The sequence below is a fragment of the Lagopus muta genome, chromosome 3 (assembly GCF_023343835.1).
Source record: "Lagopus muta isolate bLagMut1 chromosome 3, bLagMut1 primary, whole genome shotgun sequence".
NCBI lineage: Eukaryota > Metazoa > Chordata > Aves > Galliformes > Phasianidae > Lagopus > Lagopus muta.
Window position 1 is genome coordinate 76,997,485 of NC_064435.1, and position 144,179 is coordinate 77,141,663.

The 144,179-nt window shown below is 35.0% G+C and overlaps 1 long non-coding RNA gene across 2 annotated transcripts; it reads left to right on the top strand.

Annotated features, from left to right (window-relative positions):
- The first annotated feature begins 5,224 nt into the window (after window positions 1-5,224).
- LOC125690797 (uncharacterized) lies at window positions 5,225-78,221 on the top strand. 2 transcript variants are annotated; one of them, XR_007375802.1, is made up of 3 exons: window positions 5,225-5,349; window positions 74,556-74,794; window positions 75,854-78,221. It is a non-coding gene; the product is annotated as an uncharacterized LOC125690797 (long non-coding RNA). The 2 variants fall into 2 exon arrangements; XR_007375803.1 differs by lacking the exon at window positions 5,225-5,349 and adding an exon at window positions 39,019-39,074.
- Window positions 78,222-144,179: the final 65,958 nt, after the last annotated feature.

Sequence of the window (144,179 nt, forward strand, 5' to 3'; positions counted from 1 at the left end):
TTAGTACTGTACAGGGAATGATTCAGAGATAATTGGAATACTAAAAAGGAAGAGAATATGTGGAGCAAAATAGTTTATTTACTTATAAAAAAGAGTGAGGAGGTACAATAAGATGGAGGTACTAGACAAGTAAGAGAGAGAAAAACCTCTTTTATTTGTTGTGTTGTATTCATTGAAAGCAATGTTTTAAAACATATACTGATTAACTGCAAATTGAAGATGAATATTGCATGACTGGGGAAAACATTTTAAAAGAACGTAATACATTTTGAAATCAATTGCATGCTGTTGAATCAGCCACAGTGAAGGTGGTGCAGTGGTGTTTGCTAGAGACTATTAAAAAAAAAATTCCCACAGTATGTATTTTACTTTCCAAGCTAACGATGTGGAAAATCTCACATACCTATAAAGACTGTTCTAATTAGTTTTTAATGTGTATACAACAAATGACATACTCTTAGGGGCTAGAGACTTTGGTTTAAATTATAGATGTAAAATCTATTGCTCAGCTCATGCATTTATACGAAATGAAGCTGTAATTTTAGACAATCTTACCATCTCTTTTCTGAGATGCATTTAGTTAAGAGTGAACTAAAGAAAATTTTTAAAAACTCATTTGGAGTTTGCAGTTACCTAAACATATGTAAATCAGTACTGAGGGTATAAGTCCTGCTTTAAAATTTTCCTATGCTTACTAATGTATCTGGAAAAAAAAAAAAAAAAAAAAGAAATTTGCAAAAATGTACCCTTTTAAAAACAGGTTCCCTGAAATTAATTCCCTTCCTATTTCCATTAAAAAATAAATTGACTAAGAACGGTATGAGAAATGATATATTTAAAAACAGAAATGTAATTTATATTAACTTTATTCATGAAGTAGTGAATATATTTTTCTCTTTTCCTGCTCTTGCCATTTAAAGTCATGTGTTTTGGAGAATGCTTCGTTAGTCTTCTCTCTCCTTCTTTTCCTTTATTGTTCCCTTCTTTCTTTAATTATTTCCTCCCTTCTCTCCTTCCTTCCTCCTTCCCTTTCTTTCTCTCTCCCCCTTACCATTTTTTGAACTTTTGGAGTTACTTAGATTACACTTTTTCTTTTTTCACCATCCTTTTGCTCCAGAATGTGGCACTTGTGGCAGCACACAACGAAACACCTGACAAAGTCACTAGAATTGGCAGCACTTGTGGTAGGTAGGATAGTGAAAATGACATTCATTGAGGTAGTAAGCCTATACATTTACAATAATGTGTTATTGCAGGAGATACTGTCAAATGCTTCTACCAAAGCATTTGAGCTTTTTGTTTTTACTGTGTTTGAATAGTCTCCACAGTGCCTGTGAACACCTCACTAGGGCAATCTGTTAGAAAATAAGTGTAGTGACTAAAATGGGAAAGGGAACTCTCAGTAGAGCAGTGCAGTTTCTTCAACCATGAGGAGTGACAAAAAAGTCTGAATAGAAAATCTGATTCATTTTTACGTTCTGTCCTTTCTGAGTGCTGAGGAATCAAAACTACTGTAATACTGACTAATTACTCGCTTAAATAAGGCGGGACCAATGAATAAAAGAACGTATGCACTTTTAATGAATATTAATGATAATAACTGATCAAGAAAGGAACACCTGAACAAAATAAAGATGCTGCAATATTTATCAACAACATGATTACTGAAAAATAAATTCTGTAATATTCAGATTTGCTTTATTCTGCTCTGACTCTGGACTATGGGGATCTGGCACAATTTCAAGCTGAGACCAATAGTACATCAGAGCCTCACAACACAGTGTTTTCAATAAGTTTTGATGCACAGTGATCTGCAAAAAATGTTCAGGACAGAGAATGTTCCTTAAGGGCTAATGGTTTGGAATCATTGACTTTGAATGAATATAATCTGTGAAAGACTGATTACATCGTTAGCACCCAGTTGTGCTATTGATTACAAACAGAGCATGCTTGCTGTTCTACCACGACTTAGCAGTGCTTGACTGACCTTGCTCAAACATGCTGATATTATGGGGATGTTTTTTTCCTTATTTATTTATTGGTGTATTTATATGTATGCGTGTACAGTGATTGTATATTTCTATGAGTTTTAGCTAAATTGGGCTTTAAAATGAAGAGTGAGCTTTGTTCTGCATCCTTTCATCTAGTTGCATTAACGCTTGCCAGAGCTTATCTAATAGATTTCTCCACATTTTAAAATCAATAATAATGTGAAAGATTGGTCTCGTGTAACATTTAGTTGATTGTGGTTTTTTTTTGTTGTTTTGGTTTTTTTTTTTTTGTTTGTTTGTTTGTTTTTCTTTTTTTACCAGGATGTCTTGTGGGTAATGGTGCAGAAGAATGAGCTACTTTATTTCTTTTTTCTTATTCTTCATTTTAATTAAAGCAAAGTTTAAAAAAGGAAAAACAAAAGAGTATGTTGTGTTGAAGTTGCATTTGAGACAGTAGCTAAAGAGGGAAGCTTTGGTGCATGTATTGGGCACACTAATTCTGTGAAGTCAATAATTTCTGACATATAAAGTCACTTAACATTTTAAGGTATGTGCAATGTTTAAACAACAGTGTTTTTGGATCTGATGGGTCACACACTGTCTCGAATTTTCATCCATTGCCCTGTAGTTAAATTACTTCTGCAGAAGCACAAAAACACTGAATTGTTTCAGGTGGCACAGTACGTCTGACAGGTGTCAAAACAGTAGTGGTAATATATCAAAAGGAGAGAAGAACATAGTGCCAAAAGAAAGAATTCAGAAAGAGAGGAGGAAATAATATTTTTGAAACTTAAGAAAGACAGGCAACACAGTACAGAATTAAAAGGCAAGAAAGATTGTGAAGGTGTAATTTGGAAATAAATCTGAACCATAAGAACTTCTGCAGTTAAGCTGATATAAGGTTGTACCTGAACATGTTTAATTGATTTCAATGTGAAAAATCTGTTTATGGCTATAACAAAATTTTTCATGCTTTGCTGACATGGAACCTTCTCAGAAATCAGATGAAAAATTGTTGAGGTTTTTTGTTTGTAAGAAGAAAGCACTTGCTTGATGGAATAATGCTAGTATGTTTGTTAGCACATTTTCATGTTCTCCTTTAGAAGTATAGCAAATTATATATGTGCATATATATTTAAATTAATTTAAATGTGGACTGGAAATAAACTTGAATAAGCATAGGTCTCTCTTTTGAAATGTTTTTAAAGGCATTTACTTGACATATGGCATAGTTAGAGGATGTTCTGCACTGTACATGCATGTGCATTGTGAGTGGATCTATTAAAAAATCTTTAAGCATATTCTGCAAGCCTGCAAATTTTGTGAAATAGTTCTTTCACGCTATTAAGTGAGGGTCAAGCCTCAGCTGGAATATCCTGTTTTTTTTAAGATGCTGTGTTTTCAGGAAAGCACTGTAAGGGAAATCACTGAGGAAAGCAGGAACAGGAAAGAGAATAATCAGATGTCTAGAGAATATTTCATCACTAAAATTTTGAGATAATCAGGGACAGATAGAGAAACCTAAGCATAAGGGTGGAAGAGAGAGCAGGGTTAGGGATGGGGAGACGTGTGGATGTATTTGGATGTATTTGGAACTGCTGCTAGCAAGCAGAAGGGGAAAGGGGCAGGGGGGAGTAGAAACAGTAATCTATATCCACGTACATATGATAGTGAAATTAGCAGTACCATAGAAGATTCATAAAAGCCATAAGGAGAATTTTCTAATGACATTGACAGAGATAGGTTGACACTACTGTGGGAGATTACAAAATATCTATTACTGGAATTTTTTTTCTCTAAGTAATGATGGGTAAAAATTTGATGAATATGATGCTAGATGATCCTTTGTGGAGGGGAAGAAAGAATAATATATACCATATGATCTTATAGATGACCTCGCAATTAGAATCTGACAGTTATTAATATAAGATTAATGTTGTAGGCAGGAAAAAAATTCAGTAGTAAAGATCTGTCAATGCACCACTGGCTGAATAAAGTTAGGCTTTAATCCATTTGGTATATTATATTTTCAGCAAAAAAATGTAAGGAATAGCTGAATCTTGATTCCTTATAATTAGCTTTTGGTCTTCTTAAATAAAAATAAATAAATAAATATGCATCTTGTGTTTTACTTACTATAATAATGGGATTAGAAGGAAAATCAGGCTGGAAGAACCTTAGAAGTCATCTAGCCTCCTATTCACTCCAGTTTGCATTGAACTATTTCCAGTCTAGTCTTAAAAATTTCCAAAGATGGAGTCTGTACAGCTTCTGTAAGTAGCCTACTTTTAGGATTGACCACCTTCAGAATGATAAATAGTTTTGTTTTTTATATTCAGGCTAAACTTCTTCTGATTCAGATTGCTTGTAGGCCTTTCACCATACATATCTGTGAAAGCTGTGGTTCCGTCTTCTGAAGAACCAGTAAGCCTAGATAGACTTCTGTTGCATCTCACTGATGTTATCTTTTCCCAGGCTGAACAAGCCCCATTTCATTAGACCATCATTAGCAGGTGGGTATTCCATTTCTTATGAGAGTGCAAAACATTCCGGGAATTTTTCTTAACTTAATCTGTTGCCAATCAACAAAAACTTGATTACTGATTTGGGTATTGAGGAAGAAAAGAAAGTAAACACTTGACATGTTTTTTTCTCCTTATCATGCTGAGAGAAGAGTAATAGGCCTTATTAGCCACACCTGAGGCCTCAATCTACCCACATGCATAGGCTTGAAGCCACTTAACACCCACTCACCATGTTGTGGGTTTAGTCTCTAGCTCAGATACACTTCTGTCTGTGCTTGACTATAGTGCTGGTGACCCTCGCCTTTGGACTGGCAGATGGATTTCCACCTTGATTTCAAGCCTGCCTTGTCACTGTCCTTGATTGAACCTTGCAACTATGTCTGGTTGCACTTTGCTCAGGTACAGTGGGATAGGGCCCTGGCTGCACATTGCCTCAGTTTCCCCTGTCCCGCTAATATGGTGCACACCTTCTGACTATGTTGTAGCATTCCATAGATCTGGCTGTATAATTGCTTATGTTATTGGCTTCCTGATACAAATTTTCTTCCTCAGTTGGAAGTCTGATTGCACTCAAATACCTGGCAGTTTACTGGGCCCACTTGGAAAAAAGCAGTTTTCCTAATCAATTATTAATAGGATCACACAGTTGGAAACATCAGGTTTTATAGCAGTGGCTGTGAATGTTCCCTATCCTCCTTGCAGTGGAATTGCCAGGCACAGCTGTGATCCACCCCTTCTCACCCACACCCTCATTTAAGGGTTAGTAGCCAAGGGAGCAGCACCTTTCTGGATGGAGATTGTACTCCTCTTGGGTTGCTATCAGTCTTCTGAAGGTATGTGCAAACAATTTTTTTTTAATATGCTATTGCTTCATAGTGTTTGTATCCTACTAGAAGGTACTGTTGTGACTTTCTTTTGCCATGTGCTACTGGAAGAATTTGAGTGGTTACATTCTGGGAGGCAGTATTATCTTTTTCACGGGTCTATTTTGTAATTATAACTGTAGCATACTGTATGGGTTCAACTTTAGCTTACCTGTTAGCACTTCTGCTATCAGTCTATTTCTCTAATAGAGACCATCAGCCAGGCTACCTCACTCTGCTAAGTGGTCCTAGTCTTGAGCATTGCACACAGACTGCAATTCCCAAGGAATGTCTGTCCTGATTTGGATCAAGCAATTAAGGACAGAGTTTTTCCTAGTTAGCTAGGCCCTACCTAGCCTGTGTCCTTGCTCTAGTGATTCTTGTCTGGACAGTTTTGTCTTTGAATCATTCATCCTGTTGGCTGCTTCTCCAGTTTGTTGAGGTCTCTCTGAGTGGCAGTTGTGTACGCCTTGTCCTGTAAGTAGATATCATCTGCCTAATTGAGTCCTCCCAGGATGGATTTCTGTGGGATTTGTTGCTGATCCTCTGATAGAGCAGAAGCCATTAGATGTAGAGCTGAGTAACATAACTTAGTGGGAATGGTAGTGATGAGTTGATAGTTGAGCTGAATTATGTTGGTGGTGGTTTTCAATCTTAATGATTCTGTAATTTATCAGTACGCTTTGAGCCAACTAGAATTTTACTAATTAGGTTGCTAGCTCATTCAGGTCATAATTTCCACACTTGCATCTGCTGTCTGTAAGTCATCTGCTGCATTCAGCAATGTGCATGTCTTCACTTGATCAGGAATTTCACTCAGTGTGTGGCAAATGGTCCTACGTACAGGATGATAGAATGTTACAGTTTGAGAAATGCTATTCAACACTAACAATATGAATCCAAATGAGAATTTGGATCCAAATGAGAATTGTGTCTGTTTTTGTTATTGTTGTTGTCATTGAGGTACTGCAAATAGTAAATTTTTCTTCTTCTAAAACTCTGTGGGAATAATTACAGATTTTTTCATAAACCCATTAGTATTACATGAGTAAAACAAGATTATTTGCTATATTTCATGTATTCAGAAAACTTTTGTGGGTATATTATTTTTATTTAAACTTTGTCTATGCAGAAAACTGATAGGGGAAAGAAGTTTTCTGAAGACTGATAATTTTGATATCTACTTCTAAAGCTAAATGAAGATTTTCTGGCAATACATATATAGGGGAAAGGGGGAGGGAGGAAGCTTCCTATTGCTCCTCCTTTTTGTTTTGTTTTATGCCTTTTGCAACTATTTCTCTCCAATCTGTTCCTACTTCTACTTTTTTCATTCATGTGTAAGTTGTTTTCTTCCCATCCTAAAAGTACCTGTATCAATCAGCATTTGCAGTATTCATGTGCTGTGCAATATATTGTGCAATTATAGATAAGTTAGTGTCTTGTGAGTGATGCCTTTGTATTCTATTGCTAAGACAAATTGTTAGGAATCTCTGTAATATCTGTTAGAGTACTGGTACATTCTGTGCATCTACTATGAAATCTTTTGAGAGTACAATGCTTTTTCTTATGCCTTCATTTATGTTTAATTGTTTTAACACTTTGGGAATATTATGGAAAATTAAGGGAAACTTTTATTTACGGGATTTTTTTCCATTAGGAAACAGTATTGTTCCATTAAACTTTGAACTGAGTTGGAACAGTGACGTGATCAGCTGCTTCCCTTCTATTCTAGATGTTGGCATGTAAAAAGCTCCACAGCTTCTATATATTAATGAATGTAGAAGTGCAGTAAATGAATCTTCATGCAATATGAAGTTATTGATGTAAATACTAGAGGAAACAAAACAATAGTGCATTATTATAGATTTGATCCATTTTTTTCCCTATTGCTTCTGCTGTTCAGTTGACAATAATTTATCACATTCTTTTTCTGCAATATCATTTGGCTTTGCTTTAGTATGATTGTGTTTTTGCCTTTTGAATGCTATGAAAACTATGATTCTTGTTGTGTTTTTTTTTTTAATCATCTAATAGAAAGGATAAAATATAGCATCTTTTGGAAATATTAGGTGAAAAAGTAGTTTCTGAAACAATGCTGGTAAAGAAAAACCACAATGTTTACCAGTTTTCTTCTCTATTAGAACACCAAAGATGGATTTTTTAGAAATTAAAAAAAAAAAAGCACAAATTTCAGTTTCAACCTCCCCTTGCTGTTGAATGCAAGCCTGTCCTAATTTCCAAATATTGTTAAGGTAGTACATCTTTTTGCTTGAGCTCTAACACTAGGTTATGAAACTAAAATTGTACACTGGATGCCAGCAAGTCAGTCTCAGTGCTGTGGTTCTGTACCTGAGGATTTCATTGCTTTCTGACTATTGAGTTACCTTGCAGATGAGGCCCAGTAAGAAAACCATCCCAGATACCTTGAGAGGTAATACTTCTTCATACTAAGCCTGTGCATATTGGTGATTGATTATCCGATCAGGTTATGCTTATTGCTGAATTTGGGTATTTCCAATGGCATATATTTATTTCTGGCAGTAATTTTCATACTGCCAGAAATAGCTTAGTGGCAGTTACTCTGTTGTGCTTAACCTCATCTCAGTTGCCTGCCTGCATTCTTGTAAATGTTGTCAATGTCGCCCACTCAGTTCATGTTTATACCTTTATTTGTTATTACCTGTTCTGCATGCGTTCAATTTCCCATAGCGCTGATTTGACTGAAAAAAATGGCCTGTGTGTATTGTTATGATTGAACTAGACTCAGCTGCCTACCTCTATTTCTAAAGTAATTCAAATGCGGGTAGACTCCTTTCCAGATATCTGTCTTTGGGTTGCACACCTTATCAGCTATCCCACATGTGCCTTATAGCTAAGACAACTGGGCTGGTTCTGTTCTTTAAGCTTGTAAGATTACTCATCACCTTAACATTACCTTCATCACCTTAACATTACCTTTGTTATAATGCTATTTGCATCCATCTTTATAGAGTTGTCTATAACACAACACAGAGGTATCCATACAGAACTCCTGGCCCCTGAAGCAATAAGTGTTGTATAACTTCTATTGCTATTAATGCAAATTTGTAATGACTTAATGGAATTTTTCAGCTGTTTAAATTTCAGAAACTTCTTTACAAATATTTGTTAGCAAATATCAAATGCGAGACAAAAAGGTTTTCAGTCTGATAAGTCAGGCTCAAGTAATTCTAGTAAGTGTATTTGCGTTAGGCTGGTGATCAGTCACTAGTGGGGTTCTCCATTTTAGGGCCAGTTCTCTTTTATATTTTCATTAATGACTTGGATGCAAGACTTGAAGATCTTAAAGGTATGCTTAATAAGTTTGTGGACAGCACTAAATTGAGAGAAGCTGTTAACTGGCTGGAGGGTGGAGAGGCCTTGGATGAAATTCAGGAGGAAGCTCTGGATTCTGCCACCTGGGCAAGGGCAGCCCTAAATATGTGTTAAGACTGGGGGATGAGGCCAGGAGAGCAGCAGCCCTGTGGAAAGGGATCTGAAGGTTCTGTCTGAAAGCAAATTGAATGTGAGCGTGCAGTGTGCCCTGGAAGCCAAAATGACAAAACATACCCTGGAGTGCATCAGGCCCACCAGTGCCAGCCAGGTGGGGTTGGGGTTGTCCTGCTCTGTGGCCACCCTTTGAGCACTGTGTGTGGGTTTGGGTGTCACAGTACAAAAGGAGCATAAAATTATTAGAGAAAATCCACAGAAGGGCTATAAATATGATGAAGGGTGTGGAGGGCTAGAACCTGTTGGGAGCTGGATTTAATAATCCTTGTGGGCTCTTTCCAACTCAGGGTATTCTGTAACTGATATAAGAAAATACAGAAAGAATCATTAAGATGCTCGATGCACATTTTCTACAGGGAGGAAAAAAAAAAAAAAAAACAAAAAACATTGTATACGGTTGTCAAAAGGTCAGAGGATGAATGAATATGACTTATCAGTCGTGTGATAAGATTTTCATAGATATGATTCATCAATGTTCACCTTTCTCACTCATGTTTCAGTCCAATTTATTTTCTGTCAGAAATTACAGGCATGAATTGCAAAACAGGAGGAAATATATTCTGGGTGCTGCCTATTAAGTAAGGTAGGCCATTTGGGCTGTCTTGGATGCACAGATTGAATGACCTAGATGTAACACAAGGTTTCTTTTTTGCATAACTTCAAAGATCTGGAAAATGCAGTTTCAGTAAGATATTCATGCAGGTATCAAGTGTCAGGAAAAAAAAGAAGACTAAGGAGGAATGGTGGATTCAGACATGGTTCAGATGCATTGGCTTTTTTTTTGCTTTTTTTTTTTTTTTTTTTTTTTTTTTTTTTTTTTTAAAGTTACTTAGGATGATCACCACAAAAGAGACTGTGAAGAATTGTTTAATCCAGAATAGGTAAGCAGACCAGGGAGGTTTACAAATTGGCTTTTACTGCGTGGACTTTTCTCTGTGCTCCTGCTTGAAATAATTTTAAAACACCTACCAGGGATATACGATTTCAGAGCTTTGAATGGTAACCCAGATGAAGTGAATTTATATCAGGCACTTATTAAATCAGTAACTGAAAATTTTTGTTTCTCATTTTTCTTTTTTTCTTTTTTTTTTTTTTTTTTTTACATGCTAGTGGAAACTACAGGATATCATGCTTGGATTCTTGTATGTTTAAGAATGTAGAGGGGGGAAAAAAATTCAGCAGTGCACTGAATTAGTATAACAACCTAGAATGTTTGAGAATACTTGCATGGAAGAGGCAGAGTTAGAAATTTTCATCAAGAAACTGAACTGCAGAATTCCATGACATGCATCCAGTACATCATGGTGTTGGTGACAGAGAGGTCACTGCTCACTTTCCTGGACTTACAAGTGGGAGGACAAATGAGGAGATGATTAATTATTTCAAAGAACAATTTTATTTATATGTAAATGTTTGTCTAAATGTTGAATGTGTGTGGCTGTAGTTTGAGAAGGTAAACTGTCTCTAAGAACATGAACAGGTAATCCATTTGTTTTTGTAATACAGCTTCTTAAAGTTTTTGTTTTTTTTCTGTAATATGAAGTTAAAATTATTTTCAAAGCCAGTTGTTCATAGTAACCCACAAATTTATGCTGTCCTGCAGATTGCCACTTCTGTTGCTTTCATCTGCCATCTTGTGGTATGTTAGCTTAATCTCAGGTGTATAAAAATACAGATACATTATTTACTGTTTTACTTTTTTTTTTTCCTATCTCACACTTGTAATTGCTAAAATGAGGCAAGCTGATTTTATTTTTATGAGCTAAGTTGTACAGTAAATGGATTTCCATGCACTATTTTCAGTATTGGAAAAATAAAAAATGGTTGAAAAATCAACCATCTACAAAGTTCTTCAATATATTTCTGCTTTACTGGAAATCATATATAAACAGACTTCTGGACTTTGTGCTGATGTGGCTTCGTAAATTAGAACTTCTCATGTCCATGAAAACTGAACTTTTGAAGTTAGTTGCTGGTAACATTGTGAATATATGTAAGCTTAAAAGTAGATTTTAATAGGCTTGTTTTAAAGCCAACAGAGTTCTTAGAAGTTATGCAACTTCTCGCACTAAAACTAAGTCTTGTTTTCTTTATGTGCTGAGCTTTTCAATGGAATGTGTGGATTTCTGTAATGACTGATTTTCTGTTCTTAAGAACAAGCTACCAAATCATAGATTTTTTTTTTTTCAAGGAAACTGCTATGAAAACGTATATTTCTGCATTAGCTGTATGATATCATTGTCAAGACCGTGTCACTGAAGTTCTGATAGATCACATGGGAAGGATCTAACACAATGCTGCCTCCCTAAACACATGGAAAGATTGGAGATATTTTGTCAGCAGTTAGCAAGAATAACACTGGTAGCTTTTCCAGTCAGTATGGAGAACTTATGGACTTGTCACATTTTCATGTGCCCTAAGTTGCCAACTCAACTGCATTTCACTGTTGATTACTTTTTTTTCTATCAAAAACACTTTACTGTGTCAAGCCTTTTGGGCAGTTTTGCAGATGATGCTTGGCAAGATGTAAGGTGTCAACAAATTCATCATCTGAGATAATAGATAATAATTGCAGTTGTATTTTTCACTAATGCTTTGTTCTGGTGGTTTAAAAGACAGTTATCATACTTTCAAGAAGAAAGTAGAAATTGCATCCTATCATTACTGTCAGCTTTTTTTTCTACTTAAAATAGATGGGGTGTGATTGCAATGGATCACCTTTGATGTGTTAATTTCTGATAGAGACAATATAAGTTCTCAATTTTGGTGCGTGCTTTGTTTGTTTTTCCCTCTAAGAAATTCCTAATAGTTCATACTCATTGAATTAGCAATCTAAAAATCTAGAGCTCCACTGCAGCCAATCTAATTAAAGAAAAGGCTTTGGGAAGGCACCAGAATCTTGAGGGAGTTTAAGTGGTTGTTAAAAGTTTTATGATTAGAAGAAATAGTTTATTATATCTTGTATCTGTTTATTACATCATAGTTGCACATACTTAGCAAAAGCTTCCTTCATATACAGTGGTATAAGATGAATGCTTTATAGTTAATGAGATTACTTTGGGTTGATAGTGGAATAACCAAAAACATAATGTTGTTTGAATATTATAGGAGTAAAGAGAAGTAGTACATAGTTTCAACAACTAATTTGACTGAACTATCAGACATATTTTGATTAAAGAATCTGAAGTAGCCTTATTCAGGTATAGGTAAAAATACTTATATGACACATTACAACTATATTTTCCAAATATGTGGGGTATGATTCTTTAATCTGTCAGAAAGATTAGTAATTAAAAGAATGTTAAGTTCCATCTATGTGTATTAAACGCTGTTATTATAGAATGCTTTTCCACATACAACAGTGTAATAGAGTGCTTTGTAAAATGTTAACTCTTAATATTTTAATAATTAATCAGGCATGAGCTAATTAATGAGTAATATTTAAACTTGTCTAGCATTTTAGAAGAATAGATACTCTTCTGTTTCTCTGTCACTCAGTACTGAGCATTCAGTTGCTGACGTGAAGCAGTTCTTAGAGATCGAATAGGCTTTGAGACAAAACTTACAGAAGATCTGATATTGTTTCTATCTGTCTTCCTAAATGCCACATGCACATATTTAACAATCTTCCTTCATTCCCCTTATCCGCTCTCTTGGCCTAAAAGACAGATGATTTAGCACTGCCAACAGAAATAATATTTTCAATATTTTAATTAAAACTTTGAAGAGAGACTTGAATGTGCCTGGATATGACTGGAGCATCCCTATTTTGTAGCTTCTAATAAAAAACACATTAGAGATGTTGAGTATCTTTTTCTAGTACTTAGGCATTCTCCTATTATCCCAAAGTAAAAATTCTGACCTGAGTATTGATGCAGTAATTGTAATGAACATGTATTCATGAAAAAGTGATTGGGCTACTGTAAAAAGGTCTTCTGCATTTCAAGGCATATGATCACTGCTGATAAAACTTTAGGCTTGACCTGATATTTTTTAAAATAATATTTGTTATGCAAAACAACTCTGGGAAGATTAGATAAAAGTTGGGATATATAGTTATCTGAGGAAAGAGGTTAGTTGTCTGGATGACTGATTTTTGTCTTTGCCTTAAGGGACAGGTCTAATACCCTGAACAAAAATCTGTTTAGCTGGGGAAGAAAAATTTTCAAAGTTTGAAGTTCTTGTTCCATTTAAAAGGAATGAGCTACTCTGTATCCCTCAGGTCAGATGTAGATATTTTAAGCTATCACCTGTGGAAACTGGTAAGACAGAAATATAGCCTATCTGCCAGCAGAGGAAGACCGAACTAGCCATTGAGAGGAAAATACTGCTTTGTTACTCTCTTATCAGAGAAGTATAGGAATGAATACATTGTTCTCTGTCAAAGAGAACAGGAGAATATTGTTTCTTTATTTGTTGGGGTAATTATTATGAACTGATGCACAAAAGTCACAATTGATTCAGAAGATGCTTAAACAAATTTTAATGTTACTAAAAAATCAATGCAAGGTGTAAAATGTGCAGCAGCCTCTCATTTGTATCTTCAGCGCTACACGTGGGCTAAAAGCTCTTCTGCCAAAATCCCTCTTCACTTAAAAAGAAAGCGCTGTAGTCAGTAGCATCTTTTATCAAATCAAGGTGAAAATGGTTGACTAAGGACACTGATGGATTACCGTATTATTTTTATCAGTGATTTTTGCTCCTAATTGGAACTTGATCATCAATTCCTTCTTAGTCCCTTAAATTGTACAGAAGTCATGAAAGTATGTATTTAGAATCAGCTTTCATACCAAAATGTAAGTTGGTGCTTAAAAAAACAAATTCTTCTAGTTAGATGGAGTGTCAAACTTGTATCAATCCTGAACTGTGAAGTAGGTGCTTGCCTCGTTAAGAGCAGGCAGTTCTACCTTATTCATGCTAACAAAACTTAACCTTAGCCTATTATGTTACTTCCACTGTCATCCTCACTTCATGTTTGTTTTAATTAATTGACTCTTAGCAGGAAAAGGAGCCAAGACAGCCCATTAGGGCAGCAGTCCTTAACTTCTTCCAGAGACTTATTTTAGCCTTGTTATGTAAGCCCATCTGTTTCTCCCAGATGTAAATTTAGGCAACTTGTTTGCTTTATACTTTTATTTCTAAGAACTGAGCTGGGGTTTAGGCTCAGAGAACATAGAAGAGGCTGTTGCTGGGCTCCATTTCAGCAATTTGTGGGTTACAATTACTTTGTCTATTAAAAGGATTGCTTGCCATTATGTAGTTTTCTAATCTACAGCCAGGATTAGACTACTTACTGGGGTTAAGTTCATGGTTCAACTAGAGAGCATCATTACTCAAACGTGAATGGACCGTATATCAGTCAGTTGAAAGTCGAAGGGGGGGTGGAGCAGAAGGTTCTCACTAGCATGACCTTTCTGATTTAAAAAAAAAAAAGTTGATGCTGGTAGATGTCATTGACTCAGATAAGGCAAGAGTGTTCACACAGAAAATGGCTATAAAGACATAGTGTTGGACTGAAAGAGTAATTTGGATGAACTTTTGGCTTGGTGTTGATACCTGCTTCCAGATTACGCTCGTTATAAATTTGTTAATATGGCTAGGCTAAAGCTAAGTTTTAAGATTGGCTTTTGCATTTACTGGTTAAAAAGTAAAGGGCCTTGGATTGAGATGGAGCTGAAAGTCCCTTATGATCACTGTGGACCAGCCTTCCTACTGCATTTAGCAGGAAGTTGCCATAGATATCTTTCATAAGTCTACAGTAAATCTGAAATAATGGCTGAATTCCATAGGAAGGACTGGAAGAGCATGACTGTAATTGCCACTGTGTAGTTCTGGCTAAAGAAAAGATCTTTAATAATGCTTTTTGTAAACTGAAATTGAGAGATGTATCATGTGTTGTTAACAATGCTAGTATATTTATTGAATGACTCATAGTTGATATTTAAAAAAAAAAAAGTCTAATAAATACTACTTTTCCATCTCTTCTGTTGATTCAAATGAATTGAGGAGTTTGAGATTTGTGCATTATCTACATAGGTCACTCCAAAAGTAATGCCTCTTATTTCCATGGAAACTACAACAGATACAAAGAGCACAATAAAATTCATTAGAGCAAATCCTTAGCTACAAATAAGCGACTATACAGATGTATAATTGCCAAGTATTTGAGAATTTAGGCTGGTCTTTAGAGAACATTTATCTGGAAAAATTATCTTGTTGGAAAGAAATAATCAGAAGCGAATGGAAAACCTTGCCTGTGTCACAGGCTTGTAGAAAAAGACTCAAAGAGGACCAGTTTCCAGAAAGAGATCCTTCCTTAGTGATAAAAGCCCTTAGCCCTTAAAAGCCCTTAGCCCTTAAATGGGGTCTAGGAGAGGTGGAGTCAGGCCCCATCCCTTCCAGTCACATAGGCGAATTGCCTTCACCTGCGGCTCCTGCGGTGACTCAGTGCTTGCCTCAGGTGATCAATCAGGTGTTCAGGCCATGATTCAATAGTTCCCATACATGCTCCTGTTAGTTATGAGATTTTTTGCTGATGATGGAAAAAAGCCTCTGTCGTGCTCATAAAAGAGCCTGAATGATTGCCCAGAACATGTTTGTCTTTCACATTACTCACTGCTTTGAAATGTACCACACACCACCTCAGTGTGTTCACATCCACTGTTTAGTTTCCATGAACATTCATCAATTGTTGATGAATGTCAATGGGCGCAATTTTTTCCATGTGGAGGAATTCAGTGACAGATTTTCTTCATCCACACTTTCACATTGGAAGTCACTTTGTCAGATTGCTCCTTTGCAGGGAGATTCTCTAAAAGGAGGAAACAGGATTTGACAACAGCTCTTGAGAAATCTTTACTTTTATACTAAGTTTGTATGATGGGTGAGATATTTTGATCATATTCTTTCAGGATTTGAATTACAGTTGTCGTATCTGCATTGTGTCAACTTGCAGAGTTCCCCTATTCTACACCTAACATTTTAACCAAGCATAAGGCTAGCCCTGATAAAGCCATTTTGAGCTTCTAAAATATTTTTGCTTTAATTGTTCCATCAGAATCTTTGAAACCTGACAAATGGAGTCACAAGGCTTTAAGATGTTTTATTCATGCAGCCTTATACTATTTTCAATAACATTAATTTTTAATAGAAATAATAGTTGTCATTTTTATAGCATTTTCCATCTCAAAGAAGGCTAAACTACTTTCATGTACTTTCTTATATATGTCATGCCTTATTCACTAATGAAATTCAATCTGAAAATACAGTACTAAAAAAGAGTTCTTGTTTTTTTCTTTCCCCTTTTCTGTTTTTCTATTGCCAGTTATACTTCTTAACAGTACAACTGGAGTCACATGTATGCCTCTGTGAAGCATGGTACAAGTATTAACAAATATGTGGAAATAGAGTTGCACTAAGCAATGCAACTGAATGTGCTAAGCATGCTTATTACTGTAATGTACTCTAATGGAACTGGCATGCAAGAATATGAATATTTGGTCATTATTATTGAAAAACAGATTGGAACGTTTGAAAGTGTTGTAATTTTGAAGAGATGCAAATACTACTGTTTAAAAAGGACTGATCTTTCAGACAGTTGAAATCTCAGATGGGAAGGAGAATGAAGGGGAATTAAAAATGCCTCTGCACTGACAATGAAGGAGAAAGGATGTATGATGTGTTTGATCAATTTGTTTTGGTAAGGTACTTGTAAGGATTGAGGAAAAAAAATCCATTTATTCTAAGGAATTATAGATCCACAGGATACCCCTTTTATCTCCATAAAGAATTTTCTTCTCTGAATCCACTGTTTTGGTGGACAGTTTTTCTGAATGTTAAGTAATGAGTTTAAATATTTGTCATGGCAGATACAATCAGTATAAACATGATGACAACCTTACACTCTTGTTTCTTCTAATATATAACCAATATGTATATGCAGGTGAAGGACTAGAAACTGCAAGCTGTGTCATGCTGAAATTGAAGTTGCAGAAGTGCCAAATATCTCTGATGTCAGAGTTTTAAATACTTATACCAGTATGGCCAGAGTAGGAGGAAAGGTGCAGGAACTGCTCCTAGGGCTTAGGATACAACTTAGGATGTATCAGCAAAAGATAATTAGGAAAAACTGAGTTTAGTCTGCTGTAATACTGCCTGTTTAATTTTATCTTAGGTGAAATCCAGTGGTGATCTAATTGCTTTTCAATTATGAAGAACATTTAAATATTTAATTTGAAGAAAAATGATTAGTAATTGTCAAGGGTTGGAATGATTACCTGTAACTCTGATAGTTTAAGCTGTATAGCTGATATGTATAGATGCTTAGAGACATAGTTATAACTCTGATCATATTTTGTAAAAGCCATTTAAGCTTATTCTATTGCAAGAGATAAAAAATTGAGTCACTGCATTGTATACAAACATTTTTTTGGATGGTGGAAGAAATTAGTATGGTAGTTCAAGTTGTATTCGGTATGTACTTATGGGACAGTGAGTACTGAGCATACACTGAAATGTTTATTTAGTCTAGTAGTTATCACATAATTAGATTTTAATATTTTTAGTTTTGTTTTTATGTATATCAGAAATTTGGGAAACTTTCTGAAATTGAAGCCTATAGAAGATTTCTCCTTTCTCTTCTCTGTTCCCCCTCAAATAACCAATTTAAAGATTTTCAAACATTTAAACAATTTTTTAAACAATTATCCATGTATTTTTTTTTATTTTTCCAAAATGCAGTTATAGCTTTCTTCTACATTATAATGTCTTTGGGGCAGGTTGTCAATATGTGATGGAAGGTGAATCATGTTCTTTCTGTTTATGGCCCTGGTATAATAAATTCCTTAATTATAGACTAAAAAGCACTATACTTTTAGAAACAATTAGAGGAATTGTATTTATTAGCCCTTCCAGAGCAGATGAATTATAAACATCCTTTTATCCAGTGACTGTGAATGAAAAAGGTATAGTTTGTGCAGGACACCAGCAGTAGAGAGTGAAGGACATAATGACCTCAGTGCCAAATGCCCTTGTCAAGCCTTTTTTGAAAAAGTCTTCTTTGATTTTGTTATAGGCATGATGACTCATTTCAAAAGGATATCCATATGGCAGAAGAATGAGATGGGTATTGCCATGTCACAGAAAGGCACTGAGAAGCAAATATACTAGCTTTCACTACTTTTCTTCCATTGCCAGTTAACTGTAGCATCTTATCATAATCACAATACAATTTGCTTCAATCATATTTATGGATCAAAAGATTAGGTAACATGCAAACTATACTGGATCCATGAGACCAAGTAAATAAACATAAGCTGTTTTCAGTTGTTTGTTTCTCTGATCTTTGGCAGGGATCTTCTCATGTCATTGGTCCATTGTTTAAACAGCTGTGCCGTCCTACTATCACAGAGGCTGTGCATCACTAATGCCACAGTGAACTGGTACACCATTTTGAAGCCTCATTGTAAGGATCCTTGTCTGTTTCCTGTGTTTCCAGAAGGTGTCTCACAAAAGTTAGTACAATGAAAAGGAGAGCACAGTTGCGCGTAACAATTTTCCTTATTTATATAGTATATAGTATATATATATATATAGTCATTAACAAGCTTAAAAAGAGTTTTGTTTCTGCAGCAGCATGGCTGTGAATGTGCTGGGCCAGTTCCAGTTCATCCTTTTTTTTTTTTTTTTTTTTAAATTTTTTTTTTTTTAAATTTTTGGTGGTAACATAGTTGCTTATAAGAGTAGAACAGATGTTACAACACTGAAAATAGATAAAATTATATTGCTACTATGTTTTGTTACCAGTAACTTGTCCTTTGGAGGACAGTCAGCTGTAAAACATATTATTGGTGGAATACATTATGCACTGAACAGTTACCAAAATTCTTAACCAAAGTACGAAGCTCCTCGTTTTTTTTTTGTTTGTTTTTGTTTTGTTTTGTTTTGTTTTTTCTTTTTTCCTTATCACCCAGGCAGTTTATTTCACGGTTAAAAATCACCTCAGGTTTTAGTTTGGTGTACTTTTTTCACATTTACTGCAAAGTAATTAGGATTCAAGCTTATTTTATTCCACGAACATTCTGTGGTGGCTATTCTCAAGTGACTTCTATTAGCTCCTCTGTGTTATCATTTTTAATTCCAAATTCATAATTTAAAGAGGATAAAAAGGTGAAGAAATTGGACATGGTAAAATAAATTGAAAGAAGCAGTTATTCTAGGAATAAGGTGCAAAGATTTTTAATGCTTTTTTTTTTCCTCTCCGTGGCTTCCAAAAGGTTTAATGTGATGCAACATTGACACTGTTTAGCAATTTAATAATCTGCATTGGTCCACACAGGTAATTTGTACCTAGGTGTGACCATAAGCACTCAGTGTGAATTAAGGAGATGGTATTCTGAATGAGGATAAGTCTAGCAGATTCAGTTCTAATGGATCTCCTTGGTGTTCTGTGCATATAATTGTCTGTGTACAGCCTGTCATAGTGAAAGGGCTAATACAATTAGTGTCTTTTTTTCCTGTCCTGACTTTCAAGACCACCTTGTGTTCTTTAACAGCATAAGGTGCTGAGTAGGATACTGTTGGGTATAGCACATGGATGGGTTTTTTGAGCTTTGTGGTCCATGACCCTGCCTAATGATGAGAGAAAGCTGTTTGTGCAGTTACATTATGCTAGGTTGGCTGATCAAGGTAGCAAGCAATGCACAAAACAAAAATTAGATGACTAACCCAAACAACATTCTTTACTGATCATGTGAAAACTAGATATGGAGTGGGGAGCTTAATATCCTACCCTGAACTTCATTAGAAAATTCGGTCTCTTTTTTTTTTTTTTTTTTTTTTTTTTTTTTTTTTTTTTTCATTTAAATACTTTTAAGCTGCTAGGGGACATTCACAATTGAGTTCACCCCACTTAACTGAGGCATGAATCATTTTTTCTTTGCCAATGAAAAAGCTGGTTACTGCCAGACTGAACTATGGTGGCTTAATGGCTCTCAGGAAGTATTCTTGATTCGTTGTAACTTTTAGGCAGGCTATTAGATGCCTTAAAAAAGAAATTCAGAATCTTTGATAACAGTTCAGATTTTGTTTTAAAAACTTATGTTAATTTTTTGCTAAGACTAAAGACATCTACCTGCAAGGCAAAGGTAAACAAAATGAGTTGTTCCAAAACAACTTAAGAAATAATGAAAGAGAAACCCAGTTGAATAACAAATGGACATAACAAAACAAAACTTATTTTGGACTGTGCAGAGAGCTATATTATTTAGAAGAACTGAGGGCATCCTATTTTCTGCCAACCCTTAGGGAAATTCAGAAAAGGACAATACATATACAGCTAAAATAAAGGGTTTAGTTCTAATCAAAGCGTCTTGTGTAATGTGTAAAGCGAAAAAAGAATGAACTCTGGATTTTCTTCAGAACTTTCATGAGGAATAAAATGAAATTCAGCTGGAACTGAAAATGTAGACGTGAATATCTAAGGAGATCCTACCACCAGGATGTTCTGATACAAGATTAAAGAGGAAGGACAGAAATATCAACTATGTTAGTCCAACCAAGCAGTGGTATCAAAGCTTGAGGCAGAAAAAGAAAGCATGACTTTGTTGGAATTATGGTTCCAAATGTAATGCTAAAAAACACATAGGATTATGTTGTTGAAAGAGATAATAGCAGAGGTTTGAACAAGATTTTTCTCAGTAACATTTCTTTTAGGTTACAGCAAGTGCTATGTGTGCATAGGCACATCTTCACTGTTAGTTTTGATAGCTTTTGATAGTAAAGCAGTGGGACAAACTTCTTGATGTTTGTTGCAAAGGAGTAATTTACGTGCAGAAAGATGAATGTCCATATAGGAACAAATATATCTTTGGTCAAATCTTACAAATGTATGTCAAGGATCTGGTGCTGGTATGAAACCATGCTGTTGCTAATGTGTTGTTACTTAGCTTTGCAATATCAGTTTTATCATTCAGTATTACTTTTTCTTATAGTACTTATAAAATTAATTTACTTTTAAAAAAATATTAGATGAAGATCCCCCCCAAATGCATAAAACCTTACAGGTTTTTTATTTCGTATCCATTACCACATTCACCTCTGAAGGTCAAAGGTACACTATGTACTTTTACAGGCCATATGGCAGTGCTTTCACATTTGTATCAGACTCGTGCCTCATTCCCATCAAAATCACAAAGATCTGGGCATGTTAGGAGCTCATAGTGTTTTGGTAAGGCACATATTAGAGAATGGAGCTTGTTCTTTTTTCAAATGAGTAATATAATATGTAAATAGACTTAAATAGACTATAGACTATATAAGTCTACTTTAGTGTCAGTGTCAAAAGATTTGTCCCTTAGAAAAATAAGATTCCAAATAGCTGTCTTCTGCCTCTTTGAGAAGAGGATTTAGAGTACGGAGAGGGTTTTGTATGTTTTTTCTGTTTCATTTCTCATTGAAAGCTAAGTTAGGAAGGCCTTCTATTACTTAACAGTTTATACTCATTGTACTTATGGTAGAAATGATGCTTCTAAGTTGTATAAGTTGCATAAGAGTGAATTTTGTTCATCGGCTACAACTTTTTAGCTGCATTTGCTATGGGACACGCAGCATTATCATCTTCCCTGTTTACTGTTCTTGAAGGATAACAAAGCTAAAAGAGCAAAATTAACTAAAGTAAAAGCATTGCTGAGAGGTACACAGATGAAATAGTGTTCAAGGAATATTTAGATACTGTACTGAGGGTCAAAGTTTAGTGGGAAATATTGGGGATAGATGGATGGTTGGAGTGAATGACCTTGGAGGCCTTTTCCAGTGTTAGTAATTCTGTGCTTCTACAATTCTGTGAAAATTAACAGCTGTTGAAATGCAGTTCATAACTAATCATTAACATTTCCAGCTTCCTTTGTCTGCATTATGGTATATATTTTAAATAGACATTCAATATTTTTATTCTTTTTTTTTTTTTTTTTTTTTTTTTACAGATGAGAATTCAATTCTAAGACTGAAATACTGTTTTCAATAAATAATGTTTTATGTTCAATGTTTTGCAGGTGTTTTCATCAGGTTTCTTAAAAATCTGGTTTTCATACATCAACAGTTGTGATTTCCACTTAACTGTGGTTTGTTCTCTGCGTTGTTTTGTTTATTGTATCTTTAAATAGTAATGATATTACTATTATTTTTAAATACTAGATTGCTATATGGTATTTAGGTCTCTCTAAGCTGGAACTTTTATAGAAATATAGAAGCTATAGAAAGCACTTTGCAAATTAGGGAAACATTTTTAGATCTCTTGCCATATTTTAACATTTAAAATAACTTATTTCTAGAAAATACATGCGAGTGTGTGTTCAAGATAAATTTCAACTGAATCTTGAGCTTCTACTAAGGAACATAGTGGATAAGTAGATATATTTTACTACTAATGGTTGATTATCCAACAACTTCTAGGACCATGAATCCTTTGACCAATGTCTTAAGTGCTTAAATCCAAACGTGCCCTTTAACACTGACAAAAAAAAAAAAAAAAAAAAAAAAAAATTGACTTAAGCTACTTTACCAACAGGTTAGAAAATAACACAAGCTGGATTCTCTATCCATTTCTATTAATATTTTATTTGTACTCACAAGTTCATTTTTGCTTTTTTTAACCTTTACTTTAAAATGTTGCATGCTTACTGCCGGAGGAACTGCTTTTAATACTCTCTATCTCATGCCAGTGTAAAAATAGACAACACTACTTTAATTATCTTTGTATCCAGAAAAACAAGTTTCATATCAAAGTTAAGAAATCACTTATGCTTTCAATATAATGTGCTTAAAAATACATCAAAGTATATTAGCATTTCTATAAATGCTTCATTCTATGGGTAATGAAATTACGGTTCAAAACTACAGAGCAGTCTGCCAAACAGAATTTTTACTTTCCTAGCCAGCCCTCAGTTAAAGGTCAAAGCTGATTGATACATATGAAGGTCTAGTTTTATGTCAACCATTTCTCTAATTGAAGTGCTCATTATGATAGCAGCAATAGTTTATGTATGAGCTTTTGTGTGCCTATGCGTGCAAATACATTCATTGCAAACTTTTCTATTTTATTTTTGTTCTTCCACAGCTGTTACTACATAAATTTCTGCTATGGTAATGGAAGATGAGTCACTGCCAAGTCAGCTTGGAACTGAAACTGTAAATTAAGCCCCTAAGGAACCACAGAATTACCAGTTTAATTTTCAGATTTTCTGTGGAAAGATGCATAGCATTCCTAGATCATATTCTAACACCACAGTGACCAAATGCAGATAGCCATTGAGTGAAATATAAAATCACTTCATCTTGTTTGACTTCCAAGGTATTTAAAGCTACAATTGAGACGGAAATTATGGAAAGAAATGTTTGTGGTTATGTTTAGGATCATGCTGGTTAGCCACCTGCTAACCAATCTATCTCTCTTTAGTAGAAGTATTTTCTTCTACAGTGAAGTATGTGTTAAGCCTGAGGGCCTATCTTTATTTACTTTCACTGGGCTGTGACTTTCCTATATGCTGTACTCAGATGTGGGAAAGATCAACTGTTCTGCAGAGTATTATATCTGCCCTGTGGTAACCTAATACCCTTGTAGGAGCCACCTAAGACGTAGTAACTACTCATTTAGTTGAAAATATCCTGTCTTCATTCTTCCTTTTGTTAACCGTGAACATTTAAAAAACATTAAGAAAGGGTGTTCTCTTCTTGCTGTGAAACATCAACATTCATTCTGTAGAATTTCAGATTGACATAACCAGCCTGAGAAGTTTCATACTTTATACTGCCATATGGTGCAGTGTATCCTTTTTGTATATCCTTCAAATTAAAAATATAGCATAAATGCCATCAACATGAAATGCTTAACAGTTGCCTGTAAGGTATGCAATTATCTAATCACAAATGTCTTGTGCAAAGAACAGATGCAAAAAAAAAACCCAAAAAAACAACCAAACAAAAAAAAAACCTTGTAATCTACCATGCTATTACAGTGCTTTTTTTTTTTTTTTTTTTTTTTTTTTTAATTTGTAGATGTCCTGCAAACTTAGCTCTTTAATGCTTGTATTAATTACTCATTTTCTGTGACATTGTTTTATATTTTCCTCCCCAATTTTGGGTGAGTAGCTTATTTTAATGAAATGCTTAAGACTTCTTTCATCAGAGCAAGGATATAACAAATGCCTAATAAATATTTAAACGTTCCATCTGCCACAGTAAACTAGTATAGGCAAAGCTTCCATGTCCTCTGGAAGTATTCTGTAAAACATTCCACAGCATGTCACTGTTCTAGGAGAGCACATCTTGGCACTGTATGGGAATAAACTAAGCTTTGTAAGGCAATCTGTTTTTAATTACGTGCTGTTTTAACAGTGAGGTCATCATGTAAAATACTTTTTCTTGGAGATATGAATAAAGTAAAAAAGATCAAACAAATCCAAAATTTCCCAAATCTTTTTGTGCTTTTAAAAATTAATAAATACTACCTGTATAGTTAGTAAGCAGATCACAGTGGTGAGATTATCTAAGATTTCTAGAGAATGTTAACCATGTGGGGTTAATACCATAGCACAACAAACTCTTGAGAAATCTCTTATTGTGATATGACTAGCTCTGATACAACATTGCTGTATTTGCTATCTCTTTTATTCTTGTTCAAGCAATATTTTTTAATCTTCAGTTTGTTCGTTGGGTATAAGCGAGGTATGTGAAATCTTGAATGTATTTAGAAGGATTCCATTATCAAATGGTAAAGTTATCTTTTGTATGAAAGTCATTCTTCATAAGATATCAAAGATGCAATGTATATCAGGTGGTCCACAGTGCAAAAAAATATGCAGAAATTCTGTCCACCAGCAAAATATAGTTGCTTTGTCTCAAAAAATGCCGATTACTGTGTTGCTGGCTGTTGCTTCAGTAGATCGTCTTCAAAGCACTTGTATAAAGGGAGAAGGATAGGGGGAGTTTTTCTTTGAGGACATTTAAATTCCACAATAAAAATATGCTTGCAAAGTTTCATGTTATTCCACTTCACCCTGAAATAGATGTAGGAATTACTAAGCTAAACTGCCAATTCTCCTATGTTATAATAGCATAGATCTACAATCAGATGAATTAAATCTGAAGACCTGAAAATAAATATCTGGAAAATAAATCGCTAGGGAAAATAATCTCTGTTGTAGACCTTAGTTTAAGGTTTGATTATATAAGCATTTTTTTTATTTGCACTTGCTTCACTCTGGGTTGGCCTGGAGTTGGATGAAAAACTTACTGTCTGATTCTCCAGCTTTTAATGCTCAGAATTCAACTAGGATTTTTTATACATACTATCAACTTAAGCAGAAATGATAAATAGGAAAGGAAAAGAATCAACTATATGTATGGGAACTGCTGAGTTACGGCCTGAACCTCTGATTGATCACCTGAGGTGAGCCATGAGTCAGCCAGAGGAGCACAGGTGGAGGCAATTCAGCTGTGCTGCCGGAAGGGGTGGAGCCAGGCTCCACCTCTCCTAGACCTATTTAAGAGCTGGCTACCACTGGGGAAGGATCTCTTCTGGAAATCTGCTCTGCTGGAGTTTTGTAAGTGAGCCCAGGATAGGGGTAAGCTTTCTATTCTCTTTTTGTTATCATCTGCTTTGCCAAGCTCTCTTGTTTATTTTGTAATTGTAACATCTTAATACTCATTGATTATACAACTATACATCCGGTTAATTATCTGAGGAAAAAATATGATTTTTTGAAATGCGTTGGAAACAGTTTTTCTCTAGTTTTCCATGACTGGGAACAGGAGGTGAAGTTTGAGTAAGGAACACAACACGTTGAGCCAATATCTTGCTAAAAATGGTCATTGTAGCATTGATTTTGTGCATGAGAAAGCAGTGGTTTATAAGTCTTAACTGATCTTAGAAGTTAACACAAGAGTTCTTTTAAAGTGAACTACACAGCTTATACCAGCTGGCTAATTTTGGGACCTATTGTGATTGATGAAAGTAGTTTGACAGTGCTCTGAAAACTGCACAAGGATCATTAAAAAATCAGCTGCCAGAATCTCTTGTATCATGCACTTTTTCAAAGCAATTATGACTAACTCCTCCCCAGGCTATTCTGACAGATAAATTGTGGAAGCACAAGCTTAAATCTTACTCCTTCTGAACTATTTCTGTATAAATGTTTTTAAGATATCTGAAACAGAACTGAAACAGAAACACTTGAACTACAGTCTAAAATCAAGGTTAGAAAAAAATACTTCATGGACATGTTTCCTTTCTTTAAGAGAAGCACTGTCAACCACACTGAGCAGCAGAATTAAGATATTTCAAAGACCCTGTCAGTTCTGCCTTGCAAAAAAAATTCCTGCATGGTCAGTTTTGTCAAGGGACATATCAGACAAAATTCAGAATTCGTTTTCATGACTGAGGTTCAACTGCAGCATTTAAATGTGCTTAAGGGCATACAACTTGCGTATTTTCATCTATAACAGTTCTAAGTGGTTTTTTTTGTTTTTTTTTTTAAAAAAAAAAAACAATGTTCTCTAAGTATTTTGTTTATCTGAAAGAAATAAAGAGTATGGTAATATTCACAGAACGGTTCCATTTTCATTTTAAAGTTGTGATTATTTTCTCGATTTTTTTTTTTTTATTTTTTCTCAGTTTCTTGCATGCATTTTGTGCTTTGGAGTTAAGGAAACTTGCTCAAGAAACTAAGATATTAGCAAAAGTTGTCATCAAAGGTAGTAGGTGACAGCAAATATCTTATTCATATATTAACCGTTCCCAGAGATGTTCATCCTTTTGGCTGATCTGGCTTCTTTGCAACCTACTGCAGAAGATTAAATACCTTGCACCTCCTAAATAAATAAAAAGATTCAGAGATTCAATGTTTTCCCTAACATTTGGTCATTTGAGACAACTATGGAACAGGTGGTAGAAAAATCTATATCTCTCTTAACCTAGAGGGAAAAATCAAATTAAATTAAATTTTCAAGGTGTATCCAATAAACTAGTGGAGAATGATGTCATAAAGTAGAGGCACTGGAGAATCAATTGGGACCCACAACTCCCAAAAGCCTCAGTGATGAAGAATGAGGACATTTATTTATTTGGCAGGGCATGTGAAGATCAGAGTGAACAATTCAATCTTAATATGTGTATTTAGAATGCATTTGGAGAGAGTCCCATTTATGCCAGCTGGATTCAAGAGATTACTGAAAGGAAAGCACAGACGTTTACTTCATATGTCACAAAGAATTTTTGAAAATGGCCTTAACACCTCCCAGTGGACCTGGAAATAGCTAAAGAATCTCTCACGGCTGATTTTGGTTTTATTGAAGTTATTGAAATATTTTAGAAAGTGATTTAACAGATACAATCATAGTATTATTAATTTATATAAATCTGTTTACCCTGGGAAATGCATTTCCTTTCTGGTGTTGTAAGTAAAATCAGAGTGTCAAAAGTTGTGATTTCTGTTTTGCTGGAAGATGATGAAGCTGCATTGGGCAAACTTACAGATTACAGATATTGGGTTCAGAGGTTGGCGTAGAAGTGGTATTTTTCCACCGTCTTGAAACAAAAACCAGTGCACAGAATATGACTGGATTGGCATCATGAATGTTTCTGATGTAATGTATGTGAAAAAAACTGCTAATGTGTATGAGGTAGCTGTTAGTACTGCCACCACAGATTAAGCTATTCGCATTAGTGTGGCTATAACACACCATCAGAGGAGGATGGAGAGCTCAGCAGAGTTCAGTGTGATGCTGCTAAGTTGATAAATTTATGGCTATAAATGCTCAAACTCTTTGTAAGTTGCTCTTTGTTGCCACCTCCGTTCGGCAAATAACTAGCTGCTGTTCAAACCTGAGTGCAGAAAGGATCTCTATAAATGTTCTTGTTTTGATGAGATGATTTAATGTTTTCCTCCTAGATCAAAAGACATAGACTTGTGAGGTTTTTCTCTCATGGTTAAGATCAGTCTGTCTTTAAATTGAGTTGTAATTATTTTTGTTTGGGACCTAATATCCTTTGCAATTCTGTAGGCTCTGGATATCAAAAAATAAATGTGTCATAGAATGTCTGTTAACAGTGATATTTCACAGTATATGTGAAATTAAGAAATACTTTTTCTGTAATTTGAGCCAGCTTACTTCACGCTTTTGAAGCCAGCATCAAGAGAATCGTATGTCTAAAAAACTTAAGAATGCAAACAGTAGGGAAAGCTCTTGTCACTCATTAAGTAGGTATGAACACAAAATTTCAGATATTAGATCTTCAGTGTTCCTGTTTCCCATAAAGAGTTTTCAGAATTTAACTACAACAATGCTCCAGTACAGAATCTTTCCCAATAACTTGTCTTTGAGGATGGCAAGTTAGAAAGGCAGAGGAAAACCAGTATAGGAAACAGTAAAAAGCAAGGATTAAATTGGTTCAGCAATCAGTAGTTTATTAGAGGATTCCTAAGCTATACGTTTTGTCTAAGCTATTATTCTAAATAGTAACTCATGATCTGTCTTTTCTTTACCCTGTTGTTTTCTGATAGATTTTATCTTTCTGGGCTTCAAAGGAAATATATTCAAGGATATCACCATGGTAAATAACTTCCCTGTGAAAACTGTTGATTTATTCCAACACTTTGCTTTCTCTCTTTTAAACCAGTATTCTTTCAGAAGTTTGCAACTTGATAGCTTCATTAGCTTTGGTGACATATCTCATCAGAATCTTTCAGAAAACCAAGCATACCATATTAACACAGTAACCTAGACCAGCAAATTTGTTGGTTCACTGGAAAAAGTACAACTGTATCTTTGAAGTTGTCTACATTACCTCACCCTAGTATGATAGAAATGTATTGTTTACCTATATCTCTACTTGATGCGGAAATTACCTTTTCATACCTGAAGCTGAGATGTTCATTTCTGAAAATACACGTAAATATCAGTGTGATATTTAAGTCTTTCATTTGTCCAATACTGAGTCTGCTTTACACATGAAACCTGATATTTAACTAAGTATTATGACCAAATGCAGATACAAAACGTCTGAGGAACTGTTGATCTTGTTCATAGACTGTCCAATTTATTGAGTTGTGCTTGGTGCTCTGTATTATTATTATTATTTTATTATTATTACATTTATTTTTAACATCACTGAGCTTTTTCTCTGACAGTGGATCCCTATCCAATTTCAGTGTGTCAACTAGCTTACAAACACTAGGAATATCAGTACAAATAATTAGGATAACCCATCTGTCATATCTTTATTCTTACTGGATAAGAATTCTTTCATTTTTTAACTATCTATCAGATATTTTGACTTTCATTTTAAAAGTTTCCACATCTTTATTGTGAAAGACATGGAAAATGCTAAGCTTCTTCTAAGCCATTTGGCCTATTTGTATGTGAATACTGTGTGTGTAAATTATTAGAGACTAAGTTCTTAACCATTTCCCCTCTTTAGTTATGGTCCATATTTTTAAAATTTATTTTTCTGAGATGTAGTAGTTTGTTTTTCAACTTCTTTTTTTCCCCTGGGAAGTAGAACAGGAAGAAGTAGAAAGAAGTGGTAAAAGGGTAGATGAGTAAAAACTTTTGTCTAAGTATAGTGTCTTTAGACAATTTTCCTACCATCTGTATTGCATATTTAATTGCTCATTTTTATTTCCTTTTAAGTTTGTTTATTTTGTGTTATACCTTTCTAAAGTAATTTTACAGACAAAAGTTACAAGGACTGAGTGCTTTCTGAAATATTTCATTCTACATTGCAGGAAAGTCTCTATGTAGTTCCTGATGATAACTTTAATATCCTTGTTCTTAATAACTAGATTCAGGTTATGCCCATATCTCAAATGATTGACTAGCTTTTGTGGCTAGAACTAAGGGCAGTAGGGCTTATATCAATTCTGAATCTGATCTCAAAAACATTTCTTTGTTTTTAGATCTTACATTAATGTCAGTCAAAGTAAGCTTAAATACTCAACACTGACACTAAGCTTAATAAGCCATACCCAAAATATTTGGTATGTAAGGCATATGTACTGAATTGGATTCGAAAATCATGCTCTTCATTCTGTCCTCTGGCAGAGAGAGGTACTTTCACAGAAAGGACAGAGGGTCACTTTACTGAGAATGTTTAAATATAATTTGATTTCTAAAGATTAAATGTCTTCAGAAAAAAAAATATCATAGAATCCTTGGAGTTGGAAGGTTTCTCTGAAGTCCATCTACTCCATCTCTGCTGCAATGAACAGGGACATCACAGCTAGATCAGGTTGCCCAGGGCCTTATCCAGCCTTGCCTTTAAAATCTCAGGATGGGGGGGATGGAACATCAACCATATCATTGGGAAACCTGTTCCAGTGCCTCACCACCCTCAGTGTAAGAGATCTTTTTCCCTATTTCTAACCTAAGTCTATGCTCTTTGAGCTTGAAGCCACTTCCCCTTGTACTATAACCACAGACCCTGCTAAAGAGTCTGTCCCCTTCTTTCCTGTATCTTCCTTTAGATACCAAAAGACTGCTATCAGGTCACCTCACAGCCTTCTCTTTTCCAGGCTGAGGAGCCCCAGCTCTCTCAGTCTCTTCTTATAGGAGAGGTGTTCCATTCCATGGATAACTGTAGAAGTCTTTCTTTTTTCTTATCATCTCTAGCCAAGTTCAGATCAAGGTGATGTTTGGCTTTCCTCATCCAAATCATATTTATATATGGAATGGCAGCTGTTACTGATGATAAGTTAGTAAATGCTTGTTAAGTGACGTTCAAGCATGTGTATATGAAACCTGCTATATTTTGAATTAAGCAGAATATGATTGAACAATCTAACAACTGTAAGTAAATTATTTAAAATTATGCCCTTAATATAAGAGACTGAGACTATATTTGAAGTTTTATAATAAATTTCTGTAATTAGATTTTTATGATGTGACTTATATTTCATACACTCTGACAGTTAGCTGCCTTTTCCCATATGAATCATTCTAAATTTCAACCTTTATAACAGTTTAAAAGAAAGAGACTAGAGAAGAGTTTGGAGTAGAATATTTGGTACAATTTTACTTCATGTAGGCATATTTGAAACTTCTGTTGTACTAATTGTTATCTACTGATAAGCTGTTACTCTCATCCATTGATATAGGCTGTTACCAACCAATAGCAATACTTAGCACACAACAGTTTATTTTGTTTGTGCTAGTTTTTTGGGTTTTTTGTATGATTTCAATTCTATAGGCTACGAACAAACACAGCGGTGTTAATGCGAAATTTATGAAAGGCTCTATAGCCACTGTCTCAGGAACTTCACATTCCTATGTCTGCTATTTTAACCGTTCTGTCTCTCTTCCAAGTACTTGCATTTCACAGATCATTTAATCTTTTCAACTTATTTTTTTCTTGTTTAGATGTGTTCACGCATTCTCTCCACTTTCTCTTAGAAATTAAAGTACTCAATAAGTATAGATCTTGTAATTCTTAAGCATGCAGCAATAAATTATTTCAATCCACAAGACGTATTTCATATGCCTGATGATTTGGTATGATTTTTATCAGCTATTTTCTGATTTTTACCTTTGTTTTCCCAGCTTGCCTCTTTCTTTTCTAGATGTTCCTTGTACTGTCTTTAATAGTGTTCCAAAGCAAACTTGAATCCTTCTTGAGTTAATTTTTGAGGACACAAGCCACAGTGATTATCTTTTGCTAGGTCTATCTTTGTGTCCCTGTTCCTGCTGTACTTCAAAGCAATTCCTAATGAACTGTCAGGACTCAATGTTGATCAGCAAGAAGCTGCTAAGCTTGTTTGGCATAATTTCTCTCAAAGAGTAAATTTCCAAAATGTATTAGTAGGCTCAAATTTCCAGTGGGAAGCTATGTAAGGGGTAGACTGTTAGTTCTGCTAAGACTGCATTAATGTGCCATTATTTCAACAAGTTAATCTGAAATAATTACATGGGAATTGAAGGCATCAAACTTATTATGAATAACTTGAGCAAATAATATAAGCATGTTTGACTGATATATATTTGTGACATAAATGACTGGAATTTCTCATCAACACTAATTAAACCAGCTTTATCTTATATGTCTTACCTTTTGATGTACTTTTCACCGTTCAAAAGAAAGATAATTTCTTTTATTTGGTGTAGTAAGCACTTCAATGCATTTAATTTTCATGATATATTTACGATTTGATTAGGATTCTGAGGTACTTTGTTACATTCCATATCAAAATGCAATCACAATTTTATGTAAAAACTTCACTGAGTTTCTCTGGCATTGTGCATCTAGGAAACATTAAGCAAGCAACCAAAGAAGATAACTGTAAGTAAGCAGCCAACATCTCAAGAAATGGAATGGGGAAACAAGGGATGGTTCCTGGGTTGAGATTTCCTCCACAAACCCATGTATCTGCTTTACAAAGTGGAGGATTGATTTAAAAGTTCCTGTGACAGAAGCACGGCCTCCCATTTCTTGCAATAAAATTTATAAATAGGGTGAAATGACTACACTGGGAAATAGTTTATCATTAGTGAGGAAGAGAAAAATAATTTGGAAAAATTGAGATGAAGGAAACTCTTTAGAAGTGAAATAGGGACACCTTAGCTTTAACTTAAAAGGCCGTCCATAAGAATATAATTATGTAAATGTCAAGAAGGCTGGAAGTGGTTTTAGTGTTGTACAGTAAGATATATATTAATAATATGATGGAATTAGGAACAGGAAAACTTATACTAAATATCATGAAAAACGTTCTGACAGAAAGACACATTAGTCTGTAGAATAGTTTCCCTATGGGAAGCCATCACTTGAGGGCTTTTTCTTCCATCACTAAGTTCCCCAATTCTATGAAGATTCATATTCAGCTCTTCATGTCCAAATGGCAAATTAAACAAGAGAGATAATTTAAGCAGGTCCCTAAGTCCCTCAGTAATTTTAAGGAAATTCAGTTACATCTTCTTATCAAAATATCCCTTGTTGGGGTTAAGAATAGACCCCTACATGTATATTTTATCAATTTATGTTTAAAAAATAATTTTATTTAATTAAAAAGTGCATATCCTTCTCCAAGTTTTGGTCCTAATCTTTTTTAAAATATATTTTTGTCACCTAGTTTGTCCTATAAAATTCTGGGGCTTTTGACAGTACTGCTGGTAACAAATGGAGTTGGACAAAATATTTTCAAAATGCTGTGTAAAGTGCGTTTTGCATGGGGGTAACACAGCTTGGGGTTCAAAAGAAAACCACTTCATCACAGAAGTACATTTGCATTTTGTAGGGAACCTGCTTTGGCAGGGGGGTTGGACTCAATGATCTTTGGAGGTCCCTTCCAACCCCTACAGTACTGTGATTCTGTGATTCTGTGATTTTAAGATTAATGGTACCAGCGATCTGTCTGAGGCAAAAGGCAAACTGAGTCTTAATCTGATACCAGAGTAATGGAACCCTTTAGGTAAAGAAATGGCCTTCTCCAGAAATATATAGGAGTTTTGAGTGTCAACTCACTCTAAAGTTTTGATTATTTTCATGGGATTTTCCTTATTTTGTCCTGACCCTCTTGATGAAAGATTTTACTTGTTTCAGTTTTCAAATTAAGCATGGGGAATGCTTCCTTACTTTTACTTTTCAACTGCAATTTTATTACTACTGCATTTTGGGTTTGTGGCTAGACAGATTTTAAGATCCATTATACTGTGCTAGCCTCAGTCTGGAAAATGATGATTTAATTAATGGCTCTGTCACAAATTATAGGATTAAGCAACCTGTGATATAAAGAGATTTTTCACTAATATACACAAGAATTGATAAGTGAGAGACCTTAAACATGGAAAAAAATATATACCTTTTTGGCAGTTCATTCCATGTTCTATGAAATCTTGAGTAACTCATTCAAATCTTAATCATTAAGTACATTTATATAATAGTTCTCATCCTCCTAACTGGTGCTGTAGGACAATCTGGCATGACTAAGGTGTAAAAGAAAAAATTGACCCTTCATTAAACAATTGCATTTCTATTTATTTTTCTAAAGAAGAATTGGTATTTCATATTGCTGATTAATTTTGTAATATTTCTGTTCAGTCTGATCTTTGGTTTTCTTATTGTTGCGATGTATTTTAATTATTTTTTGCTTAATTTAGTTCCCTGTAGTAAAAAATGTCTGTCTTGTCTGTTTGAAAGTTTTGAGTGTACTAGGTTTTCTGCTTAAAAAAAAAAAAAAAGTGTTTCCTACAGCAATAACTTATTATTTGCTAAACTATTGATTAAACAGCAAAACAAATTCTTACACTGAAGCATTATATATCTCTATGTATGCCTCCTTTGTCTCTAATAAGCTTATTCATTTCTTTTCTTGACAATCCAAGAGGTACTTTACACATTCCTATATGTCCATGTAGTTTTCACTGCATGGTATGTATTACTCCTTAAATGAACTGATAAAAACTAAGTCAAATAAGCAAATTTAGCTTATGAGTAACTGAATTACACTGAGCTACAGGCATTGAGAGTTTTAGCTGAACTTTTCCTCATCAAGAAGTCTGCAATCCTTTGCTAAGAAGCTTTGCCTCTGAAACCCTCTTGGGGTTTACTAAATGAATTTAAAGCAATACAGATACCTTCCAAATCCCGTAACAGAATTTGCTAGTAAGCCAAATAAGCTGGAAAAAATTCTGTAAGTAGGGGAGGGCAATTCTTGTTGAATTAATGAAAACTGAAAAATCTGAATTCTCTGGTTGCTTATAGCCTAACTCAATAAGTCTCTGAACAAGTAAGTTAGAGGGGAAAAAAAAAAAAAAAAGTGGGTTGGCCAATTGTAAAATGTTTGCCCACTATGATACATAGAACAATTACTTTTAAAAAAAAAAAAAAAAAATTCAGGCAGCAAATTGAAATGAAGTGTGTCAAATAGGAACCAAATCACAGGGGACAATAAAATCCGGGCACAATATATTTATGTTACTTAAGATGCACAAATGCTTGTATTTTTTTACTGTAAGCTAGATCACCACTTTCTTTATAGCACTGAGTATAGGCTACGCAGGAAGGATCTGAACTGAGATTCAAAACATAATACTGTGGTATGTACTTGTGGAACCAACAATACAAAGCCAAAGGTCTACAAGTGAGCCTTTTTTATTTAGTAATGCACTGATGTATGAAAAATTTCAACACTGAGCTTTGAACACAAGAAAAACAAACAAAAAAAACCCAACACCTTGAGAATGTCAGTTCATCTGTAATGTATCTGGAAAATAAGTATTTATTTCAAATAAATGATATCTTAAAATATGTGCCGAAAAAGAAATAACTGACACTGATGTAATTGGATAATTTATTTCAAGTTCTTTGCTCTGTTGACTGCATCTAATTTTGCAGCTAGATGTGCATATCTTGGTTATCCCGACCCATGCTGTAACAAGCTGATGAGAATGAATTCAGAGTAACTTTCATTAATGATGCTGTTTTTCAAAGGATGGTTTGTGCATTTAAATCTAAATGTTGTACATTTAAGTATTTCTTCTGTAAATGTCATGGAGAATTTTTCATCTGGCCCAATTTCTCATTTGGGTCTTGTTCTTTGCAAGATTTTTTTGAATGCTTAACCATATTGGCAATTTTTTTGTTGGGAACACACACACACACACATATATGCAATAACCATTTTGGCTACACAGAGAGGGCATGCCATTCTTACAGAGTAGATCTTATTCTCTTAAATTTGATTCAGAAATAAACCAAACTGAAAATGTTTTATTCATTGTCCACTTTTACATTCTCCCTTTTATTTTTAAAAATGTGTTTTTATATTTAAGTTGATGATTCTGAATTCTAATCAAAGAGTAACACAGAAAAGACTAAGTAATCTAAAAGGGAACTGAGTATGCCTCCCATTTCTACAGTAATGCATTTTATGCATTCTTTGAGAAGCTGGTTTCCCCTCACTACAAGAAAGACATTGAGGCCCTGGAGCGTGTCCAGAGAAGGGCAACGAAACTGGTGAGGGGTCTGGAGCACAAGTCTTATGAGGAGAGGCTGAAGGAGCTGGGATTGTTCAGTCTGGAGAAGAGGAGGCTCAGGGGAGACCTCATTGCACTCTACAACTTCCTGAAGGGAGGTTGTGGTGCAAAAGGGTCTGGCCTCTTCTCCCAGGCAAATAGTAGGACCCGAGGAAATGGCCAGAAGTTATACCAGAGGAGGTTTAGGTTGGATATTAGGAGAAACTTTTTCTCTCAGAGGGTGGTCAGGCACTGGAATGGCCTGCCCAGGGAGGTGGTGGAGTCGCCATCCCTGGCAGTGTTCAAGAGGTGCCTGGATGAGGAGCTACGAGAGATGGTTTAGTAGCTTGTGGCACTGATAGGAATGGGAGGGGGGTTGGACTAGATGATCTTGCAGGTCGTTTCCAACCTTGTGATTCTGTGATTCTGCTCACATATATAGCTACCTGATATCATTAAGTCTGCTAAAAATGTAATGTGACTACATCACACAAAGACAGTGAACATTCATGCACTTTACTATCTTAGCCTCTATTATGACTTCTGAAAATTCTTCCAGGATCTCCCTGTCAACTTAATTCAGTCTCATCTAATCATAAGAAAGTTAAGTATTTTTCTTTTAACTGATATACATGTTTTCCTAACTAAAGGAGTTGCCGGATATGAAATGAGGCTGTAGAGAAAACCTGTCAGTGACATATATTTAGCAGAGAAGTTAGAAAAAGTGTCTGGAGATACTTGTTAGTTCATGCGTTATATAAATGTTCATCTTTTGAAAGTACTTAGTAAAAACCGGTATAGTTTCTGATGTCTTCTACTAGCATATTAGAAAGTTTTGACTCCATTAGTAGTAAAACAAGGTTAACAAATACGTGATTGTTTCCTGCAGGGAAGTATATGTTTCAAATACATTTGAAGTACCTGAAACATTAGTCATTGTTACTTCCAATGACTTTATTTATATGTGCAATTAAGACTGTGCTGTACATGGTACTTTCAAGGATAACTGAGCAAAAAAAGAATTTTCACTGCGTAAATAAAGAACACCTTCCAATCCCTTCATTTTGACAGGTAAGGTGTTCTAGAATAAATTGACAAAGTACTTGAATCATTCAGATCGTTCTCAACTAAATTTGAAGTTCAAGTGATTAATCAATAATGCAGTAATAGAATTTTAGATGTATGCTAGACTGATATGGATTTTGCAGCATTAGCGTCATTATGTGTAACAGTGAACATTCACCTTAGCCTGCGCACTAATGCATTTTTCTTTTTAATATATGTGTATCCTAGTAAGTCTTGTTACTTGTGGAATCTTATCCATAGTGAGACAAATGCTCTAAACCAATGAATGACAGGTGAGAGTTAATCTCTACAGCAAGATTTATAATCCCATCTCGTATACCCATATACAATATCCCTAGGCCCTGAGCAACGAGGGAATGCAGCGATATTTCACTTGAACTCTATATTTCTAGAGTTAGTAAAGGAACTTCTTACAGCCTCATTTGAGGTTTTTTTTGGTATGGCTTGAAGTATGAAGGAGGGGCAACTGCTACAGTAAATAAGGTTTCTAACAGCAACATCAGGATCCTTTACAAGTCTCGCAAATAATCCTCTTTGAAGATAGAAATGTGTGACACTACCTGGCACCCAATATAGTCTGAAATAAACTGAAAACTCCTATTCAGCCTGATCCCAGTTCAGAAGGTTTACCTAAGTGTAATATGTGTAAGTCCAAATTGTAGAATTGCAACTGGAAAATCTGTGAAATAGAGTGGAAGGTAGGAGGGAGACATCATTTTCACTGCTGATAGGGGCTCACTTGAATTCAGTGTTGAGCTGACTAGCAGGTGAAGGTCACAAAGGCCTCAGCTTTCCTTTGGATTCTTGCCAGTTCCTGGTTACCTCTTCTCAGTGAGAAACTCGGGCTCAAACTGTGGGCCTTAACTGAGATGTGTGCACCTCTTGACAGCTGGGGAAAGGCTCACTTTGTGCTTGACTAATATAGCAATATGATATAATGTTTAAGTTTTACTTCATTTTTGTTAAGAGTTAAAATACATAACGGAAATATTCTCCAGTGTTATGCTTTCACTAGGAAATACTGTTTTTTTCTTAATGTTGAAAGTACAGTTCATAGATTCACAGTGTTGTAAATACTTAAATACTGCGTGTGATAATTTGAAATGTCCATTGTGCTTAGATATCTTAGGTACCATGGAGTTAAGTAAGTAGTGACTTTAGTTTTACTACTATGCAGTTATTTGTAGTAATGAGGCTAGTGAATGGTCTTTGTTTTCCCTCAGAACCATATTTTTAAATGTACAATTCATGAGGCTGGTACTTCCCCTGCCTGTTTGGATTCATTTATTGTGCGGGGCACCTGGTATTCCCCAGCCACATCTCCATACAACGTAGAGCAGAGCTGTGTTCTGCTTTCTCAAATAGCTGCTCAGCCATTCAGGGAAAGCTGCAGGACATGGCTTTTGTGCAAAGGTGATTTGCTGATCTATGCTTTGCCTGATTCTCTTATCTGTTTACCTTCTTTTCAAGCAGTCTGTCTTAACCAGAATTCAAACACTCCCAAATAGGGAACTGTGTTTATCTGACATTGTATCTTTGTGTTGAAGTATAAATATATCAAATAAAAATTGTATTGATAGTTACAACTAATGCCAGTAACATTTAAAAAATGTAAGGGAGATGAGCTCCTTTACAATGTGTTCAAACTCTTTTCTGACCAAGAAATTGGTTAGGGTACCTCTGAGCACATTATTAGCAAGCTGTGGTTCCTGCTTGGTTTTAATCAGGTGTGTCATTGCAGAAGGGTGAAGTAGCTTCCAGGTGTCTATAATACAGAGATGCATGGCAGCAGTGCTTGAGCAAGGAGCCCTGAGCTATGCTTCCCATACCTGCTCAGGAGCTGAATGAACAAGCAGTGGGAACTCTGTTTTTGCTGCTGTACTAACCATTAGTTAAAGCCATCAAGTTTAGACAAGGAAAACATAGGTTGCAGCTGGACAGTTTTTAGTGCTTGGTGTGACCTGATGAATGCTCTTTAAACCAGCTGCAACCCTCTCAGTAGATACATTTGTGCACTAATGCAGGCACAGTGCCCTGTCTCCAAATACCACCACACTGTAAAGTGCAAGTGTTTACTTCAGGTCAGTATTAGTTCAAGGCCCACTTTCCATTGTATGGTGAATGTGTGTTTTTTGTTAGTTTTTTTGTTAAGCATTTTTTGTAAGGTATTATGTTGCCTGTTAATGAATCCACCTAATTCCATGTCCATACAAAATGATGTAATCCTGAGTGGGAGTGGTATGAGATATGTAGCAATGTATTTGTACCACTTGTGGTAAAGGCAAAAATTTCCTAAGTGTGTATGTGCAATTGTTTACCTTCTTACGATAACCGTAATTCATTACAGGAAGTTATAGAAGTTAAATGTCAGAGTAGTCATTTGGCCATAGGTAACCAATGTGAAACTCAGTCATTTAGTCATAAGTAAAAATAAAAGTAAAGGTGAGATGTTTTTTTCTGTTTTGCTGTCTGTTGGCTTTAAATAGTTGTATGAAATTTATGTTCAGCTACATTATTTCAGTAGAAATCTCACAAAAGGGTAACGAGGTAATGCAGATGGGTAAAAAGCTAGAGTCGGTAGCTCTCTGTACCTCCTTAATTTACGCTATTATCAGTTGATTACTTTATATAGATCATTTGTATTACAGATATGGAAAACTGACTTTTTCCTTACCTCATTAAGTCTTGATAAATTGAAGAATCAAAGTACATGTTTTAACACTGTTGTTTTTCTAGGGGTTAATATTTTCCAGTTGGGTTAAGCTTGTTGTACATTCCAAAACGTATCATTGATCAACTTCTACTGTAAGGTTTCTCAGTGTCCTTGATAATTTTAATACGTAAAAATTAAAGAAAAATATAAACAACCTTATACTCAGAAAATTACAATGTCTTCGGTAAGAGAACAGTAATCTACTGAGGTCTATAAGACATTAAGGAACTTTCTAAAATGTAGAAGAAATGTTTTTAAACTTCAAAAACAAGTCAATTACAGTAACAAATAGGTTACTTATCTCTTAGGTTAAGAAATAATAAGTTACATTTTATTTTGAAGATTAATTTACATTACTGCAAAACAAAGCATGTAGAATGGTTTGGAACTTAGTTTCTAATAACTGTTTGTGGAAATGTAGCTAACTTTGCCTAACGTTAATGAATATTTAAGTATAGATTATTTGCAATTTTCAGTTTTGTAAGAAAACAGTATTTCAGTGCTCAACAGTACACTGTTCCAATTGTTTCCTCTGGAAGTAGAATTATTGCAAGGTGTATCAGTGCTCAGGCTTACACAATGATAGACAGTTTGAAAACTATATAGAAATGAAGATGTTAAGGCCACAAGAACCTCTTATAATCTGTAATGTTTAACTAATGATAAACTTTTGATGGTTTATTTCTCCTGATGATAACAGAACTGTGGAAGTAATGACCTGGGAAACTTCTCTATATAATGTATACAGGCAGCAAAAGATTGAAGTTAAGGTTGCCAAAACTATGAAACTCCACCACTAGCTTTTTTGGTAGCTCAATCACAAAAGTATTTCTTTTGGAAGTACTGTAAGAGGAAGCTAGTATTTCATTTCAAATAAAATACATGATATTTGATTTCTGATCCAACAGTAGTAAGTTACATCAGTAATAAGAACAGCTCTAAGTGTTTGTCTTGCAGAAGCAAAATTAATTCCCATAGTCTGTGCCTGAAACTTGCAGTGAGCAGAATAATCAGAATGATTTTGATAGCCTAAGCTTCCACAATGAATCTTTGCCTAAGTGAAATTCTAGTCACTAATCACTGAACCATTCACTGTGCAGGTTGCATATGGCTTTGTTAGCAATTACATTTATTTTAAATGGAGAGAATTACTTGGAAACACTGTTCACTGAAGATTCAAACAGACCAGAGCAATTAAGCATTAGTTGCCGAAGGCCTTCTGTTAAAATTACTGGATGGTACTTTCACTATAAATGTTCATCTACCTGATCTCTGGAGGCTCCTGGCTGTTTCCTAATAAACATTCACTATTTCCTCACTAACATCAGTCTAAGCATTTAATAATTAGAAAGAAAATGGTAGAAAAGGGATTAAGTTCCACTGTTCTTATGGCAAAAGACAGAGAGTGTCCCTTAGCCAGGTCAAGAAGCTGTAATAACATCTGCCATTATTAATTGCAGCCTCTTCAGTGTAAGAATGGAGACAGGTTTAATTAACTCAGGTTATTCCTTTTCCAAAAGTACTGAATCAAGCCTAATATTTTTATAAATAGTCATAATGGACTTGATCTCTTTGATTAGATGGCTCTCTGAGGTTCCCATAGAGCAGGTATTTATTAAAACTGTGAGAAAAAAATTACAAGCAGGCAGAACTTACTGGAGATAGCAGGAAAATATTTAAGCAATTTCTAGTAGTTACTCCAAATGCAGGTTCCAAATATAAGCTTCTAATGGAAGTATGTTTGTACAAAAAAAACTTGCTTTTTCAACATTCATAGGTCAGCAAGGATAATGCACTTGTGCATAGTCACTGCAATTTTGCTGTTTGTTTGCTTCCAGTAATCCTGTAAATGGTCGGAGGCAGAGTGTAAAGATGCGAGACATCTTCTTTCTCTAGAAAGAGAGAGAAGGGAACTCTATCATATTTATAGAATGTAGCAGATTAATTGTAACAAAATTTAACTTTTGTTTCTAGTTTCCACTCTGTCTGGTGGTTACAGTGTAATTTTGACAAATGAAAGATTAATTTCTTATATTTTCATTTGCTCTAGAATGATGAAGGGGAAGGCACGAATATAATTACATTTTTAAAATGTAGATTGGTCATAAATCCTGAAATATAAATATATGTGGTCAGTACATTGATTCACTGAAGAATTTATTTTTATTTGTACTTACAGGATGAGGAAAAGCTTGAAATATGTACAATTTTCTACTGTGAATGTATATTAGAAAGCCATCTATTTAGAAATTATTGACTGCAAATACATTAGCAGTGCACTGAATAGCATTTAAAGAGATTATAAATTCAGTAATTGAAACACAAATTATGCACGCTTCTTATTTATGAAATTTTAAGTATTGCTTTTCATCAGAAAATGTAAATGATATTTAAAACAATTAATTATTCAGATTGGTGAAAATGGGAAAAGCTGGCAAAGCACTTTACCATCCCTGAAGTGAAACAAAATAAATTGAGAAGACTCTAATTTCTTATATTAGGCTGCTTAGGCCTAATGTAGTAGCATAAGTTACTGTACTGAAAACCCAGCTGTAATTCTGAAGTGTGAAGGGAACGTTGCAATGTGTGTTCTTGTTTATGATTAAAAACTTTTAAAATGTGTTTATACTAGTTCACCAAGACATTTTTACTCTTTGCCTTCTCTTGAAAGAAGAAGCTTTATTTTAACAAAGAATAGTATAAAGTATGGGGAAAAAAAAGATACTGGCCTTGAAATAAATTTTTTATCTCTTTTTGACTATCTAGTTGTCTTCCACTCCTGGAGGAGAGAGATTAGGATGTGAAATTAGAGAACCAAGTAAAATTTGACACCTTCTAGTAGCACTTAACCTTAAATAGGCATTTACCAACTTGGTGGGGATGTTTAGTCCCCACTAATGAGTGTCTTTAGTAACTTGTCTTAACTTTTGTTTTTTAAAGTGAATTTCTAAAGATTTTAACATTATTTGCTCTGTGGTGTCAAGTAGCTTTAGGGCTCTTTTGCCTTGCATCTATACTGTAGTATTCTTTTTTTTTCCTTCTTTTTTTTTTTTTTTTTTTTTAATCTCCTCAGGGCATGTAAAATATCTGTAGAGTTCAGGAAAGTCAGGGAAATGATCTTAGTAAGTCATCAGAGGATTTAATGTAATATTGCGTAGACAGTGACATGAGGATAGTCCAAGAGTTAATCAGATTTTCCAGATTTATAAATGGGGAAATTAGGAGGATAATGAACTGATAAATCAGTAATAAACCTATTCTAAAGAGTAAGACATTTTTGGCTCTCTTCATTAAGATTTGTATCTCCTAAAGGAAAAGTGATTTCTTAATGCTAAGCCTTCTAGAAGTCACTGTGACCTATTTCTGAGAATAAAATTAAAAAGATAAACTTTCCTTTGAAATTTATAGGTAGAACAGAGAAGTCACAAAGGGAATGTAAACTTATTTTCTGCAGATAGCTTTCATGCTAACTGTTTCACAAAAGTCTACTGGACTAGAACTACCATTGATTCAAATATTTGAAATCCCACTGTAACTGGTGTTCTTGCACTCTCTGTGATTCAATAAAAGATTAGTTCTAAAGAAAAGGCTTAATTTTGAAGATTAGCAACACGTACACTGATGTAAATTAATTACCTCATTCTTTTGGGATCAAAACAAATACTTGTATTTGTACCTTGCTACTTTCTTCGAATATATTGTCAATGATATACGGAAATTTTTTTAGAAAGAAAACCCAAAATTTCTCAACTTGTCTGTATTGAGAGTATATGATTCTTAATCAATCAATTTGGGATGTAACATGGATCCATTTACAGACAATGAAAGCGTACTGCCAACTTCAGAAGGCAGGATTCGTTTGAAAATCTTTGCCTTCACATTTACAAGTGTAGCTTAAACACTCTTTTTTTGGAACTTAATGGTTGAACACTCATAAGTACGTGTAATTTATGTGTGATCATTGGTTTTATTTGTTGAGCAGCTCTGCCAATGATAACAGAACTGTGGAAGTAATGATCCAGGAAATCAACTGCAGTGCTGTATTCCTTTTCACTCTGTAATCAGGATGGTCTAAGTAGCCAAGGTTCTGGTAGTTTAAAACAGATGGGAAAAAATAAGCTTGGAAATTTATACAATCTCAGACAATTTTCTTCAAAAAAAAGAAGAAAAAATTAGATTTTTTTCCTGGAGTTTAGAAAAAGGGACAGTTGCCTGTATTAATAGCAAAAAGAATGAAATTAGAATATAAAAAATAATACAGTATAGAATGAGTTGCAATAAATTATGATAATTCCATAATTTAATGTCTATACTCAGACAAGTTTGGGGCTGGAGATCAAACTTGTTGTAAACCAATATTAGCTCTGTGTAAATACATTGTATTAAATGTCAAGTTTTTGTCAAAAGAAGAACTAGTGCAATATGAAGATGGAGGAAAAAAAACAACACAAGACTTAGTAAATGCCCAAGACAGATACCTTTTTTCAGGTAAAGAAAAGGCCTACAGTCATCCAAAGCAGCCTCTGCTGCAGCCTTGATTTAATGCCTATAACTTAGATTTGTAGTAAGACAGCAAAACATTTTTATTCTGTTTCTAGAGCAATGTTATTTAAGTTTGAATGCAAATAAATGTCCTGTTTTTCCTATCAGAATTTCAGTTTTATGAAACAAGGGAAGCGTAAGATACAAGTTGATTCGTTTATCACTTGCTGGTTTTGTTGTTAGATCGTTTTTGTTTTTATCTTCTTCCCATCAATATTGTGTAAAGGAAAATTGCAAAAATCTGGAATTAAATACTTTTTCTCTAGCTATATCTGCAAAATATTTGTTTCTGAAACTTCTGTGGCTTTTTTGTTCTCATGCTGAGTTTCAATATGAAACCAATGGCAACAAGCACTAATTAGATCACTTCCTTTTTTTACTAGTATGCTAGCTGTAGCAACCCTGAGTAGAAAACTATTTTATCCATCAAAACAAAGCGTGTGCTTTTTTATGTTTTGTAATTCTGTTCTCACTCCCCCTTGTCTTTACGTGTCCTTTTCCCCTTCTGCAACTCAAAGCAACTAAGTTATTAGGAAGAAAAAAAAAAAAGCAGAAAAACTTATCAAAGTCCATAGAGCTTTAATAGAAATTTGGGAGATAGATGATTAAATGATGTTGCCAAAATTTAAGACAAATTCACTTAGAAAATAGCTACATCTATCAAGGCAATGTCTGAGAGCTGGTGAGATTTCATAATAAATTTGTCTGGAATTACTTTAAAGATTCTTACTTTGTGCTTCCTTTCTCATGTTCACCACTCTTTAACATTTATGCACTTTCATCCAAAGGATCCATAGGCAATTCACAGGCAAACAGCAGTAAAGACCCGAGAGAGGCATGCATTGGTGTAGCTGAAGGCGTACATATAGTTTGTAAGGTGGAGGTGAGGAAGTTAGTGAGTACTATCCTCTCCGTTCTGCACCTTCATTTCTCTATAAACCTGACCCTATGTCATGAGTGGATTTACAGCAAGACAGTTAAAATAGAAAAACATGAAGCAATCCAGTATTGAGGGAAAGGACATAATAATCTTTTTCTGTCATGCACCTAGTTTCACTCCCCAAAATGTACATATTACTTGCTGAATTGATGATTTATGCATTTAAAAAAGGGAGCTGCTGCTTATTAGTCAGGTTACAGATTTTTCTAGCCTGGACACTTAAGAAAATAATATAAAATACATACTACTTGAGAACTTCTAGTACTACATCTTGTTAGTAATTGATCTCTCTTTCACACTGTCTGCTATATGAGCATGTATGATGGTCAGAGGGCTGGAGCACCTCCCCTATGAAGACAGGATGAGGGAGCTGGGCTTGTTCAGCCTGGAGAAGAGAAGGCTGCGGGGTGACCTCATTGCAGCCTTCCAATACCTAAAGGGAGCCTGCAAACAGGAGGAGAGGAGTCAACTCTTTACAAGGGTTGACAATGGCAGGGCAAGAAGAAATAGTTTAAAGTTGAGGAAGGGAAGATTTAGGTTGGATATCAGGGGGAGATTCTTTACTGTGAGAGTAGTGAGGTGCTGGAAAAGGCTGCCCAGAGACGTGGGTGCTCCATCTCTTCAAGGCCAGATTGGATGGGACCCTGGGCAGCCTGGTCTAGTAGCTAGTGTGGAGGGTGGTGGCCCTGCATATGGCAGGGGGGTTGGAGAGTGATGATCCTTGAGGTCCCTTCCAATCCAAGCCATTTTATGATGTATTATGTCATTCCGATTCCATGTATTATCTGAGTTATATTTGTACTTGTTTGTCTTTTTCCCCTTAAATAGTACAAAAAACATACATCTGTGTTCTGGGGTTTGGGCACAGACCTGTTTGGAAAGTCTTAGCCTCCCAAAAGACTGCTGGATTGTGATAAGCAGTTTATGGAAGCTGGGTAAATACTCACTGCCTTCCTCTGTTAGATTTATGTGGCCTTGTTTTCTCAGGCACTCTCAACCCACATTTCATTTTTAATGTATCTGAACTAGCAGGATGAATCACTGCAGTTTGTGCCATGGATATGTCTCAGAACAAGACAGAACCATGCAACCTATGTGAGGTGTTTGTGCTTATCTTTCTATCTGTATAGGTGAGTGTAAGCTAGGTATGAAAACGCTCAGGTATAGGGGTAACAGTGCATAACAGAGGTGATTTTCTTTGGTGAAAGGTAAGGGAACAGTAGTGGTGGAAGAAGCTAGGACCCTTTCACTATGTTTTTCTCATGAAATATAGTTCAGTTCTACTGACCACTTAAAAATGACAATTCTGCGGTGGTCATCTAGATTTAAGATCTCTAATGTTCTCACTAGAAACAAATGATCTGGTTTCTTTAAAATGGAAAAAAGCAGTAACAAAGACTTTCCCTCTGCTACAAGTGATATGGTGAATATCAAAATTTATAAAATACAAAATACAGTGGGTTTCATTTTCATACCTAACAAAGGATTAATGTTAATTTTCCTTACTGCAGTGTTGATGATCTTATTGTATTGCATAAAACCTTTATACATAAGTTATTCCAAAAATTAATGTCTCCTCTTTATTTCTATGGAAGCTATAACAAATAAAAAGAGCACAATAACACTATTCAGTAGAGCAAATTCTCATCTGAAAAACACTGTTTTGCAGTATAGTCACCACAATTAGTCAAGCCAATGGAGATGAAGTCTTTTTGGAGGCGTGCAACAATATAACAAGGGGCAGAAACTGGAACATAGATAGTTCCATACTAATACAAGGAAGGACTTTTTTACTGTGAGAGTGACAGGACACTGAAACAGGTAGGCCCAAAGTTGCAGAGCCTCTTTTTCTGGTGATACTCTTTCCTTTGCTACGTATATTCTAGGGAACCTCCTTTGGAAGAGGATTGGAATAGGTGATCTCCAGAGGGCCCATCTAACCCCTCTAATTCTGTGATTAGCTATGCATTTTTGCCCCAATGAACAAGTGTTGCATGCTGCTCTCGTACAAATCTGCACTATTGGAGGTGACCTACTGTCACTTCTGCTGAAACTCACTACTCACAGTCTCAATATCACAGATCACAGAATCACCCGGGTTGGAAGGGACCCCAAGGATCATGTAGTTCCAACCCCCCTGCCTAGCACATAGGGGCATATATATGCCTGCTTGCATCCACTATTTGGTCAGGAAGCAGAAAGTTAATGTTCAATTTTTTCCACATGGAGAAAATCAGTGACAAGCCTTTTCTTCGTATACTCTTCCATATCAGATGCCATTCTGTCAGACTGCCCCTCTGCTGCCATCTGTCACATAGTAATGGGATCCTGGCGGGAGGACTTAATGTCTACTGCCACCCCAGAAACATCCACCTCTGATACTGTGGGCCAATATAGTAAAATAGAAAGCATTACTTTTGGAGCAGCCCTCATATATTCTCCATCAGAAGCTGTTCCTAAAATAATCATCCTTAGATTTATACTCGCAGAGAAAGCACTTGAGTTTGGGAACCCAAGTTACATCTAGGCAGTAACGAAATCTCAAACTCTTCCTGAGTTTTGTTGTAACTCAAATTTTCTGTTTTGTTCAAAATGTACTTTACGCAAGGCGGGTACAGAGAAGTGCAACAAAGCTGTAAAGGGTCTGGAGCACAAGTCTGATGAGGTGCAGCTGAAGGAATGGGATGGTTTATTCTGGAGAAGAGGGTGCTCAGGAAAGACCGTATCACTCTCAACAACTGCCTAAAAAAGGAGGTTGTGGCAAGGTGGGGGTCAGCTTCTTTTCCCCCATAACAGTAATAGGACTAGAGGAAATGGCCTCAGGTTGCACCAGGGGAGGTTCAGGTTAGATACTAAGAATAATTTCTTCTCAGAAAGAGTGGTGAGGTACTGGCACAGGCTGCTCAGGGATGTGGTGGAGTCACCATTCCTGGAGGTTCCAAGAACTGTGTAGATGTGGTGCTGAGGGATGTGGTCACTGGGTATGGTGGAGGTAGGTTGATAGTTGGACTAGATATCTTAGAGGTCTTTTCCACTCTTAATGACTTTGTGAAATATAGGGGAGGCCACTCTCTGTTGAGCTGTATAAACAGCAATATGTAGCTTATTCTCTGGAGCATGAGATACAGCAGAAGACTGAAAAAAGTGCACTCTTCTTTTTGAAGTTTTGTGCAAAATTAAAACAGTGGAGTGAATTTTTAAATCTGTTTCTTTTATACTCTATGGTTTCTCTGGCAAAGAAGTTCCAGTTCTGGTCTACGTTTTCAGTTTATCTTTTAAGATAAGAACTGGAACTTTGTAAATATTTCCCATTATCTGAACAGACAGGGTAACCCAATCTGAAAAAAATAATAATAAAAAAACCCAACAGGTATTGCTTTTTGTACATTGTGCTTATTTAAGAGTAAGAATTATTTGTGCTGTGAGAAAGATGCTAATCTTCTACGTCTTGAACCAAATAAGGTTTTTAAAGCTCTTTATTTCCTATCTGAAATAGAATTTTCTGGTCCTCCCAGACCTTAATCAGAAACTCATACTATTGCTTTTAATTGAATAAATCCACAAGGGTTTCAGCAGATATCTCATCATTTGCCAGGATTTTTACTGGAATTTTGTATTCCTGCTGTTTTTACAGCAGATGCTAGGAAAGCTGTTGTGAATGTGAAAGAGCTCAGCTGATAAAAATGCTTGTCAATTTCACAGATAATGTTTGTTACACTGAAATTCATCAAGATCTCTTCAGTGTATGGGTTCAGTACTTTGCAGGCAATGTAAAGTATTGAATTTGAATCATAGAGGAATGCTAAATACTCACACTTCTCCAGGGTGGCAATTGTCATCAAAAATGCCTGGTTGCCTTCAAAGCTTAGGCTGAAATCAGCTTGCTTGTGTTCTTCTCCAGAACACGATTAATCAAAATGTACAGCTGGCTGAAGCAGCATTCTGCAATGTATTGTCAATGTAGTCGTACTTATTAAAATGAGAATTGTACCCATAGGTTTTAAAGTTTCCACTTCATGCAGCTAATATGCTTCTTTATGGAACATTTTATGGTGATGACAAACTGAAAATAACTGAAAGGAAAAAATAACTGAAAGGAAAATAAAAATATAATGAAAATGATCCTGACTCAAAGGACATCTATAATACGGGTACTGTATAAACTCATTGTTTTTGTTCTTTCATATTATGCAAATTATGTATTGTCTGAGTTTGGTTGTACTTGTGTGCTTAAATTGCACACTTTTCAGCCTTCACCTAAGGGGCATTAGAAGTTGTTATTGGGGAGGTAGGAAGGAAAGCACCCTCCCAGTTCTCAACAAAAATCCAAGTTCAGATCTGAAGGATAGACTCTGGGAAACAGCTCAGGCATAGAAATAATTCCATCTGGAGCTGATTATTTTTGCACTACTTCTTTAAAAATTTCACTGTTTAACAACACATACCTGCTTTTTCAATAATAATTGGTACCAGTCTGCTCAAACTGTGAAAATAGTTTGAGATTCCTTGTGAAATGTTATGGAACAAAATCAAAATTAATTCATTTCATGATATCATTATTTTATTATGAATTATGCTTATTTCCTGTTCCAACAATAAATACACCTCTATGTACATTTCCAAAAAAAAACAAAAAAAACAAAAAAAACAAAAAAAAAAAAAACAAAAAAAACAATACCAAAACCTTACAAAACTACAGATATGTTAATGAAATATTATGGTTAAGAATCATAGTCAAAAGCCATGAGTACCTTATTTAATCTTGCAGGATATTAACTATGCCCTTTCTTGACCATCTTTCTTGGCAGTCATTACATCTAGTCAGTAGAATTCCAAATCTATTTTCTTTGTAATTTATGCACACATTATGATGTTTCCTTATACAGAATCACAGAATCTCTCCTAATATTATGATTTTTTGAGACTCTGTGAGATCCACAGCACAAGCTAAGTTTGGAGAAAACATTCTTTAACTCCAGAGGTTTTACTTCATGGCTGGAAAAGGCTTCCTGTTATGGTTGCATGCTTTTAGAGAGCAAAGAACTTCCTCCTGGAATTTACCACATAAAACTTCCCAATAAATGGTATTTTTTTGAACGTGGTGCATTTCCAACGCCTCATAAGTTTAATTTATGAAAGGATTATATAGATAACCACAACAAAGCTGATGAGTTATTGCAAACCGAAATCATCTCCTCTTTAAGCCAAAGTGTGCAAGTTTTCCAAAAGCATAATAGGAAGAGTTAGTGCCATTTTTTTCTGTGTGCTAGTTGGAGTGGGGCAAGTAAGGAGTCACGGACATCAGTAGTTTTTTCACTCTTCAAAGGTGAAAGCTCAGTCCTGTTATAAAGTGCTCTGCAGAGAATACTCACATCAGGATCCTGGCAGATTATAACCTGAGTCTTTCTAGTAAAGAAATAATAGGAAGTAGATTCTTCATCTTGGCATGTTAAATTAGAATTCTCATATTTCCAGAACTTGAATTCTCTAGTATTAACTTTAGCATTATTCACTTATTTAAAAAAATGGTACTAACAGCTCTAGTATTCTCCACGTGCATTTTGTTTAGGCTCCAGAATGTACTGGACTAATTAAAATATCCATTCATTCTTAATCCCCTCTCCCCCTCCTGTATTTATGTATGTATGTATGTATGTATTTATTTTTAAGCAAATGAAATTAAAAATATATTCACTTGTTGGAAATGGGGTAGAAAACACAGAACTTTAGGAATCAGGACTAAGCATGGAGATTGTCCTTTCTAATATTACTAATATTAGTAATTACTAAAATGTCTTTTATGGATGACTTGAAAAAGGAAAAATGCGTATAAGTGAACAGGATGGGAATGTGAAATTTAGCAAGCATATCTGAATGAAAGCAAACCTTGCCATTTGTCTTATTGATTCCTCTTCATTTGCAAATTACTTTCATGTGCTTTGCATTTTCATTGGTGTTGCAATTTACGGTCAGATTTGAATATAAAAGCTTCCTGATGTTCAGAAGCTTCTCAGTAATGGTGGGAGAGAGGGCAAAGAGAACAAGTAGACTGGGAGCCCTCACAGACTGGTGTGAACATAGACTTAAGCATGGTGATACAGTTGTATCATCTGGAAATGCTACTGCTCAGGGCAGTTTACCTCAGTCTCAGCTCACATAGAGGAAGGAGGGAATACTGTAGCGGAGGGATGCTGTCAGCATTAAGAGATAGGCTATGTTTGGGGATCAGAGGCTATTTTGTCCTGTGCATGTCTGCAGTTCTCTATACATTTTGCATAGCTTCAAAGTTATGCCTTAGGCAGGCCTAGAATTCAAATTTTTAAAATAAATAAATATTTTAAAATCAGATTTTTACATCTGAATAAAAAGTAACAAAGCATGCAAGTTTTCTATTGTCTGATAGCATTTTCCTCATCCACGTGTATAATAAACTGGACTTTATCCCACAGACTGCTCTTAGAGGTAACATGATACAGCTTGATGATATACCCTTACAGAAAGCTGTGTAATGTTAGCATTCTCTCCAGTGGGTCTAAACTTTTTCAGCTTGCAGTATGCATTTGTAGAATATATTTCCTATTGCTGTTTGTCCCTGGACACAAAGTGATCAAAAGAAAATGAGAAGAGAGAGAATTTTATCAGTATTAAAATTAGTGCAAATGAGCTGATTCATCATATTTGATAGTAATGGGTATTCCTAAATAAGCGTACACTCCAATTTGTGCCAGTAAATATTGTCCCAGTGCTGCTTCAATTGAAGATTAATGACATCTTAATCTGATGAGAATATGATTAGTATTTTTTTACTTAAAATATATGGGGACAGGATAGCAGAAGAAGCCTCATATGGAATTGTAGAGAACTTTAGCACTATTTTATCATACAAAGTAAACCAGAGACTCTTTAACTGATGTCTTCTACATCCAAAGGTATTGCAGAGAAAACTTCAGCAGAATTTCATGATGGGCCATCTGCACCTTAGATTTACTGCTAGATTTTCATCCATAGAAAACAAAGTTCTTATCTAACAAAAGACTTTATATTTCCACACTCAAGAGGAAGAAAAAGTGTCATGTAAGACATGTCAAAATGAGAGTGACAGTCATGGAGGTTTATAAGGTATTTGGTTAATAACATAATGTGCAGATTTATAATGATTCCCCATATGTTAACCAGGACAGACAAATAAGCTCTTCAATTTAGCACCCAAACAAGATTCTGAAAAAGAAAAAACGAGGTCTGAATAATTAATTGTGCATGCAAAGTTAGTTTCAGCAGGAGTAGTTTGTTTGGTAGTGCTAATGCAAGTGATGCTTTACCTAGAGATGTTCTAATTTCAGTAAAACTGAAACCATTTTTCATGCACTTTTTCCCCTTTATTTGTTTATTTATTTCTTTTTTTAATTCATTACTATTTTCTCTGAAATGAGCTTTAAGATAAAAAGAAACTTTTTTTTTTTTTTTTTTTTTTTTTTTTTTTTTTTTAAATGAAATAGCACTATAGACTGCATTTTCAGTCTTATCTTTTAGCAAGTCAGAGAGGTTAATTTTTAACCCAACTGGAACACTGATTTTCATTTAAATCTTAATCTCAGCAGTGTTTTGCTACACTACTGGCACTTGTGTTCTACATCAGCTGATTAATGGACACAGAATAAAAAAGGGATTTAAGATATATATTGTGTCAAAAAGTGTTAAATAATGCAAAGCAGCAGATTAGATTACAGATATTTTTGATAATTGATATATTGCCTTTGCTATCCAACTAAGTGATAATTCTTTTGAAGAAGTATTCATCAGCACGCAGAACTGTTCTCTACGCAGTACTGACTTCTTTTACTACTTAAAAATTATGAATTATGCCCAGCTGCTTATCGCTGTTATGCAAATGATTACCTTGAATTTGATGTAAAACAAAAAGAAATTTTGCTATACCTATTTACTTATAATTCTTGTGATTTTGGGAAGACAGAATTATTCAAGTATTTGTTGAACTATATGGGAAGCAACTAATTGTAATGAGTACTGTTTTACTGAGTACTACAAAGAGTATTGATGTGAATGTATTTTCTGAATAAGTTGTAATAACATGACTATTCCTCAGGCTGTCCCCCTTCTAAAATAACTATTAAGGAGAGATAGACTAAAGGTACAAAGTTCTAGAAAAGTGAAGAATGAACCTCTGTGGTGGAAAAAAAGACAGCACACTGAAAAAAAGTTTCCTAGGCAACAAGAGGAACACAGAGCATCTGCACTGTTCATTTTTTGCACTGAGCATTCCTTTTATGGCACAATGTGTAGCTATGAATGTTGTTAGCTCAAGTCTTATTACTATGCATGGTCTTAGAGCAACCAAAGCATCCAGAGATTTTCCTCAAGAGTAACATCTCAGTGGCTAAGACCAACTCATGTGTAGGTTAGGCAGTGAGTTTTTAAAATCTTGTTTACAAACAAGAAGTCATTCTTTAGATTGATGCATAGTAAAGAAGTGCTTTTTGAGCTGGGTTCATAAATGTGCCGAAGTATATACACTTTTTTTAAAAAAAGCATATCAAAACCCCCACAAAAAACATTACTCGATGTGAAGTCTAGCTGGTAAAGAGATGAACTGCACTCTTTAAGAAATCTGTGTAGTTATTTTTGTGCCCCTTTCCACAGAGAAATTCATTCAGATATTTTCTGACATTTCTATTTCAACTTTTGTAATTTTTTTCTTACTGGCCCATACAAGAGTGTAGAAAATATACAATTCACTTGTATATTTTCTAGAAATAAAGCTTAATTCTATCTGAATAGAGATTCACACCTGCATAGAAACTCATTTTGTTATAATACCTTGAAGATATAGTTACAGAATCTCCCTCCAAATGTAATAAAGTTTTGTGAAGAAATGATAGATGTAAATAATATTCCCCAGGCTGGATGGGGCTTTGAGCAACCTAGTCTACCGGGAGATGTCCCTGCCTATAGCAGGGAGTTGGAACTAGATGATCTTAAAAATCCCTTCCAACCCAAACTATTCTATGGTTCTATGGTAATGATAGTCATATTTAGTGTGATGATGCATGAAGTCAACTATTGATTTAAATAATATAAAGAATACATGTTTATTTAAGAGTAAAAATGATAAGTATGTTGAATGATTATGATTGTGATATATGTTAGCATTTGCGGTATATAGAAACGGACCATTTGATAAGAATTAAGGTTTTAGAACAGAATTTTGATTTTATTATTACAATTTTTCAGGACAATGTTAGTTTTTCTTATATTGTACCAGTAAAAGCTGCAAATAGCTGATGTTAGTAATAGAAAAATCTTGACCACATGGAGAGAATTCTCAGTGTGTGTAGTCTGGGAATTAACATCAGGTCACATTTATAGTTTTTGGCATTTAAATGCTTGTGAATATTATTTTCTATGGTCATAGATACAGTTCTGTATGACTGTGACAGAAATATCACAGTAGACTGCAAGGTCTCAAAACTATTGGGTAAGGTAAAAATTATGTGAAGAACAGAAGTCTCATTTTCAGAAAAAGGTATATATGCATATCTTTCTCTTCTAGCTGAACATATGGGAGCTTGTGAGTGGGATTTTTATCCAGTTGCTATTAAAAGAACAAACAAACAAAACAGACTATAAAATGTAATAGGCTGTGTCCTCTAGCTCCTATAACTCTTTTGATCAATATGCTTAAATAAACTTCCAGTTCCAACTTGCTTGACATGGTTTCCAGTGTTTTCCGTTGTCTTAACAGAAGAAGTCTCAAGTTACTTTATGCCCTAGCCAGATTGAGATGAAATGTTTATTTTAAGGATTTGCTTTTTTATCTCTTCTCAGCAAAGCCAGTGTAAGAATAGTGAGGTTTGCAAAACTGGAAAGTGTTGGCAACACAGTGAATAAGAAGCAAGGAAATAACTGAAGCAAGAGTTGTAGATTTTTTCTTTCACTTCTACTGCTACTATTGGTGATTTTGGGTTTGTTATGTTTTAATTAAAAATTTCATCATATGGTAGCATGTGCGGTGAAACCCTTTTGTGGAAGCAAGGTAAAGTCATAAATTGCATTCATCTCTTAAAAAGTAGCTACTTTTACATGATTCACAATTTACTGGTGCAGAAAATCAGTCACTTAATTCTTTCGCGCCATTGTTGAGAATTGAACAAATGTCCACTTCTGTTTTATTCTTTTCTTTGAATTTCAAAAACTTCGTGGCCTGGATCCTTTTCATCTTTATTAAGACTTCAAATCTACTGAGTATTTGGTTTAATTAAACCATTGTAGCAGTGCTGCGTGGTGATATTATAGTCACTATGAGTTGAAGACTAATTACTTTAACTTAATACTTAAAGATCTAATGTTGTGATATTGTTTTCATTTACATATATATATATATATTAATCTTTATTGCTTGGAATTGCTATGTCCTCAAATTCACTAAAGAGTTTAAAAGGGTGAGAGTTAGAACAAGTCTTCTGTTTAAGTTAAACAAAGAAAAATCTACTTAAGTCTGCAGGGCTGAAATTTTGTTTAAAAACCCTCCTTGTTCTATGCAGCTAATGCCACTGTGGAAGAAAAGTGAAATAAAACAATAGGACCTGGTTCCTCAGCTGACAACGAGCCCATCAAACAGTGCCAATTAGAAGTCTGCTGCAAAAGATATAGAAGTTATAGAAGATATAGAAAGATATAGAAGTTGATCTTTCCAGCTAAATATTTGAGGTAAATCTTAGTGTGTAATCCCAAGTAGGAAAAAAGATTGTTATGAGGTGTATTCATTTAGTACCTAACCGGAGAAAGAGCACAGTCTGGGAAGGGAGGAGAAATCTTTTCTCTTAATTATAGTATGCCAACTAGTAAGCAATTCAGGTCTACCAATCAAAAAAGTTTTAAGGTTGTTTCAATTAAAAAAGCAAACAAAAACAAACAAAATCACTACATTACTACAAAGATGTAGCTTAAAAAGGGTAGAGTGATGACATGCGAAGGTTAACCAGAATATATCTGAATATATCCACCTAGTGTAGCCTGAGTAAGTGTAAGAGAGGCTAAAGAGGCTTGGCATACAGTTGTACTGAGGATGATAGCTGTTTGCCTTGATGAAATGCCTTGCCTTTGTTGTCTGGAGATTGTAGGCCCACTGTGCTAGGCAATATGCAAATTGTCTTTGGACAAGTTTTGATTGTGCTTGCCAAGAAAGTTTCTGATCTTTTAAACTAATGCCCAGACAAAGAGAGGAAGAAACATAAGGAAGTATAAAGAGAGTATTTGTCCACATAACCATTGAGAGCCACAGCCACCACCTATTTAGTCATTGCTAGTGTTTTCATAAGCTTTACATTAGAAAAGCTTTCATGGAGAAATTTGAATGAGGACTGAGAAGCGGATTTATGGGGGCATCTTTTGAATGTAAGAACCAGGAAAAGGACCAAAATCACTTACTAACCAGTGCAATGAAAAGATAAGGAGGGCTGGAAACATTGGCTAATTAGAAGTGAGAATTGCCAGAGTGAAGCAATGTCTAAGCAAATAGTTCTCAGAGAGAGACCAGCAGCTTTTTAGTACACTGCTGTCATTCATCTGTCCTCTTCTTTCACAGTCATCATCAACCTCTGGGGATAAGGCGAGATATTAGACTGTTCCTTCTCCCTCTCTTTCCACTTGGCACTTATTACTTCTTTCCCTTTTACTCTTTTGATAGTCTGTCACTAAAATTTCATGGGCAATATTCCTTTGGGATCCTGAAGATTCAACTCTGATATGGATAATATTTGCAGTATTTCATACATTGTGGTATGATGGCTTGTACCTATTTGTTCTCAGAGAACTGTTTTTCCATTAAAGGAGGATTAGTTGAGTCAAGGGAATCCAGATTGGTGGGAGGAGTGCGAGGGAGAAGAAGAGGCTCTTTCGGCTTTCACAGAGCTTGACGGGTTCGTCAAAAAGAGTCGTGGTGATGAGCTGCAATCCTGCAGCTTTACAATAGAGTCTGGAAGAATGAAGAAAATAGCAAAGCTTCAGGTGTTGCAGAGAAGAAAAAGTTAAAAGAAAGCAGCAGCATCTAGGCTGAGTTTGCTAAAAGTGAATGCTGCAATGTCTTGAGGGCTGTTGTTACTGTGCTTCAGGACTTGTCCAAGGCAAGCTCACAAATGTTTCTAACAAAGTTTGAAGCAAGGCTGATGAGCGTTTGTGGGTAGAAATCTTCAAGCAACAGAGATCTGAGGCAGTACATCCACACGTTGCAATGCATACAATGTTTCTGGAGCAAAGCAGTATTAATGTGGGCATAGGACACATAGGAGACAAGAGTCTCTGCACATATTCCTTACTGTTTCTTCTTCAACAACATGGGAGGATGCAAGTAAGCCACATTTTTTTTACATGTATTTGCTTTTTTGTTCCTGGATCACAAGTTAATTACTTATCATTTTAATCCTAGAATTTCCAAATATCTGATCTGTAATGCACTACAGCCTCTAGATCCTTTTTAGTCAAATTCTTTTTCCTAAGAGCTGGAGTAATTGTACAGTCCTGAATCAAGAGCTAACGTAGTACTTGTTAACAAGTTCGAACACAGTACTATATAGGAATGTGACAATACAGAAATTATTAATATCCATTCAAGTGAGTAAATAGTGGGTCATAAGAATTCTATGAAGAGGAATACTCAAATATAAACTTAACTATTCCTAAAGATATGTCACATTATTAATCCTGGCCTACAGAATCTGACTATGAATGCAGCACAAGTCCTCAGTGCTTGTTAAAAATGTCTTACTATCTCTACAGACTGCTGGAGTTACAATATGGTTGAATGCCTAATATCTTGATATCTTAAATAGAAAGGGGCATGTGTCCTAGTGGCTTTCCAGGTTTGTCAGGAAAGTTTATTGAGATCATCAGGAAGCGGAGTTTGCCTGAGACTGCTTATGTTTCAGAGAAAATTCTGTATTATTAACCATTTTAACTTAGCACTGTCTCCCACAACCCATGAGGTGATCAGATCTGGGAGGAGCAATGCCATCCATCTGAGAGACTGAGTTATTTTCCTTCCTATTTAAGGCATCAAGCTCAATCTGACAACATAACACTCTTCTCCATGATGCTTTTATAAGTTCACTGGAATGAGTAGAGTCAGAATGTTTTTGAGAATTGGAACAGTCAGAAAGGACTGGGGAGGAGAGAAACTCACCTAAGTGTCTTTTCAAATAAGTGACTGCTAGGAGGATAGAAAAGACAAATCTTACATGTCTGTATTGTGAAATCTACTGGAGTGAGGTACTTTGAAAAGTCTTCAAAATGAGCCTCAGATAAGTTTTCCTCAAACGAGTAACAGTTTAAGATTTTTTCTCTTGATGCTTCTGTGAAAAGTTTATGTATGTAGATCTATCAGGAGGCTCTGGATGTTCCTTGCCTATAAAGTAATGTATTCAAACATCTTCCTCTGTCTTTTTTCAAACCTTACATTTTCCTTCAAGGGGCCTTCATGTGCTGAGAGGTACCAATCCTCCCAGGGAAATTTCCTAATGCTGCAGTCTCTGAAGATCTGTGTAGAGTGCTTCACAGACTTTGGAGGACAGGCTGCTCAGGTGCTCTCAGTAGAGTTATAGCCCTTAACTGTAACCAGAGCTAGATTTCATACATCTATTTTTTTTTACTTTTTTTGTTTTTGCTTTTTTTCCTGCTGTGATCATAGTCTGTCAGATTATTTTCCTCTTATACTTTTAAAGTCTGTGACTTTCTTCTACGGTCTTTTTCTTTTCCCCTCTTTTTCTGTCTGTGCAATAATAATGTAAGAGGAATGAACACGTTAACCATTATTAATAGAAAAAATATGCAATAAACTTTCAGTGATGTCTTATAAAATTCTAGGGGCATACTGCTTTTCTAATTCCTTCCATATTTGAATGTATTCTGTACATTACTAGCAATTATGAGATGGCATTTTATTCTACTACTTTTTCCTTCTTCATGCTTTCCTCTCAATCTTATTGTCTGAAGGCCTCATAAGAATACATGTATGCTTTTTACGGAGATGTTGATATTCTTGGGTGCAAGACATGAACAGTGCACTTGCCATGTCCTACATTCCTTGCATTTGGATTACACCATCTGTGATAGAAACATTTTTTCTTTTCCATTAAGTTTGAATGCTTAATGTTTGTATCTAAATACTGACCATATTGAATGTGAGTATCCCTTTGCTAGTGAGAGAGTACTTTTTAATTGAGTTGCAGATTAGGTCACTAATATCATTAATTTCTTAAGGCTCTTGCACTCATACATATGTAGTGTATGTTTGCTGATACTTAAAACAATTTTCTCACTACTAATGACAATATTACTATCATGATAGTATAATTGCTTCAGATTCTGGTTGCAAGAATTGAGTTAAGGGTCATAGGGTTGGTTTTTGTTTCTTTCTTTTTGTTTCTTAAACTCTGTTTTGTTGTCATGTATTTCTAACTTGTTCAGTAGATATTTTTACTGGTGAAATTTCTCACCCAAGTATAATACAATACAGTTTTGCAAACAAATTTTTAAGGGAGAAGAAACAGTTAAGAGGGAAGAAAACCAATGGAAGGGAAAATCTTTCTACCCTTTAGCTTTCCCTGTTTTCCCATATGTTCTGTTACTGTTTTAGATGGCTGAGGGATAGATTTTGATACAGCTAAGAATGCCATGGGGTAAACTGCAAGGAAACATATGCGGAATGGATGTGCACCGTTTGCTCCATAACAATTGCCAGAGCTGTTATTAGTGGGTTAGCACTTATTAGAAAACGTGAATAAGCAGCACTGGAGCCTGGAGGTACATCTATGATGTGCAGTAGAGCAAAGCACAAACTGTCCCCAGATAGCTCCAAGCAGGCTGGAACATCAGCGTGGCTCACTGCAGCAGCATATGAATGCCGGCAGCAAAGTGACTGCGCTGGCACGGCACTTCTCAGCAGTACTAATGAGCACCAGTGACACAGTTAGACTATTTTGGGTTCTGGATTGAACTTTATTTTACCATCCTTGTTTTTGTTTGTCCGTCCCCCTCCCCCCCCCCCCCTTTTTTTTTTTTTTACAGTGTATATACAACACCTGTGCAGGGCACCATTGTGCAGTGTGGGAAGAACTTAAAGTCTGCTTGGGAGATGTGTTATCTGTATCACCCTGATATTCATCCCAGAAAAACATGAAGGAAAAGGGAACTCCAAATGGGGTTGTTTGTGCTAAGTGAAATGTGAATCAAAGACGTTTTCCACAAAAGACCAAGTGTAGTAATCATGTTATCCAAGCTAAAAAAGGGAGCAAAGCAACTAAAAATACTTATGTTTAATTATTTATTCATGCACTTCTTACAGGTAGTTTTAGTTAATTCCTGTGATGGGTTGACCATTGTTGGCTACCAGATGCTCACCTGGACACTCCTTCTTCTCCACAGGAAATAAGACAGAAAAGGTTCCTGTCACAGGCACCTGGTGTGGGGTCCTCCTGGCCGTCAGTGTGGAACTGTAGATTCAATGGTGTCTTTGATTTGTGTCCCATTAGCAGAATCCCGCATTATTGGCAGTTCTCCTCAAGTTGTTGCTTGTTATTAACTTCTTTTAACTTAGCATTCTGGGTGCAAATCTGACTCCTCCATAATCTCTTGCTAAATACCTGTCACGATCCAGAGGACTGGAATTGCAACAGCCAGTTTCCATTAGTATTAGTGGCTGGTGCCTTACCCTTGCTGTAAATAAGAAAGGGAGATTTGGAGGGAAGGGGAAGAGTGGCAACAAGATTATTAATGTTTCCTTTTGGAAGAATGTGGAAGACTTAGTTTGAGATTTTTATAAAAATCATTAATTGCATGGTGATCATTGTCTCTGATCTTCTTGTTTCCTTCATGACATTTGTGCTGTAGAAATACATTTACAAAAAAGCAAAAAGTGTTAAAGCATGTGTAAGTATTTAGAAACAAACAATGCACAAGGTCTGAAATACCTATTTAAAAATTGAAGAGTAAAATAATGAGAAATACCAATAGTTTTTGTACAGCTGCTTTTAAATTATGAGAATGACTTCAATTTTAACTCTAAAATGACAGAAATACAGTGTCATCTGCCAATATGTTTGAAAATGGAGATAGCAATCAGAGATCCTAAGGTGACATGGAATATTATTGTTCTGAATTATTTGAGAAATTCAGAGTTCCAAAGAGCTATTTATTTGTCATCAGTATCCATTCTTCACAGCTAATGAAATTGTTGCATACTTTCTTCTGTCTAGTGACATAAACGTTATCTGCTGCTACACTTCCTTCACTGCATCCTGATCTTTGCATGCAAGTAAATAGAGACTCACTGCTCAAAAGAAACTTGTCGCCAGTGTATATCAGCTCCTGATGTATTATCTACCACAATTTGATACTGAATTCTACCAATACTGTCAAAGTTATGTTGGAGAAATAATACTTCTGTTCCTTCACTCCCCACAATTTTATGACCATATGTGTTAAACTGAAAAGACAAGATCTGTCAAAAAATTTGCTTTGGATCTAGAGTTTTGGAGCTAGATGTTAACTTGTAAATGAGAAAAAAATCACTGTGTAAGCAGTCTGAATATCCAAAAATCCATCACAGACAAGGGCGGAGTTTTTTTTGTTTTCTGTTTAAGTGAAATTTTTCCTGCCTAAATGTCATAGATTACTCTTTCCTTCAGATTTGGAAGGAGTCTCCTGACAGTTTTCTCCATTTGTTTACATTTCTTATGTTATTACACAAATTGATCTACGTGTCTATAATGAGATATATTACGTTTGAGATAGATGTATGTATTTACAGTGACTGTTAACAAAAGTAGTCCAAAATTTGTTTATGCATACAATATTACTTAGGTTTCTATTTATTTCCTAATCCTTTTGGCTGCCACGTGACAGACATTCATGTAGCTTTCATTTACTAACTTTGTCAGCTCAATTTTAATGTATGCTTTAAAAAAATCATAGAAAAAATTCTTGTGGTTTTGTGGTCATGAGTGGGTTACTGGATCTTGATTATGAAATAACAGGTTAATTTCTCCATTATTGAGCTAATCTTCAAATATCATTTGTAGAACTTTGTCATCTTGATATTATGTTGTATCTCTGTGTGCATAACCAGATGGGAAGGGAAAAGAGAAAACTCCCTTGGTACAAATAGCATCTGACAAGAAGAAATAAGACCACCTGTTGTGCTGTGTAAAGGCAAGGTTAAGGCTTCTTAAGATGGATGAAGATTTTTGCCTGCTTTTTTCTCTGGTCCACGTAGACCTGTAATTTCTTTCTTAGATTTTACTGGCATTATTAACTGCATTCCTGAGACCATAGCCCAAAATGTATGGTTTACCCAACACTGCAAGTTGTAGTAATTAACAGTTCTTGGACCTCTTTCATGCTCTTCTTCCTTCCCTATACATACTCATTACTGTGGTTTGTCAATTATCTTCCAAACTGTATTTAAAAAAGATAACTCTCTACCATTAGCAATTGCTCAGAAGTTGCTAATAGCTCTCATGAGAGCACTTGTCTCACCCCATATCTCCCACCTTATCAAAAGGTCACATTAATTACAGGACCCTTGCTGGGAATAAATCAATGTGTCAATCAGAGACAGAATTGTGCTGCAGTTGGAAAGTAAAAATTCCAGAACAAGGATATATTTAGGAGCTAACCACTTTTTTTTTTTATATATACTATATTTGTGTGTTAACCTGAGAACTAGAAATAATGTACTCTGTTAAGATAAAGGCGTGTGAATGTATTAAAAATTATTCACATATTTATTTGTAACTTTACAGCCAGTTACTTATCTTCTTAGAATAGCTACTTAGAATTCTAGCACCCCATCCTTACTTGTAAAATCTGAAAAATCATAGCCTTCAGCTAAAAAGAAAACTTAAAAAAAATGAGAGATGCATTGAATTCATGTGTTCATTCTCTCTGGCAAATAGTGTTTATCTTTAAGTATTCATCTATGAATATTTCAGTGATGGATCATAAGAATATCTCAGCTGCAATAATGATTTCCTTGTTTAGTCTCTTTAGACTGTAAGCAGATATAGATCTGCAAAACTGTTTATGATATTCTTAGAATTTGTAGGGCTCTTTATGGTTTTTTGATTATTATTATTTTTTTTTTACCTCTGTGAAACAAAGCAGATAGTTCTAACACGGTACTGAAATAACAAACTGCATGAGCAAAAAGGAAAGGAAAACATCTAGCTTTTTCTGTTGCTTCACTCATTTTTCCTCCTGGTCCAGTATTATTATATTACACTCTTTTCTAGCAGTGATAGAGTGCATAAAAACTCATTTACAGACTGCTGTTAAATCCCAAGATTTAGATCAAATTCTCACATATTGTTATTACCAGCAGCCTAATTCTTGAAGATCTTAATTGTGTGCTAACTACTCAAGCAGGTTAACGTAAAATTTAATTTGTGCTCATCAGCTTGAGGCTACAGAAATATGCAATAAACTTGATTTATAAACTTCTAATTTTGCTGGCTATTAAATAAAAATAATTTGTGTGTGCATGTGTCAATATTGGAGAGGAAGCAGTCTAATAACTTTCTAAATATAGTTGGACTGGTTATGTTACATTCATTTAACTTGATGTCTGAGTCATTGTTTTAGATCCAGGAAACCTGAAGTTTGCCTCTCAGTACACCCAGAATAAAAAGAGGAAAGCATCTAGCTTTCACTTACATAGGGAATTCAAGGAAGGGATAAATGCAGGAAAGATAGGAGAATGTTCTCAAATATTAAGGTAAATTGAAGACATAGCAGTGATTGATTTTAATTTTTTCTTTTTTTTATAGAAATAATCACAGAATCGTAGGGGTTGTAAGGGGCGTTTAGAGATCATTGAGTCCAAATCCCCTGCTCTAATGCAGGATCCTACAGAAAGTTGCAAAGGAAGGTACCAGGCGGGTCCTGAATAACTTTGCAGGAGAATCCACAACCTATCTGGGCAACCTGTTCCAGTGCTTTCTAACCCTTAAAGAATGACATGACAAGATTGCAACAAGTCTCTTAAGAGCTGTGCTGTGAGATCTATGAGAGGAGTCCTGAGTGGATCTCAGTAAGTGGAAATTGAGGACTAGATTACAAGTATAATGTGTTTTGGTGAAGGTTGACCATCTGGTCTGTCTGTTGCTCCAATCTGAGATGTACACTGTGCAGCACCAGTGTCCTTCTTGAGTGTGAGAGCAGTTGAAGTTGTTCCACTTTCCCAACACACTCTTGCCTTAAAACCTGTTGTGCTCAATGCAGCATGTGACTCAGCTCTGAGCAGCCACTTGCTCATACCCATAGTGGGGTAGGGAGAGAATTGGAAGAGGTAACACTGCAAGAGCTCCAGGGTTGAGGTAAAGATAGCTCAGTAAGAAAGGAAAAAAAAACAAAACTAAAAAGGAAAAGAAAATTGGCTGGTCCAGTTATGAGACGTTCATTCAGAAATTTGTTCCTCAGAAGAAAGCTTCTAATTTTCCCTTGTTCTAAGCATGATAGGAGTTATTAGTTGTATTTTGTAATTTTTGCAGTACTCTATTGGCACTCTATATGTTGTGATCCTGGGCCTCATTGGTCTAAGAAAGATGGTGCCTGCAGGCATAAAACAGCATGGAAATCTTTGATTCTGAATTGTTTGTAACAAACGAGTCATTGAACAGATTCTAAGAGAGAGATATTTCAGTATAGATTAGTGGAATGAATACAACTAGTATTGTACCTAGTTATTATTTTTAATATTGGAGCAGCATTTTGTGTCTGAAAATGTTTGGTAAGACATTTAGTAATTTGTTAATGCACTGATGACAAGTTGAATATTAATGAAAAATCTTTTGAATGAATGGTATATTGTGTTCCTTCTGAGATCGTAAGGTGATTTTTTTTTTTTTTTTTTTTTTTACTTAAATCAACATTTGAGAGTTGGATCATGAACACGAAAAGTCAGATGTACTGAGACATGGTGTTATGTTATGTTATGGTATTATGTTGGATAAAGTATCTGAGCTATTGTGATCTTCTTCTCTTTTTGCATTTTTTGAATTTCTATTATTACAGAAATGTGGGCACAAAGGGAAGAGATTCAAGTGACCTACTTTCTAATTCGTAAACAAAATTATTTGGTCTTGTGAAGAGCAAAGTGTTCTGGTTTCTCTTCCCGAGAGCCCTCTAACATTCTTCTGAGTGCAGTGCACAATAAACTTCTGCTTCTAAATGTCATTACTTGCAGGTTTAAAAGACAAATTTAAATGGTTTGTTTGACACAAGCGTTGAATTTAGCATCTTGTTAGTAAAACCTATTATACATTTTCATAAGTGAATTATTGTGAAATGAAGTTTGTGGAGGATAATAGATTGCTTTCTGTCTTAGTCCAAGGAGAGCCTCCTACTGTACCTCAGAGCTGGCTTCTGAACCAAAGCAGGTGATCTTGTGCAGAGAGAACTGCAGGGCAAAGCTGCAGCACAATTTGATAAAGAATACATTTGATTAATAAAACTGATGAAGTAATGAAAACTAGAACTAGATTTAGGTTGCAAACTGACTTCGAACATACTCGTCTACATTTCATAATAAATGTTTATGAAATATGAAGTTGTTGACAGTAGCACAATGATATCCATACTTTTTTTTCTTTCTAAAATTAAGAAAGATAGGACAGTTTAAAAAAAAGTTGTCTTACTCATATTTTATTCCTTTGTAATCTGATTGATTGACTGTCTTTATTCATTAACCAGAAAAGTCATTTACATATGAACAGCACAATCCTTTCTTAGGAAATTATGATCGTTATTAAATAATACCTCATTAGCTACATTGATTCTTTTGACAATAAGTAATCACGAATTAACTAGAATATAAAAAAGCAATACCTTAATGTTTTATGGTGTGTATTAATCTCAGCCATTTCCCATGACTGGTATTGTTCTTTCAAATGCAAATCTTTAAGCGTTTTAGGTAACTAACGCTTTGCCCTTTATGTAGATTGTTTGAAAATACTACAAGTTTTAGAAAAGGCTTCTGTTTTACATGGGGGATTCTCCTTCCTGTATTACTTGGAGCAACCAGCTGGTAGGAGGAGGCAGCAGCAGGTGTAGATCCCTCTGCTCTTGGGAACTCCCAGCTCATGGAGGAAGGTGCTTGTTTTTTCTGTTTGTATGATAAAAGCCTGTGTTAGGTTAATGAATGGTGCTGCTGGCCACCAGGAAAAAATGTTAATAACCTTATTTCCAGACTTAACAGCTAAGGACCTAGAGAACAAGTTAAAGTTTTATATGTTGATTTTATATTAACAATTTTTAACCATCGCTGTTTTTAGATATTTCTAAGGTTACCTTCTATGCATAGTAATAGCTGAATAAATAGATTCGGGTCCTTTTACCAATTGAAGGAGAGAACTCAACTTTTCCCAAATGCCTGCAGAAAGTAGGAGCTCTTAATTTTTATGCCAGACTATTTTCTGAGGCAAAAGGTAGGGACCATTAAAGTAGTTTCATGTTCTGCCGAAGTATTTCTAATGCAAGTAAAAAGAAAAAAATACCTGTCATAAAATAGAAGTGCCCATCAAAGCTTCATGAGAACATTTGACAAGCAATTTACCTGTCTAGCAATAGAGTATTTATTACAGGCAGATAGGACGTTTGTCTTTTCAAATTTTTGAGTTCCTCTTGTCTTGAAGTTAGGCACTGTAATTAAATGTAATTGTGTTATTTTATTGTAATATAATTGTATGGAATGATATATAGAGGTAATTTGAAAATCTCTCTAAATTATTTTAAAATATTTAGCAATAGAGTTTGCTTGAATCAATAATTTTAATGTAGGTACTTTAAGCTGTTAATCACATTTAATAAGAGCTGAAGTATATTTACACATCCAATCACAAAATATTGTTTTTTGTTTATTGTTTTTGAACTTTTTCAGAAATCCGGAAAGTATTTGTCATAGTCTTTCACCTTTTTGCCTTTCTGTCTTTTCATTTTCCATATTATATTCAGGAGGCATCACAAAAATTAATGTTGGTATACTCTCGGTCCAGCTCCAACACAGCTATGTATCTGGGAATAATTATTTTCTTGCAATTTTGTAATTCTTAACTGTTAATACATGTTTCAGAGACAAGGATAGGAGTAATTGATTATTTTTTTTCAAGAAAATATCAGGATTAACAGAAGAAAACATTCTGTTAGTATTTTCTTGAGATATCCATTTAAAAATAAGCAGTATAAACAGGAGGGGGTACGACTGTTCATAAGGGTGACTAGTGATAGGACAAGGGGTAATGGCTTTAAACTAAGACAGGGGTGGTTTAGGTTAGACATTAGGAGGAAGTTTTTCACACAGACGGTGGTGACACACTGGAACAGGTTGCCCAAGAGGTTGTGAATGCTGCATTCTAGTAGGCACTCAAGGCCAGGCTGGATGTGACTCTGGCAGACTGGCGTAGAGGCTGGTGACCCTGCACACAGCAGGAGGGTTTGAAGCTAGGTGATCATTGTGGTCCTTTTCAACCTAGGCTATTCTATGGTTCTATGAAAAATACTAATTTATTATTACTTTTTAAAGGAAAATGATAAAGCATTCATTTTCTTGTAGCAAATCAAAGGATATGCTTATATAACTTAATCTGAGAATATCTGCATATTCTCGGTATATCTGATATACCTCCTAAAATGAGATTCATATAACATGAAAGAAAAATGAGGTTTTTTCAGCTGTTACCATGTTATTTCTAGTATGTGGCCCTTATAAAGATGATTGTATTCCAAAAGAAAATTTGGAAGATCTGTGGTATTGTTGGGATTTAAGGCTGAAATACTTCATGAAGTACTTGAAATGTTCTAGATAATATGCTAGCAATTCCTCCTCCTCTCATAGTTCCACATCATTCCATAACTCCTGAATGCTGAGTGGAATTGGCACAGAGGTGAAATAGGATGTCTTTTCTAGCCTGGCAGTGCAAGTAGAGACATGCAAATTCTTCTGCTGAACAAGGAATTAGAACTCCGGGTAACATGCTGTAGCAACAGGGATGGAAGATACAGCTGGGTTCTGGAAGCCATTTGTGAAATAGACACCTGTCTTCCAGCCCTTATAGCACATATGCTTATATTTACCTCAGCATGCATAAGAAGTAAATGTGAGTCTACATTTAAAAAGAAAAAATGCAGAATGTGGGCATGGCTGTTGCATATGTTAAATTCCATGAATTAGTAGAACTTCTATTGAGTTTCACAGTGGCTTTATATGTGTGTTTCTTTTTCACTGTAATAGACTTCATCAGTTTGTTTGTCTACAAGAAAAAAAAAAGAGGGCAGAAAACACTGATTTTTTTTTTCCCTACTATGTTTTAAAACTTCCACATGCTTAAAGTGTACCATTTATAAAGCAGAGGGAAATACATTAATGCTAACAAAGCAAGCACTGAAGCATTATATTCTTTTGTAAAATCTATGAATGCTGTATACTACTGCTCACAATTAATGTTTGGTTATGGTTTATTGTATCTGCTGTTAAATACATCTGAGTTTTGTGTTGCGTTTACAAATGTGTTTACATGTAATTCAGTGTGTGGCTGATGCAATGTCATACATTTTTTTAAACAAAGCAAGGATACACAACTGTGCTACTTAAAAGTTCTTAAAAATATAGTTCATGCTATGGTCAAAAAAAATGTTTAATTCTCTTGGTGCCAGCTGGGAATGATTTTTCATCCAAGATGGATAATTCAAAAATAATTAAATTGCTTTTAGATTGCCTACAGGCAACTTTATTATTTAACTTTATTATTTTTGTAACTGCATGGATTCTAAGCCAGCATGAGATATCTGTAAGTGTTATCATTTCTTTATCTGCCATGTTTAGATTTTTCTCCCCTTTCTTTACAGCAGGCTTTATTTTGTGTTTTGCTCCGAGCATGCTGTTAGTACACAAGAAACAATAAAAACTAATCACAGTCATCAGCCACATTCTATTATCCTTAGGGCTTGATGTAAAACCTGCCAGAGATTAGAAGTCTTTTACAGGTAGAACAACAGAGCTCTGCAGTCAGCATTTGGAATGCTGTAGATCTTACTTCGGTTCTAGAATTGAATACTGTGGGAATTTGTGCAAACCTCTTTACCTTTCTTTCCTTCAGCCAGTTAACTTCACTTATTCAGACGCCAAGTTCTCAGAAGTAGGTGCTGTTATTCTGTCCAAGTTTGTCGTGACTAGAGTTCAGGTATAAGGGAAGTGTTGGACAGTTTCTTAGCAAGATATTGCTGTAACATTTGTGGAAAAACACCTCATGTTCAGTGACCATTCCTGAATTTACTAGCACTGAGCCAGAGATCTTGTCTTGGCAGAGCAGTATGCAATCAGCAATTGGTATGTATATCCTCAGTGGAACTGTGTCATGTATTCAGTTTCCATTCAATTCAGTTACATTCCAAAGTGATGAATCTAGGCTATCTGCAATATCATTCTACATTCATGATAAAACTGGTATTTAATTGTGTACAATGAGAATCAAATAACCATAGAATCATTAAGGTTGGAAAAGACCACTAAGATCATCTAGTCCAACCATTGGATTATCACCACCGTGCCCAATAGCCATGTCACTTTGTGCCTCATCTACCAGGAGAAACACCTGAACACCTCCTGGAATGGTGACTCCTTTAGTTCTCTGGGCAGCTTGTGCCAGTGCCTCACCACTCTTTCTGAGAAGAAATTTTTCCTAACATGCATGAATGTTGATGTTTGGCTTTTTTTTTTTTTTTTTTTTTTGTGTGTGTGTGTGTGTAATTTTCACTTGTTTTTGTATTTATAAACAGGGACATTTGGTTTCACTGTTCTATCCTTTTTAAGCAAACTTTCAACCCCAAAAAAGCAATGTATAGAAACATATATATTTTTTCAGGTAGATATTTTTCCTTACGCATGGGATTTATGCTTGCTGTTTTAAGTAACCTTCTCCCTATGATTTTTTAGCTGTCTTCTTATTAAAAATCTATGACCAGACTGTGGAAGGTCTGGCCATGGGCAGAAATCTCACAATGCAATTCCTTAGCTGGAGTTTAGAAATGAATAGAGAACAGTCAGATTCAAGCCTCATTCTGCCTCATTTTCATAGCCTTCTGTTCCTATTTCTCTATGGGCTTGGAGAGGATACTCTAAATGCTTAAAGTCTGATGTCAAAATGTGGGTATCAGGACATAAGCAGAGTTATTAAATAACTTCACAAATGAAAACTGGTAACTTTATTCTTTAGAAATTTATATTAATGACAGTCACGATGTTACACATCTTAGAGAAAGAGGAATGGTGTGCCAGCATAAAATCTGCAATTAGTTATAGTATCAATATAATTTCAGCTTTATCGGTGTGGAATGATACTGAAGCTTCCTTGGGTTCATCATTTGAGAATATAGTTGTTTATAAGTGCCTCACTTCAAATGCTTGAAGTGGCTGGGAGTAGAAAGCAGCATTATTGTTCCATTTGAAAGAAGCATCACATGCTGCTTAAGAAGTGAACCATGTGCAATAAAGCAAACAAGCATTTATTTGTTAGGAGATGTGGTGCTGTTCAAGAGTTCATTGAGGTGTGCAGTTAGCTTTCTGTAATTTGGAGGCTTTAAGTCAACTGTTAGCATTTCTCTTAGAATACTCTAACTGAAATAGATTTCTCATTTTAGTACAGAAAGTATAGGATGTCTTACTACCCAGTGTTACTTGTAGGACGCATTGTCTGTGTTATTGCCATAGGGATCTGTACTGAGCCACAGAACACTAGATTCAGAACATTTTTCTCCCTCAGGACCTGGCATTTTCCAGAGTGTTGCAGGCTTCCTAGGAATAGGCTGCCCAGGAAAGTTGTGGATGACCCATCCCTAGAGGTGTTCAAAGCCAGATTGGATGGAGCCTAAGGCAGGCCCTAGGTCTAATATTAAATGGGGAGGTTGGTGGCCCTGCATGTGGCAGGGGGATTGGACATTCATGATCCTTGAGGTCCCTTCCAAGCCTGGACATTCTGTGATTCCGCCCCCGATGCTTTCTGCACTGCCTGGACCCAGTGTTTCCAGCTGTCAGCTCTGGAGCTGATGTAGTAGCCCTAAACTTGAGCAGCTGCAGCACTGGGAAAGTTGACTTAGAGAGGGAAAGGGCACCCAGGCTTCTGGCAGAACTGCCAGGTGGCCTCACAGGAAGTGGGCCCAAGTTTTTAGCTGTGCAGCTTAGGAGCAGTGTGTTTTGCCAGGGCAACAGCTCATCAATTGCTGCGATTACTTTTGTTTTAATGAAGGTTTGGCTTCTGTCAACAGCCAGCATAGAAGCCATGAGGACACAGCTGGTCAGTTTTCTAGATAATACTCCTATGAAACTGAAATCAGCCCATAATCTGAAATACTGCAGGCCACTTTCCAAGCCTGTATTCCCATTCTGAGCAATGCTGCAATAAATATTTAATCCATAAATTTATATTTTGCCTATTCTAAGTCTCAAAAAAAGGTTCCAAGCTGCCTGTTTTAATATAAACTTACAGTAAAAGACCAGACTCTTAGATATTGCTTGCTTAGAAGAAGTTGGAAATAGTGCATACATTAGTTTGATTGAAAATCTGTTAGGCAGGTTTTTTTCTGCTCATAGTCAGGAAAGTGTGCTAACCAGCTTGGCTATGAAGTTCAGTGTAGCTCCCAGAGAAATTTGAAACTGGAAATAAGTACTGATGAAAAAAATAGTGGTTTTCAAGAGCCCAGCTCTTGTTACTCATAAAGAGGAAATTTTTTCAACATTTTGACATGTTATTCACACCATCCTCTAGAAGTGTGTAACACAATACAAGGTGGTGACATTGCAGTAAGAGATATCAAAGATGGCAGAAGCTGCTTGAAGCACAGACTGCTTCATTTCTTCTTACACTGGTATTACAAAAGCAGACTGCTTTCCATTGAGAACAATTCATGTTGCAAGCTGAGTCAAAGTATCACCCCCAAGGTAAAAGGAGCTAAAACAACAGCAACAAAAAGTTCAGTATATTCAGTGCATCACAAAAAAATTTCCACAATCATCTTGCCTTAGTTATTTTGAGGAAATTATGAGAAAACAGATATAAACATTACTCTTATCAGCTCTCATTAAAAAAATAAATAAAAATTGTTACTTTTTGAAATATTTGTTCATTACCTTCTCAAACTTTTTTGAAATTTAATTCTGAAAAAAAAGTTCAAATTTTCTCTTATACTCTTGTAAAATGATTAAGTATTAAATACATAGTATAAAATAAGTATATTTATTTAATATAACTAATAAGTATGTTTTCCTGTAGGATCGTTACTCCTCTCACAAGAATCACACATACAGACTGTCTGTAGGTGAAAAAGACCTCTGGAGATCACCTGGTCTAATCCCTATTCAAATAGATTCACTTAGAGCATGTAGCACAGGACTGTGTTTAGGTAAGTTTTGAGTATCTCGAGAAAAGGAGAGTCTGCAGCATCTCTGGGCAGTGTGTTCCAGTGTATTCCTTCTAATTATTCCTATATTTTGCATAGAAGGGATTTCCAAGTTTGCACAACAACTTGGAGTTTTTGCTTGTGAAGAAATTTCAGCTATTAAATGTGCCAAAGGAGGGTGTATTTTAGTTTGCAAAGGGTTCTGAATTGTTGATTTGTATGGCCTATTTTCATTTGAGATGAAACTTAAAGCTATTTTGTTTCACTGTGGCAGTATAGATTTAATAGATATTTGTTCCTGTTAAAAACAATCTTTTGTCACTGTAAAAGATTGCTATTTGAAAGAGAATTTGTGAGCAAAATAATTCATCAATAAAATTTATATTTTTAGAGACTGGATAGTTAATTCTCATAGCATGTGTACATTATAGGGTGTAGGCTTATTCAAGCATTAAAATGTTCTAATACTACTGCTATCTGTGCTGATAGCTGTCAGAGGAATGTTTGGTAACAAAATGAGGATAGAAGCGATAGCAGAAAAGGAAAGATCAGGTCATCTTTGGCATTCTTGGTTCTTTGTTCTAATAAATGAACTTCTGACATTTTCCATTCATATGGTAGCAGGCTCATGGGAACATTGAAATGGTCTTGTGAAACACTTGGTTCCATCTTCCATACAAATATTCCACTTGCTAAAACAGAATCAATAAACACCTCTCTCTGCTCCCAGAATCCCAAGCTATAAGGCAGTAATGGTATTGTGTGAAAAACAGAATATTTTAAAAGGCAAGAAGTGGATATAGGGAGAAGGGAAGGGAGAGAGGAGAATGCACTGTTTGGGGGGGGCATTTCTACTTTGAATTTTATGTTTGAACAATATTTATCCATACGTACTAAAAGTAAGCAGAACACTACATGGAGTTTCAGACAGCTTCCACGCATTCTCTTTGAAATAATGTTTTGTCCATATGCAGAATCAAAGACGGGCCAAGGTTGGAAGGGATCTCAAGGATCATAAACCTCCAACCCTCCTGCCACATACAAGGCCACCAACCTCCCCATTTAATATTAGATAGGGCTTCCCAGAGCCCCATCCAATCTGGCCTTGAACACCTCTAGGGATGGGTCATCCACAACCTCTCCGGGCAGTCTGTTCCAGCACCTCACTACTTTCATAGCAAAGAATTTAATTCGTCTTCAACAGGCTGGTTGTTACACCAGAGGGTAAGTCTTTCACAGTCTTTCTTTGTGGACTATCATGCAACAAATTTTTACTGCTGGCTGCTATCAGGACATTTTTCTATTTCCAAACCTTTCCATACATTCAGTCATCTTTTTTCATGAACTAGAATACAATCAATTTTACTTACAGGTAGTCTTGAAGAAAAATGAATTCTAAACAATGATTTCAAATACAGGCTTCAGCCCTTCAGAAAGATTTCAAGAGAAGTTCCTCCACAGTGTACTTACTGTAATTTCAGGAACCAACAGAAGTGATTTATTAAATTATTATGTGTTTTCATAAAGGACGGAGCATTTTAAAATTCTGTTTATTTATTTATTTGTTGAGCACTACTATATCTAAAAGCCTAACACCCCTCCTGCCACCCATGGCAAATTGCATGATTCAGGTTCATGAAACTCACCAGAACTTAATGCTTACTGTAAAATGCTACCTATGCATAAGTATAGATATATGTAGGAATAAACTGTATACACATGTTCAAGCTTTGCAACTTTGATTTTGTCTAAACAGCATGAGTGACACAAGGATATTAATTTTCTACAGCAGTCCTCTATATTCTGAGCTGACTGAGGCTTCCTGATGTGAAAATGTTAAAAAATGAAAAAAAGGAAATTGAGACAATGCAAAATATTTGATGTTTTGCTGTATCTTTTTTTTTTTTTTAGAGATAAAAGCAGATAGACCAAGTTTGCTTACACAGATCCACGTTATTTACTGGAATGAAAATATAAAAATATTATTTGCTTCAGAGAATAGCCATAGGAAGACACTTGAGCATTATACTATGTACTCAAGAAAATCTTATATAAGAACAAGAAGCTCTCCACTAGTGCATCTGACAAAATCTTTGGAAGAAATATGAGTTTCTTGAAGCCTGTAATTTACACAACTCCAAACAAATTATGTAAGTACCTTAGATTAATCTACTGTAGTTCACAACTGAATGCTTTGAAAGATACAAAAATTTTTAGTTTGCGAAACTGTTTAATGTCAAAATAGTGACAAATCTATGCAGATTTTCCCCATGGAAAAGCGCAAGTATTTTCACATACTTTCCTTAAAGAAGAACCCAACTCGTTTTTATGAACAGCCAGTTGCAAACACGTCCATATGTTTTTCTGGTTGTATCCTCACATGTTGTCTTTGAGAAGACAGAAGTACCTTGTGATGCTCTCCCTCTCATTTTTGAAGACCAAAGGAAAGGCAACAGCTACATCATTCACTTAGATGTGCATGCATCTAAACATGAAGATGCACTACAGGTATCTGAGAAATTCAATTGTTAACTGAGAACTGAGAATACATTTTAGATTCTAACTGAGGCAGGCTTATTGGAAGATAAATATGATGAAATTTTAAAGTTGAACATTGGGATAGTTTCACAACTTGTAGATCAGTTTATTTGTCTTGTGCAGTCACCCCTCCTGCATAATCCTGTTCCCCTCCCCTCCTTTCCATAATCCAGTGCATATGGTGTTGGAGAGGGTTATTTTGGATATTGAATGCTTTCTGTGTACTTCTTATGACAGTCTCATTTCTGCCTTACAATGATTTTCTGTTTGAAGTCATTCCAAACCTCTTGTGTTACAAGGATCCACATTTTTCATACAGATTGTTTTCGGATAAGTTCACCTTACTTCTGAAATTTGTTTGCTTATCCAACTGTGTCATAGGTTACTACTTGTGTAATTTAGAATGCTTTCTTAAATAAGTCTGTTAAAAAGTTAAATAATCTGACTCTCTTGAAACTTGAATGTTAGGATCCCTCAAATATTATGCTATTTCTTTTTAGGACATATTTTAAATATATGCTCCCTCATAATTTTGGAGGACAACACCATTCTATAAGAAAGGAATTAATGCTTCTGTGAACAAAAATATAGATAGTGCAAAAATAACAATAATCAGATTGGCACTATTCCTTTATACCAATTTAATGTTTTTTTGTTCTTTTTATTCAAAGGTCAAGTATAAGAAACACGTGAAAAGCTTGGTGCTCATTGATTTTATTGAAAAGGAAACCAGAAATACATCATTGAAAGGAACCTGAAAGATTGTTCTTCATATTTTAAGAACATAATGCAAGTGTGTGCATGTTCCTTGTTGAGTACTGTTGATTTGAAGGGGCAATTTCCTCTTCATCCTTATTCCAGCCATCTCACCTGCATCCCTCTGGGAAAGGAATGTAGTCCTGACCTCCTGCTTGCATTTGGGCTGGTGGGGAGCTTCAGTCTGAGCAGAGCTCTGTGCTTTCCTATGCAGGATTAACACCACTGGATCGTGAAAAGAACTCCCTGGACCCACTTTCGAATATCTGGTAAATTTGCATATTGAGATATGCATTATGCAATATGATCATCTAGAATTTGAATGATTCTGTGAGTGATGGCTTCCATTAGGAGTGTACGGATCTTGCATTTCAACCATACTTAACCGTATTTAATTGATCCAGCTTAATGACATCTGAACATTTTCATTTGTGAGAGACAGTTGTGCTTTGCACTAAAAATGCATTTTTTTGCCATTTAGTATTTTAAATTCCAGAGGGAAGCCTTGAGTAAAGGTTGTCATCATTTCCATTTCATAGTGAGTTGAGTGAGTTACACACACACTATTCAATATAGTAGTGACTAACTTCAGTTATTAATTCAGTTGAGAGATTTTTATTGTTTATGCTTTATTATGAGTTTTTTTTCCTTCCAAATTACAGTATTTTTCATTAGAAATACTTTTTAAAAGTCATAAAGGTTTTACTGTTTTACTCTGAGTCGCTTATTTAAATTCTGAATTGCCACTGTCTACCTGTACTTCATATTATTTTATTAAGCTGGGGAAGCAACTCTGAAAGATTTTTTTTCTCTTCTTTTAACAAAAGTATATTTTTTAAAATCAACTTTCCAAATATATTAGTTATATTTTTATGATACAGCTTATGATTTTAAGAACACTTCAGTTTCTCTGTAGTATTAAAGAGCATCCAATTAAATTAAGTTGACATCAAGGAATATGTTGTGCTCCTGCAAAAGGAAACACTCTCACAATTTATAGAGAAATCTTAATGTCAACGATCACTTTGCTTACGTATTTATCCTAATTATAAAACATTTTCTTTTCTTAAGTGAGCCTTACATAATATTCAAAGTGTCTGTTTTGCATATCAAATTGAAAGACTTTCATCAATGTTGCTCTCAAACTATAATATACAGAAGCATAAAAGGGTTCTACTTATAGAATTATTGCAAGTTTCAAGATATGTATTTTTGGAACTTCTTTTTGTTTCCTTTAAATAGTTAACCTTTTTATATAGTAAGTTGCATTCTCTTGCCTCAGGGATGCATGCCTTATTTACAGGGCATAACATCTAAGCTCTATCTGTTGGTCTCTCTATTTCTACTATGGTTTCCAGGACAAGAAAAGTTTAGGATACAATGGCAGGATGAGTTCAGAGTGGTTGCTTAATCAAACTGTGATGATTGTCAGGGTTGATAAACTAGTCAATAGAATTATTGTACAAATTTGGCAAGATGAACTAAATGAGTAAACTGGGTTTGAGAGAAAAAATGGAAATAAATTAAAAAAACCCCAAAACCTGCTGTTCTTCAGTTGCCTAAAAAGATAATTAATTTTAAATGTAAAATGTAATCCACTATTTAGTAAATTACGTTCCACCTCACCAAAGTTATACTCTGCTCTTTAGACTCTATATTAAGAATATGCTTTTCTTAATTTTGCTGTGTTGTACAAGTTTTAGATTACAGTTTCCAAATCCTACAAGAAAGAATTGATTCTGAAGTACAACATATCACAATAGTCTGTACTATAGTTTCTATTACTATGGCTAATTACATGGCTCAAAAGAGTAGACCTTTAATGAAGGCAGAACTCCTCTATAATCCACAAAGTAACAGAACTCCTGTATAATCCACAAAGTTTGCAGTGGATAATGGGCATGAAGTTTATTCCGCTTTATTAAAACATATTTCACTTAAAGAAGAACTTTCATCCTAACAGTAGCTGTGTGAGTCCAAGTCCTAAAATGGTAAAGACTGTGAATGGAAGAAAGTAAATTTAGAGATGTCCATAGATTTCAGCAAACCAGTAAATTAGAGGCTAAGTCAAAGAATTTCACAACACTTGAACTTTTGTTTTGTATACATACAACTGGATTATCTGAAGAGTAAATTCATATAGAATAGATATGAATGGGGCCCTAAGACATTGTTTAAAACTCTTTCTGGTCTTCTAACATTTCACAAAAGAAATATAAGTCTACTGGTTTCGACTGTATTTTTTGTTTGTTTGTTTTTCCCCAAAATGTTTACTATTGTATACCTGTGCATATTTTTTAGTTTCTAAATGACTTGTCGTACATTATTCAGAATTATGAAAGTATATCAAGTGAAAATCTGAAGGAAATCTGCCTTTAGCTCAATAATATCAAATAATTTTATAAGGAAAGTGAATGATGGAATAGATGGGATGTTTACTAAATAAAAAACAACAAAAAGATGGCTAGTACTGTCAGATATTTGAAGGCTGTGTTAAAATTCAAAATAACTCATCCTTTTTTTTATTTTTAAGATGTCCTCTCTAATTTGTCAATTCCATAATTAACAATATTTTTTTTGAAAATAGGTGGAAGACTTTCACAGGGTTACAAGATGGATAGCAGACTAATACATCAGGCCAATATTTGCTTCATATAGGATAGAGAATACATTTGTCAATAAGAGAAATGCAGTAATTCCTTCACAAACGTCACACTATGTGTGTCCTATTAAATTAAATGTTAGAAAATGTCCCCCCTTTGTTGCATTGCAACAGTCGCCTTGCAATTGCCTACTACACCCCTCAAAAAATAAAAACACACCAAATAAACAAACAAAAAACAAAAAAAGAATTAAAGAAGAGAATATTTAGAATTAGTTGCTGAGATAATAGAGATCCTGTTCTCGGAATTCTTAGTAGTCATAGAAATATTCCTTTAAAAATGGCATTTATCTAGGTCTTGATGAGGAAGGATGGTAATTAAATGAGCTTTCTTTCTGCCATGCTTTTCCATTATTTTATTGACAAAACTATACATTGTTTAATATATTGATATATTGATAATTAATGTACTGATGGAAAATTATCATATGCTCTTACATTCAGCTATATCCTACTATAAAGTAAAATCAGTTTTCTCTATTTTTGGCATTCTTTTCTTTGTGATGAGAATGTCTTTTAGATGCAGTCACTTCTGATTTTGTGTATGCAATCGAAGCAGTACTGCTCTTCTGTGACCTTCCTTGTTTCTTGTTAAGTGATTGTTTATTCAGACATAATAATTCTTATCTAGTTGGCAGTTTAATATGCCATAGGTGTTTCTTCATCTTCTTCTCATTCATTGATGTCATGAATGTCTGCCTGGACTGTGTTTAATAGCTATCTCATGATATATGAATGTTCTTTATTTAATATCTAAAAGAAATGTACTGAAGGAAAGCTGCTATTCTTTAATACCCAGATATGTTTGGTTTGGTCTGCTGTCCTTCCGTTTGCTTTCTTTCAAATTTTGTTTTTTGGAAGGGGAATTAAGATGAGAGGGGGGAGGGAAAAAAAACAAGAACAAAGCAAATTTGACTTCCTACCTTTCAGTACGCTTTCAGTGTAATTCTGTAATTCACTGATTATATGAGGAAGAGATGTCATTCAAAGGGACCTGGACAGCTTGAAAAGTGGGCCCCTGTGAATCTAATGAGATTCAACACAATTTGTTTGCAAAATATGGCAGTGAAGACAAGACTTTTGAGACATGGATAGAAAGATAGTATAAGATATCACCAATTACCAATGAAAACTTTTCAATTTCAAATAAAGAAATTTCAAAGGACTCCTTAAAGTTTGAAGAAGTTTTTATATAATATCAGGGGACCAACTTTGTCCATTTAGGAGTCCAGTACTGAAATAATAGTGACACACATAATTGCATGTCTGTGTTAATTAAATACAGTACATTGTGTATGCTTACAGTAGCAGTAAGCTATTGGATAGATAGAAAACAATCAAGGTCATTAAAAAGCTTATTTTGAAACATTATTGTTAACATTTTAACTCTGGTATCTCTGAATACGAGATTTTTTTTTTTATGCTTATGTATGTTGCATGCCTGGGGGAAAAAATAACCACAACACAATGAATAACTTTTTATATACATCTTTCTATATAAACAATACTGTAAAATAATATTTTATATTTTATGTTGAAAGTCACAACATTCTGCACATAACAAAATCATCAGTATAATGTGAAAGCAGAGTTAATTGTCTGGGAAGTGATACTTAACACACTGATTTCCTGTGGCCTGTTCATTCGGTCTAACAGAGCTGCAGAGTTCCCCCTTCCCATTTCAGGGAAATGTGTGCTGGCTGTTGGCAATCATGAATGGTGATTAACTCAGCATGTCTCTGAAATCACACAATACAAAATCACCACCTATAAGAATTAAAACAAACAAGTTAGACTTGTGAGTCAGGGTAAAATGCAGACTTTTACAAGATGATTGCAAATGTTATTGGAAAAATATGCAAGTATGGTGTGGGAAAAGCCTAAGAATTCCTAGTATAATCTCATATCCAACTCAAAATGCATTAATGCCATTTATTTAATTTACACTCCTGATAATGCTACCTATATGCTCAAGTATTTCTGAAGCCTATGGAAAATCACTGAGATCCATGTAGCACAGAAAAGGGTCTCCTCCAAAGCAAGCCAGATAAGAAAGGGTATTAAAATGCATTAGAAATTTTCAGGACATGGGGTTGAATGTGTTAACATCCATGTAATCTTAATCCAGACCCAGTGTATCTATCCTGCAATCTCAGTGATGGTGGAGCTCTGTTTATGATAGCATAGGGAAAACAAAGGAAGTAAATGTATGTGTGGTGGGTGAGAAGGTGATGCTAGGATGGAATGTGCAGTTTGAGTCTGTATTGTCCTTCATGGGCATAGAGAGGTCAAGTTAATGAACAGTGGTAAAGAAGCGCCTGCTTGCTTGCCTGAAATTTAAGTGGCAACATGTGTTCTGTGTTCTATAATTATAGAACTATTTTGCTATTTTTACAGTAAAAATATGCCTCTGAAGCATTTCTTCATTTCTAAAAAGAGGTTATTTTCTAGCCTGAAGCAAATTTCCCTACCAAACTATCTGTGCACTTCTATGGACTGTTGAAGTTTGAATTTTGATTTATTCTGGAAACTACAAAAAATTTAATAATGGTCCTATTATTTGTTCTTTTAGGTTATACAGTATGATACTGCATGGAATTTTGTAGTGAGAATGTTGAAGCAAGGAAGTGTTAAAATCCCTATCCATCAAATAACTTACTGCATTCACAGCAGTTTTATTCATGTGGACAATGCAGTAACTGGAAGATGAAAAAGATGCTGTAGAAATGCAGACTGTTCTCCAAATTATTATATGCTTGTGTTAGAAAGGAAAAATTGCAAAAAGCAAACAAGGAACATATTTCCTCATGCATTGAAATCCACTTTGCCCTTCTATTTGCACATCTTACCAGAGAGTAGTGCAAGGTTCATGCCATAAGCTTGACTTCTTAAAGCTTCATATGAAAACCCTTAGTAGATGCTTTACTATATTTCAAATATTTCTTTGCATTTTTCAATAAAGAAAATTATTTTCCATTGTTTTTCCACATAGAATTCATCCCAGTTTTTTTTTTTGTTGTTGTTGTTTTGTTTGTTTGTTTGTTTGTTTTATAGTGCCAAATTTATTCCCTAAATTTTAGCAGGTGAATATTTAAAAAAAAAAAATTACTGATTCTTTTGCTAGGTATATGTTGGCCAACATCTTTTCAAAGGACCTGGATGCATTTCTTCTATATATATACTAACAATTGGATTGTGTTTAAATTTGTATTAAATTTTATGAAGATATAAAATGTGCAAGACACGATCAATCAAAAGCCTTCTCAGCAGCTGGGAGAGCATTGCAGAAAGGGTTGATGTATTTCATGATCCCAATGTTCCATGTTCCATGCCACTCTTTCCACCCCATCAAATACACTTTATATGACACCTTGTGTGCAAATGATGGGTTACTGTTGTGGTATTGTCTAACACTGTCCTCACAGATGCAGAACTATGACGGGATTTATATAATTCTCTACTTCCTGGAAAAGATTAACATAAGTCAGCTGATTTACTTCCATCTGTCAGGTGGCAAAAGCTTAACCAACAGTGCTAAAGCATGTAATTTGTGATGGTTCACTGTCAAGAGAGACAAACAAGTCTCCTAATTGGAAACTGACAGCTCTGCCACTCATTTGAGACAAGCTTTTGCTAGCATTAGCTCTTGAGTCACTTTACTCAATCTATAGCTAGTTATTAAAACACCATGAAAGTTCTCTCTGCAGGTACGTAAAGCCAGATCCTTGCCTGTGGCAGACTTAATTAAAGTAACAGTTGGATATTCAATCTTCACATAAAAAGAGAAAAATACAAGTGATGTTAATGCTTCTCAAAGTACCATGAAAGGAAAGGGAAGGAAAGGGAAGGGAAGGATTGCATGAGAATCGTGAACTGTCAAGGAAGTATTATCATATAAATATTGAAGTGAATTGTTAGAAGTTAAAAGAAAACATTTATGTTAGACATCAGCTCGAACAATGACTAAACTATAACAGCATATGTAAACTGATCACACTGTATGGGCAAATGGCTTCATTTCAAAGCTAAACATCTGTGGGCTTGAAGTGTTAGGATGTGGTTCTGAATTCAAATGAGCTTGAGATTCTTGTAATGTAATTTCATTTTGGATATATTTATATATGGAAAGTCTTCTCTGCAAACTAGTGCAAAGAACAAAATTACAATTTGGGCAGATCCAGCACCTAAATAGACAGCATGTCCTACATTTTATTATTATTATTTATCATGGCATGTTTAGAAAATTTCTTTGGTTTTGAAATCAAGACGTTCTTTGTAGTAGAAGAGGAGAAGAAAAGTAGAGACAATTTCAATTCTTGTATTTCTTGAACATTATTATCATTGTTTATCTGTTCAAGTGGCTTTGAAACAGCACTGTTCAGGGTGCATGTATGGTCATTCACACAATGGAGACTGGTCTTGCAGTCACGTCTTATGACCCTTTCCATCATGTTCACTTCCAGAAGTGATAGAATAGTTATTTCTTTTCCTTTGTTATTGGAGGCTTTATAAAAATCCTGTGTTTTCACTGGCTGAAAGCCTCCTTAAATTTTCTGCCTAAAGAGAAGGTGGAAATAGAGAACAGAAAGTTTTGTAGTTATGTTTCATTTACATGGGTCATTTTCATCTCTATTTGGAGTATTGTATTGGATTTCAGCAATCTCATTATCAGTATTATTTTTTTAACAGAAAAAGACAAAACAGATTTTCATAAAGTTCTGAAAAGATAAGTTGCTTCACTTGTTTGATTACTTAAGCATAGCATCATAGGCTGACAGTCACAGTAGGCTAAAATATAATGACATCCTTAAAAAAAATGAAAAAATAACCCAATGAATATAAGTCCCATAGCTGAGTCTGTGATGTAAATTCAGTGAAGTCAATAAAGTTACAGTGAAGATAAAGTTGTACTAATCTCTATTAATCTTCAGTATACATTTTTAAAACCATATCATCAGTTTTTCTTCAATCTTTGCTTTGGTGTTACATGTTGAAATCTTTAATTGCGTCTCACTCAGTCCTCTTTCAGTTGCATGGTTATAGTGGGAAAGATGTGAAAAAATATCCAGGTGGAAGTACGGAGTGTTTGATTCTATTGTTACCCACCAGTCAAGGAAACGGACAGATTGAAGAGATATTGCTTAATTTAATGAGCAAGAAAAGCAGAATGCAAGAAGGAATAATTTAAAAACCTGAATATCGTATTTTCAGGTCTACAACTTGGAAGAAATAATATTGTGACTAGATCCAATTTATTCTTTATATTCTTTGAAAGACAAAATTCATCAGTACAGAGATAATAAGCATATCTAGCAAACAAGGCAAGACAGTACAGTGAAAAATACGAAGATTTAACTGTAACTGTCAATTAGTTGTAAAATGTGTGCTGTTAAATTAACTGAGGTTACCTTTTTTTTTTTTGTGGTGGTGCGTTTTGTTGTTATTTTAAAAATTAAAATCTCATTAAATTTGCCATGAAAGTCATCTTAATAGCATTTTTGTTAAATCCTGCACAGTACTTCACAGAATTAATATCTACAAAAAAAAAAAAAAGACGGGCAAGAAACTGTACATAACTCATTGCCAAGATTTGGATGTTGTCTCTTACCTTGAAATTTTACTACAAGTGGAAATTGCCTTTAATTTTCATGAGTGTAAGGCCCTTCAGAAGAGCAATAAATCTACAAAATGATTTCGTTTTGCAGGGAACATAAAGACTGTCAGCATCAGAAGAGGTGCTGAAAAATCACACATTAGATTCTTTATTAAAAGAAAATTTGCTTGCTTACTTTGTTAACAAGGGTATGTATTCTATTTTTCATAAAGCATAGCGTATATCGAATGAGCGCTGCTTGGTGAACGGAGAGCAGCAGGGAAGGAGGACAGACTACTTAAGGGATATCTAACACATTTGATATACTTCTAACTAAACCTTATTCTTTTTATTGGTAAAAACTTTAGTGTAACAAATTCCTTAAATTATACTTGTAAAGGAGCTTTAGGTCCAGGTATTTAATATTATGTGAAACAGCAAATGGCTGATAGAAACTAGAGTTAAGATATTTATTTTAGAAAAATGTCCAGACATTTTCTCTTATTTTTTAAACCATTTGTGGTTTATGAACTATTGAATTTTATGTTTTTTTTGTTTGTTTGTTTGTTTGTTTGTTTGTTTTTTTACTTTGTAATCTTTTCAGTGTATGCTACACGTACAGACAAGCATTTAAAAAAATATTATATGAAAAAGGATGCTTTATTTTAGGTAGTAGTGAGATGGGTATTGTTTCTTTACCTACAGGCTACTCAAGAAACGTAAAATGAGAGAGTAGTATCTCTTTGCAGATACCTTCCTAATGTATGATTTTTTTTGATAGAGTAACATGAATATAACATGAGACAACCCTTGTTCCTCATTATGTTAGTTGGAATTGTTAAAGTTTCAGTGTTGCATCTAGCTTCATTGATGTTAAATGAAAGGTTAGAAACCATTCAGTTACCCATTCCTCTAGTGATTCACCACCTTAGTTATTAAGCGTGTTTTCTCTGGATCTTGTTAAAGACTTTTAAATTATAGGGTAATTTGCATTGTTTCTCATGAATAGATGGATTTTTAGCTGTCTGGGGTCAATAGCTGCATGTGTTTTGTAAAGAAAGTGATCAAAATAAATCAGTGATTGATTCTGCTAAGCAAAAGGAAGGAGCAAGGGGGGTGGAGAGGGGGAAGATTTCATTAGTGTAAGATAATATTTTCTGTGCTCAGTGCTGCTTTTTGAATGTAATTCAGTCAAAATGTTGCCCTGTACGTGTTCTTAAAGAAAAAATTGAAACTTCCAAAATAAGTAAATAGTAATTAGTTGTGTTGTTGATGAAGTTAAAAGTACTGAAAGCTCAATTTCAACATTCACTGAAAGGTAAGGTAATTACTGATATTTTGCATTGTGTTTTCTTATTGAATCTATATGCTGTGAGTATGATAACTCTCTGACAAAGGAGAAGGAAAATGGGATGGAGATTATTTTGGTTTAGAGTAGTAGAAGGGAAAAACAAAAATTATGGCAATGGATGAACTCAAGAAAAAAAACTTTAAAATGTTGGTACCTAATGGCCTGAAACCCTTTCTTTAAAACATTGTGTTCGATGCCTGAAATGAGTGCCATACACCAGAAATGACTTTCAAACACCAGGCCATATGCTATGTGCAACCAGGAAATACAGCTGAGCAGGACATTGGGATTATGCGTTTGCAATTTCTTTCCCCTTAAAGACTGATTGAGATGAGCTGCCTCACAGGTTCTCAAGATCATCATTTGACATTAGGATTTTCAGGAAAACGAGAAGACTAGTGACTCTGTATATATCCCTTTTTGGCAAGGCTTAATGAATGAACTTGATCACATCCTTCTGTTGTGTTGAATGTTTCAGATTTCTTTTGTTCCAGATTGTTGCCTGTTTATTAGTAATCATAGAATCATAGAATGGCCTGGGTTGAAAAGGACCAGAATGATCATCCAGTTTCAACCCCCCTGCTATGTGCAGGGTCACCAACCACCAGCTGACCAGGCTGCCCAGAGCCACATCCAGCCTGACCTAGAATGCCTCCAAGGATGAGGCATCTACAACCTCCTTGGGCATCCTGTTTCAGTGTATCACCACCCTCTGTGTGAAAAATATGTGTAGTTTAGTGTACAATGATAATACCAATCAAGGCAAGAAAGAAAAAAAAAAATAATGAAAGGGAGCAAGATTGTCTTGAGACTTTAGAAGAAATTACAGAGGTGAGGAAAGCTGGCTTTCATGATGCAAAATACATATCATGATAAAAAGTGAGATAAATCTGAACAGTTATTTTAGATAAAATATGATCTAATTAATTTTGTTAATGGAAGGATTTTTTTTTTTTCTTCTGGAAGCATTATGTATGTACAACCTGTAGTAGTAGTTCTTGCACTTCCTTCTTTGAAACCTCTTGTCTGGAATTATGTTTGGTTGTTCCATACCAGGACTGCCTTGGTCAGAAAGGCAACCAATTTTTCCTTTAAAATCGTGTGATGAATCCAGTGTCTATGCTAGAAGTATGCAGCGCTGATTAATTGATAATTCAAATACTTTGTTATGCTTAAGATGTCTGATCAGTTTTCAGGAAGTAGTCAGGAATCTTAACGTAGCAACGTAGCTGTGTTAATCAGGTAGCATAGAACCAGGTAACATTGTTGGTACTATAGTTTATAGTCTGAACCTCGATGAAACAGTAGGATGACTTTCACAAATTTTAATATGCCTGGAGTAATAGGAGGAAAGATGATGGATGATTAGATTGACACCCACTTAAGTACCTTTAAATGCTGGAATACCTTCAGATATTCTTTGACAAATTCCAGCAATGTCAAATGAAGTTGCTTGTGTGAACAGAGGTAATATTCATTCTACTGTTTCTTAATTTCATTAGAGATTTTTTTTAAAGTAATCCATTTAACTACCAAGTAATGTGTAAGTACTAACCCTGAAGTAGAAATTTAAATAATTCTTACAGTTTGACAATAATAGAGATGAGGTAATGAGTGTAACCATAACATACTCTGATTAAAAGAAATGACACAGAGGAACACTGTACATACTAAAGTAATATACATGTAATATTGATACTGGATATATAATAGACTTACATGCTAATGGCATACCATACTAATAAACATTGTACGATCAGATTAAGAACTAGGAAATGCAGCTCAAGAGTACAACAGTGGATTTAAAAACAACCTACAGATGTCCCTAAATTCTGTTGACTAGAAAAACAATTGAAAATGAGGGTGTTTATGTAATCTTTACCTACTAGTACTGTGAGCAACTGTTTCACACTGCTTGATACATAATCATTCTCATTTTTGATCAAAAATCATGACTCATAAACTAGAAGATAAGTAGAAGACATAAAAATAGTGCGGCTTTTTTTTTTTTTTTCTCTTTTCAAGAAAGAGACCATGAGTATCCCTGTTCCCATGTCCCTTATATTTATTTTGTTTACTGTCTCTAATCCTCTTAAAAGATGTGATGGTTTTGAGATTGTTCTTTTTGTGATTGTCATCTGGAATGTGATAAATTCCTTTTTATTCTCATGGTTATCTTTGTCTTTCGAAGGCTACTGAACGTACGAAAGAGGTTAAAAAGCACTTTCCATGCAACTCACTGACACAACACCTCCAAGCCACAGATTCTGGGGAACCTCAGGATACTTAGATCTAGAGATAAGCTGCGTTTCCTTGGTGCACACTATAAAAGCAGAAGCGAAGCAGCAAGACTGTTTATTCTTGCAGAGTACATCCAACTTGGGGAAGGGAGAATCAGTCATTGATTTAGTTGGTATACTGAGATTGTGAAAATGTGTTGATGGTTATTAAATATGTATGTGGGGTTCTTTTTTGTTTGTTTGTTTGCTTTTTGCTGGATATGTCTTTTTTTTTTTTTTATGGGGGTCTAGTAACAGTCAAATTTTTCACTGGAAGTCAATTGCTGGAACAGTAAGTCATGGTATCATGCTCTGCTGCACTTAATTTTTCCTGTTTATTTCTTCCTTTGCACTTTTAAACTTCTGATCATGAAAACAAGTTCAAATTTAATATCTATCTATGTATCTATTTATTTATTTATTTATTTATCTCTCTATTTATTTATTTATTTATTTATTTATTTATTGTACTGCAAATCCCTGTAACATCTCTGGCTTATTAAAGGAGTTTTGGAGCTTTCTTCCTGCCACTACTCTTTGCTGGAATATTTAAGCTGAATGCATGTGGATTATATGTTTTTAATGATTGGAGGGATTTCTGACTTCAAGACTCAAACAGTAACTAGTGACATTTCTTATACAGTTTCATTGCTGATTGTTTTCTAGCTAAAGAAACAGTTTCTGTCTCTGAATGTTCTCCTGTGTTACATTTGCTCTTATGCCATAGTGCTTTTATTTCCCAAGGAAGGTCCAGTAAGATGGGCAGACATTGTATATGACTGATAGAGGCATGATGTTTGAATAAATTTGAAAGTATATCAAAATATTTCATAATTAAAATATTCCTTACTGCACTGAATTACATCTTTGGAGATATTTCTTTGTCTCTAATTTTCTGTTTTCACCTCTGGAAGGTACTGAACCTGCAGATGGCTATCCTGTTTTTAAAGAAATAGCTTAGAAGATGTAATGCAGTCTCCTTGGATGGATGGAATTTGTTCAAAGTAACTAAAAATTAATACTCTGAATTTAAAATTAGGCCTAATTGTCTAAGGTTCTTAACTTAAAGCATACAATTTCATCACTTTGAAATATAATAAGCTTTAGAAGATAAAATAATGCTTGTAAATGCTGAACCGTGATTGTCATCGAAACCATTCTTTTTAACCAAACTTTGTGAATAATGACCTGCTGTCAAGGGAATAAGAAAAGGTATGCCTTCAAGCATTCTCCCTGCCATCTCATAGCAAAAACATCATGTAAGATACCACTTACCAATACATCCAATTCAGAAAAATTGCTTTAGTCTTTCCTAATGTATTAAGATGAGGGTTTCAAGAATATAACAGTATGGCTTTTAGGTTTAGTTGCTTTTTTTTTTTGCTTTTTTTTTCTTTTGTGTGTGCTGTTTTAAAGGGAAAGAATGACTTAAAATCTTGGCCTGAGAAACAGCTAGTTTAGAACAGTGAGGGGGAGTGATGGCATACATTTACTGCTTGAACTAAGAGTTAAGTAACTTACTGGAGCTGAAAAAGCATTATTTAATACTCACTTGCTTTTTTGAAAAAGCCCACTCGGAACAGGCTTTAAAGTAGTAGCATTAGTAGTGCATAGCTCACTGTAGAATAGAAGCACTGACAAGCTACAGCTTTGAGCATTTGCAGTAACTCAATAGAGATCATTTTGATGTTGTTATTTTTTTTCTTATGTTATTCTTTAAATTATTATCCCTTATCCTACTCACTTTAAAAGATCTTCTGCTGCATGGCTGGGATTTTGCTTATTTTACTCTAATTGCTTTAGGATTTTGACCTACTGCAGTGATCTCAGAAGAGAAGAAAAGCAACTGGGACTGATTATCCTGATCTGATATGCAGATATGGCTCTGAATTAATCTTCTCTTTTGTATAGACTACAGGCTTCATTATTAATAACATAGTACTTGTATGTTCTGCTGTGTCAAAACTGGCAGTAGGGAGTTATTCTCCCACCTATTGTGAATGTGTTATTAAGAGGAAAATATTTCTGTTACCTGTAAACATTATCAAGTTTACACTCAACTTTCATCACATAATTATCTTTTTGTAGAAATGGGCCCTGAAAATAGCTGAGTCACCATAGGAAAAGTTATGTGCTGAGACAGAGATTTATTTGATAAGTTTTGTAAAGATAAGCTGTAAAAAAAATGTCTTTCCTGGAAATAACTGCACAAACATTATGGAAAATACAGGCAATTTTTGATTTCTAGGTAACTCCAGTCATGTAACCTTGTGTTCATTATTTATAACTGTGTGCATTTGTCCAGCTAACACAGACTGTTGTATCTTTGTGAAATGAGTTATAAACATTCTCCTAATAGGTGCCAAACATATGGGCTATCAGTTTAATAAGCATACCACAAATAATACACAGTGGCTGTCTACGCTCTAATAAACAGGGATTTCATTTTTTGTTCACCAGTTTTTAAAGATTTTTTGTAATCCTTTATAAAAATCCCTTATATATGTTTAAATAATGCAATAAGTCTTTGTTAAATGACAAAAGCAGGAAATCAGGAATTGCTATGTAGGTTTATTTTTAATATTTTTATACAGATATATATAGGACTGTTCTGTGTCATTTTTAAGTGTTTTTCTTGTCTCTTGTCTGTTTAACTTTGATAAGTATTGATCTTATCTAAATGTTTCCTCTGCGTGGCATCCATTTCTGATCTGTAATAAAATTAATAGATATGGTCCCGTATTGCTCTTTAGTAAGGAAAAACTTCAACATCTTTGGACTCTATAAGCCAGTATTTTTCCTCTAGGGAAGAGACAGTGGCAGATGACATTAATATTTGTGCTTAGAACAATTTCTGTATTATGGAAGGAAAATATATTACCTCTCTGATTAACTATTTCATTTTCTAATTATGTTGCTAACACCAGTGTGTCTCTTGTGTGTTCTTTCTCTTTGTATGGTGTAATCTAGGTCATACTTTCTGCACCTTTCTACATGGCTCAGTAAAATTTAGACCAAGTTAGAATTAGAGACAGGCTAAAATACCTAGAAATAATTTTAATAGTAATTGAACTTTAAACTGTGAACATCCTGCAAGGAAATACATTTGGACTGTGATTTCTAGCTCAGTTCTACAGCAAATCAACTCATTTGCAACCCTTACTGCATTAATGCAGTATTTCTATCCTGGATTTGCCAATCTGACTTGAGAGAGTATTTTATCATGTGTTTGATCATGAGCTGTTTTTTTTTGTTTTTTTTTTTAATAGTTAATTTGTTTGTTTTTCACTTTTTCCTGGCCCCGAGAAGTAAAATGATAGAAAAGAAGAAAATTTAATATTTAATGTCTGTTTTACTTAAAAGGCCACAACTTTGAAATAAAGTCCAGGTTACCTTTTATGAAAGTTTCATTTAAAAAAAAAAAAAAAAAAAAAAAAAAAAAAAGCTTACTTAGGAACTTAGAACATTCACAAAAAAGCTTTTACTTTCTCTATTTTATGCAGTCAAGACAAGATAGAGCTAACAAAAGTGAGTTAACAAAGAAATTCAATTGCTGTTTTATTACTAAAATTTAGGACAGACTTTTACAGCAGTACTTATGTTCTCAGTTCCCAATGATTTCAGTGAGGGGGTGAATGGGATAAAATCACTCAGCACCATGTCTTTTATGATACCTATTTTCATAGAGAGAATTACAATTTTTTGTTTTTTATAAATTGATGTCCAGAAACCATCTGGAAAGATAGAACAAAAGGGTTTCTTAGCTTGAAGAATGGCAGAGGGAGGATATTATAAAATGCATTCAAAACTGACTAAGAAAAAAATAATTTTTACAAAACAATTATCGTGCAACAATTGTTGTGCAAACAAGTTATAGCTTAAACTTCTGTGAAAGAGCTTTAAATGTGGCAGCTTCCTTTTAGTACTAATTATAAGGCATTGGTCCACTATTGTTTCTCAGAGTGCTTTTGATTGTCAGTATAACAAGATGTCCAAAGGATGTTGCTTTGAAACAAGGTTGTGATCTGGATTACTCTTGAAACTAAACTATTGTGGTTTAGTCATTGTTGATACACCAAAACAAAAAACATTGCCATAAAGAGCTTTGTTAGTTTGGATGATAGCAAATGTTACCTCCGTCGACATCACAGGAAGGCTTAGGCTAGAATGAATGGACTGCTGGAGATCATCTTACAACTTTCTGTTCAAAAGTAGGGTGTTAGATTGGGTTATCCAGGGACTTGTCAAGCTGATCTTGAAAATCTGCAGCAACAGAGAGAGCATCACTTCTCTGGGTGATCTTTCCCGATGTTTAATCATTATTAAGTTTTTTCTGCATTTTATATGCAACAGAATTTCTCCTGAATCAACTTACGCTCTTCGTGTCTTATCCTGCCACTCTTACAGAGTTATGAAGAGAGAACTGTGTTTTCTCTGTATCTGCTTTTCATATTTTGGAAGTACAATGATAAGATTTTCTTCTCTTTCTTTTCAAAATAGAATTGACTAAAATTTTGACATTTGGCTGTTATCTCACTGAAAGACTGCTTGTAGAGCACATAGAACTTGTGCACAGGTGTTCCTCTTCCCATCTTCCCCAAAGGCCAGGATACTTATCTGCTAAATAAGATGAATTTCAAGTTTCTCAGTATGATCAGTCTTGACTCAAGGGAATACCAGTGACCCACTGAATATCCTTTTTGGTTTGTTACTAATTCTTATCAGATCATTTAAAACATGCCCAAGAAGTTCTTTTAAAAATACTTATTTTATCACTCATATAACACCTCAGAAATAGTTAAGAACCAAGTACATCTCAGCATAATGTTACCATATGTTGGTGATATATAAACAGATTCTACAAGTGAATATTCTTAAGGAAGATTCCAAACCTTCAGTATTGAGAAATCAGTGAATGAAATGACTTAAAATCTGTTTTCATAAGCTGTTGTGATTATTTTCAACTTCATGAAGGCTTTCTAACCTGTGATTAGGCATAAGGAACAAGCTAAAATCTATTCTTAAACTTGCAAGCTGAACTTCCCTTCATGTCACTTAAAGTCTAGCTGAACTGCCACAGCCCTTGACATTTCAAATGCATTGAATATTTTATCGTTCCATTCCTATGGATATGCTTTGTTTAGACATAATCCAAAGCAGCAGATCCAAAAATAGAAGAGTTTTGGTTTATTTTGAAGTTGACTAGCTGTGTCACACCTCATTTGTCATGCCATTCTGTCTCACAAACTACCAAATACAACGATATGCTCCATAAAAAAAAGAGTTATGTCTCCAAGACTGTACATTTCTTTTCTATTTTTAATGGCAGTATCCATTTGCGTCCTTTATATTAATCTAATGGGCATTTCTTCATCATTTCTGGAAACAGATAGAAGGTGAAGAGCAATTAATTTTTTTGTAACATGCATAAAATCTCTTGGAGAAATATATAGTAACTTGTCAGTAAGATCTAGGACTTTACTGATGTTTGTTTGTTCTGGAAGTGAAATTGTAAGTCATATTAATAATACTATGATTTTTAGAAAATGGGTGCTTAGCATAACCAAAAGACAAATTACTTGATCTGTATTGCAAGCATTTCACTCAGATTTTTTATTTATGATAATATGGGGCACTTTCATATGATATACAACTGCTGCAGAACAGCTGTCATTTAACACACTGGTTGGTTGATGGAAAACAGTTCTTGTCTTTACAAAACAAATCGGTAATCTGCAGCACAAATCCTTTTGTTGACGCAATCAACTTTCAGTTGCATCAAAAATTAGTATAATATCATGGTTTCAGAAACTCTGTTGTCTGCTTATTCTTTATGCTGACAGTTGCAGAAGTGGGGCCTAATGAAGGAAGGATCTTGTTGTGAACTAGAAAAAGTACTTTCTTAAGTACCAGACCAGACAAAACAAGTACGTGGTCTGAGCCTGATTCAAAGGTCTTTGATGTCAGTGAATTTATTTCCCTTGAATTAAGTAAGTCTGGAACAAATTCCTACGGTAACTATGTGATGAATGCATTGGCATTAATGCTAATCTTATTTAAACAATATAGATTACATTATTGTCTGACATTCAAGCCGCAATTAATTAAATCTACTCTACATATTTGCTGTCATTTTTTAAAATAGATGTTTCAATCACTGAAAAGCAAACAAAACCACAGTATTCTTTAGTATGCAAGAGATTTGTGTGCTTACATTCACATTACATTTGCATGCTGTAAAGATGCCATTTTTGTGCAAACTCAGTGAGAGGTGAGATAAAGCTAATTTCAGATCTCAGATGATAAGAAAATATCATTCCTAAATCTGCTTTACAAATGAATTTGAAAAAATTTATAAAAAAAGAAAAAAAGAGAAAGATGGAAGGTGAGGAGACTAGATTGCAGATTCCCAGAGGCAAGTACATGGACTGAGCAAAGCCATAGGGAAGGTAATTCCAATCAGTCAGCTATAATGAGATTAGCCTGATGGATATGATCAAAACCAGGTTTAGCTTTAGAAAATTAAATTGGAAAAAAAAAGCAGAAAATTAGGAAAGTGTTTAAGTATGTATTTTAAAACCCTTATCATGAAAACTGAAAAAGCTAGAAATAGAGGTAGCAATGTCTGAAGGGCTATAAAATTAGTTGTACTTTTATTTTGGAAGTCTTTCTTCCTCCTGGAACAGTCCTTTGGTTTAAAACTGCCTTTTTGTTTAAAAGGCATTTGCAGTTAATCTTGAAACTACAATCCTCAATCACTGTAGGTTGCCAAGGCTTCAGTATATGCTTAGATTTGACTGCTTCCTTTTCCAAACTGTTCATAAGACAATTTAACTATGATGAAAACCAGATGATTTTAAGGAGCAGGTGAAAAAGAGAGAGAGAGAGAAATACTATTCTATTTCACTGACACAAACGGAAAATGCAGATAAATAATAAATACAATTTTCAGGGTCTTTGAGATTTTCCTGCTTGTGGGAGATGCCTTTTATTCACAAGAAAAAATGTGATTCTCATTATGCATTTATTGAGGTGAACAACAGGGTGAACATTCTACCTAGTATCTCTGAGTATACATTTTTCAGGGCAAATTATGGTAAAAGAGGATTCCTTGTAAATTGCAAGTTGCTAGATTTTTAGACCATTTTCCTTAATTTAGAATCCATGAGCAGCTCACAAAAAGCAAAATGAAGTCAAGACAAGAACATAATAAAGCTCAGAAATATTCTGCTTTCTCACAACAGGCACATTTCCTCCCTGCCATTTCCAACTATGAAGCTGCAGTACAAAAGTCTGGATGATAAAACAGCTTCAGGAATCCTTAAAACCAATAAAATCAATAAAACCTGAAGAGATCTAGGTAGATTTGAGAGGTCCAATTTTTGCAAAGCCATAGTTCAGACTTGAGTGCTATGCCTAACCTTGAGGCGCTGGGGCCATTTGACAGCAGGGAGGGGCCTCTTCTTTCTGTTCCTCTCAGTCATTGGTAGTTCAGGTACTACCACCAGGCTGTGCTCAGAAGGCAACGCAGAATCACAGAATCATTAAAGTTGGAAAAGACCACTAAGATCATCTAGTTCAATTGACAATTTATTGCCACCATGCCCAATAATCATGTCTGTAAGTACCACATCTGCGTGTTTCTCAAATTTCTCCATGGGCAGTGACTCCACCACCTCCCTGAGCAGCCTGTTTGAGTGCCTCATCACTCTTTCTGAGAAGAAATTTCTCATAATATTCAATCTGAAATGTACAATTAGCTGGGCAAAATCGATCACCTAGCATTACAGGTTAAGTCTATAACTACCTTTGCTAAATGCAGGATACCAGTAGCTGCTTATATTAATTGTTTTGTTTGTGTCTTGGGATAATCTACACAAAAACTGCGGGTCTTGAAAGTGCTTAACTTCAGTGCTTACAGCTCTTCATCTAAAGCAGTATGTGTGAAAGACCTGTACCCTTAGGGTTGGAAAAAAGGTTAAGTTATTTTTCAAGAGAAACAAATGCCGGTGTCCTCCCCTACAGGAACAAGAACACTTTTATTCATCTTTCTGCTAACCAGCATCTGCCACCCTCAAACTTAAGTTTGCAAAGCGCAAACAGTAAAGATGTTGACAAATTCAATTTAGCTGCCAAGATGATGGAAGAGGATTAGAGCTCGGCTGGCTAGAATATTAGTATAAGGATCCTCTTACTCTTTTAAAAATATCCTTCATTCTTGGTCTGCCATAGTAGACTAGTTCATCTTGTCAAAATTTTCTAATATCTGGATAAACCTGTAAAGTGACTTGGACTGATAGTAAAAATGACCAAACTTTATCTAGTAAGAAATTATTACTGTATTGTTTAGGTATATTGTTTCTTGCTGGCAGTTCACATGCTTCAGTTGTCTCTTGTTTTATGTTTGAGAGACAAATCATTTGGGACGTGAATCTTTTTTTCGGTGTGGGTACATAGAGTGTTGAATACAAAAGGGTCTGTGATTCAAAGCCTTGTTAACAGTAATGGAAATGTATCTCATGGCTGTGTGGAAAGTTCAGTCAAAATAGAACATTTGCATACAGGAACAACTTCTGCAAGATTTTCACAAGAACTAAAAGTAAGCTATTTATGTCATTAAACAGAGATTGGAGTTGTCACATGTTGATTAGGAAAATCACTCTAATTGATTCAATCCTAGCTCACAACTTGAATATAAAGCATATGAATATTGTAGAACGTTTCTTACATTTATGACAGCATAAGAAATCTAGTGCATTAAGACTGGTTTCTGCTTTGATCTACAATTTTAACAAAGCGAGAACACTGGGGTGAGAGCAAAAAAATAAGTAAACAATATTTTCTACTTCATTCAGTAAAATCTAGTTATGCTTGTGTCATAACAATACAAGTTAAAGAGACATCTCATCTGAATCTTGTAAAGGAAATGTAATCTTCTATACTTAGGAGCTAAGCATACCAGTAAAAAATGAAAAGGGTATCAGTTTGTAAGTGCAACCAGAAAAAAAATGATTTTTATAGATTCCTATAACACACTCCTGTCAAAGGATAAAGGAATTTTGAGAAAGAAATGGGAAAATAAGAGCTGTGTTAAAGGTTACGTGTAGGCTTGTGGCAATGAATGCATGGAAAACAACGACCTTTCTCATAAGAAATGCTACTACCATTTTTGCAGATTTGTTTCTAACTCCTTGTGGAAAAGAATGATGATAGTGTGAGAAACTGATACTGCAAAATAATACTGAAACTCGGAATCAGTGTGAAACAGCTGAAAAGAAATGCTGCAGGTGAGAAAAAGTAATTACAGCAGAATTTTAGGAAAGTGGAATTTAAAGCATTTGAAGAAAATAACAATACTTAAATGATATAAACTTTATGATGTAAAATACCTGATGTGAATGCATTTCCTATTTTTCATTTTTTACTTTTTTTAAGTTAGAACTGTTACTTCAGCAGAGTATCAAAGAAGAACACACCTCGTGTTATAGTTTAGGCTCCTAGTTTGCATTAGCTAACTTGACTGAGGACATATGGGAGGTTGTAAAAGAGAAAATTTTGAGGTAAATCAGAGGGTACATTGTCATGGAAAATACCATTGGTGTACTGTTTAATACATATTTCAAAAAAAAAAAAAAAAAAAATCCAGACATAAAGTCAAGCAGGTATACTGTATTTCAAAAGAGTTCTTTTTTTCACAAATTCCAGGCTGCTTGTATTTGTGTGCCCTTCTCTATTTTCTGTAAAGTTTTTTGCAGCATGAAGAAAATTCTAAAATGAGTGACTAAAATAGTTTACCGTAGTTATGAAAGATATTCTCTTGTAATTCAGAAATTGTACTGCCCTGCTGAAAGGAACTTTATCTGGGTCTGTACCTTTACCTCCTTTATCATTTTGCAATGCAATAATCAGCCTGGGTACATGGGCTTTTTTTGTTGTTTTTCCTATTTTCAGATAGTCATTTTCTGGATACTTTCTGTGCTCTGACAATGCTCTTTGTATTTTCTTTCCTTTAACTCTGATCTATGTATTTTTGGAATGATAGATGTTCTGTAATACATAACTCACTCGACAAGTTCAGGGTTTGCAAGTTTCCTTTTGTACAGAATAAAGCCAAATAATTAAAATATTCACAACATAGGAATGGTAATAAAAGAATCAATTGAAATATGTCAAAAGGTTGGCACCAAAAAAGTTCAATTTTGACAAGGTCACTGCACATTTTATTGATGAGAAAATATCTATTTAGTAATATAATTAGGTATTTTATTCACATAAATGTTCAGTCTGAAAGTGAATCCAAAATGCATTAGATTTAAAAGGATAAAAGAAACATTTCCTTTAGATCCTGAAACTCCTGATGGGGAGTGACAAACCCCACCCAGCAGATGCTAGGGAGAAATGGATATCACTGCCCAGTTTGGAGGGCAATTTACATTAAGTCCAACCTGGGAGTAATTACAAATGAGGAATTCAGAACTTTGCCTGGGAATGTCGATTTGCTACCTGGAAAGCCAAAATTTGGTTGACGTTTAGAATCACAAAGAAAATCACTGGCAACAAGAAGAGCTTTCATTGTTACATCAGTGATTAGATGCTGAGCCTGTTGTTGGCTGGCATGGTTTAGGTACAGCAAGTGCAGACAGTGCTGTTACTCAGTGTCTTTTTCAGTCTTCGCTTGAGTGGTCTGTTAGCCCCTCATGGAAAACAAAAACAAAAACAAACAAACAAAACAAAAACAAAAACAAACAAACAAACAAAACAAAAACAACAACAAAGAAAAGAACAAAGTATTACAAGAACAATTGTTATTCAATACAACATTGCATCTACCTTTGAGCATCTACTTCTGGGTTAAAAAAATGTGAGGCCACGTGCACTGAATGCTGATGTCTTGATGGGTTTCTTTAGTGCTGAGAAGCTTTTTCTGGTACTTTTAGTCCTTTTGTAGCAGCAGAAGGATGTCCTGAAGCTAGCTCTGTTCCATCTTAAGGCTATTCCAAAGTAATTGGCACAAATGCCAGTAAATTATCAGCATTAATTTTGTACTGAAGATCTATCAGCAATAATCATGGCACTGTGATCTAATTGTGCAGCAGCAAGGAAGTGTGTGGAGATTTCTTTGGTGGACGCAGGATTCTATAGAGATTCTGAAAAAAGAGATACTGTTTAGATTTCAGACATAGCAGCAATGTATGACACAATCATAGGACAAGTCAGGAGTAATCCTGGTAAATGACCACTTTCTTTATTTGTATTTTTACATGGATAGAAGGAATAATACAGTTTGTGGGGAAAAAAAAAAAAAAAAAAAAAAAAAAAAGAGGGGAAGGATTTTTCAATTATTATTATTTTTTTATTTTTTACCAGATCCTTAACCTAGAATTTCCCATCTGTTTCACTTATCTATCTAGGATGCAAATTTATCATCCTTGTCTCCAGATTAATGTGTTTTACTTTACTTGTCAGATTAATATGTTTTTTTGTTTTGTTTTGTTTTTGTTTTTGTTTTTTTTTAAGACTTTTAGGAAAATCCTCCTTTATTTTTAATTTTGAAACTACTAGTAATACTATGAACACTATTACAGCTTAGGGCTTTTTTTTTCTTCTTCTGTCAAATGGGAATTTTTAAATTTATCTTCATGTAAGAGATTGAGTTGAGAATCTCTTTTTGGTCTCTCTTAGGTCTTGTCCATCATCAGTTTCTATGGAGATTTTTATTTTCCAATCATCTTTTGCTTTCAGCCATAAGTAACTGAGCAGTAACAGCACTGAAATTGATTTTCAGATAGAGACTCAACACTTTTACAAAGTGTTAATGCTCATCTCATACATTTACATCAACAGATCAACACCCCTGACCATCATACGTCCAGGCAGTTGGGAGTTTATTCTTTACTGACAGTTCTAAGGATGCTGTTGAGGCTGAATATGTGAGTTAGGAAGTTAGAAGTCTCTACTGCTTTTTGATATGGGAAAAAAAAGTCTTGTGATGTCTTGGTACATATTATCATCAGAGAAGTTTGGCACAGATGAGGTTATTTTCATAATTATAGGTTTGTGAGAGCTTGAGGCTGACATTGCCAAGCTAAATATTTTTCTGATTTGTTCTAAACTGTAGGTACTTCAGGTACAACACGCCTCTTTCAGCAGTTGTCTTTTGTGATGATCTATGCCTATATAAATCATACAAATATAACCCTACATTGTCCATTCCCTGGTAAGAGTCACAAAGCAGTGAGTTGTAGCAAGTAGCAACCAGATAGCACATAGCTTCAGAACCACTGCTTCACAGCTCTGTTAAATTCAAATTTGAAAAAAAGAAAAAAAAAAAAAAAAAAAAAAAAAAGGAAAAAAACAAATAAAGGAAATAGAAGCATCCACACAAAAATATGATACTTTGTACTTTCAGCACTCTTTGGAGTTGGAGAGATTTTTTTTCAGCTATTGACACAATTATGCAAAAATATGTTTACGACGTTTAATAGGATAACTTGAAAATTCAGTTTTGCAGCAGTAGTATTAAAAATAAATAATAATAATAAAAAGGAATGGGAAAGCTGCAAAAAATATTTCTTGTTTAAAATATCGAACTGAAAGACTTTGATGACACATTGAAATAACATATTGTAACTTGCCAGAATTTTTGGAGAAACTGGTTTTAAAAGAAGGAACAAGAATTCAGTGGTTAAAAATGGTTAAAGCTTGAGTGAGAAACAGAATAGTGAGAATTATTTGGGTAACTGACTTCTATTTTACTTGAAAGGAGTAAAGAAAAGTTCATTCCTGAGAACCAGGTCAGGAGTACTTTGTATCTCAGTGACATTTAAACTCAGCTCCTGCATCACATACACACTGAATTTCTTCTGTTTTTTTAAGTTATGTCCTGTTTTTCCCTGATGCTGTACCAATGTTACTCTACCATCAGCATCAATAGCTGATATAAGTTGCTGTGTGAGCCCTGCCTCACTGTTGACTGTTACAAACATTGCCATGTCCAGCTAGCTGGAAATATCGGAGATATTATGATGTGGAAGAGCAATAACCAAAAATCATAAAATCATGACAACCCCTTTCTTGAAAGGAGCAACTTTTCAATAGAATATGTGTTCTGCTTTTATTTTTGTTTCAACATGAGCAAAACTATGCGCTTTACAACAATCTTTTTCACTTTTTTTTACATTGACTTTGCACAGATAGAAACAATTTATAAAGAGGCAAGGTAACAGAACTATTGGCAAGCACAATTTGTGTATACAACTGAATGGTACATTATAGAAAAATAATGAAATAATAGAACAATCCATTAAATGTCACTAGTCTTGCTGACTGTAGCAGTGTTGATTTTTTTTTTTTTTTTAAATAAGGAGAATAAAAGCAGAGCACAATGTATTATCTGCTGCAGATTAAACTACTAAAATCTAGAGTCTGAGGTAACCCACTGACACTAATGTCAGACAGTAAAAATGAGTCCTCTCCAAGAGGTACTGCAGAAGTTAGTAACAAGTATATCAACTGTTGGATGGCATACTGGGTGCTCATTGCCAAATGAAAAGTTTTAGAACAGACGCATTTCTCATTATTTAGTAAGCAAACAAAAGGAACAAACAAGCTACTCAACATGTGCACTCAGTATTGTGTAGAGACATCTGTGTTGTGTTTGGACATGTATTTGAGTAAAGATTTCACATGTAAAATAATTATTCTTTATTGATCATTAGATGGAAATAGAAGTGGTCAAACTTTTCACTGAAACAATTTATAACACTTTCATTCCTTTCTATAAGGAGAATTTTAATTAACTTTTGCAAATTGCAGTACTACTGTGCACAGTATCATTGTGTGAGTAGTTTATTACAGTCATTTAAGTTAGAATGTTTGCATTTCTTGTTTCTCATTTGGAAAGAGTTGCACACTACCTAGCTTACTAAGTATGAAGTCTCTTTTTTTTTTTTTTTTGGATATATGCTGTAATAATGACAGGAGGAATGCCTCAGTACATTACTTTGGTTTGCTTAAGAATGTGAATACATTTGGTTGTGAGCTGCATTTAACTTAAAATGTCAGCCTTGCTACTTCATTAGTCTCATGTGGAATGTGATGACCAGCTAGGTGATAATGCAAATGCCACCAAAATAGACAATTTAAGAAAATTTAACTTTGAATTTGCAGTTGATCAAAAAGGATTCTCACGGTCAGTTTCTGTGATTTACTGGGGATATTCTATATATGCAGCAGTACTGGTTGTTGCAAATCCAGTGTTTCTAGGCTGAGGTCAGTAATTTGCCATAGGGATACATTTAACATAATCTTTCTTGTCTTGCTTTCGATAAGAAGCAGTATCTTACTCTCCTGTGTGGATATCCCCAGATCTGAAAAATATAGGTTTTGCCTCGGGTCAGGCAGCAGGAAGAAATGCTAGTTTGGAAATTCAATCCACTGTATCTCAGTTCTGTCAAAGACTGGCATCATTTATCATTTATCAGAAAAAAAAATCACTCTAACTCAGTGGGCTACTGAAAGTCTGACAAATCAGTTGCACCAAAGTATCACGCACTTCATATTTGGTATGCATGATGAAGCTGCCAACAAGATGGTTCCAAATGCAGACACTTGTCTAGAGCATCGCTGTCAGCTGAACAAAAGGATAATTATATTGATGCTTAGTCATGTGTTTTTCAATGAAGTGCTGTATAATATTTTGTTCAGTAGAAGTTTAGTTAGCATGTCCCAGCAGGTTTGGCAGCAAAATGGAACTGATTGCGTTCTACCCATGTATCTGCCAGTAGTCTGCTCTGTAGATTGGCTACAGATTGTTTAGTCTCACTGTGTTCCTTATCTTTGTTTATCTTCTTATAGTACAGACTTATATCTTAAAGATTATTTGTACAATTCTTAAGTTAGTGTGATCTTGATCATAATAGGACTCCTTCTATGCTACTTTAAAGAGCATGTAGCAATTGACAGAGCATTGCAATGTCAATCAGCCTTGCAAAGATATCCTAAGAATACACCAACATAATACCAAGGATATAATAACGTGTGGTACATTAAAGTGAGAAAAAATATACTGCCCTTCAGGTAAAATATATTTTAAAAGGCTGAGGGAAAATTCTTTTGCTTGATTATAGCCATTCATATTACAAGTGATTTGGTAAATTAAGCAACTTTTGCATTGTAGCATTCAGGGCAAAATGAGTACCACAGTTAGTTTTAAAAAGGTATTCAAGCTATACAATTTAAGTGCTTTTTTCTGCTATTGAGCAAAGGGGGAAAGGAAAAGTAAAATAAGACTTCAGCATAAGTTGTTTATTAACAGCTGAATAGGGAGTACATCCATTCTCACCAAACCAAGGAAATCTAAGCATTGTCAAGAAATAAAATATTTGATATTGTCAGCTCCACTGCTAGCACATGCCTTTGCTATTTTAGGAAAAAAGATAAGTTTATTCAGTTTCGCCTAAAACTGTTTTTATATAGCCATTAGATACAATATGGAGAAGGGAGCAAAGACACAATGGGACAGACATTTTTATCACCAGAATATTTTCTTAAACTAGAACCTATTAGAAGTGGGTTTTTTTTTTTTTTTTTTTTTTTTTTTGTTTGTTTGTTTTTGTTTGTTTTTTCTAATCTAGAACTCTAATTTCTATTTGTAAATGTACTTAATCAGATGCACAATATGGACTGAATTCTCTTATTTCCATGAACACATCTATTATACTTTATATACTTGGTGAAACTGCATGTCACCAAGTCTGGAATGAACTACATGTTCTTTTTGAGGATGTGGTGTGAGTGGGTGACTTATGCAGAGGGGATAGTGAGTGACACCCATTAAAAAAGGAGTGGCCAGCAGAGAGAGGGAAGTGATGGTCCTTCTCTACTCAGCTCTTGCGAGGTTCCATCTGGAGTACTGTGTCCAGGCCTGAGGCCCTTAGCACAGGAAGGATGTGGAACTCTTGGGATGGGTTCAGAGGAGGAACATTAAGATGATGAGTGGCTGGAGCAGCTCTCCTATGAGGAAAGGTTGAAGGAACTGGGCTTGTTTAGCTTGGAGAAGAGAAGGCTCCAGGAAGACCTCATTGTGGCCTTCCAGCACTTGAAGGGAGCATATAAACAGGAGGGGGAACAGCTGTTTATGAGGGTGGATAGTGATAGGACAAGGGGGAGTGGTTTGAAAGTGAGACAGGGGAGGTTTAGGTTGGATATTAGGAGGAAGTTTTTCACGCAGAGGGTGGTGACGCACTGGAACAGGTTGCCCAAGGAGGTTGTGGATGCCCCATCCCTGGAAGCATTCAAGGCCAGGCTGGATGTGGCTCTGGGCAGCCCGGTCTGATTGTTGGCAATCCTGCACATAGCAAGGGGGTTGCAACTAGATGATCATTGTGGTCCTTTTCAACCCAGGCCATTTTATGGCTCTTCATAACTTTCTGGTGTAAATAACAACGGGCATAAGACAAACCATTCTGAAAACAGTTGTCGCTGACTACTGATTTCCTGGGAGGTCAGTTCATTGTTATGTCTTCTTTGTCCTGCCAAGGACACTTAATCAAGGAGGTTTTGGTTGTGCTTATCAGGGATGGTTGGAGTCTCCCACCTAAGTGAATATTTTTGGTCACCATGTTTGCTGGGTCACCTTAGTGGTGGCTCAAGTCAGGGACTCAAAATAGAGGGCATTCAAAAAAAATCTAAATTTGACATGGCATGCTTTCATAAATATGCTGTCAGGAAGCATCATCTGTTCTTCCTGATCCTGACAGATTGGATCCCTAAACACCTGCCAAGTGCACTATATTGTTCCATTAGGAGATTAGAGCATATCAGGAAGGTCATTATGGATGTGTGTTTCACTAAGCTTTCTCTCTTACTACTATATTGCATAATTAGTGTGTCAGACTGAAATGGAGGAACTGGAAATTATTTTATGCTATACAATATCTATTTATTTGTGTTTTTTTGTGTGTGTGTGTGCAAAACAGACAATGGTATTTTAAAGGTGCTCACCATTTTTCCTATCAAAGGCAGCGTACTACTTGCCTGGGGACGTTCATAAATATACAAGCTGTTTGCAACAAACCGAGAGAAACACACAAAAATGTTCTTACACCAAATCTACCAATAAAATAGTGACTGAGTTTAGCAACACTACCACAACTTTCTCTTCTGTCCTGAGATAGAGGTTAACCTCGCAAAAGAGTACAGCTCTGTCAATAACTTCTTAATGTTAATGGTGTTTCTTTTACCTTCTCTCCTTCCTCCCTTCCTTCCTGCCTTATTTTTATATATTAATTGCCTTGTAACAATAGCAAAGAATGACAATGCCAGCAATGAGTTCCTTCCCAAATAAGTTTGTCTTTGAGCTGTGAAATGTGGCAAATGTTACAGCACCACATCAGCCTTGTTCTTTGCTTTCTGCTAATCTGCTATTCTGCACATCTAAGAGATATGTTATGTGTCTGGAGAGAAGCCTAAAAGTAAGCTTCAGTATCTTATACAAGATACTTGTGCTATCATACCAGACACAAACGGTATGGTTTTCCCTGTGTCTGCCTTTCCATATTGTCTTGACCCATCTTTAGGTCCAGCTTTCAACTGAATAATGCAATGGGGCAGTCAAGGAGAAGAACTTGGAACAAATCAGGGATCTTAATAAAAGAATGCAAAATGGCAAAAGACTTTGGCTAAGGTGTGTGCAGCAACACAAAATCAAGTTTCTGATTATTATATAATTATATAATTATATTATCAAGCTTCTTGAGTCTCAAACACATGAAGAGCGGGTGCACACAGTTTCTGAGCAACTGAGTGAAGATGCTTGGGACTGCTCTGACCTGAGTGTAGGCTGGGTGGTCACATCTCCTCTTGCTGCTCTTCCAGGTGGTGAGAGCAGCCTATGGAGGAGAAGAGAGATTGAAGTGGATGCCATGAGGTGTGTGGCTGCCTCTGGTTATTGCCCTCTTTCTGCTCTTGTTGGTGCCTGCATTCAGAAGCCTGAACAGGAAAGATTTTCTGATTTACAAAGTAAGTTAATGTTTGTTTCCTATGCTGTCCATGGCTGGGATTTGGCATGTACATAAAGTTAGCGTAAACCTAAGAGTTGACAGCATGTATTGACTGTGTTATCAGGTGCTACTTCTAAAGTGTTCCGAAGGCACACCTCCTCACATACTCATCCTGTTCCTATGATTCAGTGTTACTAGCAGAGATAGCCCATGTTGTCTAGATTACATGTACCGAAATATAAAGATATAAAACTAGGATTTAAAACTAGTTTTAGCTGAGACAATTTTAAATTCCTTGTCACTGTGGCTTCTTTTGTAGTCCATAAGTGTAAGCTATACATTGCATTGACAGTGAAATGATGAAACACAGATAGCATTTTTCCACATCAACAACTAAATGATTTGGGTAAATATGGCCAAATTATTACATGAAGCTTTTCAAAACAAAAGTGTTTCTTGTACATTGTATCAATAAAAGCCATAGTATTTATAACTTACCCTATTAAAAATGCATATCATACAGCTTTGCATGTATGAAATTTCAATTACTACATCTCAGAATATCGGAACTACTTACACAAAAAGATAAAGATATGACTTGGCAGACGTGTCCATGAATGTTTAGCAATTTGCGTTGAATTTCTGAATCTTATTGTTTAATGACTTAAGGCCTTTGTTTGTCTGGGATACACGCAGCATGTAAAACATATTTGCATAATTGAATACATAAGTGGTAAAACGCTACAATGTAGGTTACGCAAACCCCAAATACTCTCTCAACAGTATTTACTTTTATTACCTAAAAACTCTGTTCAAACCTGAGGGAGCAAATCCAGTGAGGAAAAGGGAGTTTTTAGAGTCTAAGTCTACATGGAACTTTCCAATGCCTATGGTTGCATTTGTTTATTGCTATGCTATTGAGAAGTACTACAAAATGTCAGACAAGCCTGATACTGCTCAGTTTTTTGATCTTTTATTGAGAGACATCATTCAAATTTGTCAGCCTTCTGCACCCAAGTGTCTAGTGGCAATTTCACAGGCAATTTTGGAACACAGATATTTACTTCATTTGAAAGAAGCTAACCTCATCAATAGAAAGTCAGTGAAGATTTATCTATACTGTCTGGATTCCCAAAAGTATTGGAAGTGTTTGACTCTGCTCATGCCAATGGCATCTGCTGGAGCTAATAACAGAATCTATGGGAATAGACTGAGCATGAAGATGATGAATATAGCACTGCCATGATATTATCACAAATTTCTGATTTATGGACAATATTTCAAATGACAATACTTACAGCATTATTTTTTTCTTGGAAATAAATTATCTCTTGAAATTCTGATCACAAATTGTGATGGTGAATGAGGTAACAAAAATGTATGTTATGAGTAATCCTATGGAAAAAAATAAAAATAAAACATAGAGCCCATATTTAAAAATATTTAATATTTCATATTTAAATATTTCATATTTAAAAATATGAATGATCTAAAGCACAGATGAAATTTGTTTAGTAATGATGACTCAAACCTTATTGGTATCTCAGATCCTGGCAGCATTCTGTGGACATCTGTTCCTCATTGCCTGTCCTCAAAATAACAGCTTGAAATGTCTTCACTAACCTGAAGCTTCCTGTCAGGTATGGTTTCACACAAATTGTTTCTGTGATGCTCTTTTACTACAGCTGTATCCAGCATGTTGGGGAAAATGATATAAAAAGCTCTTTGAGTTTTTTTTTTTTAAGCTTTATTCTATCAGAAATATTCCATAATATCACATTTTGCCCTGGCCAGGTTAGCCCAGCTTGGAGAGTTAAAGTCTGCTGGCAGGGTGCAGCTCTAAGCAGATGTAGCAGATCAAAGAATGTGGCTCAAAGCATTGCTTTTCTGTGTCAATGGATTCACACGCATGGACATGTTTTTCTGCAGCTCTGAAAGATCAGAATCCCAGACTTGTCACTATGAAAAAGATCCACTGTTTTTTGCTAGCTGCAGAATATCTCCCACTGGGAAAATGGAGCCAGCGAAGGTGGAACGAGAGTAGGAGGCATAGGGTTGAATGAAAGTAGGAGGCATAGGCTCTCACATCCAAAACCAAATAGAAAGAGTTAGGGCATAAAGCATCTTTTCTCTGATGGTAGATCGGATCCTTCAAAATGTTGAGGTTTATGCATACAAGCATCCAGTGCATGTAACCTATATTTCATGTTCTTTTTTAGCTAACTTAATCAGCACAATCAACTTCAGAATTAAAAAGAAAAAGGAGGTAATGGCTGAAAACTAAGTAACCATTCCTATAGTTTTTGAGCACATCATTTGAATCATCAGCTATAGACATTTAAACTGAGACGCGTTAAACTGGTTAATGTGCAAAATGATAACTAAACATCAGACCACCTGGTTGATTAGCATTTAGAAAGAAATTGTACAATTGAGAAATAGAAACCAATTACAGACCTTAAGAAAGACTATGAAAGTCACATTTCTTGCAAATATGAATCTGAACTTAATAAAAATACATTTTTGCCAGCTGTTTCCAGATTTGCTAAATCAAACTAAATGGGTTTTAAAAGCCATCTAGCAGATGGAAGGAAAATGTTCGCATTTCCTAAAGTGTTAATGAAATTTAGTTATAGCAAAACTGGAAGAAACAAAGTATAGATACACATTCCAATGTTTATGTCACACCAACAGCTGTCACAGTAAAGCACTGAAATGAAAAAAAAAAAAACAGGAAAAAATGGGGAAAAAATGTGCAGGTTACTTTCCTCCTTTTCCTAATCAAAAGTGGGTAAACAAATAATGAAAAATTGGAAAATACTGTTTTTTTCTTTCTCCGATCTGTCTTAGGGACTGCCATTATTATTAGATAGTGGTTATAATGCAGAGCCACTAACTTATAAATACAGCACTACTGCGAATGAAAGGGATTCAAATAATAGACAAGAATCCATTCTAATTGATACTTACAGCTTTGATAAAGAAGACCAACAGCCTAAAACATTTTAAGTATTCATTTCAAATGTTTTAGCACAAAGAACTTTATTTCCCTACAGGGATCTCTGTGCAGTTCTTCGAAGTTTCACACACCTAACCTGTAAGATTCAGACAGCGAGGCAAAGAGACAACAGCATTTCTGAAGCACAGTAGCAGAATTTAAGTAGTAGCTGAGTACTAAGTAGTAGCTGAGTATTAAAGAGACTAAAGACTTTATTCACCTCATTAGCCAAAGGAGGAAAAAAAAAAAAAAAAAAACAACTCCAAATATTAAACTGTATTATTGTGCTAGGCAGGAGAAATGCAGAATAATGAAAGGCTTCTTTACTGGCATAAGGGCACACTAAACAGCCCCCACTGTTCACATTACATATTAAAAAAAAAAAAACACAAAACACAGAACTGTAGCATTGAATTCATTTGAAATGAAGCCCAGAAATACTGCAGGATAATCAGAGCTGTGTAAAATAGTTTAATACATTTTCTAATAAATGGAGATGTAGGGACCTTTGATAATATTATCATTTTGTTCACTTTGTTTGATCATCAGTTGTACAACATGACAGCGAATTTCTTATCTTTGTTTTTTAATCTGTTGGTTCATGTGTCCCTTGCTTTTCTTTCAGACTTTTTTTCAAAACCTCTGATCTACAGATTATGTTCATCCTTTTGACTTCTCATGCACATATTTCCTGTGATGTCACCGAATCTACTTAGCAAAGCAATTACTCTCTCCCTGGAACATTCATCATTATCTTACCTATATTCAGAAAGAAAGGTGCAAAGATAACCTAAAAATGTATGAAAAAGGCTTTTTAAAATATCATCAGTGAAAGAAATTGAAAATTGAAAATTAAAAATATTTTAAAAGGAAGTAGAGCTGCAAAGCTTTATTTACTGTACCTATTAAATGGAACACTCTCAAAAGTGGGATTGATGGACACACTAAAAACAGATAAGAGGAAAAAAAAGATTTGTGTTCTATAGAAGTGCATAAGTACACACTTTAATTGGCCCAAAGTCCCTGATAATGTTCTCTCCTTTCTTTCCTGGTATCCACTGTTTCAGTGTTTTACAGGTATTCAGTTTACCAGTATGTTTGTGTGAACAGGTGCCAATAGGTTTTATGGAGGGAGGCAGAAAATCTTTCATAAGAACAGCTTTAGGAGCAGTACTGCTCTGCTGATGCATTATACAGTACCTCAAAAATGCTATGCTTAGCTTTATACACGTGTATGCTGATGTATCATTGCTCTAGAAACTCCTACAAAATGTTTGCATCTCCATTACCAGGGCCCAACACACTTCAGATGATGGTTGTGAATGTGTTTCAGAGACAGAGTCCAATTTGACAAAAACTATTATGCGAGGTCTTTACATGAAATAAAAATAATAAAATGAGTGCAGCAGAAATGCTAAGTCACAGCTTGAACCAGTGATTGAGCACCTGGTGGGAAAGCAGGGCCAACCCAGCGGAGCTCAGGTGCAAGCATTGTGCCTTAGTGACCAGAAGGGGTGGAGCCAGGATTCACCCCTTCCCAGACCTCATTTAAGGGTTGGCAGTAAAGGCAAGGGTGTCTTATGGGAGATCTCTGTTTATCTGAGGTCTGTCAGAGGTAGGCTTTTTTTTTTTTTTTTTTTTATTTATTTATTTATTTATTTATTTATTTATTTATTGTTGTTTCCTTTGTTTGTGTATTCATGTCTGCTGTGTTTGGGCTTGTTCTCTTTGGTTTAACTTGTATTATGCAAAAGCACATTTAATAAGAGCCAACAACTGACTTACCTTACTATTGTTTTCTGTATTGGGATAGTACTATGAGTTAGCTGGTATTCATGAATAATGATAAGTAAAGCATGAAACTTCAACTGAACTTTGGAAGGGAAATAGAATAATGCGTAGCTTTTACTGCATTTGTTGGAGTTCTTTTGTGCTTATAGTTCATTCTATTCACACTGCTCCCATCTGCAGCACCAGCTTGCTTTTCTTCCCTTAGGACTGCAGGGTGTTTTAATAATAGGCCTTCAAGACCCTCACAGCAATGAGAAGTCTGATAAAATAAAGAGAAAAAGGAGCTGAAGTGATCCCTAGAGAAAACATATTTTCTACTTTTCATTTTCATTTCAGAACAGAATGATGGGCTGAACTAATAAAAGCCCATTGGCATTCCAACAGACCTAAACAGAGTTTGCCTGTTGGGTAGTAATTATATGTTTCAAGTATTCACATACATAATTAAATAGTGTTCTGTTTCTTTAAATAAACATACACAGAAGCTGAAGTAGTGAAACTGTCTCCTCCTTCTCATTTGGAGTAGAGAACAGTAAGAGAACTCTCCCAGTAATTTTTTTTTTCCTTGCCTGTTCTTATTTCTAAGATCAGTTGATGCACAGAAATCAATGTTTATACCAGTGATTCTGAGATATTCATTTCTCAAATATGTTATAATTTGTTCAGAGCTGAGAGCCATGTCAGTTCCTTTTAGCAGCCAATTTCTAACCCTGGGCAACTATTCTGAGTTTGGGCTATCATCTAAGTTTTACTTGCTATTTTCATTTCACTAAGATAGCCAGTACGTTTCTCATATTTGTGTCATTAACACTGGCATTTCAGGGAAGAGATATAAGGATATGGTTTGATCCATGAGGGTATGTGAAGATGTCATGATCTGTGAGATTCTGGTTATAAGTATGCTGTGGATACAAAGGCTCTCTTAAGCACTGCTATTGATTGTGTTGGAACTGTATCTGTGAATCCTGGTCGTAGAAGTTCAGTGTCACGACACATGAAAATTTGATATTAGTGGAAAAAGAAAGCAACAAAACCTAGACAGTTTTTACTGCAGGTAACTTTTAATGCTGGTAGATAACAAAGAAGATCATGATGGGGAAAGGATATATGTATTTTTCTTTCCACATTATTAACTCTATATTCTAAATATGTAAATAATTTAATTACTGCAATGGATTTTTGTATTCTTCAGGGCAAAAGTAGGGTGTGTAGAAAGCTTTTTCATATAAGAAAAATACAGTTGAATTTGGAAAGTGGCTGCATCAATTACAACTACTTGAAAGTTATAGATTGAGTACTACTTGGGTGATAATGGAGCTGTCAAGAGGCAGATGTTCATGTACAGAGCTAATATTGTTTGTCAAGGTTCCAGAAAAGGACACAATCTTACTGAGATCTGGGATCACCACAACCTGTAAAGAGCTCCACCATTTTGGACAGGGTAAGTTTGTATCTCGAATTGTGTTTATGCAGAGAGACTTTTTTCTACTTGGTCTCTCTGCAGTGGTATCACTTCACACGTTGATAAGACTGGACTGGTTTAAACTTTAAAGAGATTCTCAGATAAACTTGAGACAGCATAAGAAAATTCTGTTAGTGATAAAGAAAATCAAATAATTTGATTCTAACATTCCTGGTTATTGCCAGGGAGACGTATGCTAGCATTTCCATTGTGAAGGAATTCTGAAATTAAAAACTATTTAGAAGCAGAACTGGATCTTGTTAGTTAAGGATTTACAAACTTTTTAAAATGCACTCATTTTTAGTCAGCATACTTTGTGGAGCATTTGATATGTTCAAGTGAAGGTGCTGTATGTGAACTGTTTATTGATATTGTGATTTCAAAGTCCTAATTAATCACCTGGGACTGGTCACCAAGGCAGTATAGTACTGAGTCTTTCCCTTGTGATTTCTCTCAAACAGGAAAGAATAAAAAAGAAAAATTCTAGTCAGTCAGTCAAAAAGTGTACTGCATGAATCTTAGTGCAGATTTATATTTATTTTCCCTGTGGGCTTTGATTTGTGTTCTGAAATGCTCAAAACAGCAGAATTCCTATTTTAAAAAAAGTTGTTAATAATAAATAACATGCCTATGAGATTTTTTTTTTTAATTTGAACAAATGGTTGAGGATGTTGTTCATATTTCGTACAGAGACTTCTAGATCCGCAACATTCACGAAAATTTATGTTATGTTAACCCAAATGAGAGGATGTGTATCTTGTGTATCTTCTACTCTTGCTTTCTTCACAGTCTGTTTTTATCAGTACCCATTTTAATCAGAGAAGTGTCATTAAATATTTAAATTAAATCTCAGGAGATCAAAAGATAATTCAGATTTGTCTTTTTTTTTTTTCTTTCATGGTCAAAAATAACAAACAATATGGAGAGCTGTGTGTTGTCTTCAAAGTATTGCTCACTTTTTCTGTGCATGGTTAGTGGTTGTGGGAAAATAAACTTGCACATTTGAAAAACAACAGCAACAACAACAAAACTTGTCTGTGAGCATTGTATGACAGTCACATTAAACATTACTTGCCTGAGAGTATAAAGGAGAACAGTCCTACGAGTACCTAAGTCCCCTGCTTTCCATCAAATCATAGCTCTAGCCATTGCTTGTCACGGCTCTTTCTGTTTCAATGTTTTTATTTGCAGTTATTTTTCTAAAAGTGTCAGGAACAATTCCAGCTAAGAACTTTGGCCAGAACACTTCTAAGTTCATGATAAAAGCAGTGACAATATGATGAGTGGTTTCCTGGTAGCATAAAGGAGCATCAGTTAGCACATTCAGTAATGAATAGTGCATGTGCCCTTTGTCTGCAAGATCTTGTCATAGGAAAATCTTCCCAGAAGAGTAAGCCCAGGGAAGGCAAAGAACTCTTTAGTTTTAGCAGAATCTCTGTTGTGCAGCTGATCTTCAGTATTCAGTGATCCTAAGTTCGTTATTATATTTATTGAGGTCACGTGCTTGACAAAGAACATAAATAACATAAGTTAATGGCAAAGTTAAAATGTCAAGATTAAGTTTTACCAAAATGAATTAATTTGGAGTTGGCGCCATGTGAAACCTGTAAGAATTTCCTCTGCTGTTATTCAATAGGGTCAGAGATTAAAGAGCAGTAAAGCATAGGCAGGAAGGGGAAAATAAAAACAAAAGAACAATTACAGCAGAATTATTATAGTTATTTTTTCCTGGTTTTCAGTTTTAACTCCGAAGCATTAAATATGAACTATTCATGATAATTACAGTCCTATTTTCCTGGCCCAGAAGATGACAAGCAAAATAATTATCTAACCTATTGGCTAGTTACCTAGAGTGTCACCATTACATTTAATTACTCATGGATTGGGGTGGTCCTAAACCTGTACAAACCAAGGAATTTAACAGGAATTCCTGTACTTTTAATTTCCTTCTCTAGGTATGTTAGTACTGAAGTGGGAAACCATACTTAAGACAAATGTCCCATTCACTCACTCAAATGAACCAGTGGTTAGGGCATGAAGCTGAAACTTAAGAGTCTTGGCTGCTGCTTCCCTCGTGTCACTTGCCACTTACTTGCTCTATGACACTGCATATATGATGGATTTTGCTGTTTCTGCTTTCTCATTGTCACAATGTGGCTAGTGAAAGTTTCTCACTTTTCAGCCGTGTTATGAAACTTAAAAATAGCAAAATGCATTGTATAAAAGCCTAAGTGCAAATGCAGAGCATGATTTTAAAATGATTTGGGTTTATTACCATGCACCTACATCATTACACTTTTATCACTGCTCTCTGATTGCTCTTTCAGTGCTTCTGAGAACATATGAAGATGATAACTATCTGTTGAGCTGTTACGAGATGACAGTCCTTGTTGCTTCATTCTAAAGAGCATTTTACTCTTACTTGGCTCTGCAATACCTAGTGGGGGCAGACACCAAAGGCCAGCTAAGCTGGAGCTTTCAAAGTGGAATCCAGGAGGAGTGCACAAAACCAGACAGCTGTTGTGAAAATATCTGCTGTCACAGTTGGCGCTCCTTCTGCTTGTTGCTGCTCCTATTCAGAGGCCCCCAAGGTCTGAATGACACTGATCAGGGTTTGCCTAAGCCAGGAAGATGCAGCCAATTTTTGTGATGAGAAAATTGAAGTGCTAGTGCAGAAGATTAGTGCTCCCCTGGTGCTTACTGTAGGATGATGAGGCCTTAGCAAAGCAACACTTGGTACATCAATAGAGTATCGGTAAAAGCACCAGCTTCAGACTGCAAATAAAAACAATATTTTGGCATCCAGGCTAAGAGGCAGCAGAATACTTTCAGTAACTAATTAGATTACAGTTTAAATGCATGCACATTAAATGTGCAGTGTTATTAATCCAGCATCAGAAAATGTAAGCTAAGGTGACCAGATGTTCCACTTCGACAGATTAAACTCTTTTCTCCTCTCTAATAAAATGTCCTGCTGTCTTGGTGATTTTGCTGGCTGAAATGTGACGTGCTCCAATTACTGTTTATATAAGAGCAGAGTCCATGATCTACAGATCTGTCCCAGAAGAGCTGTCTGTCCATTAGTATAAAGAGTCACATTATTTCCTATTCTAGCTTTGCTGTCCCTCTTTTTCACTCCAAGCATCTAATTATTCCACAGAATGTGGAACAGATTCAAAAGGAAAAGTTAAATGACTTCTTATCTTTTCTCCCAAAAAGCACAGCTTATTCTGTCAGTTAGGGAACTTCCTTGAAATGCAGGAAATGGGAATTAAATACATTCCAGGAAATGCAAGCTGTGACTTCTAGTACCTCATGTCTTGGTCTTACTGTATTCTAGCTCAGATATATTTTGAAAGGAAAAAATAGCATTTTATGTACTTGTATAAGGAGAGACCTAACTGTCTAATTTTCCAAGAGCATTTGGGATGTTTCCTGTGCAAGCAGAAAGAGTTCCTTCTCTGCATTTCGAGTGCTTTAGTTAGCATAGGGATGGGATTTATTTATTTGAGGTCACAACCATTCTGAAGTGTTTCCTATCTCCTGTTGCTTTTTTTTATTAACCTCTCTGTTCAGCGTTTGGGATCTGTAAATAGATTCTCTGAAGCCACAATTCCTTTTTGACACTATGACAGAAGCTCTGCATTTTAATGGAAATTCTTGAAGGTGATGGGGTGTCCAAATGCTTCAAAGCTTGCTGATGTGATGATCAGGCTTTCTGTTAGCTTAATTTTGAAGCATAGATGTAACGCAGCTACATTAAGAGTACAATTTTCTTCAGCCAGACTTTGGTGTAGACTTTGACCAAGATCTTTCTGTCTGTACAAGCTCTTTTAGGAACCTTGTATTTCATCAAAGGTGCAGGCTGAAACAGTTTCTATTTTCTGCCAACTGGTTCTATGTATAAACTTTTCACTGCCCCTGAAGTGTAGGATTATACATCAAAATGAGAAAATATACTATGTGGTAGAAGTATTGCAGTCAAGGATTCAAAAGTGCCCTCATGCAGTTGAGTGTCAGGATCTATCTGTACCTGCAGTGTGCATCTGTGATTTTTTGGTGCTGTAGTATGTGTTTCATTGTGAGAGGCACATGCTGTTGTAGCTAGGTTTATTTAATGACTAAAGATCTTAGTGTCTTCCCTTCCCCCCAACCTTCATCCTCTGTTAGTGGCACACTGATTTCTTATAAGGTTATTTGATCCATCAAATTCTATTTCTACCTTTATTTGATACTACTGAATACAGAAATAAAGCAAATCAAGTAGACAAAAACAAGGAGGTAATATGAAAAAAAAAAAGCCCTGGGCTAAATACTGTCATCCTCTAAGTACTGGTGATATCACACAGTGCATTTTACATTACCAAGATTATACTTCTTTATTAAGTAAACAATTAAAGTTCACTCTAGTAAGGGATTTCTGTGACAGAAAAAGGAAGAATTGCACATTTTTTGCACTGAGCAGAGAGTATTCCTGTATTTTAAAGAAAATACAATGTAATTAATAAAAGTACAAAATAAGAAAAACAAAAAAACAACAGTGGAGATAAATGGTTCTTTATCAGTAGAGAAATATCAAGCCCCATTTTTCAACAGGCATTAACTTTACTTTTAATTCTTATTCGTGGTGTGATCACAGCAGTGAAGTGGTTTGTTTTGTGAGTCACCTCTAGGATAACAGTCAACCAGGAGCCTAAGTATGTACAACACTTCCAAAAGGCACAAGAACAGGTGTCTCAGCTTCCAACATTGTCTACTGATGGGGATGTGATCATCCTGGGTATGTTTGTTGTGATAATGTAACTCTTCTAACATTTTGCTGAGGAACTGAAAAGACTGTCCCGTGATAAAGATTCATTCAAGATGAAAAATAAGCAACTGCCTACACTTGGTATTTCTACAAATATATTTCAGACTCTACAAAAGCTCAATCACTATCTGGGGGGAGGGGTGAATCCATGAAGTTGTGCCTCAAGGCCTCAAGATAACATTTTATTTGTTTCTTCTTACTTCATACCCCTTTAGTTTAATATCACTCTAATGGAGGGCATAGGCTTTCCATCATGTTGCCTGCATACATGACACATATTACATAGCCCCGTTAGCCTTTTCCATCAATAAGAATGTCATTTTCCATTTCAGGTAAGTATCACAGCAATTTGTCACCTATTTATGTCTTTATTATACCCTTTGCATTTTATTTTCTTTGTTAACAGTGAAGTCCTTGACCCAGATAAACAGGTAGGATCAATCTTTGGCCTTCGGGATGTTTTAAAAAACATGACTGCAGGATCTCCTCAGTGAACCACATGTCCTTGGTAACATATGCACATTTTGATGCACATTGCTTTGGAATTATTGACAAAAGAGACTAAATATTTTTCATTCTAAAACATATCCAAAGAAAAGCAAGTAGCACATGATTTTAATTGTGAATTTTTTTTTTTCTTATTTTTCCGCTATTGAATGCAGTTTTCACAAAAGGTAGAGTACCCTTTGTGCAAACAGTGAGACTAATTAAAAGTGCACCAGCCTCACTTCACACACTGGGCGAGTGTCGAAGAGTTATGAATCTAGGGCTATTTGGTCAGAGTTCAAGGGTTCAGGTCATTGAGTCTCTGTTTTGTTCCCTGAAATGCCACTACTTTTATTAAAGAAAGGTCCCTCAGAAATGAAACTTCTTGTCAGAATAGGTGCCAGAAAGCATTCTATAATCTACAGTCAGTTTGTTTAACTAAGCTGGGTTTGGAAGCATGATGTCTTTAGTGCAGGCCTTCTTCTGATGAGCCTAATCTAAGATCATAACCTCAGAGGGTAAGGCTACTTCTAGAAATTTATGAAAGGCACATTTATTATATTCTTTTTTTTTTATTTAAAGTATCGCATATGACACAGAGCTGTGTGCAGTTCTGTCTTTTTCCTGGAAACATCAAGTTCGGGGAGCATGAGTGAGCATTAAAAGGTTTGTCTTTCTGCACTAATTCTCAGACTTGCATCATTTTCCTTTTTTTGTTTTTTGTTTTTTTTTCAGGCAAAGCATTCTATCTACCCAAGTTATGTAGTAGTTCCGCTTTAATATGATATTATTGCTTTAGAACTATGAACTGACCAGTTTTATGTTCTTTAGATGTTTGAGTGTCTTCTTTTTTCCTTACTGTAGAAAACAGGGCAGTCACGTCTGCAAAACAGAGATTAGACTCTTGAATCATATTAGCATATACTTTTTTTTTTCTTCTGAGTGCTGGTACTACTTCAAAAATTTCTCCCTTGTGACATATTCCATGAAGGAACTAACAAGCCTGCAGGCAGCAGACAACCTTGAAGCACTTCCTCTGCTTTTTGGAAGTAATTTATGATAGCATCTTTCCATTTCACCCTGCACTTTCCAAAGATACACATTTTTGTTCCTATGTTATGGAGACAAGAAGTACTTGTTCCACACAGTCTTCCAGAAGGATATTTTCATTAACAAGTATTTACGTAAGCCTTGCAGTCCTTATTGATCAAGTTTGTCACCCTCATCAAATAAACAGAGCAATAACACTTTTGCTATAACCACTGAAGTACTCATGTGTTCTGAACTATGCCAAGGAAATTTATCTGGTAGTAATTATCTAGAACCGGAATTTAGCTTGATCTACTGCTGTCTTATTGTAAATTTGAGATAGTTTTGTTCTTTATATTGTAATTATTGCACCGATACAGTATACTAATAATTACTTGAAGAAAACTACTTTTACTCAGCATTAGAACTTACTTTCTTTTAAAATGATTTTTATTTTATTTTATTAGTACTTTATATTTTTGCTGTGTAATTAGAAGATTACATGGCATTTAGTTTGTGCTTTGGGAAAATAGTCTTTTTTTTAATCCTATACTAACTGTGTGACAACTATTATATTCAGATAGAAAAAAATTGTAGAAAGCTAGTACAAAAACAGATTGTAAGCAAATTACTTGAAACAGAATTAAGCACTCAATCACAGAACACAAGAGCTAAAGTTAGAAATGAAACAACGTACGGACAGTATTGTCTCAGTATTCTTTAAGTAAAATAAATTAAATATTAATTTGATATTTTAAAGAAAAGGAGTTCTTAAGCTAAACTCAATATTTACAGCAAGTTACAATAGTTTCCACATGTGGGTTGGATATTAAAGAGGAATAAATGTGATGGATTCATGCTCACAGGAGATAAATTATTTGGACTGGTTCATAATTTTGCTGCTTACCCAGAATTAACTTTTCTTATGTATTGATTGAATGGTTGATTGATTTTGTAGGAAAATTGATTGCTTACTTATATGTCATAAAAGCTGAATTCTAACCATGCTTTGATAATACTCTTTAAAGTTGGTACAGATAAATGACAGTTCGTGCTCAGTGGAGTTTTGGCTGCTATTATTACCCTGTATTATTTCCCAGAACTTGTTCCCATCCACTTGCGTCTTGATTTTGCTTCTGAGAGTGCTGTTCTTGTGCAAACATTCAGAAGGCAACAGTGAATTTAATTCAGTTGTTTAGTTTGCATTTAATCCAGTTAGTCTACATATTAACACCACTGAAGTCACAGCAGTCTCAAATCCAGTATTGACTGTATTTGCAGTGGGAACTACTGGCTGAACGTATGAACACTATTGTTTCAACTTCATTAGTAAACTCATATGAAAGTATGTTTCAGGGATACCTACAGAAATCAATGTAGTGCAGGCACTCTGCATGGTGGAGACAAAGTCAGTGCTAACAGAATTATTAGCTCTCGCTCCATTCTGACAACTTTCACAAGAAGTTGTGCTGTGGAGCTCCTAGTCAAAAGATACTGATGAACTGAAACCCCCTAGAAAATGTTAGAGCATGGGAGCATTCTAGGAAATATTGCATAAGCTCACTGTGTTCTTGTGCTCTTTCTTAAGTACCCTTTCAGGGCCACAGCCCAGAAAGCATGGAGCTTTTCCTCAGGAAAGCCCAAGAGAAGTTCATGACATAATGCATGATCTTGCATCTTCTGGAACTGGGGATCAGAAAATATAGTCAGCTTGATTCTGTGTCTTAAAACTGAACAGTTCTGAATACTTTGTAGTCTGATGATTCTGTGTCTTAAAGCTGAATAGTTCTTAATACTTTGTGATTAAATCACAGTTGAATTGAGATTCAGACTCCCATAAATTGAGTTATACACCAGAAGGACAGATACTTCATGTGTTGCCTTAAAACTGTTATGATTACAGCTTTTTCAGAAATTGGAAGCTTTGGAAGCTTATCATTGTTTTTCTCACTTCTTGGATGTTGTTAACAGATGAGCAACTACTTAACCACTGACCAATTCCAAAGTAAGTACAACCAAGCTAAACACCATTGATTTGCTAAAGTTGTATATTTTTTTTCAAATGAATGAAAGAAGGAAAAGTGCCAAACAAGAGGCTGTAATAAACAGAGGTGATAGAGTATGGGGTCACAAGGGATGTTGAGTAGAAGAGCTGAAGATCCTTGGTAATGCTGAGTTTGTGGATCATGGGGGAAAACAGATAGAAGTCTGTGTGCTTTATTTGTTTTTACGTTGTAGAGCTATAAAGCATAATGTATGCTACATCTTCAAGGAAGATGTGTGAAACTTAAGCTTCTTTAGATTAACTAAATGTTATTGTTTGAGCTCTCAAAAGTCCCCTGAGTGCCAGTAAATTTGCTGTATCCACAAATTTGTCTTGTGGAAGATAGAAGGTAATGAATACCTAATTTGAGACAAAATGCAGGAGAAAAAATACCAAAGCTTAATATCTGACAGAGAAGCCAAGAAGTCCAGAGACTAGGAAAGTAGGTAAATATAAGCTTTAATCATGGAAATCCATAAGAATCTATGGTTCAGAAGCAGCGAGAGATTTGTATCAAATACTCAGAATAGGAAGCTAAGCCAGAGTTGGACTGGACAATTATATCACCTTATTTCATGCAATTATTTGTTGATGTTTTCAGTGGGAGGTAGGTAATATTTCTCTGTAGCAAAGTTTGAGTAAGAAATTAAGCAAGTAATAACTACTAATATTAAATTATTAATGTTGTTAAATTCTGTATTAGTCACTCCAGAAAACTGAGTTTATCAAAGCAACCAATGGTTGCAATTAGAATAAAGAAAAGTGTCTTTCTTCCTGTTCTAATGCTGTCCTAGAAATTAGGTTAAATATTGCCATTTCCATGAGGAATGAGGCTACCCTTCACCAAAATAAAGAGATAAGAGATAAAAAGTTCCCGCCTAAGTGACCAAGTGAGGCAAACAGTAGTGGAGTGAGGGAGATGCTTTGATTTCCCACAGGCTATCTGCCTGTCCCTTTTTTTGAGTGGTGATTGTAGCTCACTGTATCTACACAACCACTCTAGGTTCTCTAGGTTTTAAGCTATGAAAACTTCTAAAAATTATCTCACAAAAACAACTATCTACCACCACTAGAACTTAGCTGCTTATCCTGTCCACTTTGTATATACAGACTGTCCCAAGTAAAAACTGTACTTCTTTTTTTTTCTTTCTATTTGGGGAGGAAGGACTGAGCAATACATTATGGATCTCTTTGAAAAGATGAAGTGTAATGTTAAGTGCAAAGAATCATTACTAAAGGGAAGTGGATTAGATACTTAATAAGATAGACATATGTTTTTGGTGATGATCCAGACTGTGCTAATTCACAGGAGTAAATCAATTTGTATACCTTACTAATTTGGAATGAATGGCAGCTAGAAATGTCTAGTAGATATTTGGAGCTGAAGGTTAAGCCATATATTATTGTAAAGGCATGTTCCCCAAGATTTCCAATGATATATGATGCATAGCTTTGATTCTGTTTTAATAAACCTGTTTTTTTTTTTTTTTTAAATAACTATCTGTGTTAATTTGCTATATGAAAGGAAGAAATATACTACAAGTGGTTTCAATGTGCTAATACTTAATCCTGCTAAACTGCCCTTAGCCTTGGTCTGTGTTAAATGTGTGAGGTTTTTTGCTCAGTGATGCCAAGAAATTCTTGGATGTAAAACTGGCAACCTCTCATGCAGAAAAAGGTGAAAGAGTACTTATCATTGGATGATGCTATAAAAACCATACTTTCGTTGCCAGGTCCCTAATTAAATTACCTTTTATTGCCCCTTTTTATTATTATTTATTTCTGCTCTTTAAAGCTTTAGCTTGCCTCATAAGCAAGATTTAAGATCTAAATGTAGCTGTCCTTCAACTGCTCCACAGTTAAACACTTCCTACCATCACCATCCTTTTAAAGTTTTGAAAAATAAAAAGGTGCTCAAATGGAATACTGAATTGCTTTTAAATAAAATGCATCAAAGAATAGGATTTTAAATTCTCTAAAAATTTGGATACAAAGACTACAGTGTTGCTTACATGCATGTGTCCAAGTTACACATGAGGGTCTTAAACTCACAGACTTCTGAGAATTTATGTACATCAATACTTTAATCATTTTAATTTCCTAGATATTTAATCTTGGAGTATGGAGTACCCTTCCATGGTGCTTGATCTAAAACCACAGAATCTGACACAGGAGTCTGCCTGCTGCCTACATGTTACATCTGTCTCTCCCAGCTACATTTTCTGTGTGGGCCCAATCTGTTTTATGTTTATACGTCATTTCAAACACTTTTTTTTTTTCTGTTACAAATTCAGATAAATAGAGGATGCAGCTGCCATCATTTCTTTTATTTAAAAAAAAATATTGGGTGGTATCACTCAGAACTTTCTTCAACAACTGCTAAGCTATTACAGCAGTTTTCCAGTGAGCAGAAGACTTGCATTCAAAAGCCCTTTACATCTTAAAAACCTGCTTTTCACCTCCAACTTGCTTTGCTGGTAAACTAGCTTCCGTGGTGGAAGATGCTGAACATTATGAAATCCATTGAAAGTGTAACTGCTTATAAATTGTATTGAAGCAAAGGGAAATTCCTGAAGTAAGCTTGGTATGTTTTCTGATGTCTTGATAGCGAGGTTCATTTTGTTTCATTTAATTCAGCAGCTCCCTATACTTCACAAGGGCTCCACCATGATTGATGCTTTAATAACATGTAGGCCATCCAATTCAGTATCTATTTGAATCTGAACAGATCATTGTCTGCCACTGAAGAGATGGCAACTCAGGCAATGTTTTCAACACTGTGTAATGTCAAGACAGAAGCAAACTTAGAAATATACTAAACTCCTAGAAGGAAAATAATGTGGGGAACAATGATTTAGTACAACAGCAATCATGGGATATGTTTTGACTACTGAGGTGGACTAGACACAGGCTAAACAAAATGGTTTGGATTCAAGTATAGGAGGCAGGAGCCTATAAAGTGAAAATATTCTCAGTTACAAGACAATTAGGTTTTCTGTGTTATTTATTTATTTATATAAGCTAGTGGACAGATTTAGGGATAGATTAAGTTATTTACTAAAATATTCCCAAGTTGCCTTAATTACTGAGCTGTGCCAATATTTAGGAGTCATTAAACAGTAAGCCTGCTGGAGTAAAAATTGGTGCAGTCAACAGTAATGCCTTAATTTAATTTGAAAAATATAACCTACTTTCCACCATTAGCGCCCATGGTTGCAAGCACTTTTGCAATGGAAGTAAGTACTGCCTATGGACTAATAAATACTTCTGGGGATATTCAGAATCATTTCAGAGGGTTGAACATTACTGTAAGGAGGAAAAATGGCTCGAAAACTTCAGGCCATTTCATCTTTTGATATAAAATATACACACATTCACTAAGCATGACTCTTTACAATAAAAATAGTGTAATGCAGCAAAGAATAACCAAACACTGTGACACATGGCTTATTAGCTTTAGAACATAAATTAATCTGTTGTAAAATTAGGAACATATTATGGGACATATGAGAGATTCAAAAGCCCAGAAGTTCCAAGTACAAATTTTAAACCATTCATGCTGGTGTGTTCCCAGCCTCACTAAATCAGGGAAAATGAGTTTTATGAACAATCCACCAGATGGGAAAATGTTCACATACCGCAAAATGTTGATCAGATTTATTTGAAAAGCAAGCTGTAACCATATGCATATGAGAGGAAGCAAAATGAATTTTCAGATATGCAGTGACTGCTGTCAAGCTTGCAGCTGTATGAATTTAATGTTATATTGCTGTTTCTACAGTAGGCTTCCTTGATTTCACTTACCTATTTGCCAGCTAGTATGATTAATATTGATTCAGTTTTACAAGCAATTAAATGGGAAAACATAAACAATCTTTCTACTGGCTTTTCACCAAACAGTACTACATATCTGAATTTTTGACATCTGAGACATAGTAATGCAACATCCAGAACCTTAGTGCACAAACAGACCATACAGATATCATGACATCTTTACAACTCTGGAATTTATCACTTTCAAATCTCAGATGACAATAATCTGCATTTATCCTACTGCATGGAGTCTAGTTCATCTAGAGTTAGAAGAGAGTATATAAAGAGTTATAGCTGCTTGATAAGTAAGGTATTTAAATTTCTTTTTTATCTTCCCAAATATTTTAGTTGTTGAGTCACTGAAAACAGAGTTGAAGAGGATTTGGTTGTGGGGTTTGATCTTTTGAAACCAATTATGTTTAAGTGATTCTTTTTATTTTTGTCTCATATGAAGACATCAGATTAATCAAATTAATTTTTACTTTTGTCATTTTTTAATATGTAATTTTTTTGAAGCAGCTGCTCATTTTAAGTCAGGCAACTGAATTGTCCTTTTCCTAATGGGTTTTTAAATGCAGAGGTTCGGGCCACTAAAAAAAGAGGGATTTAAAAACATGTCAAAGTGAGACCAAAATTGTCAGCCATTAAGGAAAAGCTGGATATCAACATATGTTTGTGCTCAGACTCATTGTTCTCATTGTTTTATTCACTCTCTTTGACTGAGAGAAGAAAGATTGTACTAGGTTCAGTGAATATGGAATAAAAAACCATTCTCTTGAACTACAAGGACTACTAAGAGTTGTGTGTTTTATTATATTCCATTACGTTGTTTTTGTTTGGGTGACAGCATTTGCCAAAATGATGCTTTTTTCATTTCCGTGAGCAGTAGGTTTATTACATTTTGTAGAATTTTCCTGCTTTTCCAAATCGCTGTTGCACTGCTGCACTCGATGGCTTTTTTTAAATACAGGCAAGTTGTACTGTTGGCTTGTCAAAATCACATTTCTTGTAGGAAGTGCTTTCTACTCTAGATCTGCATTGGGTAAGTGCTGATCTTGAGGTGAAGCTTCCATGTTGATCTCATAGAGGATCTTGACTCCTTCAGGAACAACCTCAGTCTTTAGGTATGAGTATGTTTTAAACTACTGCCTGTTTAGAGTTGTCCACTCACCCTTAAGGAAAACTGACTCCATAGCACAACAAAACTCCTCTGTAAAACTAAGAAAGGTTCAAGGCAATTAACTTCCTTGTAAGCTCCCTGTGAGTTTCAGGTATGAGCTGTTGGCATTCATAGCGTACTTGAGGTTCTTGGGAAAGCTCTGTTTTATTTGGTGGCAGTTTCTCACCAATTAAGAAGCACTGCTGCATGGCTCTTCTCAGACAATGTTAAGATAGTCACCTTCTTACACATATGTTTGATGTCACAATAAATATTTGCTGTATATTTCATTTGAATTTCTCTGAGTGCAGTAACTTATACTTTACATTTTTCAGATCAGAAATACCTTATTTATTCTGTCATGACTGTTTCATATGATTTTATCTCATGTTTTGCCTTTTTCTGAATTTCAAAACTCCAAAATACAGTCTTCCTAAGAGGAAGTATTTGTTTAGAATTGACTTGAAATTTGAATATAAGTTGATTAGAGAAAGATCTAGCTTCAACTTTCAAAATCTGAAAGAAAAATTTCCTTTTCCCCTTCCTATTTGCGGTTTCTTTTGTTTAAGAAATATTTCATAAATCTTGGAAATACTATCCCTATATATGCATACATTTACCTTGAAAGGTAGAAATAAGGGTACATCTTTATCCTTGGAGTTGATCGAACGTTTCAGTCAAATGAGATACACTTTTATTTATCCTGCAAAATCAACTTTATTGCTGAAGTACAGCTCTGAATGTAATAGAGATGGGGAAAGAAAATTTCCTTAAAATTAAAGTGAGTAGGAAGAATGTAAGTGGATTTCTGTTTTATTTTGTCTATCCCTCTCCACCACTCCTGACCCAATTTAGACCAAGTTTCCAGGCTGACTAGTAACTACTTAGATTCTAGAGTCACTGTAGGATTTTCTTTATGGTTACGGACATTGCAAGTACTAAGGCTTTTGTAAAGTATCAGCCTCTGATTGTGGCATCATTATCTCCTACATTTTTTTTTTATACTCCTGTTTTTTTTTGTTTTTTTTTTTCAGTTAGACTGAACATTAGACAGTTGGGGTATAGCACAGAAAGCCAATTTATTACAGAAGGCATACAGCAGAAGGTGGGATGAACATGAGAATTCAGCAGTCTGGATCCTGCTCTGACTACTTTTTCGGTCACATTTCTATATAGAAGAGGGGCGTGCATTCTGGGGATAGAAATTAATAGTCTGTGACATGGAATTATAAGTATTAGAGTGTGGAGTGTATGTGAAACTGTGGTAAGATTTTATGGAAAGACAGGCATATGATGCTCAGGTCATACTGCCAGAAGCCGCAGATATTGAGGTACTTTTTTTTTTTTTTTCTTTTTTTTCTTTTCTCTGTAAAGTCAAGCCTCCTGAGATGATTGCTCTTCCATCTGGTTCAACGTCTGCCTCCTTCCCTGGCTCAGCACTGCTTTTGCTCTTGGCAACATTAACATGACCAAAAAAAAAAAAAACCACTTAAGTCATCAAAGCCACAATCTTGCCTTCTGATATACATAAAGAATCAGAGATTACTGGCAGCACCAGCTTCTATTTTACAAAGAGGAAAGTAGACTGACAAAGTTCATTCATGTCTGCCTGTAAAGGTTTGGATATTCTTTGCCTTATTAAATAATCACCATTCCAAGCTCTGAAATCTTGAGCTCGAAGACTGATTAGGTATTACCCTGATCGTGCTGTTTGCTCTAATTTAGATTTATGACTATGCCAGTTTAAGGAATTATTCTCTCATATCAGACACAAAAGTATTCGTTTCCCTTTTTTCCTATGGAATACAATCCTTCATCCACTGGCAAAATTCCCAGACCTTCAACAAGATGGGAATAAATTACATACATTTACATGGCAGTTTTGTGAATCCTTAATTAAGAAATGGTAGCTGTCATCTGAAAAGAAGCATTGTATGCAGTAAGAAAAAGAATAAATCCATTAGCCCCTATAAATTGCAACATTTAGCAGGAATGATAGATTTATGTTTGCTTTTAATTTTCTTCCATTGTGTTAAAAAAGCCTTTAACCTTTGAGTATTGATTAGGAGCAAAGAGTGAATAAATTCTACTTGCGTTAGAGGTAAGCCTTTCATTTTGGCAATTTTAGTGCAGTGTATTTAAGTTTCACTAAAAAAAAAAATCTACAGAACAAAAAAAAAAAAACAAAACAGCCATCATAGCGTTTCTTTACAATAGCAGAGCAGTAGAGTTCTGGACAGCATAAAGGTTAAATAGTTGTGGTCTTTTGCAATTCCAGTTATACTGCATAGAGAATTAACTTACTGAATAATTCTTGTATTTTTTAGTGTTATTTCTGATGTTTTAAAGGGAGAAAAATATTTCACCCTGTTCTAGTACTACAGAATAGCAGTAAATTCTCTCAAACTCCCTGTTCTCTTTACCATCATCAAAAGAACTACTGCTTCTTAGTTGCAGCTCAAAGTACCTAGTCTTTGGTATGGAAAAAAATTGAATTACTACCAAACAGTTGCAATTTTAAGGTATTTCTGCTGGTTGGTAGTTATCTTGACAGAAGTTTTGATAGTCTTCTGTTCATATGTGCAAATATATACTTGTAATGTTAGAGAATTTAAAAGCCAGTAATTTAATCTGCTCCTTATCAGAACACTACTGATGAGATAAATCTACCTAAGTCACTGTAAATGGAGAAACAGAATACAAAGAGCCATTATCTTTTAAAGAACCTTTTACTGACTTGTCACTCTTTCTGTGGTTATCCCAAGCTGTTACAGGACTGAATCTGAGAGCTCAAATGCACTAAGCAGGGTAGGATCCCTGATGAGAGCTGGCATGCATGTACATGAACTCATGAGATGCCTGCAATGTTTTCAGGTGTGATTAAAATATAAAGAAGTGGAAAATTATTACGTGGCATACCAAGCTGTAACATACCTTGGTACTGGTTACTGTCATTTCGTGGGGTGGCTGTCACTGATGGAAGAGATGGTCAAGGGAAGATGTGAGCAAGGTTATAAAGTTCCTGGTGGGGATCAATCCCTTGATTTCCTCAATGGAAACATACCTCTGGCCCTAGGTTATGTTGGAAGGCCATACTACCATGGTTCAGTGTCACAGCGCAGATGCTGTGCTTGGCTGCACTGCATGCTTGCTCTCCATAGGGATTCAATATTCCTCATGGGAGAAAACAGCTCTCCACCTTGGAATTTTGCTTCTCAGCCCTGCTATGACAACAGCTGCAAATTCCTATTTCTCTCAACCATAAATCTGCTTTGTGCTTGTGTGCAGGTCAGGCATTCAGCCCTCCACCTCTCAGTCGAGAGAGGCCTTACCTCCCTGGTTTCCAGCTTCTCCTCATCTACTGCTCTGAGCTTTGTCTTTCAAATTGAATCGAAGTCAAACTCATGGACAGAGGACAACTTAATTTTTATGTTTTCAAAAACAGATAAAATGGCCACTGCCTCAAAGAGGGCTTCATATTTCTTACCTTCTTCTTTTTTCCCTTATTCTAAATTTTGGAAATTTTTTACTTCAATATTTATTTAGGGAAAAAATCACTGCAGGTTATTCTGTGATAAAATATATGTGACAAATATACCACAAGCCTGCAGCTCATTTGGAAAAAAAGCATACTTACATGTAAATTTGTTGCTTGTGAAATTATTATTTTTTTTTAATTTCAAAGCTATTGCACTGTACCTAGTTGCTGACCCTGCCTTTATGCAGGCATATCAGTGCATGCCATTGTGAAGGCAAGTCCTAAAGATAAGTTTTTTAAAAAGTACTGCAGTGGAAATTAAGCCTACTGTTGCAGGCAAGCTTTATTTCCTGGTCTTTCAGAGTATAAATGTGCAAGAATATTTCTTAGTAGGAAAAAGTGAGATGTCTGACAATATCTGTGGAGAAAATATTTACACCAGTAAAACCTTGCTTTGCCTTTCAAAGCTCCCCTTTCACTTTAGTTATTGTCTTGAGAATAATGGAATGAAGGTGAGTGACCAGCAAAGTACAAAAAGAGAAATATGTTTAACTCAGTACTACTCTTGCCAACTACAGGGAAAACACAGAACACCAAGAAATGATTAGAGTGATGTAAGGGAAAAGAAAATATTTAGAAACGTTGGGGAGACGACGACGGGGGGGGGGGGGGGAAGGCAACAGTTTAAACCTTTGCAAACTGTTAATTTAGCCTGAAAGAAGGTGTGAATGAGAAATGAAGGAGTGGCCTTGCTTTAATGATCACAGAAAAAGACTGTAGTTAAGTATAATGTGATAGAATGCAAGTAAATTTAGGTTAAACATTCAGGCAAAAGCTTAAGGAGATCTATATTGAGATATATGTTATTTTGAAAGAGCAAAACTTTTTTCCTCACCTTTGAAATTAGACAAAATGCTAGATGATAACTTTTTATCTTTAATATTTGTCTCTCTGGTATTTAAAATGCTGTTAAATTCCTGAGAGAGCGGTGAGGAACTGGATGAAATATTTGCCTTTTGGATACGTTGATTTATGTATGCCAGACCTCCACAGGCATTAGTTTTTCTTTGAATTAACAGATCCCAGCTAAGGTTATTGCTTTTGCAAACAGAGGAGGAGCAGGGCTGAAAAGTACAACCAAGATCTTCAAGTTAGAGCTCAGGGATGACAAATTAAGTCTCACAGTTTATAATAGGATGTTCTCTGCATGTGAATTGCAAGTCTAGATGTTCAGACTTCTTGTGTGACAGTCTATGTTAGAGCTGTGTTCCTGTCTGCTGGGGTTCTGTGAAACTGAACCTGGGCTTGGATCCTGTGGAACTAATCTGTAAGACAGCTCCAGTAATGAGAAAAAAAAAAAATTGTTTTGGAAAGTAGAAAATAGGCTGTCTTTTAAAACTTAAAATGCACATTCACAAAGTATTTTCTACAGTTACTCAGAAACAACTGATTTGCTGTCACACAGAGCAGAGCTCAGCGCTGTCCCTCCGCTCCTTGTGAGGAGCTGCAGCTGCCATGGACATCTCCTCAGTTCCTCTGCTCTGGGCTGAACAAACACAGGGTTCTCAGCTTCTCTTCATCCGTCTTGCCCTCCATACCCTTCCCTATCTTTGTAGCCCTCCTTTGGACAGTCTCTGATATCTTCATGTCCTCCTTATATTGTGGCACCCAACCCTGGACCCATTGCAGGAGGTGCAGCTGCACAGCACAGAGCACAGTGGGGCACCCCCTCCCCTCGCCTGGGCCAGGTGCACCCCCAGGTAAGGTTGGCCCTTTGGGCTGCCAGGACACAATGATGGCTCAGATACAACTTACCATCAGCTGGCATTTTGTGATTCATTTCTTGAACACACTCGCTTATTCTTCATTGTCTGAACTCTATTCTACTTTTAGAAGTGATTAATTATTGACAAAGTTATACTGTCATTGAATTAAACTTGGAAAATAATTTAGATACTTACAAAAAATTTACAAGCATTCTCTAATAGCTTAATATCAGATATCTTTTTTCCATCTTTGTTTTATTGTTTTCCTTGATGTTTGAATGTTTGTGAGTTTTATTGCACCTAGTAATTTTGTTCTTATTGAAAAATATCAATAGCATATGTATTAAAGATTTAAACCTTATCATGTTGAATTTTAAGAGTTTTTAAATGGAACATGGAAAAAAAAAACAAGTTTTAACTAGAAAGTTGTAACTCAATTTTTGTGCTGTTTTTATTTGAAAAATGAAGCTTATATGAACTCTTTTATATTGCTCTTATTGCCTATGTTACTTGGAACATTATATCTATGGAAGAATCCACGTAAAAGTGTCAATATAAGTGTTAGATGATTCTGTTGACTGCAGAAATGTTGATGGTGATAAGTTTATCTTTATATGGAAATACACATCTAGTAATTTATCAGCATGAAAACATACTATTAATTTTTCTATGTTATTCATGTCTTGCTGCATGGAAGGACCAAGTTCTTTATCTTTAAACCTTACAAAATTTTGTCATTAACCTCAAGGAAGCTTGATTATATGTATATGGGTATACTTTGAATAACTGAATTGAAAAAAAAAAATGCATAATTAAAAATATGGAAAATATTTTTAAAATTTACAGAATCAAAAAGTGAGTAAGCATTTTGTTATTCTTATAAATGTTTTCAGCACTATATCAATACTTTTTTTTAATAATTAATTCCTAATCAAAAGCTGTCATCATTTTTTTTTTTAATAATCCTTTAACTCTGGTAGGTTTTTTTTGTGTGTGTGAACCAGAAGAATTGATGTGCTGAAGTTCATAATCAAATGATTTGCTTGATTTTTAATTCCACTGAATTATGTAGCACTTTCTTTTCTGTTACCTTGTGTATGGGAACTGCTGAGTCATGGCCTGAACCTCTGATTGATCACCTGAGGTGAGCAATGAGTCAGCCAGAGGAGCACAGGTGAAGGCAATTCTCCTGTGCTGCCGGAAGGGGTGGCGCCAGGCTCCATCCATCCTAGACCTATTTAAGAGCTGGCTACCAATGAGGAAGGATCTCTTCTGGAGATCTGCTCTGCTGGAGTTTTGTAAGTGAGCTCAGGATGTGGGTAAGCTTTCTATTTATTCTCTCTTTGTTATCATAATCTGTTTTGCTAAACGCTCTTGTTTTATTTTGTAATTATAGCATCTTAATATTCATGGATTATATACCTTGCAGCAGAAAAATTAATCTCAGAGAATGGTATTCTAAAAGTTTCTTCAAAAATAGCTGGCAACATTTTTTTTTTTTTTTTTTTTTTTTTTCCTTCTCCTTTTTTTTCTCCAGTCTTTTAGAACTTTGTGTCCTGGCAGCAGCTATTAGGAATGGACAGGCTCATTTCATTGATTGTGCTGTGAGAAGGCTGTTCAGGTTCATATGGAGTAAAAAGTTTACTGGAATATCAGTTAAATGCTTCAGTGGTCTGTGATAAATCTCCAGTCTTGCTCTTATCACAGCTGATGAATTTAATTTTTAAAAGGTGTTAAACTTGAGTATGTTCTCCTACTTTTCTAGACTGTAGAAACTATTGAATACACACAAAATGGTAATTTAGGTAATAGCAATATCCTTGCTTTGCTATAGAAATTATTATAATGTAGAATTATCAGTGAAGAATTCTCAAGTTCTCTGTCTGAAAAAGTTAAGTCATTTCTCTTTTGTTTTAAAGGATGAAATTCTGCAAATTTTCCAAATCTTGTGGGGTTTGTTTTTGCTTGTTTGCTTATTTATTTTTGTCTTACTTGAAAATATTTGTGCAATAACTGAAAAATTTTTTCTCTATATATTAACATTACTATTTATCTGGCTTTGAGGAACTAGTTCTTTGTTTCTTAGAATCAGTTTTATTCCCTTCATATCTTGGCAGCTCTCTTGCTTTACAGTATCTAGTTTCAATAAGGAAAACTTTTAAAATGCTTCATTTGGTTTTGTCAGAGATCATAACAACAACAACAAAAAAAAACCATAAACGTATCTAGAACCAAAACACTGAACACTTTGAAGAGGCGTTTCTGTAGCATAGCTTATCTTGTGTGAGGGAGCCACTGTAGATGACAACAAAAAAAGTAAGCATGAACAGATTTCACTTAATATTAAAGTTGTAGGCAATAGCTGCTGATTGTTTTTTACTTCTGTGACTTGCGTGAAGTCTACTTGCTCTACGGTATTCACTCAGATTTAGAAAAAAAAAAAAATAGGCTTTCTGATTCACTTGTATTTAGCATCTTTTGGGGATTTGAGGGGTATGGGATGTGATTATTTAAAAATTGTTCCAGGTTGTATAGAAACAAAACATATAAAATATTTGCACTGTTAGTTACTTAAAATGAAGCAAATTGAACTGTTTACTGCATTTTAATTAAAAGATACATCAGTATAGTGGCTCACTGAATAAGCAAACTAAGAATAATTCTAGTGTGTTCAAATAAGACATTTTCGTTTTAATGTTCACTTTTATTTGTCAAAGCCATCAAAAGGAACAAATCCTCGAGTATAAACAAATTGATAACATCAGTAATTGTTTGAAAACACTGTACGTAGTGGATTTGCCTACATTTATTTATTATATATTTTCACCCAGATCTTCTGTCTTAACTTTCATTCCTGAAGGACTGAATTTTAAAAATCCCTTAATCCACCAAGTGTTATAAAGTGGTTTTGCAATTAGTGATGATAGAACTTAAGTACAAGACAAATCACAAAAGTATATTCCTGTTCCCATTACATCACTAAAAGGAAGTCAGCATAACATTGTAAGCCTTGTAAAGTATTATTTAAGTGCCAGCAGTAAGTGAGTGATTACAGGAGAATTTTGTCAGTTTTAAGGTCTTCTCCAAGCATATGTACAATTACAATAAACAACAACAAACAAACACAACAACAACAACACAGTAAAATCTATAGGGCTACTGTATGATTAATCTAGGCCAATTAAAGAACTTCTACTAATCTACAAAGGAAGTGAAAGTTTCCAGCTATGCAAACGTATGAGCCCATCTCTAAAGTTAGTATGACCAAACACACAGGGTGGTTTGTAGTTAATATTCAATGTCTGTAAGCTCTGTTAATGTCAATGAAATTATGGCAAATTATACAAACTTATGGTCTCCATAACCTGATTAAAGACACACGTAAATTCTCAACCAACTAGAAATTAAAATTGTAACTGAAGATTTGCCATCCAAAGTATTGTCTTTCTCAGCCTCCTGCTGCTTTCAATAATATGCAGCCCTGATTATGCTCTGACTTAAAGCTTACGGTAGGTAACACAGCCAATGACTGATCTACAGGAGAAGCATCTGCTTGGATGAAATGTTTAGTTTTGTGTGCTGTAGTTATAGCTAAAATGTTCTGAATAATTTTATTTCTAATAACATTGGGAAAGTTATTTCTTTATCCTCACAAAATTTTAATTTTGAAAGTATAGTTTTTAGCATTGTCACTTGAGTGAATATGGGATGGTAAAGTTCATTACTGCATTTTATACAATGTAGTCTTTAATGAGTTGTGCTGTGTTATAATGAAGCCTTTAGAATGGATGTTTGCATTGCTCTATTGATGGCATTAAATGGAGGACAGTAAATTGTACCAAAACAAGGTAAGGAGTTTTAGAGGTTCTTATATTTTTAAAAAGTTTGAATGTATGGATATCCAGTCCTTTATTTCTTACAACTGCCTTTAGTCTGTCATGATATTTAAAAAGTTAGGAGACTAGACTAGAGCAAAATAGAACTTCATAATGTGTTTCATAAATAAAAAAAAAAAATGTGTTTCTTAACTAATTAAGTAGTGAGCATAAAAACAGTGAGACTAAAGACTAAGGAAGAATTTAATGTAAGAATTACACTTAAACTACCCAAATCACTTTCTTTAATGTCCTCTTAATAGTTTTACATTACTGTGAATCTCAACAGAGTAAGACTTAGGTACATTAATTCAAATGAGTAGAATCAGTAAATGAAAAAAATGAATTTTCTCTCACTTAAGAGCTTATTTCAAGACATATTTCACCTTTGGTACTGCCTAGAAAAGAAAAAAAGTATAACATAGATTAAATATTGGACCCTTTTGGCAAAGGAACACCTACAGTGAGATTCTTGATGTTTTGATGTACTACTTCACTTTGTTACTCACTTTCAGGTTTTTTTTTTTTTGTGTCAATTCTTTGCTGTTTTTCCATATGCAGTGTTTGATGATGACTTTCTATAATTTTGATATATTGATATATTATTTGGCATGGAAACAACTAAAAAGATTGAGACTGAAAACAAGAAAACACATACATCAAAATTTCAATGCCCCACTAGTTTTAGATTTTAAAATGGAGTCTTCATCTAATCTGAGCAAATCCAGCATTTGGGAAGGAAAAGTTTATGATTTGGACCTGGACATGCATTTCCTAATAATTGTACATCAGCTCAATTCTGAATACCTTGTGGTCTGAAAGACCATGAGTCAAGGGATACGGACAAAAGATTTGAAGTTTAGAAGTAGAATTTGACGTACAGATAGGTAAAATATTACTTCTAATTTATTTGTAATATCTACGTACTAGAATAAGGTCTTTTATGTATGTTTTAGGAAGGTGTTTTTGAAAAAATGTTTGGTTTGGATTTTAATATAGTGGGAAAGATGAAATACATAAGTTGAACTGATTTTATCTTTGTAAGTAATGCCTGACATGCAATCATGTCTTGAGAATGAAAATGGGTTAATTCATATAAAATAAAACAAAAAATTCCCGAACTTTTTTTTTTACAGATTCATAAAGAACAGACAAAATACACCAGGGTAATGATAAACTAATACTTAACGGAGGAGTGATGTAGGCTTACCAGTTCTCTGTTGTTTTACTCTTAAATCTCTTCTTAAACTTCTGCAATACCTAAAACACTGAACAATATGATGGTAAAAACATTAATTTCAGTTTTTTGGGGTTTGGGTTTTAAACTATTCAAGTGACATTTGTGTGCTCATACACAAGTAAAACGTGTATGTATTCTTTTTCATGGCAGTGCAGTAGCTCAGGCTAACAAAAAGATAGGTAACATTGTGGTTTTTTCTGTCTTTATGTTAAATTTGAAAGATTTCTGAACAAGTACTAAGCAAGGAAAATAGGTGATCAGAATGCTCTTTGCTGTCACAACTAGTGTGAATTTGATAATTAAGGTTTGTACTTATGTATACATAAATGCAAAGCTAAAGCTGGAAAGAAGGTGATTAATAAATGTCATAGTAACTTAGTTTAAAGTACTACAAGATATAACAGGGAATAAGAAATTCTTTTTCTATTCAATATTATCATGTTGTTAAATATGTGACTTTGCCATTTTAAAATTGTCTTAGATATGGTTATTCAGTCCTGTGCACCTATGTAGATTGCACTTCCCCACAGCACCATTTCCTAATGTCTACAGAATACAAAAATAATAAAAGATGTGTACATTGCTCAGTGAAGCAGACTGCCATTGGACGGGATTTCTGAAAGTTTGAGTACTGGTTAGTTATTTTGAAAATCCAACCTGATATATAACTTGCATTAATAGTTAGCAAAATATCTTTGAATGTCTGCCCCATATCCTTTTCAGATCTGCATACTCAGCATGGAATTTAAATAAATAGCAATGTGTTTCTGGGCCAGTTACTGTTTCCACAGAGGTGATTTTCATGTAAATGAGTAAGCTGGAACGTACATGTTTAGTAATAAAAAAGTATTTTTTGATTCAAAATTGTATAGGTTGAAATGGAGCTGAATTTAATATTGTCCCTGGACTCTCAATTTTTTTCTGCATATATTTGACTGGTACGTTTTTTTATCTGGAGACAGATTGCTATCCACTGTGGACACTATGGCTAACTCAGTAGGTACTTTGCCAGCTAAACCTTTTGACATATATACGTGTAGACAATTTTTAAATTGCCTACAATTCAAAAAATTTTAAATAGCCAAGGACTATATGCAGGTGTTGCAAAGATATCTCAGGAGGAAAAAAAAGTGTAAAGTAGTTGTCTAACTTGGTTGGGAATATTTGCGCTGTTAGCTTGTATTTACTACTAAATCGTCTTCTACAAAGCTTGTTCCAATGAGTTAGTGCATGATTTGGACAGAACTCCCAGAAGCATGCTAAATATACCCAGCTCTTCAACAGGACTTTCCTCTTACTGTCCATCCAGCTAGAGCTGTAAAAATTTAAGAAAAAATGGCCAGCAGTGATAGCAGCATGTGTTATAGGAAGGTTACTTAGTCTTCAGCTTCAGCACTGCACTGCAGACAATATTGGTGAAGTGTGTTAAGGTCAAATGTCTTTCTTAAAGTTGTATTTGAAAATGTTTGAGCTGATACAGGTTGTAAAGGCATGGCCATATGTCAGTTGTATGTACCATTCATCGTATCACCCTAATACAGCATACATATAAGAAAGGAACTGAAGTGCCAAGGTGTTACAGCATAAAACAACTGATAAACAAGAACTGAAAGTCTTTCCTGTTCAACTGTTCTTAGTATAAATCAAGTGTGACGCTCATATTTGTGCTTTGAACAAGATTGACTAAACCTTTTAATATTACAGTAAGTACACCTTTCTTAAATTTATGATGGGCGTGTATTAATCATCCTTGCTATTTCTACTAGAGGCAGAACCACTTGGAAGTATGACCATGATGACCTATATCTGCACTGGCAGTGGAGAAGGGCAGTCTCTCGGAGGTCTGATAGTCACTGCACAAATGAAGAAATATCCACATGTACAGATCCGAATTTCTTCATGTGCAGACATGGTTGGGCACTTTTTGCTGGTGGTACTCTATTTTTCTTTCATATGAAGTCTCTCTTGTCAATAAAATGCTCACTTTTTGAAACTAAACTCCCTTTGTTATATCTGCTTTCTTTTTACAAATTTAATGTCAGCCAATAAATTAAATCCTTAGTCGTCTTTTTTTTTTTTTACTCAACCAGTATTTAAAGAAAGCTTGAAGATTTGACCCATCCTTCCCAATCCAACACTCATGAAAATCAAAGGAAAAGCTCCTTATATTGTAAGTAACAAATTAAGCTGATACTATTCTGAAATCATGTTTGATGTGTATATATTAAAAAAAGGATAAAAATTACAAAACAAGCAATGATACATGAAATAGTATATGCTAAATTACTTGAAGGTTTTTACAATTGCAATTCTTTGACAGATTATTTTAGTGTATATCCTACAAAACAAACGCTGAACTGTTTCCACCAACTAGACCATAAACAAGTACCTCAAAATTGCGTGCAGAGTCTGTAACAATCAGGTTCTCATTCATGAAGCATTCATATAAGTACACCCTACAGGAATTATTTAACAACTACAATGCCTGTGGGAAAGCTATGAGTTACTGGAAAACGTCCTTCTAAGTACACTTGAGAGAATAAAATGTTTATTGCTCTCTTCTTCATGTCTTTAACTGTGTAGCTCAACTGAACACACATATGTATGCAACTGTTGACAGTGCCATCCACTTGTTCTACCAGAGTAAAATTCAGCACTGCTTAGAGAGCCTGTATGTAGGTTATTCTTTGTATAAACTTCTAGTGGTTTGTAGATATAATATGCACAAGTCTTTTTTTTTCTGCTTCCAAAAAGCTGTTGATACCTGTGGTGATAGAGGAATCGCTCCTCATTTGGAAGGTCAAGTACTGGTAGATCTAAGTTTTCATAATTAGGAAGGAGTTTAGTCTGCCCATGTTCCAGGCTGAGTGATGAGATATGTGGTTGTGACTGACAGAGAGGCTGCCATGTGCAGTCATCTTGTGAGGAAACAGGGCTTTTTTTTCCTTACATTCTTTGGTGAATGTTGTAACATTACAACCATCACAGAATTTTGGTGTGGCTTTCTAGTTTTTTAAGTACTTCACAGGTTCAAATTGTGTGAAGCATGCTATCATCCTTCAACCAACTTCCAGAAGTTTAGGGTTTTACTTGGAAGTCTCCTTCCCAAACAGAAACTTGTCCCTGCCTATCCTGTGCTATGAAAGCTGACATTATCAGAGCCTAAGGTTTTATGCTTACAGATGGCAGCTGTTTTATACTGAAGTCTGAAAGCAAAGATGCTTTTAGATCTTATACTGCTTCATATGTGACCAGGGATAAGGTAGCTTTCAGCAGGGATTTGCATTAATAAAAATTAAGGCTTTAGGATTTTACTTCAAAGGAAAATGTCAATGAAAGCATATCCTCTCTTAGTTGCATTGGTAGCAGAATATTAACATCACAGATGTAAAAGTTTATATAGCTAGAAGCTGTGGTCTCTTTCTCTCAGTGGAGAAAAAATAATTCTTAGATCACATTTAGAAGATGCAGCACAGAAATGAGGAGTGTCTTTTTCAGTAGTAATAAGCATGCAGAACACATTCATTTTCAAATTGGAATATGTATTATTAAAAATAATTTAATCTTTAATGTCTGAATTCTAGATGGGCACTGACATAGAAACAAATATATTAGTCATTATACAGGAGCTTTTGCAAGCTATACTGGTACTGAGTATTATTTTGTGCTACAAATACAATCATTGATTTCAGCAAAACATTTCTACAGTGTAAGCTGCAGCTTGAGGGACAGAAAAATCCATCTGTGTAAAGTATAACTTATCAAATACAATTACACAGTAAAATGGATTATTTCATTGACACTAGTCCACAGGAACATCCAATTTGCAAATAGTGAAGAGGTTTTTGAATGTGGTAGGTGATTTTCTGTTGAAACTAAGAAAAATGTATAGTAAAATTTTTAGAACAAAGCAAAGTGAGATGTATTTGTTTTCTTACCATCCCAAGTAATTAAAGTATTTTAATTCCTTTCCTGTAAGTAATATAAGTGAATATAAATATTATTCACTTACTAAGTGGAAAGTATATTAACATAATTCTCAGTCAAGTATTACAGAAACATTAAAGGCTTTAATCAGTCTTCTCAAATCTTGAAAAATGTTTTAAACCATGATCTTGTACAAGTGTCATTTGGAGATCTTGTATGAGATCTGAAGCTTTTCTGCTTTACTCTTACCTTAACCCAGAATACCAGCAACTTGGCCTTGAGTACAAGCTCAGATTCTTAGCTATTACCTGGTGTCAAGTTTTACTACTTGATGAATATATGTCAGGTGCATTTATATATATATTGCATTGAATGAGGTTAATACTAATGTAAGCAGACATGCCTTAATTGTTTCTTTAGTTTTCACGAAGGTGGTAAGAATATACCTGGTCTAGGAATCTGAAAATTAACTTTTTTCTAAAGAAGAAAAAAACATTGCTCTTCTCACATAACTAGTTTCATCATCAGCCTGTATCAAACAGGTAGAATAAAAATCAGTTTCTCTTGAGATCCCTCCTAGCTACAGAAAGGACTAGAGAGAATGGCTTCAAATTGAGTCATGAGAGGTTCAAGTTGGATATTAGGAACGTTGTCTTCTCCAAAAGAGCAGTCAGGGTCTGGAAAGAACTGCCCAGGGAGGTGATTGACTCACCACCCCTGGAAGTGCTCAAGAAATACTTATGTTATACTAAGGGCCATGATCTAGTGGAGAAATATGGGTGGTAGATGGACAGTTGGACTAGCTGATTTTTGAGGTCTTTTCCAAACTTGGTGATTCTATGATTCTATGATAAGTAGTAATAGCTTTTTTTTACAACAGACCTTTTGACCAAAAGAGACTTGAAAGACTACTGTAGCCAAATTAGTATCCCACTTTCCATGATAAATGTAGATCTTTCTACATGGATCCTGTAGATTTATAAAAAGTATGTTTGAATGTGTTTATATGAATCTTTACTGAAAGAACAGTTACTGTGGAGAGGACAAGTAGTCACTCAGTAAAATGTGGGATACAGAATCATGATACTTGAAAAATTACTGATGCTTTCATTAATACTAGCGTATGTTGAAATATTTCTAGTTACAAATATCACTTAGATTGAAGTCAAGATTTTTATATGCATGCACATTTCTACCTTTTCTTTCACTCTTGAGCTAGGATTACTTTTTCTTAACGTGAATATTGCTGGACTTGAAATAGTTTAAATTGAAATTAATATACAGTGATATAATAAAATGCATCTTTATTAAAAAGCTTCAGAAGAGCAAAGACACTGTAGAATTAAACTTTGCCTTACCGAATTAGGTATATTTTCTATCATGGCAGGTATGTCATGTATTATGTGGGAGATACTGGATCAAATAAATTATAACATCAAATAAATCATCTCAGAAAGCATACTATATTAATATTAAATCAAATACGTTTAAGAATTCTGCAGCCTACAGGTAGTTAGAAAGACATTCTTTTCTAAGAAGAATTCAGTTCACTAAACAAGCAAAATGTGCACCGTCTGGTAAAAAAGCAGAAATATTCCTTTGATAGCTTTTGTCTATTAGATTGCTTTATCAATTCAGATACCAAAATAGAAGAATGGCAGCACACTCAAGACTAGTGAGTTTTCTTAACAGTTTTCAGTTGCAGATGAGGAGGCTCTGTTACTGAGGAGTGTTATGAGATGAACATTTATATGATGACTAGAGTGTGTATCATTGCTGTGACTGTTTATTCTAATTCTTAATGAAAGACAGCTTCCTATTACATATCCATGGAAGTCTGCTTTTTACTGTTATTGGCATTTTTCTTACTTTAAGCTGCATAAGAACTGCTTAGAATTTATACTGTTACACAATCATACTGTCCAAATTTTGTCAAGATCAGTCTTTTGCCTTGGCAAGTTTCACATTTTTTTTTTTTCTTGTGTTCATTTAAAACACTTGCCTTTCATATTGTTTTCCATTTTTTATTTTACCTTTGGAGTAGCCAATTACTTGTCTTGATACATGTTTTCAAGAAACTCGCTTATGTATTTGGAAGATATTTTGCTATTGTAGAGCTATCTAGTAATAGGTTTTATGAGAAGTTCTGGGCTATACATTTTCCAGCTCACAGTGCTGAATGCATTTATATTATTGGTGCTATTGTACCTGATTAACAGTTGAACTTCTAAGGAGGAGATCTGTTGTATTAAATGAGAGCTATTAACAGTTCCTAAGAAGGAACTGTAGCACTAACATCTAAGCAAATAATAGCCATGAGAAGATTTGATTGGGATTGAGAGGTAGATGAGTATAAATGGTTTTCTCATGGATTTCATCCATTAGCAGCTGTCTCTTTTGTCATTCCTGCTTAGAAATGTACATCAGTTTAGGTATGAAGTTCCACTGTGCCAAATCAAGTGTAACATCCCCTCTGACCTCAGTGATCCATGCCGTGCTGACAAATTTCTTCAGAAACATAATATGAATCTGTAATGAGCAGTGACAGAACTGCTTATATATATGGAAGCAAAAATGTGAGTTTTAAAAACAAAATAATGAAGTTGATATTGTTTTTCTAGAGAGAGCACAAGGCAACACACAGGAATATCTGGAACTAAATTACTGCTGAAAGGAGCAAAAAGTGTTCCATGAAAACATGCTTGTAAAATTATAATGTCCTTTGACAGTCTTTTACTTAATTCAAGTCGATTATGGTTTGTGATGTCCAAAATCTTCACTCCACATTGGCAAACAGCAAGTAGTTTCTATTGGCAAGGCATGAAAAGATACCTGCCATGTTGTATAATTCATCTAAATTTTTCTGTTTGAGAACCCGGAAGAGGAATTAAATAGCCAGATATGGACACTATTTCTTCTGGTCACAATTTTAAAATGTCCCAAAGTTTGGAACTATACAGCATAACCTCTGTTGTTTACTTATCTTCACTTTACCAGCACACCTTCAGACCATAACTGTCATGGCTGCTCGTAAGGAAATATTTGATTTAAGGGACATTATATGTACATTGCAAAACATAAACAGTATTCAAATATGCAGTATTTTTATCTGTTTTTGTTGTTTGTTAAAATAATAATTAGAAGTAACATAAGATAAACCTCAAATAGATGTAATGACAGTTTCAGTGAATACACTTTGATGGGGATAAAAGCCTCATAATTCAGGGTGTGGAGGATCGTATGACACTAGTTTTTCTTCAATCACTGGAAGCTTTGAAGCTACACTAAGGTAACTTACTCATGGCATCTCTTAGCAGGCTGCAACTTTTGCTTGTAGTATGTGACTGAGGGGAAAGAGACCCTCTGTGCTTCAGTATATCGGAGTCATTGAGGCACCTCCAGAGTGAGGAGAGCTCAGAAAATCCTTCCCATGAAGCTGCCAGGAGTGAGCATAAACCTGAGAAACGCCAGGAAACTGAAGGAAGATTTGGCTTCTGGATGACCTCCTCAGGTTATTTAATGCCACCGTACTATAGTATAGATAACTGAAGAGCTTTCAGGGTAAGCTCTGCATTCACCAGGATGCCTTTATCAGCTGTCGTCAATATTTGGTACCATACTGTCTTTAGGATGGTAGTCTTTAGCTCTGTTTCTCTTTGGAACATGATGTGCCTACACTGGTGCAGCATTATCAAGTTGTTGCAACACAGCACACAGATCTATAAAGCATCACTGTTTATTTTGTCCCTCTCTATGCTATCTCTCACAAAGCATCTGAGCAACACGATGAAAACTAAATGCAATACATTTAATTTCAGACAACAGAATTAACTAGCTTAACATACACTGACAGTATTTGAGCAGTATTTGTGAGAGAGTGTTTGACATATTATAGCTAAGCCAACCTCACAAAAACACAATGAATGCTCTGATCCTGTGAATGACGTTACATAAAGAACAGTAAAAGCAAAATACAGATTTTACAATAACTTTGAACAGTTGCTTCTCTTGTGGACAATTTTGCTTTCTTGTTTGTTCTGCAGCTGGTTTGTTTATATTAAAATATACAAATTTTGAGAGAAACTATGAAAAACAAAAGGTTTATTATTTTATTACTGCTTCTGTAAAATGTAGAAGCATACCTCTTTGTGAGAAACTGTTCAGCTGAATTATTCTTAAGGAGATATATTGCTTCAAGCATGTAAGGAATGAGTTCAGTTTGTAATTCAAAAGCAAGGATATATCTTCTGTGTCTTAAATAAATTCAAATGGCAGACAAGTTGATTTTTCGTTCTCTTCCTTGGCTGCTGACATAGAGACAAATCAGTATCACTGGAAATTTATTTTCACTTGGAGATGTGGGAGGGAAAAACAGAAAGGCTTGAACCAATGACTTTAAAGAGAGTGTGGTCCGTGTGAAATATCACAGCACCACGATGTGCAAAGAATAGTTTGAGAATAGCAATTGACAAAAAC